Below are 121,896 nucleotides of genomic sequence, written 5' to 3'. Positions count from 1 at the left end.
GTTGATGTGAACTTCCACATTGACTTGCATTGATCCATGTGCTGTATGTATGCTGCCTGTTTAGCACATGGACGTTTAATACCTTTGAACGACCCCTGACACTGCTTTTTTTTTTTTTTTTTTTTTTTTTTTTTTTTATACGATTTTACAAAAATGTGAGCTGGCATAGCCTGTGGGCGCATAGATAAATCTTCCTCCAATGAGCTTGGTCATTCATGCAAATGAGTTCACTGACAATGATAGATATAATTAACATGATATATCTATGTCAATTTTTTTGCATGATGCTCATGTTTTAATAAAGTATGCAACTTTTCTGTTGATTTAGAAAGTTAAAAGTACCCATGTTAATTTTCATGGGGAACCTGTTATCAGGTCTTCCCAATATAAACCGGCACCACCATAATTTCCCTACAACCCCTCTATAGCACCCTTACCTGTTTGAAAGTGCCCCATTCTGTCTGGTACCAGTTAATGCCACCCCTCCGCCTCTGATTGATGTGGATGATTTCTACATCGTCCACAGCATCAACAACCCCTCTATAGCACCCCTAACTTTAAAATTGTCCTGTTCTATATGACAGTACCTGTTCCTGCTAACACTTCCCTTCACCGCTGGTTGATATATCATAAATAGTGTTGAGCGAGTATGTTCTGTTAACCCTTTTGCCGAGCACCGAGTATTTACAGCTGCTCGGTGATCTGGTTGAATCCCTCCCGTGTGAATGATTTGCGACTGTTTGACAGTTTTATTACATGTGAGGAATGTCTATTTCTTACACATTCCTCACATGTAATAAAGCTTCCAAACAGTTGCAAATCATGTACAAGGGAGCGATTTAACCTTATCACCGAGCAGCTATAAATACTCGGAGCTCGGCCCGAGCATACTCGGACAGAACATACTTGCTCAACACTAATCATAAACCATCCACAGAACCAGACAAATCTAGCACCTGTGCTGTTGCTCAGTAGACTGGGGCATGTGCAGGTTCAGGGCATAGGAAAGTGATCGTCTGAGCATGTGCAAGATTTGGCTGACACTGGAGAAGATATGGAAGTCTGACGCTTGAGGGTTTGCAGACTGTTACCATGAGGAAACACAGGACAATACATTTTTATTAGTTTGCTAAGCTTGTTAATGCATTAGAACAATAGATGATTGGTTGCAAAGCATACGTGTCAGTATTTCCCGACTATATAGATGAATGAAGTGCTCCCGCTCTGATTGATGGGCTTCTCATCAGTGTATGGAATTACATAATAGATGCGCTTTAAATTGAAGCTGTACATGGTAACAAAAGAAAGAAATATTGCATTCCTATATTCTACAGCTGGATCCATGAGAAGACTATGAACCTCATTGGAGTGGAGAACATTTGCCTTCACCACTACACACAGTAAAGCGGATGACGGCTTTTATGCCGGTGTTCAGTTGCTTTTCATAGATTCGGTTTTGTCCTTGGCATTTTTATCCAGGATTGTGGTTGGACTTGCAGTGCGCTTTTGGGAATGCATGTATTCAACAAATGATAAAAATCCATCCTTATCCAGATCGTCTTCTTCTAGAACCTCATCTGTCATTTCTGTCCAGAAATTAAGAAGTGGAGAATTAGAAACAATGGCTTACAATCTTACAGATCTCGTATTATCTATAGTATATATTCTTTATAAAGTGAAAGGATCAGTCCAGCTGAACAAAGTCTGACAACAGGTCCTCCACCCCCATGCCGGTAGTCAGAGCACAGCCTCACTCCCATCATCAAGCAGTAACATCATGGCCACCATCCCTCAGTAGGCTCTGTTGTCACTGTTACTTGCTGCTAGGCCCATCTCTAATCTAATAGTAGTCACATTAATGCATCATGGACACATGGAGAGTTCTCTCCTCCTTCCATCACTGATTACTGGTAGAAATCAGGGTGCACTGCTATAGTCACATAAAGCCCCCTCCCCGTCCCTTCTGATCTGGATTGTCACTCATGCCATTTCTTCCGACGTGGTAACAGCAGAACCCACACCCTTTACCTAAAGGTGTAGCAGGGCTCAACCCTCTCTTCTTTGCTCACCTACTACCATAAAGCAAAAAAGGATACTTAGAAGCTTCTTGTTTCTATGCTATAGACTGAACGAGGAGAACATGGAAACCACTGCGCTCGCCTTCTCCGGCAGGAGGGGCTCTGTGGCTCATCTGGCAGATGTATGGCTGGCAGGCAGACAGCAAGGCCTGGTTGCCAAAAACTAAATTTTTGCGTTACCATGGGAACCAGAAAGAAAAGCTGTTGCTCTTTGCATTATATTAAAATCAGATTTGTGACGCTGCACACTAAGGGCCGCATGCAGATGGGGGACGGACAAATTGTCTCCTGATTATCGATCTGACTAAAGGCACAGTACCCTATGGGGCAATGTTGTGCTAATGAAAACAAGATCTAGATTAATGTGGCTTGAAGTAAATGAAAGGTATGGTTTTCAGGTAAAACACATTTTTCTTTCGCCCTTGAAAATAATGACATGCGGTGTGAACACCGGAGCTGCCATTCTCCTACAGAGCTGTAATCTACAGCGATGTGCAGTGACAAGCGAGCCTCTGGAAGCACACAGCTCCGCTTTGATCTTCTTATCAGAGCTGCAACCTAGTTTCCCAATCGCTTTGAACTTGATTTGCACAACTTTTTGCTTTGCTTTTTAAAAAGGAAAATTTAACTATTCAGGAACAAGAGCAAAGAGAAGAAAAGCAGATCCAAATGTGGTCAGATCTCCAGCGAACATCAGTATCTAACGAGTTGGCCTGGTCCTACCACTAAACCTTGATTTGTATTCACATGGATGTCCATGTCAGATAGCATCACTCTTCATAGCACCTCTGGCTGCCTGGCCGCATTAGGCTGCAATGTAATTATCATGCTCGCATACATTGCCTGTTGGTGGAAGCTGGTGGCAATTTTCTTCTTTAACTGAAACATTAGGGTTTTTTTTCTTTTTAATAAGCCAAGAAGATTCTTTTTGGCAAGATCAAGTGAGTCAGCATGAGTCAAGATTTATATATTAGCAGAACCTAATGCGACTGTACAGTACGCTAAACTTTTGAAAGCTGGGTAGGTAGAAACCTCCTAATGAATTATCAAGGTACATTCACACAAGCATATAAAAAATCATTCAGTGTTTCATCCAGAAAAATGGGACAATTTTTCTTCTCACTTGTCATCTGTATGCAATCTGTTCTTTACAGCAGCAGATATTAATCATTTACAAGGCAACTTAGTTTCTTATGTTACAGAATCGCAATGTATCTGTAAAAATCCATACAAATTTCAGATTTGGTCAGGGGAAAAAAAAGGAAAATAAAAAAAATCAGTCATAAGCACTGCCTCATTGAACAACATTGGACTACTGTACATTTTTTCAGGGACAGCACTTGGACCGAAAATACGGTTCTGAAAATAAGCCCCAAGACTGAACATTTTTGCATATAATCATATTTACAGAATAAGAGCACAAAATACAATTCATCAATCCAAACTCACCACCTACCTATATAATGCTTCATTTTTTCCTCCTTTGAAAAAACATTTCCAATATGCTCATCAAGTGATTCCTGTAATGCTGCCATTATTTCCAGCCCATCTAGGAGCTTATTATGATCAAAGTCATGCATTCTGCAACGTACACAGGGGCATAATGTTAGTAACAGTATCTCTACAATCGCTCAAATTTCAGACCACACCATTGAGCCGCTAGTTCTTACACTATACACGTGATCCTTTGGACCATACCATTGAGCCGCTAGTTCTTACACTATACCCGTGATCCTTTGGACCATACCATTGAGCCGCTAGTTCTTATACACGTGATCCTTAGGACCACACCATTGAACTGCTAGTTCTTATACTATACACATGATCCTTTGGACCACACCATTGAGCCACTAGTTCTTATACACGTGATTGTTTGGACCAAGTGACATGTGATCACTTATACATGTGATCCTTTGGATTGAGCCGCTAGCGCTTATACTATACCCTTGATCCTTTGGACCATACCATTAAGCCGCTAGTTCGTACACTATACACGTGATCCTTTGGACCACACCATTGAGCTGCTCGTTCTTATACTATACATATGATTGCTCAATCAAATAAATTAGTAATACTGAGGTGTGTAGAGGGTCATCTCAGTCAATGTAAAGTAGGCCAACATGTAAGCGACGGTCTGTACATTGTAAAGCTTTTGTGCTAAATGTATACTGCAGTATACTATGGTTCTACACTCAAGAAGTTAGTCATGGCTTAAAGAAGGCCTGACAGCTCTCCTAGTCCATGTCTATTTTATTAAATACTTGTGTTCTCCTTTAAATAACAAATTTGTAAAAAAAAAAAAAAAATCTTAAAACTTTGCACTTTGGAAACAGGAGACTAAATTGATGAGATGAATGGTAACATCTAGATGTCAAAGGAGGAGTGTGTCCCTATAGTTTGTTACTGGCATCTCTCACTGGACTATATGACACAAGTCCCATTCCATTGGCCATATACAGTGGTCTGTAACCACTGGATGGGAGCAGAATTGCCACCTACCTTTTGGCATCTGCAGTTCTTCTTTTGATTAGCCAGCCTGGAGCGATCTGATCATTGCAGTGCGATGCACATGTGAGGTCATACCAGGCTGACTAATAAAGCGAAGAGCCTCAGCTGCCGTCAGCTAAGAGATGGGCTTTCCCACTCCTGTCCATGGGCCACAGACCATTGTGACGTGCAAACTGATAGACACCAACTCGAATTCTAACATAATGGCTTTATCAAGTAACGTGCTAAGGATAGACTATCTTAGAAAGACAAGAGGCAGCGCAGCTTCTTCCTTTGATGCCTGCAAATCAGACACAGGGCCATGTATGGAAAAAATTTTTTAGCTCAAAAAGGTGATTTGCATTGATTGTTCTATTAAAATCCATTAGGAAGTTATCCTCTTGTATAGACATTATCCAACCACAATATCATGCAGAACCTAAGCCATCATGCTATGTATGAGTAAGGGCCAAAGGGCGTCTGAAATATGAGTTGTGCTCTGACCTTGCACAATGTATGGACTCCATAACATGAAGTGATTTTTTTTCTAACCATAATTAGATATATCAGACTATATAAAGAAGCCGGTCCTATAACTGAAACGTTGTGAACAGCAGATGTAGAATATCATATTATATTCTTCTCTATGTACAATTTCTATTTAAAAAGGACTGTCAGCACAGGACAGGCGTTTGGCCATGCCATGATGTAGCCATCATTTAAGCGCACCTTCACACCTGCTTGGTTTCCTACTTTCTCCATCTCCCCCCTTATTTGATTGACAGCTCTGGCTTTATAGAGCAGAGAAGGGTAGAGACAGATGGAAAAGAAGCAGGTAGGAAGGTGCACTTAATCGTTTGGCCGCGCCATGATGCACCGAGAATATGTACTTGGTTTGAACAGTCATTCTGCAATGACAGAGTCCCTTTAAGATCCTAGAGACAAAAACCGATTGATGGTTAACAAATTCAGTAATCAATCGGTCATCTAATTGACATCTTGGCTTCATCCCTCTGGTTACAAAGGCCCAAGCAGGTGATCAGCATGTAGCCTGCTACATTCTATAAAGATTGAATACAATCACATATAATCCCTCTAAAGGGTTTGAGTCATCTTCAGCAGAATCCCAGAGCTCCCCAATCTACCAATTGCTGGGGGGAGGGACAGGTGCTCCTGCATGGGACTGAAGGTATCCCAGCCTCAGCGCAGGGCTTCCAAGCTCTATACATTGTTAACAATGAACATGTTTGAACAGTTCCATTGGCGATGAGCTGTAAATAAAAAATTATAATATATATATATATATATATATATATATATATATATATATATATATATATATATATATATATATATATATATATATATATATATATATACTGCTGAAAAAAATAAAGGGAACACTTAAACAACAGAATATAACTCCAAATCAAACTGTCCACTTAGGAAGCAACACTGATTGACAATCAATTTCACATGCTGTTGTGTAAATGGAATAGACAATAGATGGAAATTATTGGCAATTATCAAGACCCACTCAATAAAGGAGTGGTTCTGCAAGTGGGGACCACAGACCACATCTCAGTACCAATGCTTTCTGGCTGATGTTTTGGTCACTTTTTGGCATGGTCAGAAAAAAGACTGTCAAACTTCTAATAGTGTGAACACGTACCTGCTGCAATGTCCCAGGAGCGGGATCCCAAAAATGACATTGCAGCAGGTACGTGTTCACACTATTAGAAGCTTGACAGCCTTTTTTCTGACCATGCGTCCCTCCCACTAATTCCTTCTATTCCTTCACAGGTGGTTTTAACTAGCTCTACCAGCCCATACATTGTAGGTTTAAAGCCCAAGCAGAGACATATTGTCCATACAGGCTTACAGCCCAAGAGTGGCATATCCAGTGGTAGCGTAGCGTAGTTACCCATCATACGAAGGTGACCTTGTCGTGGTTGATGGGCACACATAAATTGGCCAAATTCTGCGCAAAAAACCTTCATTTTTCAAAGTGACATTAGTCTAGATACAATATTTCTTATATATTTATGTATGGAGTGCCGAAGTTCTTTTTGCAATTTAGATTACTTTTTTCTTCAGAGCACCCGAATAGACCAGTGAGTGACCCCTCTCTTTTTTCTACAAATGTGCATGTGTCTGCACAAACTGTTAGAAACTGACTCCACAATGGTGGTATGAGGGCCCGACGTCCACAGATGGGGGTTGTGCTCACATCCCAACACCGTGCAGGATGCTTGGCATTTGCCACAGAACACCAGGATTAGCAAAGTCGCCACTGGCGCCCTGTGCTCTTCACAGATGAAAGCAGGTTCTCACTGAGCACATGTGACAGACGTGACAGAATCTGGAGACGCCGTGGAGAGCGATCTTCTGCCTGCTACATCCTTCAGCATGACCGGTTTGGCAGTGGGTCAGTAATGGTGTGGGGTGGCATTTCTTTGGAGGGCCGCACAGCCCTCCATGTGGTCGCCAGAGGTAGCCTGACTGCCATTAGGTACCGAGATCAGCTCCTCAGACCCCTTGTGAGACCATATGCTGGTGCGGTTGACCCTGGGTTCCTCCTAATGCAGGACAATGCCAGACCTCATGTGGCTGGAGTCTGTAAGCAGTTCCTGCAAGATGAAGGCATTGAAGCTCTGGACTGGCCCGCCCGTTCCCCAGACCTGAATCCAATTGAGCACATCTGGAACATCATGTCTCGCTCCATCCACCAACGTCATGTTGCACCACAGACTGTCCAGGAGTTGGCGGATGCTTTAGTCCAGGTCTGGGAGGAGATCCCACAAGAGACCACCCGCAACCTCATCAGGAGCATGCCCAGGCGTTGTAGGGAGGTCATACAGGCACGTGGAGGCCATACACAATACTGAGCCTCATTTTGACATGTTTTAAGGACATTACATCAAAGTTGGATCAGTCTGTACAGTCATGGCCAAAAGTTTTGAGAATGACACCAAAATTATATTTTCACATGATCTGCTGGCCTCTGGTTTTTATTAGTGTTTGTCTGATGTTTATATCACATACAGAAATATAATTGCAATCATATTATGAGTACCAATAGGTTATATTGACAGTTAGAATGAGTTAATGCAGCAAGTCAATATTTGCAGTGTTGCCCCTTCTTCTTCAAGACCTCTGTAATTCTCCCTGGCATGCTCTCAATCAACTTTTGGACCAAATCCTGACTGATAGCAGTCCACTCTTGCATAATCAATGCTTGCATTTTGCCAGAATTTGTTGGTTTTTGTTTGTCCACCCGTCTCTTGATGATTGACCACAAGTTCTCAATGGGATTAAGATCTGGGGAGTTTCCAGGCCATGGACCCAAAATCTCTATGTTTTGTTCCATGAGCCATTTAGTTATCACCTTTGCTTTATGGCAAGGTGCTCCATCATGCTGGAAAAGGCATTGTTGGGCGCCAAACTGCTCTTGGACGGTTGGGAGAAGTTGCTCTTGGAGGACATTCTGGTACCATTCTTTATTCATGGCTATGTTTTTAGGCAAGACTGTGAGTGAGCCGATTCCCTTGACTGAGAAGCGACCCCACACATGAATGGTTTCAGTATGCTTTACTGTTGGCATGAGACAAGACTGGTGGTAGCGCTCACCTCTTCTTCTCCGAATAAGCTGTTTTCCAGATGTCCCAAACAATCGAAAAGGGGATTCATCAGAGAAAATGACTTTGCCCCAGTCCTCAGCAGTCCACTCCCTGTACCTTTTGCAGAATATCAGTCGGTCCCTGATGCTTTTTCTGGAGAGAAGTGGCTTCTTTGCTGCCCTCCTTGAAACCAGCACTTGCTCAAAGAGTCTCCGCCTCACAGTGCGTGCAGAAGCACTCACACCAGCCTGCTGCCATTCCTGAGCAAGCTCGGCACTGCTGGTAGTCCGATCCCGCAGCTGAAACAGTTTTAAGATACGGTCCTGGCTCTTGCTGGTCTTTCTTGGGCGCCCTGGATCCTTTTTGACAACAATGGAAGCTCTCTCCTTGAAGTTCTTGATGATGCGATAGATTGTTGACTGAGGTGCAATCTTTGTAGCTGCGATACTCTTCCCTGTTAGGCCATTTTTGTGCAGTGCAATGATGGCTGCACGTGTTTCTTTAGAGATAACCATGGTTAACTGAAGAGAAACAATGATACCAAGAACCAGCCTCCTTTTAAAGTGTCCAGTGATGTCATTCTTACTTAATCATGACTGATTGATCGCCAGCCCTGTCCTCATCAACACCCACACCTGTGTTAATTGATCAATCACTAAAACGATGTTAGCTGCTCCTTTTAAGGCAGGACTGCAATGATGTTGAAATGTGTTTTGGGGGTTAAAGTTCATTTTCTGGGCAAATATTGACTTTGCAAGTACAGTAATTGCTGTTAAGCTGATCACTCTTTGACATTCAGGAGTATTATGCAAATTGCCATTACAAAAAATGAAGCAGTAAACTTTGGAAAAATTACTATTTGTCTCATTCTCAATACTTTTGGCCATGACTGTAGTGTGTTTTTCCCCTTTAATTTTGGGGGTGACTCCAAATCCAGGCCTCCATTGGTTAATAAATTTTATTTCCATTGATGATTTTTGTGTGATTTTGTTTTCAGCCTATTTACTTTGTACAGAACAAAGTATTCAATGAGAATATTTCATTCATTCAGATCTAGGATGTGTTGAGTGTTCCCTTTATTTTTTTGAGCAGTGTGTGTATACACACAGTACAGACCAAAAGTTTGGACACACCTTCTCATTTAAAGATTTTTTCAGGACTATGAAAATTGCACATTCACACTGAAGGCATCAAAACTATGAATTAACACATGTGGAATTATATACTTAACAAAAAAGTGTGAAACAACTGAAAATATGTCTTATATTCTAGGTTCTTCAAAGTAGCCACCTTTTGCTTTGATGACTGCTTTGCACACTCTTGGCATTCTCTTGATGAGCTTCAGGAGGTAGTCACCGGAAATGGTTTTCACTTCACAGGTGTGCCCTGTCAGGTTTAATAAGTGGGATTTCTTGCCTTATAAATGGGGTTGGGACCATCAGTGGTGTTGTGCAGAAGTCAGGTGGATACTCAGCTGATAGTACTACTGAATAGACTGTTAGAATTTGTATTATAGCAAGAAAAAAAGCAGCTAAGTAAAGAAAAACGAGTGGCCATCATTACTTTAAGAAATGAAGGTTAGTCAGTGCGAAAAATTGGGAAAACTTTGAAAGTGTCCCCAAGTGCAGTTGCAAAACCCATCAAGTGCTACAAAGAAACTGGCTCACATGAGGACCGCCCCAGGAAAGGAAGACCAAGAGTCACCTCTGCTTCTGAGGATAAGTTTATCAGAGTCACCAGCCTCAGAAATCGCAGGTTAACAGTAGCTCAGATTAGAGACCAGGTCAATGCCACACAGAGTTCTAGCAGCAGACACATCTCTACAACAACTGTTAAGAGGAGACTTTGTGCAGCAGGCCTTCATGGTAAAATAGCTGGTAGGAAACCACTGCTAAGACAGGCAACAAGCAGAAGAGACTTGTTTGGGCTAAAGAACACAAGGAATGGACATTAGACCAGTGGAAATCTGTGCTTTGGTCTGATGAGTCCAAATTTGAGATCTTTGGTTCAAACCATCGTGTCTTTGTGCGACGCAGAAAAGGTGAACGGATGGACTCTACATGCCTGGTTCCCACCGTGAAGCATGGAGGAGGACGTGTGATGGTGTGGGGTGCTTTGCTGGTGACACAGTTAGGGATTTATTCAAAATTGAAGGCATACTGAACCAGCATGGCTACCACAGTATCTTGCAGCGGCATGCTATTCCATCCGATTTGCGTTTAGTTGGACCATCATTTATTTTTCAACAGGACAATGACCCCAAACACACCTCCAGGCTGTGTAAGGGCTATTTGACCAAGAAGGAGAGTGATGGGTTGCTACGCCAGATGACCTGGCCTCCACAGTCACCAGACCTGAACCCAATCGAGATGGTTTGGGGTGATCTGGACCGCAGAGTGAAGGTAAAAGGGCCAACAAGTGCTAAGCATCTCTGGGAACTCCTTCAAGATTGTTGGAAGACCATTTCCGGTGACTACCTCTTGAAGCTCATCAAGAGAATGCCAAGAGTGTGCAAAGCAGTCCTCAAAGCAAAAGGTGGCTACTTTGAAGAACCTAGAATTTAAGGCATATTTTTAGTTGTTTCACACTTTTTTGTTAAGTATATAATTCCACAGGTGTTAATTCATAGTTTTGATGCCTTCAGTGTGAATGTACAATTTTCATAGTCATGAAAATACAGAAAAATCTTTAAATGAGAAGGTGTGTCCAAACTTTTGGTCTGTACTGTGTATATATGTATACACACATACTATATATCTCTCAATATATATATATATATACATACATATACACATACATACACACACACATTATATATATAATGTATGTACATGTATATATATATATATACACACACACACACACTTGTGGTTATCAGGAAGTGGGAAATTTAAGAAGTGAATTGGAAACTTGCTTATTTTTGTAAAATCTATCCAATTACACCCATTTATGGAGATGGGAATAATCCTTTTACAGTGCAGATTGCAGTGAATAATGCCAAACACAAAATTAATCTTCCTGTAGGGCTTTGCATCACACTTACGTGAAGTAATAGAACTCGAGCTCATCTTCTGAAGCTTTGTCAAGGTCAATTTCTCCCAGTTCATGCTTCAGTTCTTCTTCAAGATGACTAAACATTGACATGGAAACAAATGACAGAAGGAGCAAATGACCAGTATGACCTATCCAATAATGGTGTGTAGTATGTACATATCCAGACAGGAACAAGTAAGCGATTGCTCTAATGCTAGGGTGGAAAAATTCACATAATGTTTGATAAATTTGTGTGTGCAACCCTAACATAAGGAGAAATCTATTGCCAGCCTTGTACATTTAACAGCTGTATAGCAAATAATGGGGTCAATAACTGGGATTAACCCCTTGTGAGTACCTCCAGTCTCTGCTTCACAGTGATTCTTGAACATGATCATTCATGAACTGGTTCTGTTCAAGACAGTTATATCTGCATCTCAGCTATGTCTGGTGTACACACCGGAAAAAACCCTCCATGTATATGGTATAGGGCTGCATTACTCTAATCGAAGCCAATCAGCGCAGTAACCTTTTCTTCTACTGACTTGGAAGCACCGTAGACAAAAAGTACATTGTGCAAATATAAGAGTTATTGAGGCAAATGGACAACTTAGCCAACTGTTTGGTTAAGATGTGGGATACATCAGTCTTCTACAGAGGTATACTTTGTGTTTGGGTAATGTTCCTATGTCTACCTCTGACAGAAAGAGCAGTGTGCACAGGACCTTACTCTAAAGGCTACATAGATTTTTATTTTTTTTTATGAGGTGTGGAAGAGATAGATAATCTTGTCAGACATTGACAAACTTACTGATGGTCGGTGATGATGGTCTTATTGTGAAAAGCATCTTTAGGAAATTGTCCCCTCACTGAAGTTTCTGGTTGCCCATTTACAAGACTCCAAGGTATGAGAATAAAAAGTCCAAAATACAGCATGCTCCTTGCTGCACCCTCCATCATGAATGTGTCCGCGCCCGAGTGCTGAGGTGTCCTTATCAACACCTGACGAGATTCCCAGAGAACCTGACGTTGCGGAGCGAGGAGGGTTTGGGTGGACATTAACCTTTCACAAAAAGTGAGATTACACACAATATACTGCTTTTTCTAAGGAATTGGTCTAACTCTGAAAATAGATATGCCAAAATCACTAATAACCGACACATCAGGCCTCACAACAGGAGGAATTACTCTCTTACGACCGTGGGCCGTAAACCCCCTCATCTAGTTGAAGGTGCTGAACAATTGAGGGCAATTTCAACATTTAAATATCTAGGAATACAAATCCATGAGAAATGTACAAATTATTAAGTCCTTATCAATTTGATGAAAATGATCTTTATGCCACAGGCCATTTAGTTCCTGCATAATAAATCGCTGTTGTTCCCCTCAGTATTTCCGGTTAGCTGAAGAGCCCCATCTAAATAGAGCGGTGGTCGATCATGGGCACCTCTGCCCCATTCATTCCTAATGGCTATGCCAAATATTTGATCTGTTAGAAATGAATGACAACTGGACATGTAAACAGTGCCAAAGAGATGACAAAAAAAGAACTTCTCAGACATATATATGCACATTATTTTCTGAATTTATTTTGGTTTAGCTTTTTGCTCAATGAAAGAAAAAAAGACACCAAAAAATACAATTGCAATTAAAATATTAGCAATGCAATATGGTTACAAAATGGAAACAAATGATAAATTAAAAATTAGGCAGCAGCATACAAAATTCATGTTATGTACAATGTATAGGTATATCACTGAACAATGCTTCCCAAGATCACTTAAAAGGAATCTGGCAGCAAATTTTTCTATGTAATCTGACAGCAGCATGAAGTAGGGACTGAGACCCTGATTCCAGTGATGTATCACTTAGTTACAGATTTCTGTGCTGCGGATCTAGAAGAGCTCAGTTGTTGAGCTGTATAACCACACCACAGCTTTCTGTGTACGTTGTATAGTGACAGAAAGGGGCTAAATCAGTGCTGGGGGGGGGTTGGACTAGGAGGCGCAAAGCCAGTTGTCTTTTACAGAATCTCCTGATAAAACACAGATTCTGACGAATGATGAGAGCAAGTGCTGGTTACTCGAGTTTTCCTAGGGTGCTCAGGTATGCACTGAGTATCGCGGGTGCTCGAGTGACATATTAGAGTCCCCAAGACCAAGTGTTTCGCAGCTGTTAGACACAAAACATGCGGGGATTGGCCTTGTATGTCAGGCAATCCCTGCATGTTTTTTGCTTAACAACCGTGAAACATGGGGATGTGAACATAACACTCAAGCACCCGCGATACTCTGTGCATACCCGAGCAACCTCAGCAAACTCTAGTAACGAGCACTTGCACTCATAACTAATTCTGACAAATCACTGTAATCAGGGTCTCTGCCCCTACATTATGGTGCTCTCAGATTACATAGTGAAAGTCTGGTGACAGATTTCCTTTAAGTCTGCAAAATAGTCTGTTTGTATTAAGTCATGTAGTGTAGAGATCACATGCAGACTTCTCATCAATCAAATTGATCTTACAGATACTGAAATTGGTCCGGGTTGGCCTTTTATACACATACAAACATTGTTGGGTTAGGACCAATTCTCATAGTTCTGAACGATTACGATAGGGAATAAAAATATTTTATTTTAGCTCTATATTGGAATGGTCTTTCACATGAGGTTTACATGGAACAATCATTGTGATTGCAGACTCCCTTATACAAGTTGTACGTTTTCTGGCAGATGAAACCCATTTAAATCGTGTCAATAGACCATTTAAAAGGGAACCTATCTGATTTATGCTGCTTGCACCGAGAGCAGCATGAATGAAAGCCTGGCTGCACAACAGATATATTTTTTTTACTGAAATGCTCTGGTGTTTCAAAGCAAATAGTGTGACAAGAAAGAATTTGGTCAAGTATCTGCATGTGTAAGAGCCCCTTACTGATTATATCAAAGGGGTTAACCACTACTTTTAAAATGTATTCTCAGGAGAGGTCATCAATATTAGAAAGGCGGAAACCCAGCACCATCACCAATCGTCCTCCAGCAGGATCCAGAAATAAACAATGTATCGAAGGTAACATCACCGCCCCATAAACTGTAGTGGCAGCTGCTGGGTACTGCAGATCAGCGATATTACATTTTCCACTATTTCTATGGAACCTACAACTATGGGAACTATAGGGGTCCAGTTAACCCCCAGTTAGCACTTTTGAGACAGAAAGACATGTGTACATGTGGCTCTCCCCATTGTAAACTTAAATGCCATCAACTGCAATGTAGAGAGAGCCAACTGCATAGATTGTCACCAATAGAGCTCATACTCCTCTTCTGGAGGGATAAAGAAGGGGAAACAACATGCAAAGCCACACAAAATGGCACAGCGGGAAACCTGTGGTCTCGGACCGAAGCTTGTGCACCCCTGCTTTATACCATTTTAAGATTTTGGTAGCGGAGCTGGACAACTTCTTTAATGGATGGAAGTAAATGATATATTACTACAACCGGAAGAATTATTATTTAATAAATATAGCTATTATATTTAATCAAGGTCCTATATCAGGCACCATAAATGTATGACCCGACTGTAAATCCTTAGGAGTGAGATACATGTCAACTGATGAAACTATTACTAATCCTGTTTATAAGAGGACCTCATGTAAGCCATGCACCGTATGAATGGTTGAAGCACAGTATAACAGTATTCATTATTGCACAGTAAAAGCCAACACTAGGGGCATTGAGGTGGGCTGCCAACACCAACCCCTACAGAAATCTGCAGAATTACTCCTTATGTAAACATGCAACTATATACAGGATTATCATTATTATTCCCTTTATAAAACAATGTATTGCTGTAACCAATATCCCCACTTTCCCTACTGGTTTTTATTAAGTGCTTTTGGTAGTTATTGTATGTGTAATGGCTACGATTGCTGAACCAACGCTCACACAGCATGTAAGGGGCGCAACAGGGTGGGGTGCACAGCCACAGCTTTATCCCAAATATAGCATTTTAGGCTGTGGGTTCCACACCAATAACCTAAAATATAACTTGAGTATCTCCAAATCCAATAGCAAAACAACTTCAATAATCTAATAAAATAACCTGCTACATCCTAGATGTACGACCAGGGTTGGACTGGTCCATCTGAGAACCGGAGAATCCTCTGGTGGGCCGTGGCTTATGCTTCAGCAAAGTTTGTAGTGTAAACTTTGCAGCTGCTATGGGGCTCTTGAGTGGGAGAGAACCTGGCTCCACCATCTGGATTTCAACAGTATCTGAACAATCACATGATAGAATACGGTTCAGCTTGCTGATTCGATTGGTTATGGCTATACCACTTGGTACAGTGCCTGATAAAAATTAGACTAGGTCCAAAAAACCACTTTATTCTGAGGGCCCATCTTTGAAGTATGCAAAACCAATGCATCAATAAAGCCCTCTGGTGTGCCCAATGTTCTTCAGTCTGACATGGTGCACAACTCGCTGTATGGGTGACCACCGTCCTTACATGTAACAGACACAACCACTATGGTCAGCAGCAGTAATTCTAAGCAACAAACGGGAAGTAATAGTGTTTTATTGTATAAAGTGGGAGGACAGATATCAGAAGACAAATAGAACAAACAATGAATACAGCAGGTGTGCAAGTAGAGTAATGCCACGTTCACACATTCAGTATTTGGTCAGCATTTTACATCAGTATTTGTAAGCCAAAACCAGGAGTGGAACAGAGGAAAAGTATAATCCAAACACATCACCACTTCTGTATTTATCACCCACTCCTGGTTTTGGCTTACACATACTGATGTAAAATACTGACCAAATACTTAACGTGTGACCGTGGCTTTGGGGTCCATTTACACGGACCGATCAGCAGCACTAAACAACTGCCAATTGGTAAACCTTTGCCAATTGGCGGTCATTTAATATCCTGTTTACATAGACAGACTGCAGTAAACCATGTGCACTGAGCGATTTGTAATGGATCTCTACCAGATCTCTCCGTGCACACAGGCTGTCATAGCTCTCGGACGTGTGAGCCCTGTTTACACAGGACGATGAACTGCCGAGAACGATGGTCTTTTGCACTACACAAAAGATCAATTCATCTGATGATGGGGCGTTTAGCTCGTTAATCGGGTGACCAGCAGCCTTTTTACGCTGAAAGATTATGGTAAAACTAGTGTTATTAACCCCTTAGTGACCAAGACAATTTTTCAAATCGGACGTGTCCCTTTGCGGCAATAATTCTGTAATGTTTCAACATATCTCCGTAATTTTGAGACTTTTTTTCGTGACAAATTCACCTCTAACATGAAGTATAATGTAAGTCAGTGTTTTGCATTTATTTTTAAAAATAACAGGTTTTTGACAAATTTTTAAAAATTAGCAGTTTTCAAACTTTGAATGTTCATCCCTTTATTCCAGATATTTATTAAACATTGTGTGGTATGACCAACATTTCCCTCATATCTGCTTACATCAACACCAACTGTTAAATGTTCTTTTATTGTGTTAGGTTTAATAAATTTAGCAGCAAATTTTCAAGGAAATTAAAAAAAAAAAATTTTTTTATGGACCTATTCAGTTTTGAAGTGACTTTGGGAAGACCGATTATATTGGAAAACTCCCAAAAGTGACAATTTTAAAAACAGCACCCTTCGACATATTCAAAATTGCTGATCGGTAGTTTATTAATCCTTTAGGGCAGGAGCGGGGAATCTTTATACTGCCAAGGGCGATTTGGATATTTATACCATCCATCAGAGGTCGCACCAATCCTAACTATTCACATTGTAAGTGATAAGTTGCTGATCACGGGTGTGTGGGGGAGGGGTCTGGGACCATCACCGATCCTCTAAAGAAGGGTACAAGGCCCTTTTTTGAATAGAGTGACAGTCAAATGTGCACAGTGCAGCTGCGCTGGGACTGATTTATTAAATGGCACTCTCATCTAATAGAAATGAAATATCCTAAATTCCCCAGTTTATTCTTCTATGAAGAACTGATTCTGCAAGAGCTTTGAAGCTATAGAAGGGCGTCTATAGTAAAACCAAATCCCCTTGGAGACCATCAAGAAATCATGGGCTGTAATATCTGCGGGAGTGGATTGTGTTAGCGAGAATGTATAAGGCATTTGCAGTGAATATAATGCCTTAATTCATTACCAAGTGCTCCCGTACACTAGAGGCACACTTAGGACTTTTTTTTCCTATAATGTTACCCAAATACAAGTGGATTTACAATGCAAACAGGACAGTTACAATGCAACGTAGAAATAAAAGAGAAAACGTGAGGCACAGCCGTATGGTTGTGAATCTGCAAAATGCCAGCTTACCATTACAGACAATGAGATTGACGTTCATGGCCTTTTTCCAACCTGAAGATCCTAATATCCACTTAAGGTAATAGGTTTCCCCGCTTTTAGGTTTATCACCCGATTTGGAATCCTATAAAGGAATTGCTTAGAAGTTGATGCAATTACAGATACTATTAGTTGGGTTCAGAGGTGATAAAAACAAATACCACTACATATAGTGATGCCCGGTGGGCTCTTCTCCAAGGATGGCTGGGAATAGCTTTACTTAACCCCATAATGGCATTTTTACATGTTACAGATTTTCTGGCAGAACAGGGTTTGTAAAAGTCATACAACACAGAAGCAATTACTCATCTTTTATCTGAAGCATAATTCTCTTTAATAAATTCGGTGCGTCAAGAAATGCGTTTATTCATTTTGGCAGCTGCTACATTTCTAAGAAATCCTATTTGTGCTCCTTGTATGTGTTACCCACTCTCCCCTAGAGAGGAGGAATCCAAACCGAGGGCCATGCCCAATTAAAGTCACCCTCCACCCTGGCATTGAAAAGCCACTACACATTTAGTATGTATACTCACCCTACCTGGTGCCCTCCGTTTACAACCCATTGCTTCTACCGAGACCGGGATTCTGGTGGTCATCCTACATCCAAGGTGGTTATAAACAGTGGCAGAAAGCCATGAATCATTCCTCCATAACACAGGAAGAGGCGTTGTTCAGACTTACTGCTGCGCTTACTAGGCCATTGCAGTATTCATCATGGACGAAGGTCGACTTCAGTGGAGAAGAGGCAGCAGGAGGCAAACAGAGGGCACCAGGCAGGGTGACTATACATGGCGTATTGTCACTTTTCAGTTCCAGGATGGAGGATCAGTTTAACTAAGAAAAAAATAAAATATGAATTTTTTTGTTTCTCTAAACCAGTGTTTCCCAAACCCCATCCTCACGGCCCCCCACAGGTCATGTTTTCAGGATCTCCTTAGTATTGCACAGGTGAGAGAATTCCTGATGCCTTGATGATCCTTCAATCACCTGTGTAATACTAAGGAGATCCTGAAAACATGACCTGTGGGGGGCCGTGATGATGGGGTTTGGGAAACACTGCTCTAAAAGATCACATGAATAGTTACTCTAGATTTTTGACCCCCCTTGATATATTTAGCCATCACCATAAATGGAGGTTTATTAAAGAGGTTATCCTAAATGCATGTTTGGAAAAAAAGTGATTAATGCTGTAAGCAGATATGGGATGTGCCCTTAATTAGCTGTTGCCACTCTTTATTTTCTGTATGGTACCAATCGAACTTTAAGCCGATTGAATAGCTCTATAAACTAGTCTACCATATCATTATGAACAGGATTTAGTTCGCACACCCCAGAAACTAGCTCATATTTAGATTACCCTGCCCATCAGCCTGGGAAGAATTGCATTGACCTCCGGGCAGAGAAGATGGGCCTTACACCAGCCTCTTACTCATGGACCAGGAAGCTTGAGGATAAAACATAATTTTATTTACATTAATGGCAATTGATAATACAAACATAACATGGGTGACCATTGGAACCATGAGGTGCAAGGTATGGGTTAACCAACAATCAGCCCCTTAATTTTTCCCATCTTATTTATTCGGTAAACTATACATAACGCTGGAAATTGAAGGCAGTTTTTGGTACTCTACTATGAAGAGTCAGCAGTAAACGTGCAATGATCTACCCAGTGTATACACCTCTTGCTGAGGAAGTGAAACATGGCAGTCAGTGGGGCCACTTTCAGTTGAATTGATCTGGGCTACAATGCCACCCAAACCAATTACATACAGGTAAGAGGAGCTGGGCAGTCAGTCAATGAATGTCCACGTTCTCCCACCAGTAGTTCTTCTGGACACTAACTTTCACCTTAATCAAACAAGAGATCTAGTAGTGATCATAGATCCAAATAGATTATGCCAACTGAATAAGGCATAGGAAGGGGCTGAGCTTACAGATATATCGACAAATGCTTGGGCACATCTTATCCCGAGAATATGGATGGTGGAAAAGCTTGTTGCCAAGTACTAAAATATTCATACATGTGGTAAGTATTTATGGAGCTATACCATAAATTATGTTTGTACTGAAAGTCGTAAAAAGGCTGTAAATAGCCATTTAAAGGAATCAATTCCATAATTATTTTTTCTTCTGCTACTTTGATTATGTCCAGAGTCATCACATAATCAGTCTCCTTCCCCTACTGGCAGCTGCGAATATAGTCTCTTCTTCCCTCTCTCACAAAGTCTTTTCCTCTATACTGCAGGGCTACTACAAAACCTCATGACTGACAAGAAAGGCAGAAAGCGTATTTTTTTTGGCTGTTTCGCAATGAGTATGGGGTCACACAGCAGAGACCTGTCTGTGGGAAAGTGATGGAGGATGTCTGTCCACCAGGATTCAGCTCATTGACTGATTCTTTGCTTTGTATAAAATAGCAATACTTTGTATTCTTAAAAAATGTATCACCCAATATACATTTCATTACCAACTGGTGAAGGCATTCTTCTACGAGAAGTACACGTGAAAGTGGATTTAGTCCATTCCTTGGAAATTTTAGCACATAAATGAGAAACGGATGAATAAACAATTTGTGATGGAAAACACTTATGCAATATTAAGCGCTTAGATTAATGCAAGATCTTAATACATTGCCATATGCAGCTCCAGTCTGAGAGATACCAGGTCGGACTGTGACCGGTCGTGTAAGATCTCTATGTGCAGCACTATTAGTTACACAATCAGCAAATATATAATAAAGGGGTATTCCCAGAATAAAGGTATAACTTAATGAGCGATCAGAGGACCAGGCTGAGCAGAGCCCAGTCCTGAGCGGAGCAGCAGCGCATGGTCTATGGGGCTGCCAGAATTAGCAGAGTACTGTGCACGGCCATCCTATGGATAGCAGATAAAGTTAGATTCTGGGAATACCACTTTAATAAAAGTGCACTAATCTTTTTTTTTTAAAGTTTGTTTTTAGTAATGAAGGCTTCACTTTTTCTACAAGAAAACCTTTAACAACCCACGAATACCCAATGTACATGCCATGTGTACGAATATTAGTAAAACTATTAGGATGTTCATGCACAAACAAGCGTCATATAGGCACTTGCAATGGGCCAGGCTATTGTAGGTATTCACACAAGCCGCTGTCAGAACCGTCAACAGTAGCTGCCATACCTACTGATGGTTTCTACATGGCGCACATTTTTTAATTGGGTAAAGTGGACTGTACAGTATATGAAAACAGAAAAATTAGCAAGATTTTATATTTGCTGACAATATATCCAATGCTGATCTATGTTAGACCTTTAATTTAAAGACAAAGGGCATTTCACTGCAAAAAAAACAGCATAAAACAAGTAAACACATCTACTGCTATAAATGTAGCCGGTGGTGCTTATAAACCTTATTTTAGCATTTTATTTAATATATATTTGTGTGTTCATGTGTCAGTGCAAATAGCATATAATCCCTTTTGTACAATCTGAGTAAAAACACTGCTGATGAGCTGTGCTAATGGACGATCACAATCGATTCAGGAAAACAATAAGAATTTTTTTTCCATCTTAAAACCTTTAAAAGTGACTTTTTTTTGTTTTTGCATGTATTTACTGTAAAAATAGAATTCAACACATAAAAACAAGCTAAAACTGTACATTTGTTCTAATCTTGAGTCGCACATTGGACTATTTTAGGAAGAGCATGCCCTGGGTGGGGGATGGACAATTCCCTGTATTCTGCACCATTACTACCGGGATCTCGTAATACGTGGCTATCACAGACGACATGAACAGCTGGTTACTTAGATCAACATGCTCAAAATACCACTTGACGTATAGAAATGGGATGCTGATGAATGCAGATTCAGCTACTAGGTCTGCTGACGGAGAGGGACTTCAAAGTGATCCAGGGAAGATGCGTCTTATACACAAGTGATGACGTTCTCGGGAGCCAGGACTATTAGGTAGGACACAGAACTGTGAAGGGAACAGACAGCAAAATCACACCGCGGACAGGAATGTTACAATGAATGAACAGCTAGATCACAAGACACTAAACACTTACCTACTGCACCACCACTACTACTACTACTACACTTGATCAAGGACATGTCTTTTACATTTATCCTATGGTCATTAGTTTGCATCAATTTCTCCTAATAGTCTGCCATTGTTTTGTGGCAGTGACAAATATCTCATTTACTAATCCGATTCAATCTGATTTTTTTAACTAATTAATTTTTACAGAGCAATGAAAAGCTCTTTCACATACAAGGGCTGATGACTTGCCATCTCTGGAGCGATGGGAAAAGCTAAGTAATATGCATTTTCAGGATTGAGACACAGAGTAACAGTCTTATTTTTCATTTAATAAATCAATAGTAGACATGAAAATAAGACATTTTAATATGTCTTATCAGAGAACTGGGCGTCTTTCTACTCCAAGACTAATCCTTCACTTTCAATACATAGGTAAAATCTGTGTTCAGCGAAGACAGATTTTCCCATTATTGAGATAGAGGACAGTTGGTGCTTATAAAAGTCTATGGAGAGGTGAGGAGGGAGGAGCTAGAGGCGCACAGACATTCTGCTGCAATTTCTCCATAGAACTTTATGAGCATCAACTGCCATCTATCTCCGTAATGGGAAAATATGTCTTTACAGAATACAGATTTTACCAGTGAATTTGACAAGGAGAAAAAAGCAGATTTCTCTTAATAAAATAAGGAACTTTGTAAGATATCTTATGCGTACTATTGATTATTAAAATAAAATGATAGTTATTCTTTAACATCTTTCCGCCCCGAAAGAAAAGCTTATATTGACATGCTGCACATGTGGAGTGGAAGTATAACTGGGGTTTCTTCTGCAGTGGTGGTCGGAGTTCTGCGATGAATGAGACTGCCGCGTGTGAATATACTCTACAAAAGATTCAGTGTTGGTCTGTGTGTGGTCGGATTTGGATTCCGCAGGCAATAAGGAGTCCAACATAAACCAATAGTTAAAGACATGCTCTTCACAGTCTCATGAACACACCTTAACAAACCTCATAGCCATCCAGTATTACACCAGGGCTAGCACAACACAAAAACAAGAGAAGTCAGGTGAAACAAAGCAGAAGAACATACAGAAAGCTGAAAAACATACATAGAAGCCTTTATGTGTCCGACACTGGGCATTCTTGCTAGATATAACTTACTACACGCTGAATATTTCACTTCCAGTTTTAAATACATAGACATGACTATATTACAGAGGTAATCTGACTCTGCTAGTTTCCGCATCGGAGGTCAGCAAGGCCGGGGACGTCACGTCTACATATATCTCCCAGCTCATATGCTTAAGCGGCAGGTATCAGTCACTTGTGCTAGTCATTAGAGCAGGATGGGGGCGAGGTACCCGACACTAGAGCACACGAGCCGGCAGACATCTGGAGAAGTGACGTTTCCGCTTACCTCCGATGCGGAAATTAGCAGAGTCTGATTACCCCATTAAAAGGGAATTTCATTAGTACAAACTGCTTTACAATCACCTACTTTGTGACCTAATGACGCCAAATTAGATCAGGTTTTGACACAGATTTTCTAAGTACTTGTTGGAGATTGAGGACCCACATAAAACTCGCGAGACTTAAGAATTCTCTGCTCGTTTTGTCCAGTTTATAAAGAGAAGAGGAACTTCGAAAACAAATAAGCCATACTTAGCACTGGACTCTGCCACCAGATTGGAAGCAATGACATCACAACCACCACTGACCGGACCACAGGCTGCTGAATGGCTGCAGGGTCAGGTGATGGCTGGCGGCCACTTCTAGCCCAGGGGTGACTGCCATGCAGGCAGCACTAGGGCAGCGAGAAGATTCCAGTTGTAATTATGGCTTGTTTATTTATTTTATAAGCACCCTACAATCTATAAAAGAGAGAGGCGCGACTCAAGAGAGGCGCGACTCAAGAGAGGCGCGACTCAAGAGAGAGACGACACAAGTGTCTAAAATTGTGCGCTATGAGCCATGTGTACTCTACTTGATAACTGAAGGAAGTGGAGGTCAATATACATGGCCATGACACATTTCCGGATAGAAAGTGTATTGAGTGGGTAAGAAACTAAATATATTTAGGTATCCTTTCTAAAGAATTAGTGAGTTTCATATAAGGAGAACCAAAAATAGACACACAAGACGAGATGTAGTGGTGCAGTCGCTGCATCTTGCAGAGATATGCATTTCCCAATACAAGTGTTTCCCCTTCTAATAAGTCAGAGACATAGATAAATGTCTTTCTTCTAGCAACAATCCAAATCATGGGGCTGGGCTCATTTCAGAAGCCAAGAAAACACATTTTCTGCACAGAGAAAGTTTTTTTTTCTCTATAAACTAAAGTTCTTACATGCAGCGCCACCATCAGGGCATTACTGCCCTTACTGCTGTAAAGGGCCCGGTGAACAGCAGTAAAGAGCAGGGGTCCGGTCCCCCCTCTTGTGCTTCTGATCACCAGGCCCCAGGGTATCGCGTGCTGGCGTGCTGCCGGCGGCATACATCTCAGCGCAGGGAGCTTCAGCCTTTGAGCTCTCACGGCTGAGCAGCTGCAAGGGAGTCTCTTCACCTCTTCTGTGATGTGCGGCAGACAGCGCGTACGCGACAGCCACAGTGCTTCACTGAGCTACCGCCATGCTTCACTGTAAGCAGGGTTTTTATTTTCAAAGTATACTTCATTTTTTGTCCTCTAGACATACCACTGATCCATAAGCCAAAAAAGTTGTAGCTCACTCCACAAAACAGAATTCTAAAACTTCTGTGGCTTTGAGCATATTGGAGTAGACTTGTGGGGGCAGCCCTGGTCTCTACTTTTCCTACATGTCGGCTGTTCTTCTTACAACGCGCACGAAAAGTGCACGCTTGCCGTCTCCTTAGTTCTTATCAGAGCCAGTGAGCGCACTGTCACTGTGCATATTGCACAGTGACAAATATCTACTGAGCATACCTCAGAATTGACAAAAGGCATGCCCAGTAGAGCAGGAACTAGCCCAGTCCCTGAAACAGATGTCACTGACGATTCTCTGTTTCAGGGAGGAGGCAGAGGCTGCGGCTGTGAGCCTCTGCCCCCTGATGACAACTGAGATTTTCAAACAAAGCTTCAAAGAGGAAATAGTAAAAAAACAGAAAAAAAAAAAAGTAGTCAAGATAGTGAGGTGAGGAAACCGTAGGGACTTTTTAACTGAGGTACATTAGAAAAGAGATTAAATTATGACATTAAATAAACATTTAGGATTAGAATAAATGTTAGTTCAGGACCACCCATTTAATTTGGAGAATGCAGTTGTCATATCAAGTGGTTTCTCCAAATTCAACACTAAATACCACTTTTAATATTATCTGTATTAGACCATTTAAATGGTTCTGGTTTCATTGCTTTGTTGCAAACAGCAGAAAAGTATAAATTTTGCAAATAAACATAATTTGCAATAAGGGATGAATAATTTTAATGGTAAGAGTAGGCAAATAAATGCATGTACTATGGATCTAATTAGAAGTTCCCCAGTACATTATAGATCGCTAACTTGTCCTCTTGTTCTACATACTTAGGTGGGAGCAGGCAGAGCAAAAAATAGTTATCAGACAGAACATGGCACAGACTTACAATAATGGTAAAATTAGATTGGGAATTATTGCATTAATTATTCAGTAGGCATCTCCTAGCTACTAAATATGTAATAGATGCTTGACTGCTGGGTGTCCCGCCACTGGGATGGAGACCCTATTCTTCTAGCGGCAAAACTGCACCTTGGATGGAGTTGGAATGATGTGGTAGTCCAGCATGGGCCCTGCCGGTCCAGTCCAAGTGCATGGCATTGATATTAGCTGGGGGACTAGTAACCTACTGACTGACAATGGAGGAGACTTTTCTATGCACATAGACTGGTCTGTTCATGGTCTGTCCATACAACATAATAGATAAATATGTTGTAGAGCTATTGATGTCAACTATCAAGATTCCAGCTGAAGTCCAAACCCAGTCCTCAGAGATGTAGGTGTTTTTTACATTGTACAGATAAAATAAAGACCACCAGAGGGTTAACATATTTAGGTATACATTTACTTTTGTTTAATTATGCATTCTCCTTTAATGAGAGAAAGGAAATTAGACAGACTGTCACAAAACAGTGAGGAGATGGCAGGATGGGAAAAGCTGCAGAGATACATTTCATTTACTTATTGGATATATTCTAAAGTTATTGCCAAAATTTACTAATGCGTTTATATTGATAGAGAAAGAAAAAAAAAATCTACCTCATGTTTAAAGAGAACCTGACAGCTGACACATCCTGCCTAATCCGTGGACAGCATGTATCAGGCACCGGCGGTATGATCTCAGCCAGGTATGTTTGACTATAACCCCTTTACCCCACAACGTGGTTTGCACATTAATGACCAGGCCAATTTTACAATTCTGATCACTGTCACTTTATGAGGTAATTACTCTGGAACGCTTCAACGGATCCCCCTGATTCTGAGATTGTTTTTTCGTGACATATTGTACTTCATGATTGTGGTAAAATTTCTTCGATATCACTTGTGTTTATTTGTGGGAAAAAAAACAAAACGGAAATTTGGCGAAAATTTTGCAATTTTCAAAATTTTAATTTTTATGCCCTTAAATCAGAGAGATATATCACACAAAAGAGTTAATAAATAACATTTCCCACATGTCTACTATACATCAGCACAATTTTGGAACCAACATTATTATTTTTTTTATTGGGGAGCTATAAGGGTTAAAAGTTGACCAGCAATTTCTCATTTTTCCAACAAAATTTACAAAACCATTATTTTTTTTAATTTTTAGGGACCACATCACATTTGAAGTCACATTGAGGGGTCTTTATGACAGAAAATACCCAAAAGTGACACCATTCTAAAAACTGCACCCCTCAAGGTGCTCAAAACCACATTCAAGAACTTTATTAACCCTTAAGGTGTTTCACAGGAATTTTTGTAATGTGGAAGAAAAAAATGAACATTTAGCTTTTTTCACAAAAATATTACTTTAGACCCAATTTTTTTTATTTTCGCAGGGGTAACAGGAAAAAAATGGACCCCAAAATTTGTTGTGCAATTTCCCCTGAGCACGCAGATACCCCATATGTGGGAAAAAAAAAAAACAATTTGGGCGCACGGCAGGGTTTGGAAGGGAAGGAGCGCCATTTGACTTTTTGAATGTAAAATTTGCTAAACAGTGGAAACCCCCCACAAGTGACACCATTTTGGAACCTAGACCTCTCAAGGAACTTATCTAGATGTGCGGTGAGCACCCTGAACCCCCAGGTGCTTCACAGAAGTTTATAACGTAGAGCCGTGAAAATAAAAAAAAGCAATCTTTTTCCACAAAAATGATCTTTTAGCCCCAATTTTTTTATTTTCACAAGGTTAAGAGGAGAAAATGGACCCCAAAAACTGTTGTGCAATTTCTCCTGAGTAAGCAGATACCCCATATGTGGTGAAAATACACTGTTTGTGCACTTGGCAGGGTCCAGAAGGGAAGGAGCACTGTGTGACTCTTTGAACGCAAAATTGGCTGGAATCGAAAGTGGACGCCATGTCGTGTTTGGAGAGCCCCTGATGCGCCTAAACAGTGGAAACCCCCCACAAGTGACACCAGTTTGGAAACTACACCCCTCAGGGATTGTATCAAGGGGGTATAGTGAGCATTTTGAACCCTGAGGTTTGACAGAATTTGATAAAATTAGGTCATCATGTTGAATAAGTTGTCATTAGTCTTCAGCGCAAGTGCTCGCTACTTGAGTTTGCATCAGGTATGCACCATGTATCGCGGATGCTCGAGTCTCCGCCCCGCATGTTTCACGGTCATTAAACACCCAAAAAAAAACATGCGGGGATCGTTCGTGCATGGCAGGAAATCCCCACAAGGTTTTTTTGGCTGTCATTCGAGTATCTGTGATACTCGGTGCATACCCAAGCACCCGATGCAAACTGAAGTAGCGAGCACTTGCGCTCAACACTAGTCACCGTATCGTCACAGTTTGTTTTTTTTTCTTTACTTTTGAAAAATGTGCAGGTGAATAGCGTTTTGACACCATGCAGCACCAGCAATGAGAGCCCCGCTGCCAGGAGGAAATTAACTTTATTCCCCCCACAGCTTTTGGTTTCCAAACACAGATGTGTCGCTGGCGCATGTTCAGTTACTGCTCTGTGCATAGAGAGTGGCAACTGTAACCGCCGGCCCTAATGCTGAGCTGCTGTCAGTGTCTGGGGTGCGGTGTACAGACGACGCTCTCTATACAATGAGCGGTGACTCAAACCTTACCGGAGACAACCCTGTTACTGGAAGCCAAACGCTGCGGGGCGAAATAAAGTTAATTTTCTCCCAATAGCGAGGCTCTAAGGACAGGTGCCAGAAAGACATTAACCTGCAGATTAACAAAGGTTTTGCGTGTGACATACTGGCTAAGATCATATAGATAGTGCATGATGCATGCTGCCCACGGATCGAGCAACATGTATCAGCTGTCAGGTTCACATTAAAGTTGGATACAAAGCTCTAAATCTTATAAAATAAATTGGCCTATTTCTATGGGAGAAAACCTGAGATAATTGACTGCAAACATAAAATTCTGGCTTTGCCTGACGCACATAACAGGATCTGCTAAGTCTAACACCCAGAATGAAAAGAGGAGAGGGAGAACAATAAATGCTTAGTTTGTCATTTATCATTTTACATATATCTATACTATTACTTGCTGTAGGCCAAGAATGTGATTCCATATTGCATGCATTGCAATTACAGTAAGGGGTATTACCTTTTAAAATGTAGTCTGTTAGCAATGTTGGTACTTTCTCGCTGTCATCTTTCATTGCATGAAGAACTGGAAAGAAAAAATGTAAATCAATATTATACTACCACAAAAAGAAATCAATTCTAACTATTCCCATTTAAATTATTATGTACCCTGTAGTCATACACACTTAATGCTTAAGCAGAGGTTGAAATCATCAATATCCGCTCAAGAAGAAAAAAAAAAAAAAAAACCTAGTTACTATAGAACAGTCTTTCCCAAATTACAGTCCTCACGGCCCCCAAAAGATCAAGTTTTCAGGGTTTCCTTAGTATTGCGCAGGTGAGAGCCTATGGCAATTTCTAATATCTTGATAATATTTCCATCATCAGTGCAATACTAAGGAAATACTGCAAACAAGATCTGTTGGGGGCCGTGAAAACTGTTCTCACGGCCCCCAACAGTTTGGGAAACGATGCTATAGAGTAACAGATTTACTTCACGAAATGTACAGTTGTGTCAAATGTTCATTAACAATAAATTATATTTCTGTATTTTCTTTATATAAAAAAAGGAATGAGAAATGTGGAGTTGGACACGCGATGTAATAGTGCCTGCAGAGCAGACAAACTTTTTTTTTTCTCCATTGCGGAGATATTAGCAATCAAAGTATTTATTTGGCACTCAATTAGTTAACTTCTTTTGTGTAAATGGGTGTTATCAGACAGTATTCACTGGGGCCCTGTACTTCTTCCCCCTCTATGATGCTGACCAATCATTAGCAGGCAGTGGCACAGCAGAAAAAGAATACGCCCCCTCCATAGCTTAAAGCAAGTTACTCAATGTGTGAACTGTAAAAATACAGCTCTGATCTAACCTCCTGCATGATTAGAAAGCACCAATGCCAAAATTCTTTCAGATAAGGTCCCTTTGTGGGGAGAGGAAGTGCAACCAAGTTTCTATGTGTTTGAAGAGTTTGTAATCGATTACCTTTCCTCTTTTAACATGGACATCTCTGCTGTACTGCCCCTCTCCTCACACTGTCTGGTGATGTGTCAGTATCATACTTATACTTGTTGTACTCAAGACAACTTGCAATCGCACCACAGCGAGATCAGAGTTGTCATTACATCTCACACAGTAGTCATCCAGAACAAGCAGGTTACTCCTGTGTGAGACAATGACACCCGTGATCTCACTGATGAGCAGTTACAAGATGCCTCAGCACAGCAGACATGTGTGATTACTGACATACGCCGTAGTCAGGAGAGCTGATAGAAGGGCTTGTAATGTGACACAGCTAAACTTAGCTGCACTATCGCTCCCACCACAGGGACCTTATCTGAAAGGTGTTAGTCATCTGTGCTTTCTAATCATGCAGGAGGTTAGACCAGGAGATAAGCGCTGTATCATTACATCTCACACACTGAGAAACTTGCTGTAAACTATTGTGAGGCTTGTTCTTCTTTCCTTAGTGTGTGACTGCCGGCTTATGATTGATCAGCATCATACAGGATGACGTACACAGTGAAAACTGTCTGATAACTCATTAGGTGCCAAATACTTTGAATGCTAATATCTCTGCAACTGAGAGGCGAAACTGAAAAACAACAACATAAAAAGCCACCATTACATCCGGTGTTCAGTTCAATATGAAAAATTTGGTGAAAGATCCCCTTTAAAGGCAATGGTCCACCATTAGCAACTTATTAGGAGGAACACCCATTCCCAGTCTTACTGCTGGGACACTCACGAATGCACTATATAGGGATATGAAGTCACTGGAGCGATGGTTAGAATTGCACACCATTGCTCTATTCATTGTCTATGGACTGACTGAGATAGCCAAGTACAGTGCACAGCAATTTCTAAAAGAAGAAAAAAAAAAAAGTGGCACCACTAAAATCGCTGACCTGTAGAAATGAATATAACTTGGTACATGGCATAAAAAGATAAAAATAAATAAATTATGGTACAAACTTATGGCCCTGTGAATGCAGACACACACATTCCAATTTCAGTAACACAAATGTACAATTTTCACTGCATAAACAAGCATCATACAGCTACATCATGGCTCTAGGAAATTTCACAATAAGAACAAAAAAAGACCTAATATAATTGAGACTTTAAGGAGCTAAATATCTTCTGATACACCACTAAGACATCAGAAGATTTGGAGGTTCCATTACAGGAATTCCATTGGGTCATACTTACTTTTTGTAAGTATTTGGAGGTCTTCAACAGAAGGAGGGACATTTCTCTTTTCGTAAGGAATAACCGTTGTTAAATACTGTAAATAAAAAACAAAACCTTTTACAAAATCATTGTGCAAGTTCACGTTATATAACAGTAAACATTTTGCAGACTAGTCAGTGTTTCTAGATTAAGTGTCGTTTTAATTCATAAATCAATAGTGCACATGAAAATAAGTAACCTTTTAATATATCTTATCAGAGAGATAGGCTTCTTTTTGCACAAACCACAGGCAGAATGAATCAGACATTGTCTGCATGACTGCAGCCCGGCATGTTTTTCTCTGGAACGATCTGGTGTGCATGTGGCTGCAGACTTCAGCGCGCACACGGCGCGTTGTGAGAATTCTCCGGAGCCGGGAACAGGTGGTCATGTGACTGCAAGTATGCGCTTTGCATACTTATGGCCACATTCCAACTAGACATGCATTGAGCGAGGCTGTGTGTGTCTAGTCAGCATGTGACCACATGTATGCAAATCACATACTTACAGTCACGCACCCGTCCTGGCACCGGAGAATCCATTACAGCACGCAGCGGCGATTCACAAGTCTGCAGTTAAATAGAATGACTGTAGACTTGTATTTAAAGGGGTTGTCTGGCCTAAGGGTACAAGTAGAGGCAATATACTCAGCATGTAACAGCACAGATAATCTTGCTTTTAATCAAGATTCAGTAAGTGAAGATTGGAGTCTAAATGGTCAATAGGGAAAAATACATCCCTATTGTGCCACCCTTCATGTAAAAAAAAGGGTGCGTGTAATGCTTGTCCTACAACTGTACTAGGGACACTGAAGGAACCAGATGGTCATGTCTACCTGGTAATTGGCACGGCACTTGACCTGGCTGATCAGCATTAATGTCGTCGTACTGTACTGGGAAATGCTTATCCCACAAATCTAACTAGCGGAATCTATAGAATGTGTTCTCTCCAATTAGTCTTGAAATAACTTCTGGAAACATTGTGAATAGGAAATTCATTTTACTTTTATATGGCCATATGTAATAAAAGGGAAGAAAGGAAATACCATACTCTATACGAAAAGAGTAGGGGAGGAGGAAGAAGCTAAAAGAAACAGCGAAACATGTAAAGCCCATCAGTATTCTCTTGTGTCCGCTGTGGGATTCAGATGTGTGTATGAAATACAGTCCGTATACAAAAAAAAAAACTTATCCTGTGACACGAGACCACATAGCACAGATGTCTGAATTTGGCCCTTAAAGCAGCTGTAGCCCCCATAGTATAGTAACCCTTTACAAGCAGCTATTTTATCTTCTAGTAGATTAACCTTTTAGAAGCAGCCATGTCGTCCTCTTACAGATTAACCCTTTTTAAGCAGCTGTGTCCTCTATCTGGGTTGCATAATATACGGAGATACTTCTAGCCATGAGAATAAAATTTATAGTCTACTAGTGTATAAGGTAAGTAAAAATGTTGCATGATTTGCATTTTGCTAATTTACAGCATATCGGGGGATGCATTGATGAAGACATTCACCATGTTTGTGATTCCCCTTTGTTGAAATTGAGAAAAATATAGGAATTGATTCTCCCACTGTATAACATGGGCCAGGGAAACAAAGACAGTGAACCTAGCCAAATTGATTTGTTCGCCCTGAATTCTGCCATATCCGGTCACAACACTCCATTTATAATTCAGATGCTGTATAGAATCAGCTCCCTGCTTCTCCCAGAGAAGAGAACCAGATTTTGCTCTCACTAGTAAAATAAACCATGCTTTCCTGTAAAACTGGGGAAATACTCTTTTGCCAATTACCGTATTTTGCAAAATTTAAACCGCATCGGACCATAAAAACGCATCCCAAATTTTGTCTTCTAGTCTGAATTCAGTTTACCGAGGGGGTGGCGGCGGTGGAGCAGGGTCACATGAGGCAGGGTAGCTGCTGCAGGAAGATGGGGGAGGCAGGAGCAGGGTGATGATGTGGGCCCTGGGCCGGGAGGAGGGGGGTGTCCCAGCGGTGTGAGGCAAGAGTCAGTTCTCTCACTGGCGGTGGGCGTCAAGAAAATGTCAGCAGTGCAGGCAGGAGCAAAGTTCCCACTCTGCACATTGATCTCCCGGTGGTGGGCTTCAGAAAAATGAGCGCCGGAGAAGGTGCATACGCAGATTGAGATCTCGGCTCATCATTGACTAGAGATCGATAGCTATAGATATCAATTTGCAGAGGGGGGGGGGGGGGGGGGGGGACGACTCCGCTCCTACCTGCACCGCCGACATTTTCTTTAGGCCCACGGTCAGGATACTCTCTCTTCCCAACCAGGACCCACAGGATCGCCCAACACCTGCCACCGCCGGCTTCCTGCAGCGCCAACCCTGCCTCCAGTGATCCCGCTAAACCGTCGCCGCCCCCCTACATTTGGACTATAAGACGCACCCTCATCTTCCTCCTTTTGGTGAAAAGAAGGGCGTCTTACAGTCTGCAAAATACGGTATATGTAGTAGATTAAATGAGAAGACTTTTCTCAATGTCAAATTTAGCGTTTTTCCCAGAAGCGATAGGTCCTCTCTAAATTGTCCTTTGGACAATCTTTTGTAAAGCTGGATTCATGGACTGGCTGCAGGTCCTCAGACCTGAACTTGACAGCTTCATATATGACTTTGAAGCTGTTGGGTTTGGGTCAAAAGAATGGTGGCCAGCCCACGAATCTTCAGACCGGACACCCCGCTGTTGGAATCCAGAGTGAGCAGCGGTAATCTTTTTCAAAAGATCCTAGAAGATTGTATTTTCCTCACTAAAAGGCTTTATGAAAGGTTCCCTACAGCAGAAATCTGTGTTGAAAGGGATTTTTCAGATTTTTTTTCTAACAGGCATGCTTTGTTGAAAGACTTCCAGTCGTCTGTCAATCACTGAGCTCAGCGGTCATGCCGATAAAGTCATCATGAAAAATCTGCAGCGATCACATAGTTTGGTCATGTCATAACCTCTGCAAATGTGTCAGCCGAGAAGCAGTCCTGTAGCTGCAGCAGGTAAGTAAGGATTATTGTGTCATTTTAAAGTAGATGAAGCCTATAAAATAAAAAAATTACCCCAGAAAACCCCTTTACCAATCAGCCGAATGCAGAGACTGACCAAACGCCAAGTCAGACTGGCCGTATTTTTTCCTGTGCCTAGGACAACTCTAATCACTAGGAGCAGAGTACTGAACAATGACAAGTAACATAGAAATTTAAGTTATTAAGAAAGCAAAGATAGGAGGAGAGGAGAAAGAAAAACCCAGCACCTGTTTTTCTCCACCCGAACTCCCAAAAGTCTGGCGAAAGCTATTCTGTATGACGTTTGACAAGCCTTCCATACTGAATCGCTAAAGAAGCACAGAAGCAGTAAAGGAAGAGAGATAAAGAAGAGGTTAGTAAGCTGTTAGATGTAATGCGAGACTAGAAAAGACCACCAGTACACACTGACACACAAGATCAGGACCATCATGGACAAAAAGGAAAGGGCACTGTTCCCACCTACAATGTATTTGGTTACATTTAGTTATTATTAAGACTCTAAAAAAAGGAATTGCGTGTGGTCGGATTTGGCTTAGAAAATTATGACTGCAGAGATTCTGGCATTGCGGCCCGTTCCTACCCTTGTCCTCTTATCTTTGCCTCGGGTCGTTTCAGTTTAAAGCAGGACATCATTCAGCCAGAAGTGATGTGTCCATTTCCCAAAGATAAACTCACATGCGAGGTTAGATCTTTAAGCCTATATGAATATCTAGTTAAAATTAAACCATGCACGAGTATAGGAAAAGGGTGGATATTGTTCAGTGGAGCGGTTTTATTCCCTTTAAGGATGAGCAATTTTATTTGTTTTTGCATTACCTTCTTCCAAGAGCCATCATTTTTTTCTATTGTTCCATTAATATATCATTTATGATGGTTTGTTTCATTGCGAGACAAGTTGTAGGTTGTAATTACATCATTCATTTTACCATATCATGTACTGGAAAAACAAAACAAGTTTTGACTGTAGTAAGACAGCTACCCCCTCCCCCCAATATTAGAATTCTTTTAATTTTTGGGAAGGGTACTTTTTTTTTTTTTACAGTGTTAATTGTCGTATAAAAATGATCAGAGAGGATGCTTCTCAATGTCCGTATGGATTACGATAATGTGAAACATACCTAATTTTTTTTAAAAATCTAATTGTTGGAAAAAAATAATACGTTTGTGTATATATGGTGCCATTTTCAGAGACCGTTAACAGTTTTATTTTTCCTTTTCTCGAGCTACACAAGGGCTTGTTTTTGCTGACTGTTTTAATGATGCCAATTTGGGGTACATACAACGTTTTGATCGCTTTTCATTGCTTTTTTCTTCTTAAGATGGGATGATGCAACTGAAACACTGCAATTCTGGGGTTTAAATATTTTTTAAAATCTTCTTCGGGGCTTGACCCTATGATAGTCCAAATGCTTATTCCATATATTGCAACACTTCGGTATTGCAGTATATAGTGAAAATCTGGGCTGGGCTTCCCATTAGTACCAAGGTGACAGTGATGAGGACCTTCATCAAATCCCCAGCGGCCATGGTAACCCATCAGGGCCAAATGGGATCTGGTGTGCGCAAGTCAATGATGGACTGCAGCATTTAAAATGATTAACAGCAGCAATTGGAGCTCAGCTATGAGTAACTTCTTCCCCACACTGGCACCCCAAAATTCTGTACATGTACGGGATACTGTGTTAAGGTGTTAATAGCATAACAAACTACAATAATGAACTATTCTACGAAATATATTTACAACAAAACATATAGGTTGAGCACCAAGACTAAAACCTGAATGCTAAAAACAATAACTGCACAGAAAACTAAAAAGTGGCATGTTAATGTCTTAAAATAAGGATGGATCCTCCTCTGTACTCTGTTAGAGAGGCAAGATAAATCAGACCAATCTAATGTATGAATTCCTTTGGCAATGTCTGACTTCCAAAAGTCTATAGTGTTGGAGACCTCACCCTGGCATGGAAGTTGAACCACAAATGTTCCGTGAACCTATCCTACCATGATACCCCTCCTGCAGTATTATCAGGCTTCATTTCCATTCTGTTACTGGGAACATGTAATGAATTTCCAAGGCTGGACTCAAAGCTGAGGTTTAATATCATATTACTCAGCTAGCTGGATGATCAGTCAGGAAAAAGGTTGTCTTAGGATCTCAAGTAACTAGAACTACTTCAATGGCAAATACATAGAACAAAAAAAAAATGAAACCTGGAATCTAGGCTTTTAAATGACATTTTGATCCTATGCCTCGGGTTTTCGCCCTGGCAGACGTATATTCTTACCGTTCCCGGCAGATGACCCTTCTCCTGTTTGCCATTCTGTGTGCTGTTACTCTTCAGCTTTCGCTTCTTCTTCACGTTCTCCTTGTGTTCCTTCTGTTTGTTCTGCACTTCAATGAGCACCGAGATAAAGCTGTTCTTTACTTCTTTCTCAAACTCCAGTTCATCCCGTAAAGCCAGCTGCTGCACCAGCTCCTCCGAGTAATCCTTAATGGCCATCTCAATTTCCTCCAAAAGATCATTTAACTCCACGACAGACATCTGCTTCACTCCTGTAGAAAAGAGAAAAAAAAGACAGCAGTCAGAGCCAACACGTCACACTAGAATGATGTATTACCGCTCAGAATGGGAGTTATGACTATTTAAGATGAGGGCAATTCCATAAAACCAATGCCTTACCCTTCAATTTACTGGACTACTCAAACTGTATACATAGTAAAATGCCAGTCATTCAGCCTTGGAGATCACATTTTCTGATACTTTGGCACTAAACCAATGGTTCATGCACAAGTCACAGTAACATGCTCGGGGTCCTATACAGCAGTGTGAGGATCCTGTGCGGAATAACATGGGGCTTCTGATACCCCACTGATCACTCCAATCACAGGGCAGAAGAATTCTGCTCCAGCACGAGCATGCACACAGCGGTGTATGGGTCCAATAGGAATTACATTGGCCTGGATTGCTGTGCATATGGTCTTGCAGGTAATTAATGCTTTTAACTGGTGAGCCGAGCGCTTCTGCCCTGTAGGTTGACCCATCGGTGGGGGAGCTCAAAACCAAAACATCACCAAGCTACAGGCCGATTCAGGAGGTTCAATATATAAAAAATAAAATTGTTAATGTTTAGTTACACTAAGTTTGTAATCATTGCAATAATTATATGTTAATAACATTATTCATTGTTCTCCCTTCACCAGAGGTGTAACTTAAAGCTCCTGAGACTTAAAGAGGTTTTTGAAAAAGAAATCATCTATGCTTTACTTGCCCTTCTCAAGTCCAGCGCAGAATCTCCACCATTGCTCCTGGTGTCCGTTATAGTCGCAGTGCTGATGACAAGTTGACTAATGCCATCAACTCGAACAGAGACGCGGAGCTCAGTTACTGGCTTTGGCGATGTTACCGAGACAGACATCAGCACTAGTGATGAGTGCAAGTGCTTGTTACTCGAGTTTGCTGAGGGTGCTTGGGTACTCACAGAGTATCACGGGTGCTCGAGTGACATGTTCGAGTCCCCACAGCCGCATGTTTCACGGCTGTTTGTCTAACAGCCATGAAACATGCGGCTGCAGAGACTCAAACATGTCCCTCGAGCACCCGTGATACTCTGAGTACCCAAGCACCCTCAGCAAACTCGAGTAACAAGCACTTGCACTCCTCACTAATCAACACTGTAGACAATAAAAGACTTCGGGAGCAGTGGTGGAGACTCCGAGCTGATCCAAAGTTGGGTTAATGAAGGTTTATTTTTTACAAACTGGAAAACCCCTTTAAATGGACTGTCAGCACACAATGACTGTTCAAACTAAGTCCCACCGCTTGGTGCATCATGGCGGGGCCAATCATTTAAAGACACATTCACATGCTTGTTTTCCCTCTATCTCCACCCCCCCTTGTTTGATAGACAGCTCTGGCTTTATAGAGCCAGAGAAGGGCAGATATAGATGGAAAGCAAGCAGGTGGGAAGATGCACTTAAACGTTTGGCCGCGTCATGATGCACAGAGCGCTTATACTTGTTTTGAACAGTCATTCTGTGCTTAGTCCCTTTAACGTAAAATCTGTATCAGGTCCATGTACCATATTGGAGTCTTCTAATAAAGCAGAGCAGTATTAGGGGCAGTGCCGCCTTTATCAACTAGTAGCTCCACACAGCAATGCAGATTTGTGTCATAGGGTTGTAAACTTTTGGTTGGGAACTGATGGCTGGGGTTAAATAGAATCTGTCAGCAAGTTTTCACTATTTAATCTGAGGGCAGCATACAGTAGGCACAGAGACCCAGAGTCCAGTGATGGGTCACTTACTGAGCTTTGCGTTGTTGTTTCAATAAAATCAGTGTTTTATCAGCAGGAGATTATCAGTAGAGAACTAGTTGTTTCTTGCCATGTAGTCCTCCTGCTCGGTGTAGCCTGCCCCACTGATTAGCAGCTTTTTGCCAATTTACACAGAAAGCAGCCACTCAGTGCTGTGGGTGAGGTTATACACAGCGCAGCATGCAGAGAACTAGTCGATTTGTAGTAGAGAAAACAGGGATTTTATCAAAATGACAAGCCAAATAAGTAACATTACTGGAATTAGGGTCTCTTTTTGTATGTATGCTGCACTCAGATTACATAGCAAAAAACCTGATGACAGATTCCCTCTAATAGCTGCGAACCAGCATCTAATGCCCATGAAGTAGATAACACGTCACACAATAATACAGTATATTACATCTGTATCTGCATTCCTCTCTTTCTCAGTATTGGGTGAATACTGACAACACATTTCCACCATATCCAAGTCTAGTGGTTGATCGCTTGGGGCAGTGGGGACTTTGAAGTCCCATTTGTTTGCGTCCCGACCGGCTGTGTTTCTCTTTCACTGTCAGAAGTGCAGGAGCATTGTGCATGCTCTATATCTCCAGGCACTTTCCATTCAAGGACGGAGAAGATGCCTGGTGAATAATCTTAAAGCAATTAGAAGACTCCTTTCATGTTGGATATTCAGTTATGCTAACATACATATTAATGAATGGGATTCACACTTGATCCTCCAGAAAAGAATGGACTGTCGCGATGGTTTTGGTAATTAGATGGGCCGAATCAGCTGGATTTTTTTTCCTTTTTTTGCCGCATAGGACGATGGCCTCTGCTCATAAATCAGTTAAGGAAAATGCACAGGGAAAAAAATTCTTGGGGTAATTTGAGGCCTATCCGCTTTGTGCTGCGAGTTCTGACGGCCTCACAGGAGGGAGTGGGGGGAACACTGGGAAAACCAAGTGGGATAATCTGCAGATCTGAACATCAAACTGGGCGATTATCATGCGGTGCACGCTGAGGTCTGTGGGGTCGATTCACAGGCAAAACAAAGAAAAAAAAAAAAACACAGCAGGAGTTGGATCAAAAATTACATAGTACTTATTACATAGTGCTCTAATACAATTATGCAATGACTAAGCAAAATGTTACATTTTTACATGGAGCGACCAGTCAAAACCTGCAGTTTTTACTCTTTGGCAGGTAAGTACATCACACCGGCGAAGTGATCTGATCCATTCCCATATTGGAATGACATACTACAAGTCTGATCTCCTGGGAGAGCGCACCTTCCTTCACAAGTTATGAATACATCCTCAGGCTGATAAGGAATCAATTTCTAGTGTGTTTTTTGACACGTCTACTTACGGTCTTCATAGCCATTACTGGAGGAAGATTTTTTGAGGGTCTGGATCTCTTGTGAAAGCATTGAGAGGCGATCTGACTGAGACGGAGTGTCATCCTCTTCAGGATCAGGCGACTCCTGCATCATTTCCTCAATTTCTTCAATAACCTGCCAGGAAAACAGAGATCACAGCTAATGAATGTCGTGTGAGTTTACAAGCTTCCTGAAGTCTTTAAACCTGTGTTACATAAGGAACTTATTACACATCCAACACAGAGCAATACCACAGGTATTGCTTGAGAAAGAAAAATGGAGGACTCAAAGGGTACCAAGATGGTGTGATAAGGGCCTTCAGGAATTCTTGGCTGCTATGGCAGCAACCCATCAGCACCCTACAATTGTGTTGGAGCAAACAATCCACTGGATCACAACACTTCAATGACCCCATTAAGAGAGGTCATTTTTTAATTATAGCTTGCCTGTATAGTTTCAATCTGGTTTTTGTGTCATATGTATTTTTTCAAAAATATTTTGGGTCGAGGCAAGAAAATACAAAAAAATCAAATGAAAAAATAGTGATCTTTCAATTTGATCATTGAGGCTTTTTTTGTTAGATTCATACTTCTTGTCTTTTGAAAAAGAGTTTTCAGCAGGCCCGATATCAGCAAAGGCAGGATTACAATGCCAGGTAACACCTCTATATACAGCTGATAAAGGATGCACAAATCACAATAGGCGATGTCACAGATGACCCTGCTCCCCCTTCCTACAATGATCTTTGCACATGCTCATTAGATGCTTCTTTATAAAAGATTGGGTCGTGGTATGACCATTGTGGCTAAACTACAGGAGATTGGTAAAACAAAGTAAGACCGTGTTCACATGCAGAGTTATTTTCTGCATTTGAAACTTGCTCTCTTGGCAGCAGAAACACTGCGTTTAAAACCAACATTACATATGCGATTTGTCCACAGTACATGATAGATCAAGCAAAAAACGCAGCGTTTTTACTTTTTGTACTCGCTCATTGGTTTCTATGGGTGATACAACGCTGCAAAACCGCTGAAAGAATTGACAAATTGACATACTTTAAGTATTATTTTAAATCTGCAGTAACACTAGAGCATTTTTTTTTCAGTGCTGGAGTGGTGCTTTAAACCTAAGGTCCCTTCCCCTACGCTTATACTCACCCGCCGGCGTCTTCACCTTTTCCCGTTGGTGCTCCAGTCTCGTGGCGCCATCTTGTGAGCGCAGCTTCTGATTGTCCAGAAGTCAGAAGCTATGTCACACGCTCTCAATGTAAGTCTATGAGAGTCAGAACAAGGCTCTCAGACAGGAGTTGTGACCTCCGGCTCGCTCCATGCAACACTGAAGCAGCCGGCAGGTCACAAACTGCGGGAGACCGACGGGAGCAGAGGTGATAAGAGATGAAAACGCGGGTATGCGAGTATGAGAAAGGGGGCAGAGGCTTGGATTTGAAGCACCACTCCAGCAGTACAATTAAAAAAACACTGGAGTGGTGCTTTAAGTGCTTAATAATCAATCAAGAAAGAAAAAACAAGAGTGCATGCATTAGATTTATGAAGTCTCATTGCTTTTGCTGGTAAAATAAAACAGAACTTCTTTTCTGAAATAAAAAAAACAACAATACTGCAAAATGCATGTGAACATAGCCTAAAATATAATGGAAAGCTCCTGCAGCAAGTGAAAACAGCAGGATTTCCTTTTTTTTTTTAAACACAGATTGTGATAAGTTAACAACAAAAAAAAAACAAAAACACACAAGAAAACCTGGTTTAAATACCAGGTTATTTTTTGGTTAAAGCTCCCATTAAGTGCTTGAATAGTAAATTACAACTGCCGTTAGCTCCCATCAGCGCTCTTAGAGGCAGATGCTGGCTGTATAGCCGGTGTTATATTCTATATATGTTCTAGTGACTGGTGGGCCAATGATTACAGATTTATCAGCCATGCTGCAGATAGGTGGTACTTGTTCTCTGAACCAAAACCCTTTAACAAGGAAAATTGGACATGGGAACAGTTAATATCTACAGCCTATAGGGAGAGGTTTCTTCAGGATCTATCCAACAAGGGGTGTCGCACTAGGCTATGTTCACACTCCATGGATCTGAAGAACATTTCACAAGAGGATGCTGGTAATCTGTGCCGTAAATTGGCACAAAACCTAGCTCCATGGCTGCTCATTGGGCTAATCCACAGCTTTGTCATGTCGAACACAAGGAAACAATCAGCATGCTTGTTCCAAGAACCCCATTCACATGCAGCGAATGTATGGGAATTTAGGCATGGAATCTGGCACCACATTAATATTGTCATGCCCACTTTCTATGCAGGAGGTCACACCCAAAATCATTGGTCAGTAGCATAATCAGACATTTCATATTACATACACGTTAATGATTACATGCCGGGTAAAAACCTCAAGTGGTTGTTTGCCTGTTAGGTCGTATGAATGGAACAAGAAGATGGTACCGCATTATGGACCCCCTCTATTATTAATTTAGAAGAGCTGCTGCCCCTCTGCAAAACTGTTTTTTTTGCAGGTTATACTTTTCTGGATGTCCAAAAGAAATCTGACAGAAGAAGTAATGGAAGTGTGAACAGGGTGTTATCCGATAAAGTCAGGTAATGTTGATTTACCTGCTCAGCGGTGAAGAGTGGCTCATCGTTTATGCAGGACACTATTATTGAATGCATATCTAGCTGTTCCCTTAGCTCCTCATCATCAGACAGGTCCAGGTTTAAGTTATTGTCCACCTGAAATGAGAAAATACTTAGTCACAGTCGGTGATGCATTTTTCTATCTAGAATTTTAAAAAAAAGCACGAAAACTTGAAAGAAATGGGAGGAATAAAAAGCAAGTAATTGAGAAAACTGCCATAATATTTCACGCAAGACTTTCTGCAGCTCATGGATCAAAGGCCTTATAAAAATCCTATTGATCCACCAGAATATAGGTAGAACAGTGGCTCAGTGGTTAGCATTTTCTCTAATCCTCTTATTGTCCTGTTGGATTTTCAGTCCGGTCTTGTTAATACTTCAGAAATATAACATCATCAGCCATGGGGACCACTGGTTACATTAGCCCAATATTGAGTTCTATAGGTGAGTGTTGTGGTCTTGCTCTGGGGAGCAAAAGTATGTCCTCCATTATCTATACTCAATGGGGGGGGGGGGTGAGACAATGGTCTGTAATGAGATCCGCTGTTATTCCTCCTGAATATTTAAACAAATTACCAAGGGTGGGCATCCATACAGTCTGGCGCCGATTGGACATGCCCCAAATCGTAAGATTCCGCCTAGAAATTTACAAATTGATAATTGGATAACAGGAACGGCACCACAGAAAGGTCAAAAGAAAAAGTGCTCCAGAATAGCTTTTTCATAAGGAATACCAAGACATGTGTGGGGTGGAGACAGATTCTTTCTAAACATGGCTGAGTCCTTCCTCAAAATTAGTGAATGTCACCACGTGGTCCTCGCAATATTGCATCACTATAGGAGATGGGAAATAATTATATTGCAAACCATGTGAAACACCAGCCAGACTCTGAAGGTCTGTACTTCAGAACATATGATGTCAATGTCCATTGGGCACCATTCGTGTCCGTCACACATCAGATCTACCTGCATTAATTTCATTTTTTCAGTTCCCCTAATGGAATTCTTTACACAGATGGGAAAGGAGCCCAATAACTAATACTTGTATATGGGAGCTATTCACACCAGACTCCATACTACACCGGACTCACAATAGTGAGGGGAGCATGTGACCATACGCGGTGTAACCACCGATATACTGTGCTGCCTGTTAACCCTGTGTCTACAACTGTATTCACAGCCGCTTCTCACACATCAATTACATTTCACTGATTCAAGAGGACGCTCGCTTTCCATCAAAGTTCCTCTCTGAATTAATTAGCCGCCTTCAGTAGTAATAGAAGGTAACGCTGGCTGCATACAAACACCTCGGCTTGGGGTAATCGCTTTTCTTGATGTGTATTTTAAACAGGACCATTTGTGAAGGTTTCCGGTGACATCTGTATTCGGAGGGGACAGATGACCTATTTACGGTTAGAGAACAATTTTTTACAGTAATCCAGTTTAGCGTCGATAAGAAACGCCCCGAGTGTCTTCAGTGCTTACAACTAATGGGGAATGTTCTGAAATGCACAAACCCGCACACTATTCCCATTTACAATCTCTCTCATACACTGTCCGTGTGTCAGCTCCTCCGCTCCGAACCACAGAACACACACCATCCACTCACATACGCCATATCTGCAGGATACAATTAAAGGGAATCAGTCAGCAGGTTCTTGCTATTTAATCTGACAGCAGCATAGTGTAGGACAAGAGAGCCCGATTACAGGGATGTAACACTTCCTAGGCTGTGTGCTGTAGTTTCAATACAATCAGTGCTTTATCAGCAGGACATTATCAGTGCCTGACTAGGTCTCACGTGCAGGCCAGTCAGGCTAATCTGTGTAACCCCACCCACAGCACTGATTGGCAGCTGGCTGACAATGCAGTGTACACAGGAAGGTACAAATCAGGGGTGTGGGTGGGTAATGCACAGCTCAGCAATCTGACAACTGCTACATCTACTGCAGAGAAAACACAGATTCTATTAAAACTCCATCAAGCATTTCTGTAAATGACACATTGCTGGAATCAGGCTCTCTGCCCCTACATCATGCTGTTCTCAGATTGCATAGTAATAGCCTGCTGACAAACTCCCTTTAAGAATTTTCCTTTCTAACTTTTTTTTTTTTTAAAGAGTTAAAAACCAGTGTTCACCGCCCTCTTACAATAATAAGGGATGACACGATAAAGAACCCCACTTATGTTCTTGACGGTGGATGACTGCTATATACTTGTTGTTGCCCTTGGTTACCGCTAACCTTGTTGCCATGGAGATCCCACCTGGTTACCTTACTACCAAGGAAATGCCATTATATCCTGTACTATATGTCATGTATGTAATGTGACAACGGTAAACACTTGTGTCCGAGATGACACACAAATGATGCCGAGTGGTCAGAGTTAGGGAGCGCACTGGAAACACGGTTGTGTAACTAGGTAGCAGTCGCAGAAGCCTGAGGCACCAAGCGATGACCTTGCATGGTGGTCTTGACTTCACACTAAATTGGTGACATGGGTTGGGTGGGGTCAGGATCCCCCCCCCTCTGGTTGCATCCAGAGAGCAGATAAGCCAGGACTTTCATGTTGGCCTGAGGGCAAACACAAACTGTGCAGACAAGAAATTCATTAAAAAACTGTTGCATTTTTGGCTATAACAGGCTCTTTGTTTCTCTGCACTTTCAACTTTGATGTGGTCTGTGGTCATAAATCAACTGAGAGGAGCTCAGAAAAAGACAGATAAAAGAGTTATAAACTCAACAGAACAAACTCAATGACAGATTCTTAGTTAAAGGGTTTGTCCACTACCAAGACATCCCTTTTCAATTTTTATATTCCCCTGTGGAAAATAACAGCCTGCACTCCCCTCCGGTGTAGGTGGCATTCCAGCTGTGTCAGCCTTTTGAGTCTTCAGAGGAGGGAGTCGAAGCAGCAGCTGTCAGGTTTGTAAGGAGGAAGCGAGAGTAAAGCGGTGCCGATTGGCTGCAGGGCTCACGTGACATAACGGCGTCACACAAGCCCCATAAGTACCAGGCATCGAATAGCTCAAACAGTGCTGGTTCTTGTAGGCTGTGATACTACACAGGAGAATATAGCAAAACAGAAAGGGAGGTCAGAGTAGTGGACAACACCTTTAACTCATTCAGCAGCAAGGAATAGACTATGCAGCACAATTTTAAAAATACATTTATTTGTTGCTAAAAATTGTATTTAAATTAAAAAATAATAATATTGCCTCCAAAGAATGACAACCACCTTAAGGCTGTGTGCCCACGATGCGTTTAAGCGTTTCTGCAGCGGCACAAACGCTGCAGAAACGCTGCAGAAACGCTTAAAAAACGCTTGGTAGAAGCATCACTGGATCTGTACATGCGGATTACATGCGTTCAATGTGCAGATGGTACCCAAAGGTGGAGGAGAGGAGACTCTCCTCCGGACCTGGGTACCATAGAACCTGTATAAAATAAAAAAATAAAAATAAAAAATAAATATATACTTACCTTCTGGCGGCCCCCGATGCGCTCGTCCTCCCTTGCCAGCAGATCACGATGGACTGGAGGACCTGCGCTGACGTCATAGTCATGTGACGGGTCACGCGATGCTGACGTCGGCAGGTCCTTCAGTGTACTGCGATTTGCCGGCAGCCAGGAGGGAGCGAAGCAAGACTCCGGGGGCCATCGGAAGGTAAGTATAGATTTATTTTCTTTATTTTTAACCATTTTTTGGGGTCACACTATATAAATCCATGCCGTTTGCATGGATTTATATAGTGTGACAAGGTTGTCAAGCACTTTCCAAGTGATGCTAAAATCGCTTGGAAAGCGCTTGTCAACCCGCATGCGGAAATGCATGTGAAGAACGCTTCACATCCGCATGTCCCTGGCAGGAAAAACGCATGTACAATCCGCATGTACAATCCGCATGTGTTTTTTCTGCCAGGGAGATGCAGAAACGCTCAGGAAAAATCCGGAGCATTTCTGCATCGTGGGCACATAGCCTTATGGTGTATTCAGATATTGCCCATAATGTCTCCATGTCAGAGATGGACAAACTTCTTTCTCTCCAGCTTTGTTCCCCATCCACTTCCTTCTCCTGCTTCACTGACAACTCCTAAGCTTGGGGGTCACACAGCAAAGGATCTGTCAGTCAAGCAAGAGAAGGCAGGGAAGAAGGCTGGAGAGATAGAGGTTTGGTAAGTGCTTCGTCATGCCCAAAGCACATCAGCCTCATTTGCATATTGCTACAAACAGCAATTTCTAATTAAACAGACTGGCTAGCTAAGAGTAAGGATGGACTTGTCTTGGCAAGAACAACATGCACATAATGACAGATTAGGGGTGGTGGGGGCGTTTAAATGAAGCCGACAGATTCAAGCTGTCATTGATGTTAGAGGGGGCAATACACGGTATTAAGAACTGGGGTATGTGAACTTTTGATTAGGGTCATTTGGATGTTTTTGGTTGTCATTAAGATTCAAAAAGAGAAAATACAGTAGTTTGACAATAAATATATATATATTAGCACAGTTGTGCTGAAAAGTTTACATATCCCTGCAGAATTTTTCCTTTCTTGGCCTTGTTTCAGATATACACATATATACATACACACGTACATTTATATATACACACACCAAAAGTTTGGACACATCTTCTCATTTAAGGATTTTTCTGTATTTTCATGACCATGAAAATTGTACATTCACACTGAAGGGATCAATACTATGAATTAACATATGTGGAATTATATACGTAACAAAAAAGTGTGAAACAACTGAAAATATGTCTTATATTCTAGGTTCTTCAAAGTAGCCACCTTTTGCTTTGATGACTGCTTTGCACTCTTGGCATTCTCTTGATGAGCTTCAAGAGGTAGTCACCGGAAATGGTTTTCACTTCACAGGTGTGCCCTGTCAGGTTTAATAAGTGGGATTTCTTGCCTTATAAATGGGGTTGGGACCATCAGTTGTGTTGTGCAGAAGTCTGGTGGATACACAGCTGATAGTCCTACTGAATAGACTGTTAGAATTTGTATTATGGCAAGAAAAAAGCAGCTAAGTAAAGAAAAACGAGTGGTCATCATTACTTTAAGAAATGAAGATCAGTCAGTGCGAAAAATTGGGCAAACTTTGAAAGTGTCCCCAAGTGCAGTTGCAAAAACCATCAAGCGCTACAAAGAAACTGGCTCACATGAGGACCGCTCCAGGAAAGGAAGACCAAGAGTCACCTCTGCTTCTGAGGATAAGTTTATCCGAGTCACCAGCCTCAGAAATCGCAGGTTAACAGCAGCTCAGATTAGAGGCCAGGTCAATGCCACACAGAGTTCTAGCAGCAGACACATCTCTACAACAACTGTTAAGAGGAGACTTTGTGCAGCAGGCCTTCATGGCAAAATAGCTGCTAGGAATCCACTGCTAAGGACAGGCAACAAGCAGAAGAGACTTGTTTGGGCTAAAGAACACAAGGGATGGACATTAGACCAGTGGAAATCTGTGCTTTGGTCTGATGAGTCCAAATTTGAGATCTTTGGTTCCAACCACCGTGTCTTTGTGCGACGCAGAAAAGGTGAACGGATGGACTCTACATGCCTGGTTCCCACCGTGAAGCATGGAGGAGGAGGTGTGATGGTGTGGGGGTGCTTTGCTGGTGACACTGTTGGGGATTTATTTAAAATTGAAGGCATACTGAACCAGCATGGCTACCACAGCATCTTGCAGCGGCATGCTATTCCATCCGGTTTGCGTTTAGTTGGACCATCATTTATTTTTCAACAGGACAATGACCCCAAACACACCTCCAGGCTGTGTAAGGGCTATTTGACCAAGAAGGAGAGTGATGGGGTTCTTTAAACCAGTATTTCTCTAGTGTATAAGGCCCATGGTCAGGTCATGTTTTCAGGACTTCCTTAGGACTGCCCAGGTGATCATTTCATCATCTGAACAATACTAAGGAAATCCTGAAACCATGACGCATTGGTGGGCTTTATAGACTGGAGTTGGGGAACAATGATTTAAACAGTGGAGATCAGAAGTTTCCCTTTTCTTTTGTTTGGGCAGGGTTGCAGCTGTGTATAGTAGTAAAGCAAAACTGAGCATATGGAGTTAACTAGGATTCTGTTAAGTGGGTTTTAGCACCATGACTACGGCACAGTGCAGAAATGGGTGGGTTTCCAAATTTTTTTTTTTTTTTTATGAGTGACTCATCACCAAACTATGTTGCATTTTTAAATCACAACATGCAATAATGGTACATTTTTATATTCGACTTCCCCATTGAAAGTTTTTCTGCCTCTTTCCTCTGAAAATTATCCCCGGTGTGTCTGAAGCTTTTCAGTGTAGGGGAAATAATAGCAAAACTGGTAGGACCATCTCTTCCCTTTCGTTAAACACCAAGTACATAAAAACCATAAGAATAATTCAGGAAGAACTTCATCTGTTAATATCACTAAAAAATGAGCAATCCTATGATGTAACTGTCACAAGACACTGGCCTATTCTTTAATGGAGGGAAGTGAACAGTTCTTCCATGGAATAGATGAGGATGAGCATACCACACCAGACAAGACACAATGTGGCATGTGCACTCAAAATTAACATTTTATTTGCCATTGCATTAAAGGGGTATTCCCATCTCCAAGATTCTATCCCAATGTGTAGTAGGTGTAATAATAATATCAAATACCTCCAATTAGAAATGTGGTATATTTCTTCTGATTCGCTATGTCGCTTACCCCATGTGCAGGGCAGTGCAGTAGTTAGGTATCCATGGTTATGACCACTCATATAGTGATAGTTAGTTGTTTGTGGTAGCAACCATGAATACCTAAGCTACTGCAATGCCCTGCACATGGGGTAAGCGACAAAGCGAATCAGAAGAACTATGCTACAACTGGAGGATGATGATGATAATATTATTATTATTATTATTAATAATATCACACCTACTACATATTGGGATAGGATCTTGAAGATGGGAATACCCCTGATATAGTTAAGAAAAATCAATTCCTACTGACTATTCTCTTCTTATAAGACAGAGTTCATGTGTACTAGCTTTGGTGTACAATACTATACAGCAGAGATCAGACATTGGAGTCAGATAGAAAATCTTTAGAAATCAGCACTGTTTTGTTAAGCAGCATTTAAGCAGGCAAATGATAAATTATTTTATACCTAAATCAACTAGTAGAATGAAAAAGACATTTCCCAATTAAAACCCCATATTTCCTCCAAGCTTCCAAAAGTAATATTGATCAGGACACTGAATCTATCCAGAAATTACTCACCGCCTTTTCCAAAAGGTTAAGAGTTGGTAAGTGCAAGGCTCTGGTGTGAGAAGTCTTCCAGTCCACAGGCATTACATTGCCATAATTGTCCGTTAATGCATTCCAAATTCTTGAAAAAAAAAAAAAAAAAGGAACGTGATTAGAATGATGCGCAACATTTTTCTATGCAACATTTGCCTCTTCATCCAAACCCACTGTAATTCTAGTGATGACAGTGTGGAGCTTTTGTTTCCTGCAGATGACAGAGGCATTTCTGTATAACCGTTTCAATACAGTCTTTTAATTTCCCCAAGTTTAAGTATACAATGTTCTAGCGTTTCAAGAAAAATCTGATTACTGTGGACCCCACAAGAACTGGGTCCCCTGAGCCCCCAATTCCTAAAAGATGATGTGTTGCCAACTAACATTTCCATGCCTGTATATAATAGGCGCCGAATGACATTTTCTTTTGCTTGACATTTGATTGCAAATCCTGTTTACACTGGGCAATGATCAGGATAGAAAGTAAGTGCAGGTGATCATTGCTCCATATAAACAGGAATTCAATGAACATGAGAGAGGAAGGAAGAGAAGCCCAACGCATACCTGTGGCCACTTTAGACAAAATTTCGACATTGCATATTTTATTCATTGCTAGGATTCAAAATGCTGAAGTGCTTGCAGAAACATTTTCGCTGGCTCCAATGTATGTACATAGGAAGAGATGTCAGTCAAGTAGAGCGAGGTGGGAAGAAGCCGGCCAGGGCTGTGTCAGACTAGTCTAGTCTCTCCTTACAGTCCACGGCCGACGCGTCACCTATGTTTCCTCTAAAGCGCTGCATCATTTCAGAGAAATGCATGGAAATGGTGCAGCCATGCTCAGATTCATGATGTACGTGGTATGGAAAGCGTTAATCAACTGACAAGTTCCCTTTAAGCCCAACTTGTAACAGTAAGAAATTGATGTGACAAGATATCAGAACATCTCAGTGGAGGGGGAGCTGGGGGCAGCGCTGTGGCTGGGTATAATCACTGCAAACAATTTGCTGAAGTCTGCACAGCAGAGAAATAATTACATTACAACGAGCCAACAGACGACACTGAGCAATCCTGACTAACGAGCCGCCGCAGCCAGGATGCAGCAAATGGCACCTGTCGCTGGCTGGAAAGCAAGGTGTTAACACACTCCAAGTTACAAACTAATAGCTGGTTAAATAATCAGGTGGCATGTCCCAAAATGTGTTCACATTGTACCCTTCAACACAAGGAGTTGCCCGGGTATACAGACATTTAGCGTCTGCAGAATATTAATTAGGTCTCTTTCATCCCATTGCAGGGTGGTGCAGCCCCTCAAGCAGGCCACAATTCTCCACCTCACAAGCACAAAGCCCCTTTATGTTACAAGTGGCTATCTGTTAAAACTGAATCTAAATTAGTTAAAGGTTTTAAAGCCTCTAGTGGGCAGTGAGGGAAGTGTCCCATTTACACAGTAAGGCTGCGTGCCCACTATGGGTTTTTCAAGCGTTTTTGCGGCGGAATTTCGTGCCTCATGGTCCCCAACGATAATCTGCATGTGCTGTGCACATGCTGCGGAAATTTCCTCTGCAGATTATCATTGCGGAAAAATACGCAGCATGTCCATTAATTTTGCGCACATTTTGAGCACATGCGGATATTAAGAGATTCAATGTGCGGATGGTACCTGGGTCTGGAGAATAGGTGACTCTCCTCCAGACCCAGGTACCATATTTACCTGTTAAAAAAAAGAATTGAAAATAAAAAATAAACATATACTCACCTTCCGATGTCCCCCGGTGTTTTCTCCGGTGCATCTGGTCTGTTGTACGTCTCGCGATGGTCAAAAAGGACCTACGGTGACGTCATTTAGTCATGCGACAGGTTAAAAAAAATAAACCTTACCTATTAACCCCTTTACCCCTGAAGGTGGTTTGCAAGTTAATGACCAAGTAAATGTTTACAATTCTGACCACTGTCACTTTATGAGGTAATTACTCTGGAACGCTTCAACGGATCCCCCTGATTCTGAGACTGTTTTTTCGTGACATATTGTACTTCATGATAGTGGTAAAATTTCTTCAATAATCACTTGCGTTTATTTGTGAAAATCGGAAAACTGGCAAAAAGTTTGAAAATTTTGCAATTTTCAAACTTTGAATTTTCATGCCCTTAAATCAGAGAGATATGTCACACAAAATAGTTAATAAATAACATTTCCCACGTCTACTTTACATCAGCACAATTGAGCAACCAAATTTTTTTTGTATTAGGAAGTTCTAAGAGTTCAAAGTTGACCAGCGATTTCTCATTTTTCCGACAAAATTTACAAAATTTTTTTTGGGACCACATCACATTTGAAGTGACTTGATGACAGAAAATACCCAAAAGTGACACCATTCTAAAAACTGCACTCCTCAAGGTACTCAAAACCACATTCAAGAAGTTTATTAACCCTTCAGGTGCTTCATAGGAATGTGGAAGAAAAAAATGAACATTTAAATTTTTCACAAACATGTTACTTTAGACCCAATTTTTTTTTAATTTCGTAATGGTAACAGGAAAAAAATGGACGCCAAATTTCTCCTGAGCACACAGATATCCCATATGTGGGGAAAAAACACTGTTTGGGCGCACTGCAGGGTTCGGAAGGGAAGGAGCGTTGTGTGACTTTTTGAATGTGAAGTTTATAACAGAGCTGTGAAAAAAAAAAAAAAAAAAACACCAAGCTTTTTCCACAAATCTTTTAGCCCCAATTTTTTTATTTTCACAAGGGTAAGAGGAGAAAATGGACCCCAAAAACTGTTGTGCAATTTCTCCTGAGTAAGCAGATACTCCATATGTGGGGAAAATGCACTGTGCACTTGGCAGGGTCCAAAAGGGAAGGAGCACTGTGTGACTTTTTGAACACAAAATTAGCTGGAATCGAAAGCGGATGCCATGTCGCGTTTGCAGAGCGCCTAAACAGTGGAAATCCCCCACAATGACACCATTTTGGAAACTACACCCCTCAAGGATTTTATCAAGGGGTATAGTGAACATTTTGAACCCAGAGGTTCGATACAGAATTTGTTTACATTAGGTCATCATATTGAATAAGTTGTCATTAGTCTTGAGTTCAAGTGCTCGCTACTTGAGTTTACACTGGGTACGCACCATGTCTTGCAGATGCTCGAGTCTCCACCCCGCATGCTTCACGGTTATTAAACACCCCCCAAAAAAAAAAAAACATGCGGGGGGGATCGCTCGTGCATGGCAGGCAATCCCCGTAAGATTTTTTTGGCTGTCACTCGAGCACCCGATGCAAACTGAAGTAGCGAGCACTTGCACTCAATACTAGTCACAAAATCGTCATCGTTTTTGGTTTTGTTTGTTTCTTTACTTTTGAAAAAAATCCCTGACCCTAGCACAACCCTGACCCTAGCACAACCCTGACCCTAGCACAACCCTGACATTAGCGTTTAATTTTTATGCCGTTTCTCGTGAGGTATAAGTGATTAAACAACTTTATTCTTCGGGTCGGTGCGATTACAGAGATACTAGATTCATATCGGGTTTTTATGATTGACAATCATACACTCAAAACCCCCCCTTTTTTTTTTTGCAAAGACTAGTTTTTGCATCGCCATATTTTGAGAGCTATAATTTTTCCATATTGCGGCCAACAGTCAAGTGACGGCTTGTTTTTTGCGGGACAAGTCGACATTTTTATTGGTGCCATTTTTTAATTGCTTTCTATAACGATTTTTTGGGAGGCAGAATAAACAAAAACCAACAATTCAGGAATTTTTCTTTTTTTTATGCCGTTCTGCGTGTGGTAAAATTGATAAGGCAGCTTTATTCTTTGGGTCAGTACGTTTACAGTGGTACCACATTTATATAGTTTTTTAGTGTTCTGGCGCTTTTACACAAACTATTTTATATAAAAAAGAATTTTTCTTGTATCGCTTTATTCTGAGAGCTATAACTTTTTTATTTTTCGACTGATGGAGCTGTATGGTGGCTTGTTGTTTGCGGGACAAGATGATGTTTTCAGCAGTACCATTTTTAATTACATTCGTCTTTGATTCCATTTTTTGTTTGGTGGTATGATAAAGCATCGGCTTTTGCCTCAAGGGGTTAACTAGTGGGACAGTTTTATAGGTCAGGTCATTCCGGACGCGGCAATACTAAACATGTGTACTTGGCCAATATATGGATTGCAAATTGACCAAAACATGCGTATAATATTTTATATATATATATATATATATATATATATATATATATATATATATATATATATATATATATATATATATATATATATATATATATATATATATATATATATATATATATATATATATATATATATATATATATATATATATATATACACACAGTACAGACCAAAAGTTTGAACACACCTTCTCATTTAAACATTTTTCTGTATTTTCATGACTAGGAAAATTGTACATTCACATTGAAGGCATCAAAACTATGAATTAACACATGTGGAATTATATACTTAACAAAAAAGTGTGAAACAACTGAAAATATGTCTTATATTCTAGGTTCTTCAAAGTAGCCACCTTTTGCTTTGATGACTGCTTTGCACACTCTTGGCATTCTCTTGATGAGCTTCAAGAGGTAGTCACCGGAAATGGTCTTCCAACAATCTTGAAGGAGTTCCCAGAGATGCTTAGCATTTGTTGGCCCTTTTGCCTTCACTCTGCGGTCCAGCTCACCCCAAACCATCTCGATTGGGTTCAGGTCTGGTGACTGTAGAGGCCAGGTCATCTGGCGTAGCACCCCATCACTCTCCTTCTTGGTCAAATAGCCCTTACACAGCCTGGAGGTGTGCTTGGGGTCATTGTCCTGATGAAAAATAAATGATGGTCCAACTAAACGCAAACCGGATGGAATAGCATGCCACTGCAAGATGCTGTGGTAGCCATGCTCGTTCAGTATGCCTTCATTTTTGAATAAATCCAACAGTGTCACCAGCAAAGCACCCCACACCATCACACCTCCTCCTCCATGCTTCACGGTGGGAACCAGGCATGTAGAGTCCATCCGTTCACCTTTTCTGCGTCGCACAAAGACGCGGTGGTTGGAACCAAAGATCTCAAATTTGGACTCATCACACCAAAGCACAGATTTCCAATGGTCTAATGTCCATTACTTGTGTTCTTAAACCAAACAAGTCTCTTCTGCTTGTTGCCTCTCCTTAGCAGTGGTTTCCTAGCAGCTATTTCACCATGAAGGCCTGCTGCACAAAGTCTCCTCTTAACAGTTGTTATAGAGATGTGTCTGCTGCTAGAACTCTGTGTGGCATTGACCTGTGCTCTAATCTGAGCTGCTGTTAACCTGCGATTTCTGAGGCTGGTGACTCAGATAAACTTATCCTCAGAAGCAGAGGTGACTCTTGGTCTTCCTTTCCTGGAGCGGTCCTCATGTGAGCCAGTTTCTTTGTAGCGCTTGCTGGTTTTTGCAAGTGCACTTGGGGACACTTTCAAAGTTTGCCCAATTTTCCGGACTGACTGACCTTCATTTCTTAAAGTAATGATGGCCACTCGTTTTTCTTTACTTAGCTGCTTTTTTTTGTCATAATACAAATTCTAACAGTCTTTTCAGTAGGCCTATCAGCTGTGTATCCACCAGACTTCTGCACAACACAACTGATGGTCCCAACCCCATTTATAAGGCAAGAATTCCCACTTATTAAACCTGACAGGGCACACCTGTGAAGTGAAAACCATTTCCGGTGATTACCTCTTGAAGCTCATCAAGAGAATGCCAAGAGTGTGCAAAGCAGTCATCAAAGCAAAAGGTGGCTACTTTGAAGAACCTAGAATATAAGACATATTTTCAGTTGTTTCACACTTTTTTGTTAAGTATATAATTCCACATGTGTTAATTCATAGTTTTGATGCCTTCAGTGTGAATGTACAATTTTCCTAGTCATGAAAATGCAGAAAAATCTTTAAATGAGAAGGTGTGTTCAAACTTTTGGTCTGTACTATATATATATAGGAGTTTGTATGTTCTCCCTGTGTTTGCGTGGGTTTCCTCCGGGTTCTCCGGTTTCCTCCCACACTCCAAAGACATACTGATGGGGAATCTAGATTGTGAGCCCCGATGGGGACAGCGACGATAATGTATGTAAAGCGCTGCGGAATATGTTAGCGCTATATAAAAATAAAGAATATTATTATTATATTCATACACACACTGTATAAAATATAATATATTTCTTTTACTTTCACACTTTGTCCCACTATGGGACTTTCACTTTTTGAAGGCAGATCGCTTGTATAACATAGAGATGCAGCATCTCTATGCTATGCAGGCTGCAGCCCCTGCACTGAGCACGATCTAGCCATCTTGCTGATGCCTGCTGACCCGGATGTAGCCATGACAAAATCGGGTCACCGTGGCAACTACCGGGACCCGGCAGACAGCGCGGGATGTCGGAAAGGAGGCAAGTAAGCCGCGCTTACTTCCCCTTGCTCCCGGAATGCTGCGATCGACTTTGGTCCCACACCGCTCCTGGCACATAGCACTGGGTGTCAGCTGTGAGAATAAGCCGACACCCGGCGCCGATCGCCCCGCACAACTTGTGTGTGGGTGCGATCCTGTGATGATTAATAGTACGTACCTGGTTCAGTAGGCCCAGGTCAGTACGACGTACTATTACTGATCACGTCAGAAGAGGTTTAATCAGTAAAATGCAGACAGTACATGGATGATATCCATCCACTGGAATTGGCGTATTGGATCCGACACAAAGCACGTGGATTGTAATGGGTCTAACTGATGTGTGAAAGAGCCCCGTTAAAAACTGGACGTTTCTTACAATAGCCTTTAAGGAAACAGAACTAATTGATATTTTTAGAGAAAACATGACCAGCTCTTCACTCACTTCCAGCCGGCATGACCGTGAGGTCCATACCTACAAGGAATCTTTTTTCCGAAAAAAATTGGTCTTCAAAAGACTTTCTATAACAAACAGGTCATTTACTCACCCTTCTGTGTCCATCGCCAGCTGTCTACCGCTGCTCTGGTCTCAGTGCTTTGGCTGCAGCCAGAGCTCAATGGCTCTTCTGATGTAGATGTCACCATTGCAGCCAAAACACAGCACAGAACAGTGGTAGATAACTAAAGCTGGACCCAGGAAGGGTGAGTAACTGCTTTATTAACCCCTTCACACTGAAGCCTGTTTTCACCTTCCTGACTGAGCCAAATTTTACAATTCTGACCAGTGTCACTTTATGAGGCAATAAATCTGGAAAGCTTCAACGTTTTTTGTTTTTTTTTAGGACCACATCACGTTTGAAGTGACTTTGGGGGCCCTATATGACAGAAAATACCTAAAAAAGTTACACCAGTTTAAAAACTCAAAAAGTCATCAAGAAATGTATTAACCCTTTCGGGGCTTCACAGGAATTAAAGCAATGTGGAAGGAAAAAAAAATGAACATTTTAATTTTTTCCCACAAAAATGTTCACTTGGCCCCAAATTTAGCATTTTCACAAGGGTAAAAGGAGAAAATGCACCATACAATTTGTTGTGCAATTTGTGCTTAGTACGCAGATACCCCATATGTGGAGCAAAACTACTATTTGTGCGTATGGCAGGACTTCGAAGAGAAGGAGCGCCATTTGACTTTTGGAGAGCAAAATTGGATGGAATAGATAGGGGACATTTGCCGCATTTGTTCAGCCCCTGATGTGCCTAAACAGTGGAAACCCTCCATAAGTGACCCCATTTTGGAAACTACACCCCTCAAGGAATTTATATAGATATGTGGTGAGCACCTTAAAATCGACAGGTGCTTCACAAAGTTTTACAAAGTTGAGCAATGAAAAAATAAATTTTTCCAGCAAAAATGTTGCTTCAACCCCAAATTTTTCATTTTCACATGGGTAACAGGAGAAAAAGGACCATGCAATTTGTTGTGTAATTTCTCCTCAGTACACAGATACCCTATATGTGGTGAAAAACTACTGTTTGGGTACACGGCAGGGCTCGGAAGGGAAAAAGCGCCAACTGAATTCTGAAGCGCAATTTTGGCTGGAGCCGATTGTGGATGCCATGACACATGTGAAGAGCCCCTTACATGTCAAAACAGCAGAAACCCCCACAAGAGACCCAATTTTGGAAACTACACCTCTTGAGGAATTCATCAAGCAGTGTAGTGAGCATTTTTAACCCCCAGGTGATTCATAGAATTGTATAACATTGGGCTGAGTCAATGGAAAATTACCATTTTTTACACTAGAATGTTACTTTGGCCTCAGATTTTCAGTTTTCAAAAAGGACAACAGGAGCAAATAGACCACAAAATGTTACGGAATGTCTCCCGAGTACGCCAATATGTTGTCAAAAATTACTTTTGGAGGCACAGTGCAAAGCTCAGAAGGGAAGGAGCGCCATATTGTTGTATACATTTTGCGGGAATGGTTTCCAGTTTCCATGTCACATTGGCAGATCCCGGAGGTGCCAGAACAGCAAAAATCCCCCATAAGTGACCTCATTTTACAAACTACACCTCTCAATTAATTAATCTAGGGGTGCAGTGAGCATATTGACACCAGAGGTGTGTCATAGAATTTATTGGGCGGTGAAAAGAATTAAATTACATTTTTACCACAAAAATGTTTTATCCCCAGATTTTAAAATGGTCACATGGGGAAAGGGTAAAAATGGCACCAAAATTTGTCACACAATTTTGCTGAACGTGGCAATAACCCCATATGTGGCTGTACAGTACTGCTTAGCCACATGCGAGACTTGGGAGGAAAAGATCGCTATATGACTCTTAGAGAACAAACTATCGTACAATAGCTTGCGGACTCCATATTATATATCACACACAGAGCCCCTAAGTGCCAGAAGAGCAGAACCCCACCCCGCCACTTCCTCAAGTGACCCCGCTTTGGAAATAATATTTCTCTGAGAATTTATCTACAGCTGCAGTGATGTTTTTGACTCCATGGGTGCTTGCCATAAAAAAACAGTAGGGAATGTTGCTGAGTGAAAATTGCAAATCTATCATTTTATTGTCAGTTAGTTGTAGTACCCATACATTCTGCCCAGCATGTGCTTCTTGAGACATGGACCCCGTAAATTAGGCGGACTCATCGATACAGAAAAGACAAACATGTGGTTTAGGCACACTGTGGAACTTAGAAGGGAGGGGGGGGGGGTTTGGGAGAGCAGAATTCGCTGATTTCTTTTGGAGGGCGAGGAGCTGTTGCGTTTTTCCAGAGCCTTTATGCTACCAGTAACGTGGAAGCCCCCTATATTTCTGTTAACAGATGAGGAACCCGAGTATGGACTTCATTTTTTTGTGGATTGAGTTGACGCTTTTATTGGGCACATTTTACATAACATTTGAGAGAGCACTTAAATCATTGCGATGCAAGTCATCATTTGCATCATTGTGAATCACAATGACGTGATTCAGATGAAACCCCCGATGGATCCATTCATTATGAGGCAGCAGAATTACTCCAGACTCTGTCTGGCCTAATTTTCAGGGGTGTCCTTTTCAGAGGTGCACAAAACTGTGGCTGACCGTGCTTTTGTGCACACTTAAAAAGACAGAACACATTTCAGACGGCGTCCACAGTGTCCCCATATGCCTCATTATAGGGAATCTCCGCCGGGGATTCCGTCTGAATCACATATTTCAGAGATTTACAAGGAAAACCCGGTGTAAGCGCTCAGCGCAGGAGAAATGTGCGCCCAGCCTTACTGCAATCTTTGGGAGGCAGAATGACCAAATCAAGAACAGGTGAAGACTTTTCTTTTCAACTCCTTTGGCATGGTTAAAAAGGTTATTTTTTCATTCAAAATTACTTTTGGGCTATTCCTAGCACTTGTTTTGCCATCCAGATTTTCCTATTGCAAGAGGATTGTGGAGACCACAGCAGTGTTTTTTTTATACTTTCCCTCGTTACATAAGATTTGGTTCAGGTGATCACCTAATCAGAAGCACATTAAGTAGAATGAGGTGGACTTTGATTGAAATTCAACTGACAATGGAATGGAAAATCAGACATGTAGAGATGGGGATTTTTAGAAATTTAGAAAACTGGGCAGTGGTCTCATAACAATATACAGCTCTGGCAAAAATGTGAATTTTTTTTTTTTTTTTTTTTTTAGATTTTCTACAAATATATATTAAACACACACAGTGGAAAATAAGTATTTGATACACTGCCGATTTCGCACGGTTTTCCCATTTACAAAGAATGGAGGGGTCTGTAATTTTTATTGTAGGTACACTTTACCTGTGAGAGACAGAATCTAAAACTCAAAACCAGAAAATAACATTGTATGATTTTTACATATTTCATTCAATAAAATGCAAATTAATTAAGTATTTGATACTATAAAAACAGAACTTAATATTTGGTATAGAAATATTTATTTGCAATTAGAGGTCAGACGTTTCCTGTAGTTCTTGACCAAGTTTGCACACACTGCAGCAGGGATTTTGACCCACTCCTCCATACAGATCTTCTCCAGATCTTTCAGGTTTCGGGGCTGTTGCTGAGCAACATTGAGTTTCAGCTCCCTCCAAAGATTTTCTATTGGGTTCAAGTCTGGAGACTAGCTAGGCCACTCCAGGACCTTGAAATGCATCTTACGGAGCTACTCCTTAGTTGCCCTGGCTGTGTGTTTCAGGTCACTTATGCTGGAAGACCCAGCCACGACCCACCTTCAATCCTCTTACTGAGGGAAAGAGGTTGCTGGCCAGAATCTCACGATACATGACCCCGTCCATCCTCCCTTCAATATGGTGCAGTCGTTCGGTATCCATTCGCTGAAAAACACCCCCAAAGTATGATGTTTCCCCCACCATGCTTCACGGTTGGGACAGTGTTCTTGGGGTTGTACTCATCCTTCTTCCTCCAAACACAGCGAGTATAGTTGATACCAAAATGTTCTATTTTGGTCTTATCTGACCACATGACCTTCTTTCATGCCTCCTCTATCATCCAGATGGCCATTGGTGAACTTCAAATAGGCCAGGACATGTGCTGACGTGAGCAGGGGGACCTCGCATGCCCTGCAGGATTTTAATACATGACGGTGTAGTGTGTTGCTAACGGTAATGTTTGAGACTGTGGTCCCAGGTCTCTTCAGGTATTGACCAGGTCTTCCATAGTTCTGGGCTGATTCTGACCTCTATCAGAATCCTCCTTACCCCACGAGAAGAGATCTTGCATGGAGCCCCAAACCGAGGAAGATTTGACAGTCATCTTGTGGGTCTTCCATTTTCTAATAATTGTGCCAACAGTTGTTGCCTTCTCACCAAGCTGCTTGTCTATTGTCCTGTAGCCCATCCCAGCCTTGTGCAGGTCTACAATTTTGTCCCTAGTTTGCTTAGACAGCTCTTTGGTCTTGGCAATGGTGGAGAAGTTGGAGTGTGATTGATTGTGTGGACAGGTGTCTTTTTTATGGGTAACCAGTTCAAACAGGTGCAATTAATACAAGTAATGAGTGCAGATTAGGAGAGGTTCTTGAAGAAAAACTAACAGGTCTGTGAGGCAGAATTCATGCTGGTTGGTAGGTGATCAAATACTTATTCCATGCAGTAAAATATACAGTATTTTGCGGATTATAAGACGCACCGGTTTATAAGACGCACCCCAAATTTTGGCGAGGAAAATAGGGAAGAATTTTTTTTTTTTGTTTTTAAATAAAATTTACATATTATAATCAGCTTATGGGGGGGGCGGCGCGTTGATAGAAAGGGACCCCAGGGTTGCCGCTGCCTGAGGCAGCAGATGCTGCGGGGTCTCGGAGATGCTGTGTGGTCAGGACAGGGTGTTCGGAGGTGGCTGCGGGCCCCATGCTGTCTGCCAAGTTCTGCGCTGGAGGTGTCCAGTGGTGCGGGGGCTCCGCCAACATCTTGAGGCAGCCGGAGCCCCGCATCTTCCATGCGGTCCTATGCGATGGACTCTGGGAAAATGGCAGCTGGAGGCAGCGCATGCTCAGATTGAGGTCTTAGTGTCTCCGGCACCATGTCCGCATCTCGGGCACCCAGCAGCATATCTGGGACTCGCTCCACCGCAGCCGGTAAGGTGATTTTGCTTTCTAAGATGCACCCCTATTTTATTTGGGGGGAAAAAGTGAGTCTTATAAAGCAAAACATACAGTAATTTAATTATTTAAAAATCATACAATGTGGTTTTCTGGATTTTTTTTTCCAAGATCCTGTCTCTCACAGTTGAAGTGTACCTACGATAAAAATTAGACCTCTCCATTCTGTATAGGTGGGAAAACTTGCAAAATTGGCAGTGTATCAAATACTTATTTTCCCATACGTGTAAATATAAATATACATACACAGTGGTATGAAAGTGTTTGCCCCCTTCCTGATTTCTTTTTCTTTTGCATGTTTGTCACACAAATGTTAAAACAAGTTTAAATATTAGACAACGATAACACAAGTCAACAAAAAACGCAGTTTTTAAATGAAGGTCTTTATTATTAAGGGATAAACAAATCCAAACCTACAGGGCCCTGTGAGAAAAAGGGATTGTCCCCTAAACCTAATAACCACCCTTAGCAGCAACAACTGCAATCAAGTGTTTGCGATAACTGGCAATGAGTCTTTTACAACGCTCTAGAGGAATTTTATTCCACTCATTTTTGCAAAACTGTTGTAATTCAGCCACATTGGAGGGTTTCCGAGCATGAACCACCTTTTTAAGGCCATGCCACAGCATCTCAATCGGATTAAGGTCAGGACTTTGACTAGGCCACTCCAAAGTCTTTATTTTAAGCCATTCAGAGGTAGACTTGCTGGTGTGTTTTGGATTATTGTCATGTTGCATAACTCAAGTGCACTTCAGCTTGAGGTCAAGATGGCTGGATATTCTCCTCAGGATTTTTTGGTAGACAGCAGAATTCATGGTCCCATTTACCACAGCAAGTCTTCCAAGTCCTGAAGCAGCAAAACAGCCCCAGACCATCACCATATTTTACTCTTGGTAGGATGTTCTTTTTCTGAAATGCTGTGTTAATTCTACGCCAGATGTAATGGGACATACACCTTCAAAAAGTTCAACTTTTGTCTTGTCAGTCCACAGAGTATTCTCCCAAAAGTCTTAGTAATCATCAAGATGTTTTCTGGCAAAACAGACGAGCCTTTATGTTCTTTTTGCTCAGCAGTGGTTTTCATCTCGGAACTCTGCCATGCATGCCCAGTCTATTTCTTATGGTGGAGTCATGCACACTGACCTTACCTGAGACAAGTGAGGCCTGTAGTTTTTTGGATGTTGTTGTGGGGTCTTTTGTGACCTGTTGGATGATTCATCACTACACTCTTGGGGTAATTTTGGTCGGCCGGACACTCCTGGGAAGGTTCACCGCTGTTCCATGTTTTCGCCATTTGTGGCTAATGGCTCTCACTGTGGTTTGCTGGAGTCCCAAAGCTTTAGAAATGGCTTTATATCCTTTTCCAGACTGATAGAAACAAATTAATTGAGAACCCATTTGTTCCTGAATTTCTTTGGATCACAGCATGATGTCTAGCTTTTGAGGATCTTTTGGTCTACTTCACTTTGTCAGGCAGGTCATATTTAAGTGATTTCTTGATTGAGAACAGGTGTGGCAGAAATCAGGCCTGTGTGTGGCTAGGGAAATTGAACTTTGCTTCCCAAAGATGTGATAAGCCACAGTTAAAACATAAATTAAGGGGTGCAATCACTCTTTCACACAGGGCCCTGTAGGTTTTGATTTCTTTTTCCCTTAATAATAAAGACCTTCACTTAAAAACTGCATTTTGTGTTTACTTGTGTTATCTTTGTCTAATATTTAAATTTGTCTTGTGATCTGAAACATTTAAATGTGACAAACATGCAAAAGAATAAGAAATCAGGAAGGGGGCAAACACTTTTTCATACCACTCACTGTATACACATCACATTGAAATCACCCCCTTTATATCTTCATTCAAAAAGATAAAATAATGTATCACGTCTAAGTTTGATCAAAATCTAAATCTGAACTATGCCGAAAAAAATACATATACACACTTTCAGAATTGTACTGAACTAGAGAATCATAATGCCATGTAATATTTACAGCATGATTGAGTAAAAAAAAAAAAAAAAAAAAAAACAATAGTGGAATCTAGACTTTTTCTCTCTCCCCACCATTTCACTGTACTTGGATTTTTTCCTGTTTTTCAGTATTTTATAAGGTAAAATGAATGGTGTCTTTGAAAACCAGGCTGTGGAGGCGGTAAGCCAAATCACTGACTCAGACTCCACAGCCCTGCCTCACTACTCAGCGTGTACATAAAGTGCAGCACAGATTCATCTCACTGCCTCACTACTGAGCGTGTACATAAAGTGCAGCACAGATTCATCTCACTGCCTCACTACTGAGCGTGTACATAAAGTACAGCACAGATTCATCTCACTGACTCACTACTGAGCGTGTACATAAAGTGCAGCACAGATTCATCTCACTGCCTCACTACTGAGCGTGTACATAAAGTGCAGCACAGATTCATCTCACTGCCTCACTACTGAGCGTGTACAAAGTGCAGCACAGATTCATCTCACTGCCTCACTACTGAGTGTGTACATAAAGTGCAGCACAGATTCATCTCACTGCCTCACTACTGAGCGTGTACATAAAGTGCAGCACAGATTCATCTCACTGCCTCACTACTGAGCGTGTACATAAAGTGCAGCACAGATTCATCTCACTGCCTCACTACTGAGCGTGTACATAAAGTGCAGCACAGATTCATCTCACTGCCTCACTACTGAGCGTGTACAAAGTGCAGCACAGATTCATCTCACTGCCTCACTACTGAGCGTGTACATAAAGTGCAGCACAGATTCATCTCACTGCCTCACTACTGAGCGTGTACATAAAGTGCAGCACAGATTCATCTCACTGCCTCACTACTGAGCGTGTACATAAAGTGCAGCACAGATTCATCTCACTGCCTCACTACTGAGCGTGTACATAAAGTGCAGCACAGATTCATCTCACTACTGAGCATGTACATAAAGTGCAGCACAGATTCAGCTCAACTAAAAGCCCAGATCCTTAGATCAGGAACAGAACAGACATTTATAGGACATTTCATAACTTTCCCAAATTCTTATGAAAACATTTACAGCACATTCTGCATTGTACTACTGTACCCAATTTATTATATATTTTAGGAGTCAGAGCCGGTCCACTTTATACCAGCTCAAACTCCACAGTCCTGTTGAAAACTACAGTTCAGCCCACAAAAAACAAGCCCTCATACAGCTATCTAAATGGAAAAAATAAATAAAAAGTTGTGACTCTTGGGAAAAAACAAAAAAACAAAATTACATGGAGTTAACAAAAGAGTGCAAAAAAAACAAAAAACCTAAAACACCAGATCTTGAAAATATTGAATATTAAATTATAAGAATTCTAAACTGTGCATTTTGTGCAAGGAAATTCACAAGTAAAAGGTCTTCTAGCAATGCTTTCTGACCAAACTGGATTAGTGAAATTTACATTACAAGAAACGTATGGTGTAGCCGGCCGGAGCCACCAATATTAAAAGATGCCCTATTGGACCCTGTATGATAGGAAAAGGTCATGTCTCTCCCACAGGCAAAATCAATATGACCGCAATTCCCAGCATTGCCATTCAGCAGCGATATAACTATCACGGAAGAGGAGAAATCAATGAGATCAGCAAACACCTCTGTCAGCAGCCGGCTTCTGCAGTACGGATATGGAAAGCAGCACTGCACCAAGCAGGAGGGAAGCAAGCATGGTAGGGAGGGATGAGTGATATCAGGACTATTATTTCTAATCCTATTCTCTTAACAAAGTCTCCTCTGGAACGTTACATTACAGAGGGGGCCGCTAAATGCATTATAACAATAGAGCAAAAGTAGAAAGCTGCATTTACAGTGCAAGATTATCATGAAACAGCGCTCCTAGGAACACTCACAATAACCAGTCTAAAACAGGCTGCCGATCACCTGATGAGCAAGCAAAATAATCTTTTGGTTTTCACAAAGGATCATCCTGCGTAAACAAAACACGTGCGGTCAAGAAAAATGGCAACCTACACACACTAAATCTATTACTGATCATTCAGTGAGCATCATTAAATACGGTCACAGCCTGTGTAAACAGGATAATAAAAGTGCATTTATATCAGAACACACTCATTTGGAGTATAGATGATTGCAGTGAAATGGACAGCACTTATCTGAACAATCTCCTGTCTCAGGAATATCTCCAGAGTTAGTGAGACACAGGACCTGAGCCTTTAACTGCCATCATCAGTACACAAATGAGTACATTATGGCATCAATGTAGCTGAATGCAGGCAAATGGGCTGGAGAAAAGCTGGGGTTTAGAAGCTAGTTAGATGCAATTTTTTTCTTTTTTTGACAAATCCCCTAATAAAGTAAGTTTAATAATGTTGGACAAAACTATAAAACTATAGTTAAATAGAGTAATTAATCATTTATTACATATAAGTCCACAATAACAGCACACATGAGATCACCCACTTGTTCTAACAGGAAAAAGGTTAAGCAGTTCTTTCCCTGCTCTGGTTTTATTCTGAATGAATTAGAGTTACAAGAGAGATCACTCCCCAAAATAAAAGTAACAGCAGAAAAAAAAAAGGCGGCAGGAAGCAGAATGGTGACACGGTGGATTTCTGAAGGGGGGGGGGGGGATAAAAAAAAAAAAATAAAAAAACAGTGGCTCCAATTCTACCTTTACACTGTGCCACCATAGCAGCACAGATGACAAATTCCAACGCCTTAAAGAAGGACAAGAGCAAGCACAACTTTTCTGCCAAAAGCCAAATCCTGACCAGCATAAACATCTAGCTTGGTTGTAATGCTGCAGGAAGGTGAGGACAGGACAAGTGCAACTCTCCAAATCTGGTCTAAGAAAGCAGAAGATCTCCCCAGACAAGGAAACAAAAACCTCTTAAGTGGAGTACGCCTCAAGACCAACAGGAGGAGATTCTCCTATAACTGCATAGGCTTCACATATAGCTAAAGTCGGCCATTTAGAAATGGATGATTTAGACACTTTGTCCTTAATTTTCTTCAGTGTAAAAAAAAAAAAAAAAAATGTATTAGCCTTCCTCAAATACCTAGTGACTGACAGGCAAGTTAAAATACATCTTCCAACATCCGTAGTGTAGAACTTCTTTACTAGCTTCGGAATGAAAAAATAATATCCTAAGAATTATGAAAGTTATACAGTACAGACCAAAACTTTGGACACCTTCTCATTTAAAGATTTTTCTGTATTTTCATGACTATGAAAATTGTACATTCACACTGAAGGCATCAAAACTATGAATTAACACATGTGGAATTATATACTTAACAAAAAAGTGTGAAACAACTGAAAATATGTCTTATATTCTAGGTTCTTCAAAGTAGCCACCTTTTGCTTTGATGACTGCTTTGCACACTCTTGGCATTCTCTTGATGAGCTTCAAGAGGTAGTCACCGGAAATGGTCTTCCAACAATCTTGAAGGAGTTCCCAGAGATGCTTAGCACTTGTTGGCCCTTTTGCCTTCACTCTGCGGTCCAGTTCACCCCAAACCATCTCGATTGGGTTCAGGTCTGGTGACTGTGGAGGCCAGGTCATCTGGCGTAGCACCCCATCACCCTCCTTCTTGGTCAAATAGCCCTTACACAGCCTGGAGGTGTGTTTGGGGTCATTGTCCTGTTGAAAAAATAAATGATGGTCCAACTAAACGCAAACCGGATGGAATAGCATGCAGCTGCGAGATGCTGTGGTAGCCATGCTGGTTCAGTATGCCTTCAATTTTGAATAAATCCCTAACAGTGTCACCAGCAAAGCACCTCACACCATCACACTTCCTCCTCCATGCTTCACGGTGGGAACCAGGCATGTAGAGTCCATCCGTTCACCTTTTCTGCGTCGCACAAAGACACGATGGTTTGAACCAAAGATCTCAAATTTGGACTCATCAGACCAAAGCACAGATTTCCACTGGTCTAATGTCCATTCCTTGTGTTCTTTAGCCCAAACAAGTCTCTTCTGCTTGTTGCCTGTCTTTAGCAGTGGTTTCCTACCAGCTATTTTACCATGAAGGCCTGCTGCACAAAGTCTCCTCTTAACAGTTGTTGAAGAGATGGGTCTGCTGCTAGAGCTCTGTGTGGCATTGACCTGGTCTCTAATCTGAGCTGCTGTTAACCTGCGATTTCTGAGGCTGGTGACTCGGATAAACTTATCCTCAGAAGCAGAGGTGACTCTTGGTCTTCCTTTCCTGGGGCAGTCCTCATGTGAGCCAGTTTCTTTGTAGCGCTTGATGGTTTTTGCAACTGCACTTGGGGACACTTTCAAAGTTTGCCCAATTTTTCGGACTGACTGACCTTTATTTCTTAAAGTAATGATGACCACTCGTTTTTCTTTACTTAGAATTTGTATTATGGCAAGAAAAAAAAGCAGCTAACAGTCTATTCAGTAGGACTATCAGCTGTGTATCCACCTGATGGTCCCAACCCCATTTATAAGGCAAGAAATCCCACTTATTAAACCTGACAGGGCACACCTGTGAAGTGAAAACCATTTCCGGTGACTACCTCTTGAAGCTCATCAAGAGAATGCCAAGAGTGTGCAAAGCAGTCATCAAAGCAAAAGGTGGCTACTTTGAAGAACCTAGAATATAAGACATATTTTCAGTTGTTTCACACTTTTTTGTTAAGTATATAATTCCACATGTGTTAATTCATAGTTTTGATGCCTCCAGTGTGAATGTACAATTTTCATAGTCATGAAAAAACAGAAAAATCTTTAAATGAGAAGGTGTGTCCAAACTTTTGGTCTGTACTGTATATACATAATACATAAAAATTTATATGGTCATCCTTTTTGCCCAAGTACAACTTCAGAGATGGTTAATTAAGTTTCCGGAACAGAAATTGTCTGAGGCTCAATTCTCTGCTGGCAGATGTTATTTCAAGTAGAAAAACTACCTTTAGGCCTCATTTATATGTCAGTTTTTCCACATACTTGTTCCATCAGTGTTTTTTTATGTACAGATAGAGAGAGACCTTTTCTGTAGAAACTCTCCAATCCTCCTCTAGATCTCAAAACTCATCAAAAAAGGAGTTTCTGCTCTGAAAAGTCAGCAAAAAGACAGTGTGCACATAGCCTTACTGGAAGACTGACTCCTCAGTAACCAGGCAGCTAGGAGAACATTGTCTCAGAAGATCTTTGCTCTGTATAAGAAACAGAGGGTCTTCCAACTACAATTTTTTTTGGAAGGCAGAATCAACCCCTTTTTGGCCAATGGAACCATCATCCAGCATGAATGGGTAGATAAAAATAGGCATCTTTTAAACCCATTGTGGCTAAGAGCATGTAATTTTGGATTAACCGAATTGTGGTCTTTACACAGGAGGATGTATATGTAGGCAGTGTCTATTCTTATTAATTTTATAGGATTATAAGTGGATAGGTTGAATGGCCACAAGGGTCACCAGACCTTATCCAGAGGGGCTTTTTGATTTTGGGAAGTTAACAATGACTAGTTATATTCAAGAATACCATGAACAGTTGATAATAAGATTAATAAAAGTACACCAAGAAATGAATGCCAATAAAGAACTTTGTGCCAAAGTGTGCAAAAATTAGCAAAGAGCAAATAGTGATGGCAGCCTATTCAAACATAGAAGAAATGGTACGTAATTATTATATGATTCATTAACTATTACTGAAACTGTATGCTTATTATATTTACTAATTTAAACTGTATACCTTCCGTAGTTTTGATCTTGAACCATCTATACACAATTCAACAGATCAAACGTCATTTATCAGTGTACGGTATGAACCGTTTGCACTAAGTAGTCAAGAATAGTGCCCTACACCTTGCTCCGTTACTGGAATGGCAGTCCCCCAGGTGGACTAACTTCAATACACCTTCTACAATTATTTGAAGAACTGGAAAATTGTGTTAAAATCAGAAATCTTTAAAACAGCATTGGAAACCAACTCTACTCTGCAGCCATTCTTGATGGTAGTTAGGATCCGGGAATTTTTTGTGAAAAGTTCCCACAGGTGAGTCAAGTTTAATAATCTCCCTCCAACTTTTATGCAATAAAATGTTCCTTATTTAGCCGATTGGGATGGAGGATGAAATCTCTGCCTCTGCTTCCTGTAAATCCAACACCTCATTTTCCCCTTACCCTGGTATTCAAGGATTTTATTTCTGGAAGGACGAAAATATTTGTGGGGACCTGAACAGGCTACTCTCCAGTGAATTACATCTCGACTTCTTCTTTTGCTCTTCAAATTCTTGAAAGAACTGCTGACTAGCTTTCCTACTAAGCCAACAGCATAAAGTTTGGTTTTAGAAATTGGGTCACCTTGCCAGTGCGATCGTCTTGCAGAGCTGAACGGGACCTCCCCATGACCCGCCACGCGTATTGACTCTTTAGCAGCATCTACGAAGTGTCCAGCAGGTAGTTTAAGAGGAACCTGTCACCTTGGAAAACGCTATTTACCTACAGATAGAGTTAATCTGTGCCAGAACAAGGTGTCAAAGTGCCAGAGAGTGCTTACAGTCACTGCTCACTCTGCTGTGAACAAGGACAGAAGCCGCTTCAAGCATGCTCCCTTGACTGAAAGTCGGCGGCTCTCGGGGGGAAATAAGTTTATTTCTCCCCAGTAGACGCATTTTCAGTAATGTGGGAGGTCAGCATTGCAATGCTATTTACCTGCAGATTAACTCCATATCTGCAGGTAAATAGTGTTTACCGATGAGATACTATCCTCTCAAGCACAGGAATACAAATTATTTTCATAATGTACTTCCTACCAACATTTTTAAGCCAATTTAACCATATGAAGAGGATCCTGCATCATTAGCAGCAATATTAGACTTCAAAAAAGGGCAGCAGAGGCATGGCACATCCTACAAAGCAACCACCAGACCAAAAGTTCACAGGAGTGTGAGGAGTCTTCAAAAGGTAGTCTTCTGTACCACTTGTACATAACTTTTTGTGCTTTTGTCACATATTTTTCCATCTTTAGTGGATTCTTCATTTTCCTGGAAACCACTAGCTTTCTTTTCGGTTGCTACCTTCCACTCATGAATAGTAAAAACTGATTTCTTGCAAAGTGTGAGAACAACAAACATTTTGGAAGACCATGATTCTACCTTCACTGTACTGGGATGTCTGGAAATTGCACCAAGCAAGGAACGTGGCAGGTCAGATCCTGGAGGCCCAATGAGAGCAGCTCCTCAGCATGACCAAGAGTCATCAGAGATCTGGGTGTCAAAGCACAGCTAGAAATCCAGGGTAATCCATCTATAAGAACACAGATCCTGCCACCAGGTACAGGAAAAGCACATAGACCTCTCATCCCTACCCTGATAGGACCAGAACATGGAAAGAGGTTTTAATCTCCTGGCTGTCCTGTTCTGACGAGTGAAACATCTATGCCACCACTGTGGTGTATGGTAAAACATGAGTAACGATTTGGGTTTAAAGGGATACTATCAAATCCTGATGATTAACGCATTTTAACACGTCATTCCTGTTCACAATAAGCCATCATGCATGAATATATGAGAAATAATACTACTTTTGTCCATTGTATGAGTTCTATCCTGTATATTTCACCAGTTTTCTCTTGTGAAAACTTTCAGGTGTCTCTGAGCTAGTGGGTGAAGACTAACTGCTATGATGCCCCCTTTACTCAGAAGGAGATTCTACTGCCCTCTCTCTATTGATACAATACATGTTAAAAGGGCAATGAACACAGAATTTGGTGAAGTTCAATCATCGGTTCAGATGTGACATATCTTCAAAGATTTGATTTCTGTGCCGAGTATAATTATTACTTCTACATTACACAACAATCACAGTCTTCCCAGGTTTCCAGCGCGACTCCGGTCGTCTTCTCACTCACGTGAGTGAAATTCCACACTGCCGAATGACACTGGGGTCTGTGTGTGAGCGGGTTGTTCCTTTTACAACGTAAAAATGTCTCGTTCTGACGCTTGAAATCTTTGGGCCTGATTCACCAAAACTGTTATGTCAGTATTCTGGCATAAAATGCTTAAAAACTATTGAAAGCAACTCGAAGCTGTGCAAAAATTGTGATTTTTAGAATTCTCATTCCATTGTTGCCCAACTTTTGGCAAAATGGACTAACCTGGAACAGAGGTCTGGCGACCGATGCTCGTTACATTCATGATAGGCAGCAGCGTTCACGGTCACAAAACTTAATCCATCAGAGACTGGAGTGGGATTTGTGGCGAGGTGTCTGCCACTTATCCGACGCCCCTGATTCATGAAGATGCATTTACCTCTTCATGAATTAGGAGGCTCTGACTAACACATCCCCTCATCAAGACTGGCGAGAACAATGCAGGTCATTGTCTTCTGTCAACCATGGTTGCTAACCTGGAAACAAAATCAGTCATCATCGCTTTGCATCAACTGGCTTTACAAGCAAGGACATTGCTCCTTCTAAGATCACCCTTAAATCAACAAATCAATTGGATCATCACAAACTTCAAAACGGTGCAATTGTTGTGAAGAAGCCTTCAAGGTGCCCAAGAAAGTCCAGCAAAAGCCAGGACAATCTCTTAAAAAGGATTCAGCTATGGGATTGTGTTAACACGAGTGCAGAGCTTGCTCAGACATGGCAGCAGGCAGATGTCAGTCAAGGGCAACAAAAAAAACAGATTAGACAAGAATGGGTTGTCGGACAGTATTTGGCTCAGAAACTGATACCCAGCTGTCAGGGTGAACTGTAGAAGCAATGAAAAATAAGGGACATCTCTATAAATATTTCCATAAACTGTATATATTTGTCAATAAAAGTTAACTTTCACAAGTCCCACAATGGTATCCCATATGAATAATAATAGTGATAACATAACTCCAAAGATATGATATAACAACAACTTGTATATTGGAAATAGATTGGTCCAAAAAACAAGAAACTGAGTTTGCAAAATCATAAAATGTAACTTTTATTGAAATAAAATTACAACACTGGAAAAGTGTGGCTAAAAGAATACACCAGTATACTTCATGTGATGGGTATAGTCACCAAATGACATTCAAAATACTATTCCAAAAATGCAACACCAGGCATAAATAATGGTATGCAGATATATATGAAAAATAGCTACACTCTACCAGATCACTTATTATAGTTGCAAAAGCAATCCTATATTATCAAAATTGGTATAAATGGGCAAAAATAGCAAAAAAATGAACTCTAAATTATATGTGAAGCGTATAGAGCCATAGTGTTCATTACCTGGTGAGCTAATGGACAGCTAATGAATGTACGTACGGGACAACCACCCACACCTATACTGGTGTATTCTTTTAGCCACACTTATCCAGTGTTGTAATTTTATTTCAATAAAAGTTAAATTTTATGATTTAGCAAACTCAGTTTCTTGTGTTTTGGACCAATCTTTTTCCAATATACAAGTTGTTGTTATTATATGTGATCACTATTATTATTCATATGGGATACCATTGTGGGACTTGTGAAAGTTAATATTTATATCCTGTTTTATAACAGATTTAGTTCCAAGAGTATGGACCTCAAAGCCAGGATGCAGTCTTAGTAGGATAAGGCTTGTGATCTATTCAAACCCACTACTTCATTTGTTTTTAATTCTACACAGAACGAACATAAAGAGCTTTTTAAAAAGTATAGAAATTTACTGCAGAAAAAGATCAAAATATGGTGGACTAAAGACTCTTTGGATAATTATCTTAAACAAAAAATTATTCCCAGGGGGTTAAGAATCCAATTATTCCCTACATTTGGTTTGGAAGATGTCGAACTGAACAAAAAATGGGAAATGGCGGCTTCATCCTGTTCATTGACATTTATTTGGAAGTGCATTGAGGTGAAGGGTGCATTGCTGGAAAAGGAAAAAAAAACAAAAAAACAAAACTCTTTAAATCTCTTAATTTGCGAGTGTGAACGAGCTGAGTGTGACCGGAGCGTAAGTGCGAACGAAAGTAAGTGTGTGACTTGTTTTTCAGTGACTTGGATTCAGGGAGTTTGGAAGGGAGGACTTTGGACTGAATTGCTGTCTGTATTTCATTAATTCTTTGCTTTTCTTTTTACTTAACATTCTGTCTATTGCAATCCCCATTAGGAAATGAGCTCCATTATTGACAATGCTATCCAGTGTACATCTTGCCACATGTATGCATTCCTTGAACAGCCGGTCGGGGTTGCTTACTGCTGCGCGAGATGTGTGCACGTTGTGCGTTTGGAAGCCCAGATACTGGATCTAAATGAGCAGCTGGCAACACTGAGATCCATTGACAACATGGAAAGGAGTCTGCTGCTCACTGAGCAGCAGCTCACTGGGGTAGATGTGGGGGGAGTGTGGTAGTCAGGAGCTGCAGGACAGTGAGGCTGCTAGTTGGGTTACAGTTAGATGGGGGGATAGAGGGAAGAGTGCCAGGGAGGCTAGTCCTGATCTGGCACACCCAAATAAGTTTGCAAAGTTGGCAGATGAGGGGAGTGATGGTACAGGAGTAGCACTGCTGCAGCAAGGCATGTCCCCTGAAAGCCGGAGGAGTGTCAGCTCCAGTAAAGAGGGAAACAGGAGAGTAGGGCAGGCCAGGCAGGTGCTGGTAGTGGGGGACTCAATTATTAGGGGAACAGATAGGGCAATCTGTCACAAAGACAGGGATCGTCGAACAGTGTGCTGCCTACCTGGCGCTCGAGTCCGGCACGTCGCTGATCAGGTTGACAGATTACTGGAGGGGCTGGTGAGGACCCAGCGGTCATGGTGCACATTGGCACAAATGACAAAGTTAAAGGTAGGTGGAAGGTCCTTAAAGATGATTTCAGGGAATTAGGCTGCAAGCTGAAAGCAAGGACCTCCAAGGTGGTATTCTCAGAAATACTACCGGTACCACGCCAGAGAGGCAACGGGAGATTAGAGAGATAAATAAGTGGCTCAAGAACTGGTGTAGGAAGGAGAGATTTGGGTTCCTGGAGAACTGGGCCGACTTCTCAGTTGGCTACAGACTCTACGCTAGGGACCGGCTGCACCATAATGGGGAGGGTGCAGCTGTGCTGGGGGAGAAAATGGCTAGAAGGTTGGAGGAGTGTTTAAACTAGGGATTGGGGGGGGGGGGTATTCATTTTATAGGTGGGGAGATAGTGCACAAATAAAGAAATTGGGGGTGGGGTTAGAACAGTCAATAATGTAAGAAGGAATAGAGGTACAGAGAGATACATAAAATGCATGTACACTAATGCCAGAAGCCTCACCAACAAAATGGAGGAATTAGAATTAATTTTGTTGGAAAATAATTATGACATGGTAGGGATATCTGAGACGTGGCTGGACGAGAGCCATGACTGGGCAGTTAATTTACAGGGCTATAGTCTCTTCAGAAATGACCATACAAACAAGCGAGGGGGGGGGGGGGTTTATATGTAAAATCGTCCTTAAAACCTGTCTTGCGGGAGGATATATGTGAATCTAATGAAAATGTAGAGTCCTTATGGGTGGAGATAAGGGGAGGGGGGAAAAAATAATAAATTACTGATAGGGGTTTGTTATAGGTCTCCAAAAATAATGGAAGTAGCGGAGAATATCCTCGTAAAGCAAATAGATGAAGCAGCGACTCAAGGAGAAGTCATTATTATGGGAGACTTCAACTACCTTGAAATACATTGGGGGACAGAAACATGTAGTTCAAGCAAAGGTAATAGGTTTTTGACAACTATGAGAGACAATTACCTTTCACAACTGGTTCAGGACCCAACAAAAGGGGGGCACTGCTAGACCTAATATTAACCAATAGGCTAGACCGCATATCAAATATACGAGTTGGGGGTCACTTGGGTAATAGTGATCACAAAATAATAAGTTTTCATGTAACCTTTAATAAGATGTGTAGTAGAGGGGTTACAAGGACACTAAACTTCAGGAAGGCTAACTTCCAACGGTTGAGAGATGATCTTAGTGCAATAAACTGGGACGATATCCTGAGACATAAAGCTACACAAAGCAAATGGGAGACATTTATTAACACCCTGAATAGGACCTGTGCACAATATATACCCTATGGGAATAAACATGCTAGAAATAGGAGACCATTATGGCAAAATAGAGCTGTAAGGGGCGCAATAAGTGACAAAAAGAAAGCATTTAGAGAACTAAAGCAAGTAGGTAGTGATGATGCATTAAATAAATATAGAAAATTAAATAAATTATGTAAAAAACAAATCAAGGCAGCAAAGATTGAGGCAGAGAGAATCATTGCCAGAGAAAGTAAAAATAACCCCAAAATATTCTTTAACTACATAAATAGTAAAAAACTAAATAATGATAGTGTTGGCCCCCTTAAAAATAGTCTGGGTGAAATGGTGGATGAGGAAAAAGCGAATATGCAAAATGATTTTTTTTCAATCGTATTTACACAAGAAAATCGCATGACAGAAAACATGATTAGTGATAACAAAAATTCTCCATTAAATGTCACTTGCTTAACCCAGCAGGAAGTATGGCGGTGTCTAAAAATCACTAAAGTTGACAAATCCCCGGGCCCGGATGGGATACACCCGCGAGTACTGCAGGAATTAAGTAACGTCATAGATAGACCATTATTTTTAATCTTTAAAGATTCCATAATAACAGGGTCTGTACCACAGGACTGGCGTATAGCAAATGTGGTGCCAATATTCAAAAAGGGGACAAAAACCGAACTTGGAAATTATAGGCCAGTAAGCTTAACCTCTACTGTGGGTAAAATCCTGGAGGGTTTCCTAAGAGATGCTATACTAGAGTATCTGAAGAAGAATAACCTCATGACCCAATATCAACATGGGTTTACAAGGGACCGTTCCTGTCAAACTAATCTGATCAGTATTTATGAGGAGGCAAGTTCTGGACTGGACCAAGGAAATGCAGTGAATGTTGTGTATATGGACTTTTCAAAAGCTTTTGATACGGTTCCACACAAAAGGTTGATACATAAAATGAGAACATTGGGGATAGGGGAAAATATATGTATGTGGGTTAAGAATTGGCTCAGTGATAGGAAACAAAGGGTGGTTTTTAATGGAACACACTCAGACTGGGTCTCAGTTAACAGTGGGGTACCACAGGGGTCAGCATTGGGCCCCCTTCTTTTTAACATATTTAATTAATGACGTTGTAGGGGGCATACAGAGTAGTATTTCAATATTTGCAGATGACACTAAACTCTGCAGGGTAATCAATACAGAGGAGGACAATTTTATATTACAGGAGGATCTATGTAAACTAGAAGCTTGGGCTGATAAATGGCAAATGAGCTTTAATGGGGATAAATGTAAGGTAATGCACTTGGGCAGAGGAAATAAAATGTATAATTATATGCTTAATTGTAAAACACCGGGCAAAACTGTCACTGAAAAAGACCTGGGTGTATTGGTGAACGACAAGCTCATGTTTAGTGGCCAGTGTCAGGCAGCTGCTGCAAAGGCAAATAAAATAATGGGATGCATTAAAAGAGGCATAGATGCTCATGAGGAGAACATAATTTTACCTCTATACAAGTCACTAGTGCGACCACACTTTGAATACTGTGTACAGTTCTGGTCTCCGGTGTATAAGAGACATAGCTGAACTAGAGAGGGTGCAGAGAAGAGCAACCAAGGTTATTAGAGGACTGGTGGTCTGCAATACCAAGACAGGTTATTACACTTAGGGTTATTTACTGTGGAAAAAAGAAGGCTTAGGGGTGATCTTATTACTATGTACAAGTATATGAGGGGACAGTACAAAGACCTTTCTACTGATCTTTTTACTCTGAGGCCTGAGACGGGGACAAGGGGGCATCTTCTATGTCTGGAGGAAAGAAGGTTTAATCATAATCACAGACTGGGATTCTTTACTGTAAGAGCAGTGAGACTATGGAACTCTGCCGCATGATGTTGTAATGAGTGATTCACTGTTAAAATTTAATAAGGGCCTGGATGCCTTTCTTGAAAAGTATAATATTACGGGTTATAAATACTAGATTCCTTGATAGGGCGTTGATCCAGGGAACTAGTCTGATTGTCGTATTGAGTCGGGAAGGAATTTTTTTCCCCAATGTGGAGCTTAGTGTTTGCCACATGTTTTTTTTTTGCCTTCCTCTGGATCAACATGTTAGGCTATGGGTTGAACTAGATGGACTTAGCCTTCCTTCAACCTTAAGAACTATGTTACTATGTTATTGAAATTATCAATGAAAGGAATACCATTATACTGGGAGAAATTGATCAAGAATTGGATCAAATCCATAAACAAATGTCACGTGATATTCCAGCCGAAATGCTGGAAAAAATTTTTCTTGACATGAATAAAGAGATGGAAAAATGGGAGGATAACATTAGTAAAATGAAATCCAAAAAATATCTACGAAACATTGGGGATTATGAAAATAAGAGAGTATTCCGCTGGCAATACAAAAAAGTGGATGAGAAAAACAAAATGATGAGAAACTCTTCCATATCATCTACGTCATCGATGGCCAGTAATGCTACTTCAAGCTTTGAACATGAAATTTCCACTAGTCGACCTATGCGTACAAGAAATGGTGAAAAGAGTAAATTACGTGAGGATTATGGATCAACCCACAGTCACAAACGTAATAATCAACCCAAGGTAATAAATTTATCCACTCATGTCCTTACACAACAACAAATGTATGTGTAATCCTATACGCTTCACATATAATTTAGAGTTCATTTTTTTGCTATTTTAGCCCATTTATACCAATTTTGATAATATAGGATTGCTTTTGCAACTATAATAACAGTGATATGGTAGAGTGTAGCTATATATCTGCATACCATTAATTATGCCTGGTGTTGCATTTTTGGAATAGTATTTTGAATGTCATTTGGTGACGATACCCATCACATGAAGTATACTGGTGTATTCTTTTAGCCACACTTATCCAGTGTTGTAATTTTATTTCAATAAAAGTTAAATTTTATGATTTTGCAAACTCAGTTTCTTGTTTTTTGGACCAATCTATTTCCAATATACAAGTTGTTAATATTTTGACAATAAAAGTGTAAAAAAAATAATAAAATGCTGATAACTACTTCAGTAACCAGAGAAACATCCAACTAAGATCCAGGACTGTGGAGTCTGGAGTCGGTGTCCATTTTGCTGGAGTCGGTATAAAATGGATCGACCTAGACTCCTAAAATATATAGTAAATTGGGTACAGTAGTATTATGCAGGATGTGCTGTAAATGTTTTCATAATCATTTGGGAAAGTTATGAAATGTCCTATAAATGTCTGTTCTGTTCCTGATCTAAGGATCTGGGCTTTTAGTTGAGCTGAATCTGTGCTGCACTTTATGTACACGCTCAGTAGTGAGGCAGTGAGATGAATCTGTGCTGCACTTTATGTACACGCTCAGTAGTGAGGCAGTGAGATGAATCTGTGCTGCACTTTATGTACACGCTCAGTAGTGAGGCAGTGAGATGAATCTGTGCTGCACTTTATGTACACGCTCAGTAGTGAGGCAGTGAGATGAATCTGTGCTGCACTTTATGTACACGCTCAGTAGTGAGGCAGTGAGATGAATCTGTGCTGCACTTTATGTACACGCTCAGTAGTGAGGCAGTGAGATGAATCTGTGCTGCACTTTATGTACACGCTCAGTAGTGAGGCAGTGAGATGAATCTGTGCTGCACTTTATGTACACGCTCAGTAGTGAGATGAATCTGTGCTGCACTTTATGTACACGCTCAGTAGTGAGGCAGTGAGATGAATCTGTGCTGCACTTTATGTACATGCTCAGTAGTGAGATGAATCTGTGCTGCACTTTATGTACACGCTCAGTAGTGAGGCAGTGAGATGAATCTGTGCTGCACTTTATGTACACGCTCAGTAGTGAGGCCGTGAGATGAATCTGTGCTGTACTTTATGTACACGCTCAGTAGTGAGGCAGTGAGATAAATCTGTGCTGTACTTTATGTACACGCTCAGTAGTGAGGCAGTGAGATAAATCTGTGCTGTACTTTATGTACACGCTCAGTAGTGAGGCAGTGAGATGAATCTGTGCTGCACTTTATGTACACGCTCAGTAGTGAGGCCATGAGATGAATCTGTGCTGCACTTTATGTACACGCTCAGTAGTGAGGCAGGGCTGTGGAGGCGGGGAAATTGAGGAGTCTGAGTTGGTGGTTTGTTTTACTGACTCCACAGGCCAGCTAGGATCTAAAAACACCAAAGAATCAAACCTTGTTAAAAATGAAATGTTTGCCAGTGTGAAAACTTTTGCCAATTAACGTACTCAGCTACACTGTTTCACTATGTACCGCTAAGCTGTATCACTGGCACTACGATGCATGGCTGTGTGGCACTAGATACAGCACCGCAAGTTATCATTGTGTGGCTCCGACCCTTCCCCCGGGGGCCGCCAGGCAGCGGGGGCGCTCCGACCCTTCCCCCGGGGGCCGCCAGGCAGCGGGGGCGCTCCGACCCTTCCCCCGGGGGCCGCCAGGCAGCGGGGGCGCTCCGACCCTCCCCCCGGGGGCCGCCAGGCAGCGGGGGCGCTCCGACCCTCCCCCCGGGGGCCGCCAGGCAGCGGGGGCGCTCCGACCCTTCCCCCGGGGGCCACCAGGCAGCGGGGGCGCTCCGACCCTCCCCCCGGGGGCCGCCAGGCAGCGGGGGCGCTCCGACCCTCCCCCCGGGGGCCGCCAGGCAGCGGGGGCGCTCCGACCCTCCCCCCGGGGGCCGCCAGGCAGCGGGGGCGCTCCGACCCTTCCCCCGGGGGCCGCCAGGCAGCGGGGGCGCTCCGACCCTTCCCCCGGGGGCCGCCAGGCAGCGGGGGCGCTCCGACCCTTCCCCCGGGGGCCGCCAGGCAGCGGGGGCGCTCCGACCCTCCCCCCGGGGGCCGCCAGGCAGCGGGGGCGCTCCGACCCTCCCCCCGGGGGCCGCCAGGCAGCGGGGGCGCTCCGACCCTTCCCCTGGGGGCCGCCAGGCAGCGGGGCGCTCCGACCCCCAGTCACACACGAGCCGTCTGGTGCTTGTGCCCCCATTAGTTTGGGCTATGCCCCGCACTCACTCGTCCTCCTTCATGACGCCGTCCTCGGTGATGGGCCGGACTGGGGCTATGTGGCCGGTGTCGGTGCTGTAGTTGTGGAAACACACCGTCAGCTTCTCGTCAAAGTCGTTGACCAGATCCTCCATGGACTTGAAGCCCCCCATGATGTCCCCCGAGAAGTTGTTGTCCAGCTCGGTCAGGTCCTCCAGGGAGCTCCGGCCGCCCACCGGGGGATCCGCTCCGGGGCACGGACCGGGGGAGTTGGAGTTCACATGATCCAGACGGTTCTTCGTCCCAGGAGAAGAGGACGGAGGACGGAACTCATAGAAGTCCTGCCAGTCCTCGTCAAACTGTGCGAGCGGCGCCGCCATGTCCGTGCGGGGGTCCCGGGCTCCGTGAGCTGGAGGGGGCGCTCCCGACACCCCCACTGATTCTGGACTGGTGGCTGCACTCCCGAACGTGACACAAGCCGACACTCCGGCCACCCGTCCGACCTCTCGGTATCAGAGGCGGCACGTCCTGTCACTGACTGTAGTGCGGGCAGAGCACTGGACGTCCTTGCGGGAGCTAAGCCTTGAATGAAGGGGAATGTGGGAGGAGTCAGTGCACGTCATGCGGGAGGAGGCAGCGCGGCGGCCATGTTGGCTTCTGGCAGGACGTCACTCGTGTTTACAACTGAGGGGAGCAGTCACGTGACTTGTGGCTTTCTGGCTCTGTTTGTTTTCTGTGAGAACTTTTCCTTGTGTCCGTAGCAGAAATATGACAGTCAGCCGTGGCATGGCGGGTAATGCTTGCCTGCTCCTAAACATTATTCATAAAGACATAGGACGCGTTATAGCCACAAGGGCAACCATAGTAACAGCCCCCATTAACTCTGAGCTCCCCTATAAACAGCCAGAGGCGCCCAGCCCGAAGAATCGGTGTCAGCAGAGTCCTTGCATTCTGGAAAGCAATGCGTCTAAGGCCGTGTTCCCAATGGGATTTCCCATAATCTTGAAAAACGATGGCATTAGGCCGGGTTCACACAGCGCAGATTCAGTGCAGCTTTTATACACAGATGTATAAACTGAAATCAGTGTTTCTGCCTGAAAAATGTTCTATTTTCCTCAGTTATCTATACATTATTTTCTGCAGAAACACAAAACAACAGCTGCTCAGTGGAATAACAGGCGGATGTAAGGATCCCCATAGATATAAATGGGTAAAATCCACACCAAGAAGTTGCATTTCCTAAACAGAAATAACATGCTGTGGATGGAGTCACACGTGGCATAGTGGGTGCAGATTTTGAGATAGTATAGTAATAATTTTTATTTCTATAGCGCCAACATATTCCGCAGCGTTTTACATTTCGGAGGTAACAGAATAACACATAATTCAACAAGAGTGAGGTCCCTGCTCTCCAGCTTACAGTCTATGGGGAAATAGGGGGGACACGAAAGGTGAATGGTAAAAAACGCTTGTATTGTACGGACCAGTCATCAATAAAATACATAGGAGGATTCACATAACACTGCATGAACCGATCACCAGATAGTATCATTACAAGTACAGAGGGCTAATAACTGATGGGGGTGTGTGAACAGATGCTACGGGGGTCCTGATTTTAAAGAAAGTTTTGTAAGAACAAAACAAGGTTAGTTATATCAGTGAGGTGAGGCGATAGGCCAGTCTAAAGAAATGCATATGTAGGCCACGCTTAAAACTGATATTGGGGCTTCATCGAATTGTCCTGGGTAGTGCATTCCAGAGAAATGGCGCAGCACGTGAGAAGTCTTGGAGATAGGAGTGGGAGGTTCAGATTGTGGAGGATGTTAGTCTTAGGTTATTAGCAGAAAAGAGCACAAGTAGGGTGCTAGACTGAGACGAGGGAGGAGATGTAAAGATGTAGGGTGGTGCTGAACCATGGAGAACTTTGTGCGTGAGAGTGATAAGTTTATATTGGACTCTATATTGAATGGCAACCAGTGCAATGACTGGCACAGAGTAGAGGCATCGGTGTAGCGGTTGGAAAGGCTTCACTATTCAGGATGGATTGGAGAGGGGAGAGTTTAGTAAAAGGAAGACTGATTAGAGAGTTGCAATAGTCCAGATGACAATGAATAAGGGACACAGTAAGGCTGTGTGCCCACGTAGCGTTTTTCAAGCGTATATGCTGCGGAATTTCCGCAGCGTAAACGCTTGAAAAACGCATGTATATCCGCACCCCATGGTCCCCAATGGCATTCCGCAATGTCAATGCCCATGCTGCGGATTTTTCCGCAGCGTATATGCTGCGGTCAAAAATCCGCAGCATGTTCATTAATTTTGCGGAAGCGCAGCGGAATCAATGTGCGGATGGTACCCAAGTCTGGATGAGAGGAGACTCTCATCCAGACCTGGGTACCAAAGAACCTGTAAAAAAAAGAATAAAATAAAGTTTATACTTATCTTCTGATGTTTTCCCTCCGTCGCGCTGTTGTCTGAAGGACCTGCCACGTCATTGAGTCATGTGACCCACCACATGACTCAATGACGTCACCGCAGGTCCTGCACACAACAGCGTGAGCCGCTCAAGCCTCCGGACGGGGCAGAGAATGCATCAGAAGGTGAGTATAAAGTTTATTTTTTTATTTTTTACCATTCTGAACAAGTTGTCAAGCACTTTTCCAAGTGATGCTTGGAGAAGTGCTTGATAACCCGCATGCGGAAATGCATGCAAAGACGCCTCACAAACGCTTCTACCTGGCGGGAAAACCGCATGTAATATCCGCATGCGATTTTCCCGCCAGGGAGAAGCATAAAAAATATGCTTCAGGTCTGCAACGTGGGCACATAGCCTAAGAGTTTTTGCAAAGATAAGAAAAGAATTCTAGAGATGTTTTGGAGGTATAGGTGACATGAGCAAGGGAGTGATCGGACGTAGGAGGTGAATGAAAAATCTGAGGGAAATATGACCCCAAAACAGCGGGCGTGATGCTTGGAGTTTTGGTCCAACTAAATGAAATTGCAAGATCGGATATACTGTAGTTAGGCTACAAAGGTGCATCTAGGTTTTATTTAATTATTTATTTTACTCACTTATATAGCGCCACTAATTCCACAGCGCTTTACAGACATTATGGGAACTGTCCCCATTGGGGCTCTCAATCTAGATTCCCTATCACTATGTCTTTTGGAGTGTGGGAGGAAACTGGAAAGGGGAGAACATACGAACTCCTTGCAGATGTTGTTTTCTGGTGCCCCTACCCCCCCCAAGCACATATGTGATTTCCATACTTAGTCATGTGCTGATGAGCAGCTCTTCCTAATTCTCTCAATGTTCAGTGAAAAACTGAGAGAAGCGGGAAGAAAAGGTAGTTGTGTCACTAAACGGTTGTTATTACCATAAGTATGAAAATCGCATATGAGTGAAGTGGCCATCTGATGACTGCTGGAACTTGCAACAGAGCTGAATCCTGACAGGATATTAAACGCTGTTAGAATTGGCATGCTACAGGGCTTCATTTTATTATTAAAGGGCTTGTCCAGGTTTCAGATAAAATTCTGCACTCACCCTATGTGACTGCAGGTTTCTGAATTCTCACAGTGCATGCGCTGCACACTTTTGGCCTCTTACACAAGTCAGTGTCTCCAGTACGTGTGGTGCCAATATTCACACATAGTGAAGACACTTACACACGTAGAGAATGGGTCTGCGCACATGTCAGCGTGTTTCCACAGACCGTGTGTCCGTGGGCAAAACATGCTGACATGTCTGTTTTTTTCACGCCACACGGGTCGCAAAACGTCCCACACACATGCACACTGATGACACACCAGTGTAACACATACTGGCATCTGGATATCAGCGGTGCAGTTTGTGATGTTCCCAAGTGCCGGGTGCTGAAGGAATCTCTCATCAATGTCTCCTGCTTGCGCTGCGATCACGCGAGCAAGGGACAGTGTTGAAAGTAGTATTCTGCCCCCGCTGTCTCGAACAAGTGTAAAAATAAGAATAAAATAAAAAACCCATTATACTCACCTTTCCACCTAATTTCCTAAAGCCATTGTCCCCTGCAAACAAACCAAAAATAAAAAAGAACAATATCCCTCACCTGCCCAAAGATAAAGTAATCCAGTGTCCCATGCAGTAATCCATCTGACCGACATTTCTTCATCAGTATGTGAAGTGGCTTGAGGCGACCGCTCACGCTGAGGAGCAGGGGAGAATGACTCGCTGCAGCGAGCGGGCCCCTGAACTGCGCTGAGCTCAGTGAGCGGTGTCCTGTCACTTAGTGAGCTCAGCGCAGTTCAGGGGCCCGTTCACTGCAGCTGCGTTGCTCCCACCCCGACGTGTGTTTTGGCGTAAGCCTTCGTCAGGTAGCTCACGTCGAAACGCGCGTCGGGGTGGGTGACACAGGATCCCTGGACCACGCAGGTACTATCTACCCAATCTTTGGGTAACAATATTGCTTTTAGATGTAGACTCTGGTTTAGCATTAGTAGCTATATAATGTTCTAAGAAACAGCCTTTGGTGCCAGTATCACTGTACATATATTAAAGCACACCAGTCAGCAGGATTGTGCTCAGTAAACTACATACACTGTCAGGTGGGTGACATTACACTGATTAAAATGATACCTTGGTTGATGAAATCCGTGCTGTGGTTCTTATGTAATCTTTACTTTCATTTTGGCGATAATGATATGCTCGTGCTCCGGAGTGGCCTGTGGAGGGCGCTCTATCTGGTGCTCTGCTTACATATTCATCTGTATGCTCTTATGACAGCTCACTGATCGTTCACTGACCTGCCTCCTATTTTACATAATGCATCTAGTAGTGCGGGGCTAGATAAAATAGGAGGCAGGTCAGTGAAGGCACAGGGAGCTGTCATAAAAGCATACAGATGAATATGTAAGCAGAGCACCATATAGAGCACCCCCCACAGGCCGCCCCGGAGCACGAGCATATCATTATCTCCAAACTGAAAGTAAATATTACACAAGAACCACAGGACGGATTTCATCAACCAAGGTATCATTTTAATCAGCGTAATGTCGCTTACCTGAGAGTGTATGTGATTTACTGAGCACAATCCTGCTGACAGGTGCGCTTTAACCCTATAATGCTATGATGCTATCTTCACCCGGTATTGTTACACACACGCCCGGGCAGACTGGCGTGAGCGGGATTAGTGATCCCACTGTACCATGAACCAAGGAGTGCCTGGAGGGGCGTAACTATGTATCAAACCGATCCGACCAAGGTCACACGGCGGCTCAGTCGACTCCGTGAACCAGGGCGGAACCGAGCAGAGGGACCAGGTGCTACTCCAGGTCAGACCCCGGTCACAGCTGTTGACCCACACCGGGGAATGCAGGAACAGGCAGGTTAAACTGGCATATTGACTGGTGGGTACTGGCAGGCACGGCTGGTATGCAGACAGGTTGATATTGACAGGCACAGCTGGTATACAGACAGGTAGGCACTGGCAGGCACGGCTGGCATGCAGACAGGTGGGCACAGGGAGGCACGGCTGACATGCAGACAGGCGGGTACTGGCAAGTAGAAACGTAGGCAGGATAAGGACCAGTACAGACTTGGATACAGGAACAGAGCCGCAGGTGCGGTAGACAAGCAGAGCGGAGCAAAACCCGCAGATGCGGTAAACAAGCAAAGCAGAGCAAAACCCGCAGATGCGGTGAACAAGCAAAGCAGAGCAAAACCGCAGATGCGGTGAACAAGCAAAGCAGAGCAAAACCCGCAGATGTGGTAAACAAGCAAAGCAGAGCAAAACCGCAGATGCGGTGAACAAGCAGAGCAGAGCAAAACCCGCAGATGCGGTGAACAAACAAAGCAGAGCAAAACCGCAGATGCGGTAAACAAGCAAAGCAGAGCAAAACCCACAGATGTGGTGAACAAGCAAAGCAGAGCAAAACCGCAGATGCGGTGAACAAGCAAAGCAGAGCAAAACCCGCAGATGCGGTGAACAAGCAAAGCAGAGCAAAACCGCAGATGCGGTGAACAAGCAAAGCAGAGCAAAACCGCAGATGCGGTGAACTAGCAAAGCAGAGCAAAACTCGCAGATGCGGTGAACAAGCAAAGCAGAGCAAAACCACAGATGCGGTGAACAAGCAAAGCAGAGCAAAACCGCAGGTGCGGTGAGCAAGCAGAGCAAAGCAAAACCCGCAGATGCGGTAGACAGGACAGGGCTCTGTTCACATGGACCAGACTGGAAAACACAAGAAGATAGCTGGAACACAGGAGTTAGATACAGAGGGAGGGAAACAGAACGAGCAGAACCAGATACGCACAAGGTACTTACAATGAAGTAGCGAGTGGACACAAGACTCACAAACAGAAGTACAGAGACAACGAGTTGGAGTTAGGTGCAGGTTCAGATACTTCAGGAAAGAGGGAAGATGCAGACATAGAGACAAACAAGTAACGGACTAGGACACTGTTCAGACAGGATCTAAACCAGGAACAAGATACAGGAACAATCCTGGGAACTCAGCCCCCAGGGTGGCAGAAACTGACTAGAAGTCACAGGTTCAGGTAGAGGCCCTGGGTACTCAGCCCCCAGGGTGGTGGACAGACTAGAGTCAGGACAGGACCTGGCAACTCACAGTTGCACAGAACAGACTGTAAGAAAGTGTTGCTCAGGCACCTCCTACTGGGTGGAGGGGGTTTAAGTATCCAGTGACTCACAGCAATAGGCTGGGGACGCATTAGGACTGCGCACACTGTAGCTTTAAGAATCAGAAAGCAACAGCGCCGACGCCCTAAGCCAGCAGACAAGAGACATACAAACAGCAGGTACTGGAGCAAAAGTGTGCAGCCTGGCCTGAAAGGTAAGATTGCGGTCTTGCATGGTGGGAGATGGTAAGCCATGCAAGCACGCCTCCAGGGATGTTACAGGTATTTTTACTGATTTTTGAAAATATTGCAACTGCCTTTTATCCTCTTTGTGCGGACAATTGTGCTCTATATCCACCCATTTAGTCTATATTAGTTTACTATATATTGACAATTTTTGGTCTTATAGATGTGGTATTGTGTGTTGGACCCAAGAATTATCATATTGTATTACTGTTGATTGTATTTTCCATTTTATTTGTGTGCGCCTGTCTCTACAGTGCCACCCTCTTCTTCAAACCATGTGTTCAATAAATGTTTTTTAAATTTTGGAAACCAGACATTCAGTATGACTCTATAATTGTTCGGTTTTCCTTATGGGTTCTACTCCTCTTGGTTAGTAGAGTGGGGAAACACAAGAAGTTCAGTTTTGTAGAGATTCAGTTTTAGATAGAGGGAGGACATAATGTTAGAGAGAGCATTTAGATAATCCCTGGTATGTTGTAGTAATGCTGGGGTGATGTCAGGAGGCGGCGTGTATAATTGGATGTGATCAGCATAAAGATGGTACTGAAAACAGAATCTACGGATGGTGTGTCTAATAGGGGCGATATACAGTGAGAAGAGGAGGGAATCTAGGATTGAATCCTGAGGAACCCCGACAGTAAGGGAGAGAGGAGAGGAAGAGGAGCCAGCAATAGATACAGTGAAGGAGCGGTCAGAGAGGCAGGAGGACCAGGAGAGAACGGTGTCCTTGAGCCTGATAGAGCGGAGCATAGTGAGGAGCAGCAGGTGTTAAATTCTGCAGAGATATCCAGGAAAATTAGGAGAGAGAAGTGACCATTAGGTTTATTGTATTTAGGCAGCTTTTCTGCAGAACAATCTGCATCAGCATATGAAAGTGTTGCATACGATTTTGCTACAGGTTTTGTTGCAGATTTGGTGAAATCTGTGCAGATTTAAGACAAAACAATTGACATATTGCGCAATTTAAAAAAAACACAACAAAAACAGTTTGCGCACAGATTCCACACCGAAAATATTGCAGCTAATGGATGAGACTTAGCTAAAGACTCACTTTGCTGGTAATGTAAAATGCTGTCTTTCACTCTGTAAAGTCTGCACCACAACTGCAGCTTGTGAACCCCCAGCCTTAGGATTCTTACTGAAATGAATGCCTGTGTTGCGCCTAACAACTTAATGCAACGCAAGGTAACTTGTCATAAAAAATGCAAACATACTGTTTTTTTTGGCCACAAGTTGCACACGTTTGCCATCATACAGATGCTTCTCACAAAATTAGAATATCATCAAAAATGTAATTTATTTCAGTTCTTCAATACAAAAAGTGAAACTCATATTATATAGAGTCATTACAAACAGAGTGATCTATTTCAAGTGTTTATTTCTGTTAATGTTGATGATTATGGATTACAGCCAATGAAAACATAAAAGTCATTATCTCAGTAAATTAGAATAATTAACAAAAAATACCTGGAAAGGCTTCCTAAGCATTTAAAAAGGTCCCTTAGTCTGTTTCAGTAGGCTCCACAATCATGGGGAAGACTGCTGACTTGACAGATGTCCAGAAGGCAGTCATTGACACACTCCACAAGGAGGATAAGCCACAAAAGGTCATTGCTAAAGAAGCTGGCTGTTCACAGAGTGCTGTATCCAAGCATATTAATGGAAAGTTGAGTGGAAGGAAAAAGTGTGGTAGAAAAAGGTGCACAAGCAACCGGGATAACCGCAGCCTTGAAAGGATTGTTAAGAAAAGGCCATTCAAAAATTTGGGGGAGATTCACAAAGAGTAGATTGCTGCTGGAGTCATTGCTTCAAGAGCCACCACACACAGACGTATCCAGGACATGAGCTACAAGTGTCGCATTCCTTGTGTCAAGCCACTGATGAACCAATAGACAACGCCAGAAGCGTCTTACCTGGGCCAAGGAGAAAAAGTCCTGGACTGTTGCTCAGTGGTTCAAGGTGTTGTTTTCAGATGAAAGTAAATGTTGCATTTCATTTGGAAATCAAGGTCCCAGAGTCTGGATGAAGCTTTGAGAGGCCACAATCCAAGCTGCTTGAGGTCTAGTGTGAAGTGTCCACAATCAGTGATGGTTTGGGGAGCCATGTCATCTGCTGGTGTAGGTCCACTGTGTTTTATCAAGACCAAGGTCTGCGCAGCCCTCTACCAGGAAATTTTAGAGCACTTCATGCTTCCCTCTGCCGACAAGCTTTTTGGAGATGTAGATTTCATTCTCCAGCAGGACTTGGCACCTGTCCACACTGCCAAAAGTACCAATACCTGGTTTAAAAACAACAGTATCACTGTGCTTGATTGGCCAGCAAACTCTCCTGACCTTAACCCCATAGAGAATCTATGGAGTATTGTGAAGAGGAAGATGAGACACCAGATCCAACAATGCAGACGAGCTGAAGGCTGCTATCAAAGCAACCTGGGCTTCCATAACACCTCAGCAGTGCCACAGGCTGATCGCCTCCATGCCACGCCGCATTGATGCAGTAATTGATGCAAAAGGAGCCCCGACCAAGTATTGAGTGCATTTACTGAACATACATTTCAGTAGGCCAACATTTCAGATTTTAAAATAATTTTTCAAGCTGTTATAAAGTATTCTAATTTACTGAGATAATGACCTTTGTGTTTTCGTTGGCTGTAATCAATAATCATTAACAGAAATAAACACTTGAAATAGATCACTGTTTGTAATGACTCTATATAATATATGAGTTTCACTTTTTGTATTGAAGAACTGAAATAAATTTAATTTTTAAGGATATTCTAATTTTGTGAGAAGCACCTGTAGATCGTATAGTAATTTGCTTGCGACGTGGTGACAAGTTTTGGGACAGCAAATCACGTGACCAAAGTCAATATCAATATGAGATTACTGTGGGTGTGATACCCAGCACCCCCTTGGATATCTTCTCCAGCAGTGGTCGGATGTAAGCAGCCCCGTGCGCTGTTTAGTGGTCGCTGCAGAGTACTGACGTTTATCTCCCATCCACCAATATATTAAAGTCCTCTTCTTTGGATATGTACTTAATAGGTTAGTTTTGGCCAACCCCTTTAATGTGGGTCACTGAGTGCCAGAGTAAAGTCCTCCATAAACATTAAAGTCGGCCACATCAGGGGCAAACACCTGACTTATAAATGCAGCGCTCTGAAACATAATACACCCAGGCAATGTTTCCTAGATAAATAGTGCACACAAATAGTGCCATACTGCTACCACCAGATTAAATAAGGTCTAACCCAGGCTTTAGTTTATTTCATATAGCAGAGGGATATAGTGACATATTTATCACCATCCATACTTTTTAATATTTATTGCATTGGATAATGCAAGAACAGGATCTACAGAGTGGAATTTGCATCAAGTGATGTAAAGACAAACACATTTGTTACAGTTGTTTTTGCACTCAACATTAATATTCAGAACAAATTTTTTCATGGAAGATTAATTTTGGTGGTATAGTGCCACCTTGTGGCTCACTCCTCACACTGTACATGGAGTTGGACAATAAAAACTGTTGCTTCTACTTAGCTCTGTTTTGCATTTTCTTATCATTGCATCTTATTGTCATCTGTAACCATGTTATAAAGCTTCTGACTTAAAGAGGTTGATCAGTTAAAACAAGTTATCAGCTATCTGCTAGGTACTAACTTATTGATTAGTGGTGGTATGACCTCTAGGGAAAATGGGGAATTCTTAATTCCCAATAAAATGGAGGAGTGTGCATGCTCGACTGAAAAGCGCTGCCCAGCTACCTAGAGAATGAATAAGTTACCACCTATCCAGTTGTTTTCACTTGCAAACCCCTTTAAGCTCTTAAATTTAACATTTCCCTGCATTGCACCACAAGCGATGATGGTAATAACCTGTATTAAAAGGAATCTGTCAGCAAGTTTTGGTACTTAATCTGAGAGCAGCATAATGTAGGGGAAGAGAGCCTGATTCCAGGGATGTATTACTTGTTGAGCAGCTTGCTGTAGTTTCAATACAATCAGTGTTTTATCAGCAGGAGCACTGCTGGCCTCGATGCCCCCTCCCAGTTAACTGCTCTTAGCAGTGCTCAGAATGCTGAGCTATGTAACCCCACCCCCACCACTGATTGGCAGATTACTTACAACGCACAGTGTACATAGGAAGCTGCCAATCATTGGTGTGGGCAGGGTTATACAGAGCTCAGCATTCTGAGCACTGCTAGATATACAGAAGAGAAAACAGGGATTCTATCAAAACTGCACCAAGCATTCCAGTAAGTGACACATCGCTGGTTTCAGGCTGTCTGCACCTATAGGATGGAACGCTCAGATTCTATAGCAAAAATGAGCTGACAGATTTCCTTTAATGCAAAGAGCCCCTCTGGTTTAGATGGTGGCCAAAGGCAGGGCCTTATTGACACCTCACACTATCCAAGGTGCTAACATCAAATTTACCCATTTAAAGGCCCATTTATACTGTCTAGACAACCAACAGAAGATTAGACCCCTAAAATATAACTTTTATTCGAATATGATAAAAAGGACTCAGTAGTCACCATAACAACAAACACAAAAACAAGACAAAATGCCAGGGTGTCCCTAATATCCCTGGTAAATCTCTATCTTTATATTTAAAAAAACACAATCGTGAATAAAAGATAGAGAAAAGTGATTGTGGTTTTTTAAATATAAAGATAGAGATTTACCAGGGATATTAGGGACACCGACGTTGAGCGGGGGCGCCACGGAGCAAAAATTAGGGTGCCAACCTCCGCTGTCAGGAAGGGAGAGAATTTAGGGACAATATAGGGACAGATAGAGCCCGTAATCCTTCCTGACTGATGTGTGACTTATCCCTGTTCCCTGGCATTTTGTCTTGTTTTTCTGTTTGTTGTTATGGTGACTACTGAGTCCTTTTTATCATATTCGAATAAAAGTTATATTTTAGGGGTCTAATCTTCTGTTGTTTGTCTAGTTTTGCAATTGGGCCCCGCTTATACATTCCTTGTTCAGGTGTTTAACCATTTATACTGTCCAATTATTCTCATGATTTGCTCATTTTGGGTCAGTGTAATGTTAACTTTACAGTGATAATGAAGGACAAGAATAATGATAAATAATATAATCATGTGCTACCATACTTTATCAATTGTGCGAGTAAAATTAGTAAATTTAAATAATATTCAGTAACTAACTGGTACAATACATATAGTGATATTCCAAAAAAAAAAAAAAAAAGTGTTTGGAACTGATCACTTTGCTTCCAAACCGACAGAAATTCAGCCGAGGCTTAGGAATTAGCAGCAAAAATGGTGCTCAGAATATGATTTTAGCATATACTAAAAGCCGAAGATTATAAGGAAATACTGCACTCATCAAACTGTATAGAACAATATTTTATTTAGAAAGAGTGCAGTTCCATGTGAGAGAGCAACAGGGTTTATGTCTGGGCGATGGCTGTTTTGTATTCAGACACGTTTCCTATACCCCACTGGGTTAGAGGAAGTGTGTCTGATGGTGATACCACAGTCGCCCGTCTATTATTTGGAATATCACGGCCGTTGACCAGTCATACACCCTGTTACTTTTTCCCATGGAACTACACTTTTTCTAAATAAAAGTAGATTTTTCTATACAGCTTGGTGAGTACCATATTTCCTTCTTATCTTCTACTTATGATATATTGATATATAGATAATGCTCACAAAAAATAGTGGCCAATTTTAAAGGGAATCTGTCAGTATGATCAACCCTCCTAAGCTGTCTATATGGACATATAGGGCATAGGAAGCTGAATAAATGAATATGTCGATATCTGCAATCTGATGTGTTATTCCAGAAAAATCCATGTTTTATGTAAATTAGCTTTTCTAAGCTATAGACGCAGGGCACTGATCTGCTTGAGAATCTGCCTCCAGAGATTATTTTACATGAAAGGGGAGTTACCAGTGTGATGTGTGATGGTCGCCCTCTGTTCTCCTGATCTCACTGCAGAGCTGTGTGTGATTATACCTGACACATCTGCAGGTTGCTCTCAGCTTCAGCTTCTATCTCTCAGGCAGACAGGGCTGCAAATATTATTGTAATACAGCAGAGCTGTGAGAGCTGCAGCTGCTAACGTGTTTGTTGTGAGACAAAGTTCAGTCCTGCTGTTCTGTGTTAGTTACATGTGTCACACTGTTAACAGCTCCTTTCATTTAAAATAATCTCTGGAGGCAGATTCTAATGCAGATAATAGCTGACCTGGGTACCAAATCTTAAGAGATTAAGACAGAGTTGTACAACATTTTTTCGGTCCAAGGTCCACATTGTCATACTGAAAAAATCTCATGGGCCGCAAAAAATTTAAAGGACACCTACAAGAATACATCACAAGAACCACAGTTAGTACATTAATACATAATCAGAACCAAGTTTTGAGTATTTGAGAAGGATTTTAAAAGTTTCTGCACCAAAAAAAACAGTGTGAACATACTGAAACTTACACTGAGTTTTGAAGCAGAAACTCAACCAAATCCTCATCATCTTGAAACTCTAAGTATGTTTTGATGATTTTTCAGTCTTAACATAGCCATGAAGCACATTATGGATTGCTACATGTGTACATGATCAGAACCACCGTCAGTACTTGAATACATCACCAGAACCTCTGTCAGTACATGAGTGCAGTGCCAGAACCACTGTTAGATAGGAATACATCACCAAGCTTAGTACAGTGATCAAATGCACTTGTATCACATGAACCTGCAACTCCTAGTATGGCCTTATCAATGATAAGGGGATACTGGGAGTTATTGCTACCAGCCATTGTCAGACTGTGGACCATACAGGAACTGACGAGATGTAGTTAGTATCACAAATAAGCATCTACATCCAGGTACCTTATATGTGACATTTTCTCTAATTGAAGTTGTTCCCATCCCTTTTATCTCCAACCCTCTTGTCATAGTACAGACGCTATGATTAGATTTCATGCCCACGGCTCATTTCTCCAGACTTTCCTCTTCTCCAGTTTTCTACAGCACTTCCTGGCATTGTGCCCTTAAAAATAAAAGTATCATAACAATGCTCCTGAATAAAAAATATCTCCCATGCTGTGCCCTTGAATAAATAATTGCCCCTCACTGTGCTTCCTGCACATAATTACCTCCCACACTGCCCATCTCCACAATAACTCCCCCATACTACCCCTTGCTATACTGTGCCCTTTTCATAATTTTCCCCGAATTACCCCATAATATAACTCCAACCTTCCTCCATGGAATGCCTACCGTTCCCTTCCGTGTCCTCGCCACCTCTGCGGCGACAACGGCATTGTGATGAGGTCTGCAGCGTGATGATTTCATCACGCTGCTGCATGTTGCAGCGGGGTTGGCAAAGGCTGCTCTGCTTCTGTCCCAGCGCCAAAAGGGTTCAAATGTATTTGGGTCTAAAAGACGAGCATACATCTGAATGTAGAAAGATGAGAACCGGCGTCTCCCAGTTTTCTGCGGGCTGCAAGCTGTGCAGACCTGGCTTAAGATGAAATGCATATCTGTCTGAGATATATGCCATGACTTTCTGAGATGGGAAAGGCTCTCATTACAGTAGACCACCGGAGTTCCCAATGTCCCATAAATCTGTTACACCACCAGGAAAGAAACAATTTATCAAATCATGGTCTCACATATTCTATGGGATGTTGATTTATTCCGGTGTTGACTGATACTTAAGGCCCCGTCACACATAACGAGATCGCTAGCGAGATTTTTGATACGTCACGGTTTTTGTGATGCAATAGCGATCTTGCTAGCGATCTCGTTATGTCTGACAGGTAGCAACGATCAGGCCCCTGCTGTGAGATCGCTGATCGTTACAAAGCTTCCTGGACCATTCCTGGGTCGTTGCGCTCCCGCTGGGCAGTGTGCATCGCTGTATTTGACACCTTATCAACGACCTCGTTAGCGATTCAGAACTGAGACACGTAGGCGTGCATAAATTGGACTTTTCCGCGCCCCTCGTCCCCGATTGGTGGTCGCTACAGCGTTCTCATTTTCCTCCGTGCATAAAGAAGGCAACAGAGTAGCGATTCCATCCTTTGTTTCTGAACTCGTGCTGGATTGCAGATCCTAGCAGAATTCTCCGGGCTGTTGATATCCATTCATTCGACTGAGTCCTGATCGTTGTAGCGTTCTCCGGCTGTGACTGGCCATACATCTGGTCTTGTTCCTGACGCAGTAGCATCCACCAATCGGAGATGAGGGGGCGCGGAAAAGTAATTTTATGCACGCCTTTGTGACACAGTACAGTCCCTATCAAGGTGTGGATCGTTGAAATAGCTGCTGTGTGAAAGTGTCCCAATGACCGCCGAGATCGTTAGTTAGATCGCTGGGGCAGCCAAAATCGTTGTGAAGTTCTGCATGTTTGACAGCTCCCCAGCGATCACGAAGTGACTCTCCAGCGATCCCAAAACCGTGACGTAATAACGATCTCGGTAGCGATCTCGTTATGTGTGACGGGGCCTTAAGAGAGATCACTGCCCAGATGCCTATCTGCTCCATTTATTGGCTATAAAGGTTAATGTTCTATTTACACTCCAAGATTATCATGAACAACGAGTCCTAAGAACACTCATTTCACAATTATCTTGCAGCAGGAACCGTCTGCCGATCAGGCGACAAATGAGCAAAATGAGCAATCCTTGGGTGAAATGTGCTGCACAAAAGATTATTGTTCACGCTGGCCCATTGACCTGTGTAAACAGGACTTGTTCTGCCGAGAACAATGGCAGGCAATGCGCACTGAATGATCAATTACAGAGCGGTCTATGATTGTCTATCTACAGACAAGTAGCTGATCGTTTAGTGCCGCCGGTCAGTTCATTTAAGCAGACTTTAGAAAGGGCCATCCGGAAGTAGATTATCTCTCACTAGGACATAAGAAGAAAGGAAATAGAGTAAATCAGATGTGTAAAAAGAGAAAATATAGGCTTATTCCGGTCTATAAAAATATTACAAAACAACCGGATAGGGGACTCTTTTTATAGACTAGTATAAATCTTTAAGTCTACTGATATTTAAGATACAGCAGCACGGTGGCTCATTTATTAGCACAGCAACATTGCAGCGCTGGGGTCCTGGGTTCAAATCCCACCAAGAACAACATCTGCAAGGAGCTTGTATGTTCTCCCCGTGTTTACATGGGTTTCCTCCAACACTCCAAAGATGTACTGATAGGGAATGTAGATTGTGAGCCCCAATGGGGACAGTGCCATAGTGTCTGTAAATTGTCTGAATTGTAAAGCGCTGTGGAATATGTTGGCGCTATATAAATTTTTCAAAAAAAGATTATTATTATATAAATGTATTTTTAGCTTTAGTTTTGTGCTTAATCTCAGTATCTAGAGTTTATTAGATATGTAGGTATGGAATAATACACACAATATCCTTAGAGTAAAATAAGATATGTGCATATAAAGGTTAAAATAGTTTAGCCGGCCTCCCCACTACTAACAGCAGCAGACAGGTTAAAGATGAACTGTACTGAAAGTGCAGATCTCTTTATCCCACGACTGTCACCTATCTGTTACGTTCCTGCTTTTGTGTGTTGGCATAAAACTGGACTCAGTCAGCAATTTAGCAGGAATGTATCACCTAGATTTTCTTCTACTTGTTCAAACTAGATACTGAAACACATCTTTATTTATTGATAGGCTACTAAAAATAAAGTCCCAGAAAACCTCTCTCAATATGTACTGCTTGTAAATTAGGATCTTATATGCAAGAGATTGGGGCCATTAGCGTTTAAAGTGATAATAAAAGCATGTCAAAGATAGAGGAATCAATATTGAGAATTTTCTAGATGGATTGAGATACAGTTATGTGCAAAATAATAGCAGTCTAACATCACTAATGTGTTTACTGTTTTTGGCAGAAAAGATCATACAACATGGGATAAATATTTAGATTCGAGAGTAGTGTTGAGCCACCCCCGTAGTGTTCGAGTTCGGTTCGGTTCGTCGAACACCCGTATGTTCGCCGAACTGTTCATCGAACACCGTTAAAACCAATGGCAGGCAAACAAAAACACATAGAAACACATAGAAAACACCTTCAAAGGTGTCCAGAAGCTGACAAACTGCTCAGAAGACATAACTAACACATGGAAAAGTGACAAGTACATATAGTCATGCGAAAAGAAAAGAGGTGGAGGAGTAAAAGGAGGGGGAGACACAGATATAGGCATGTCATGCCCTTCTAAAACCAAAAAAGTGCGAAGCCGACACGGCCAGTCCGTTCCTGCCCGTGCCACCTCTGTGTCGCCGGGTTTGTGCCAGAGCCGCGGTGGACCCTGACGGCCAGCCCCCCCTCTCCCAATACTGGTGCCTGTCCGCTGGTGGGTCGAGCCCCCCGGCGGTGGGGGGGGGAGTAACATCTGCAGAAGATAGACCATCTTCCAGCCAAACTAAGATGTCGACTTCTTTTCGTGGACAATGTGATACGATCCCTTTCTTACGGACACGCCCATAGCTACAAATTCCAGATGAGGCACAAAAACAGCAGGTACTTCAACGGATATCAAGTGCTCCTTCAAGTGGGCTATCCTCCACCTCAACTTCAACATCACAAATACTCCAGTCCTCAGAGGTGTCACCCCAATCGCACTTGCTTCCTCACAGCTCCCAAATCTCCAGCTGCCCGTCTGAGTATGGGGTAACACAGATGGTTGAGTCTGCACAGCTGTTTACTCATACTATAGCCTGGGAAACGGCGGTCTGCTCCAGAGCTTCTGTTAATCCAGACGAGGAAATGATCTGCACTGATGCCCAGAATCTTTATAAGTCGGATCCAGGACCAGATGAAGAAGGTTCTGAGCATAATGTAGACCCTCATTCCCAAACTGTAACTCCTGTTGGTGGAGATAATGATGAAGACGATGATGAGACTCAAATACCTGATTGGAGCGACAACTTGACTTTTCGGTCAGGGCAGGAAGAGGTTGGCTCTGAGGACGACGGGTGTGAGAACACACAGGGTGATGATGATGAGGTTGGAGATCCCACTTACTGTCAACCCACAGTCAGCTAGTCGATGAGGTCAGCAGAGGAGGTGGAGGAGGATGTGACTAGCCCAGGGGATGGGGATGACTCGGTACCCGGGCCTTTGCCTGGCCTTGGGGATGTCGCGGTGGTCGGCTCCCTGGCCCGTACCCTGGGGTCACTCTTTAAAAGGGTGGATAATTGTTAATTTTATAAGAGTTCGTGATGCCACCTGTGGTATCTGCTGAGAAGCACCAGTGCTGCAGCAGTCCACTGAGGCCCGTGATAAGGCAGCTCGATGGTATAGCTCCCCACAGGTGGAGCTAGGTCTCAGGGCAGCGTATGCAGGGGGAATGCAGGACAGGCAAGACCCAGCTGGGTCAGAGCAAGAACGGGAACGGACACGGTAGTCACTTCAGTACCTTTTACTGTTGGAAATTCAGGCACAACCCGGAGCACTGTAGGGTGAAGGGTGCATATCAGGATCCTCCCCAATGAGCGGGTGTAGTGCCTCCTGTTTCTTGCCTCTGCGTAGTAAGTTTCTGACCTGCCTGGAGCTAGGCCTAACTTTGTCTCTGTCCTGCGCTGGTAGGGCCTTCTCTTGGAGTTCACGCTCCCAGTATGCGGGGCCTAAGCGTCTCCTGGCTCTGTTACGTATCAGCACCTTAGCGATCCTGGGACTTGTAGTTCTCCAGGGATTCCGGTTATGCCTTACTGGGTCATAGAGATCCCGGTAAGCTCGGATCCGGTGTCCGGTAAATGCTTTGGGGTGAGCTGGTTAAGCTCCTCTGCCCCTTATGTACTAACTCACCACTCGCCTTCGGCCTACTCGGGCCCTCACTAGGCTATACACACTAACGGCAGCTTGCCGCGCTTCACCGATCTTATGGCGCCGGCACACCTTAAGCTCTAACTGGGCTCCCTGCATCTAGCTAGCAGGAGCCTCGTGCTCCACTGCTGAACTATTAACTGAGTTCTCTAGACTAGACTGACCTCCACTGCAGACTGACCTCTCTTAGGCTTCTCTACTGCAGGAACTCTTCAGAGGAACTGAACTGCCTAGCTCCACCTTCCCTATTTATATCCCTAACGGGCTCCCTCTGCTGGTCTGAGGTGGAAGGTGGAGATGTGTGAATGTTTATGGGGGCCTCTTGTGGAGGGTTCCATCAATGCACTCTTCTAGGATCTGTGATACCAAGCGCAGCGGGGCGTCACAGATGCTATTGACGATGTGGTTAGGTTGCGCCTTCCTGGACAGAGACGGAGTACTGGAAGCACGTCAACCACTGCATCCTCAACCACAGCTCTGCCTCTCACCACAAGTCGTAGTGGCTCTTCAGGTCGCATGGGCTCTAAGCCTTGCAAAGCCTGGGCATTTTTTCAGATCGATAAGGATGACCCAACTCGTGTTATCTGTAATATTTGTCACCCAAAGCTAAGTAGAGGCCAAAAAATCCATAGTTTGAGTACTTCATGCATGTACCGTCACATGGATATGAAGCATAAGTTGCAGTGGGAAGCTCACTGTGCTACAATGCGGCCTAGCGGGCCGGGCCAACCACTGTCTGCCCCATCTTGTGCATCCGCAGCCTCTTCATCCTCTGTGACTGGGGGGACAGCAGTCACACATGTTTTTGGACGCAGACCTGCCACCTCTTTACCCGCAACAGCCAGTGTGATTGGCAGGTCGTCAGTTCATTGGGAAGTGGAAACACCTGCTGGTGTTGAGCGCTCTCCGACATCGAGAGCACCACCTTTGGATCAAGGCAACCTAACATGTCCGGCTGCATCTTCCTCACAGACCGGCAGTTTGCCAGGGACACCCTACTCAACCCCGTCTAAGCACAACAGTCAGCCCTCGGTCCCTCAGATGTGGAAAAGTAAAAGACCATTTCCTCCTAGCCATAACAAAGCTAAGAGGTTGAATTTCACCATCTGCAAGCTGTTGGCTACAGAAATGCTGCCGTTCCGCCTGGAGGACACAGAGGATTTTTGAGACCTTATGTCCGTCGCAGTGCCCCAGTACCAGATGCCCAGTCGGCACTACTTCTCAAAGAAAGGTGTGCCTGCACTCCACCAGCATGTCGCACACAACATCACCGCTTCTTTGAGAAACTCTGTGTGTGACAGGGTGCATTTCACCACAGACACTTGGACGAGTAGGCATGGACAGGGGCGTTACATGTCGCTGATTGGGCACTGGGTAACTATGGTGACAGCATGACAAGGGGCTGCTGTCCAAGTCTTACCGTCCCCACGAGTTGTGCGTCAATCCTCTTTATCTCGAAGTTCCTCCACTGCTTCTGCCTCCTCAACCTCCTCTCGGTCGTCCACCTGCACCCAAAGCCTGTCTGGTAATGCCACCTGCTTTCTAACTGCGCAGAAAGAATCCTGCACACCTCCTTACTATGCTGGCAGCAGGGCTCAACGGCATCAGTGTTTACTTTGAAATGTCTGGGAAATGTGAATCACACAGCTGAGGAGTTGTGGTCAGCTCTGGAGACCCAGTTTCATGAATGGTTGTCTCCACTAGACCTGCAACCAGGGAAGGCCGTGTGCGACAATGCTGCAAACCTGGGTGCGGCCCTTCGCCGGGGCAATGTCACACACGTGCCTTGTATGGCTCACGTGTTGAACCTGGTTGTCCATCAATTTTTAGCCCACTATCCCGGACTAGATGGCCTTCTGCAGACGGCACGGTCGCTGTGTGCTCACTTCCGCCGTTCGCATCCCGCAGCTCAACGACTTACATCTCTACAGAAGTCGTTGGGCCTGCCAGTTCACCGGCTGAAATGCGATGTGCCGACACGGTGGAATTCAACTCTGCACATGTTGCGGCGACTGTGGCAGCACCGACAAGCCCTGGTGCAATACGTTCTGACGTATAGCCTGGGCCAACGAGATCCAGAGGTGGGGCAAATCACGCTGCAGGAGTGGTCTCAGATCAGGGACCTATGAAGTTGACGCGCCCCCTGGGCCGTGGGGTACCCGGAGCCGGGCCGGTAGACGCTGGGGGTTGTAGTCACTGTGGCGGTGACCCGGTCCGTGACCCAGGGCGGTCAATCCAAGGGTAATTTGTATATATGGGTTTTATAATGTCCGACTACGCCACCTCTGGAGTGCGGCAAAAGGGGCCGCCGCTGCGGAACAGTCCTCTGAAGCTGGTGGTTTTGCAGCAATGGTATTATTACTCCCCACAGGAAGAGTGTAGCTTCAGGGCAGTGTGGGTGGATGAAGGTGGTTGTAGTGCAGGGAGTCAGTAATGAACACAGAGTCCGTGTGATGCAGTCCCAAGATCTTTACTCACAGTTGTTGCAGTCCAGATTACAGGTACCAGAGCAATCTCCCCTGTCGTGCTGTGCGTACTCAGTGAGGGGCTCAGTCCACCCCCAGATAGCTCTGGAGTACTTAGCAGGACCCCTTCTGTGTGTCCTTTCTCTGGCCTTCTCCCTGCACCTCACACCCAGTGACACTTCTATCCTGTATCCTCGGGCCTTGGCGGGCGACGTGTGTTCCGTCCCCTGGGCCCTATGTGGCTACCTTCTTAGTGAGACTGGTGTGGACTTTGGCCTGCAGTACATGAAATGCTGCAGCCTCCGGTTTCTAGTTGAGCCTTGCTGTTTCTCCGCTAGTTGAGGGACCGGTTCCCCTTATCTGGCCTGACCCCTCTACCTCCTGGTAGCAGCGGGAGTGCGGGTGGCCTTCTGCACGGCCCGTACCCCTAGGGTCCCTTCGGTTCCTGGAGCCTTCCTGCTCCCACTCCTCTCTTCTCTCCTTCAGTCCTGGGCATCCCAGGCTAGGCCCACCTCCGGAGCAGAGCTCATGCAGAGCCTCTGCTCCTGTCACTTTTCCTCTTCTGACTGGATTGCTCTTTCTAAGATGGCTTCCTATTTATACTCTCCCTGTCATGTGCTCCCCTAAGCTGCTCCCCTAAGCACCCACTACATAGGACCCTCCCGCCAGCTAGGGACCTGGGACTGTGCTCTCCCTTAGGAGTAATCTCGCCCTACCCCCACTGCGGGTATGTGTTGGATGCAGGTGTTAGGGTCCCGAGCCATACTCCTTCCTTACCTGAGGGTGAGATACCACACCTCTGGGTGAGATGCAGTAACTCTGTGGCGACTGAACCCTCAGGGGCGCCACACACCCTTCTGCACAGTTTTGAAATGGCGACGAAGATGTTTAGTGCTGACGACGATGCCATTATCAGCATGACTATTCTTGTGTTTTACATGCTGGAGCACACGTTAAACAGAATTCAGTGTCAGGTGGTGGGACAAGAGGAGGTGGAGGAAGTAGAGGAGGAGTCGTATGCGGAAGGGATAACATCTCCAAGGTCGGCAGCTCCAAGGCGGCAGGCATGGGAGGGTGGGGGAGAGGGATTAACCAGGGCGCATAGTAGCAGCCAAACTGTTGAGGAAGGTGCAGGAGCCGAGGAAGAAGTGGAGGACGAACTGGCGATTGGCATGGAAGACTCATCAGATGAGGGAGACCATGATCACATTTCTGTTGTGCGAGGTTGGGGGGAGAGGGCAGAGGAAGGAAGCATGATTCTTACCTCGCTACCAACACAACAAGGACTTGGTCCTCCTGGATGCGCAAGACACATGAGTGCCTTCTTGCTGCACTACTTGCAACATGACCCTCGGATTGTCAGAATTCGAAGTAATCCCGACTACTGGGTTGCCACACTCTTAGATCCCCGGTACAAAAGTAAATTTGCCGAAATAATTCCTGCCATAAAAAGGGATTTACGCATGCAGGAGTATCTGCAGACGCTGTTGCAGAATCTTACATGTGCTTTTCCACAAAACACCAGTGGTGCACGTAGTGAATCTCACAGTTCTAACTTGCCAACCGTGGGACTGTCGAGTCTTCATCACTCAAACCGTAACAGTAACACAGTATCTGCTGGTAACAGCTATTTTGTGGAATCGTTTCACCACTTTTTTAGACCATCCTTTGCAAGGCCACAGGAGACAAGAAGTCTGACACATAGTCAACGCCTAGAGAGGATGGTACAGGAGTATCTCCAAGTGAACATCGAAGCCATGACTGTGTCACTGGACCCTTGCTCATTTTGGGATTCCAATCTGGAAAAATGGCCGGAGCTCGCCACTCACGCCTTGGAGATCTTGTCATGCCCTGCAGCCAGCGTTCTCTCTGAACGTGTGTTCAGCGCTGCTGGTGGTGTCCTGACAGATAAGCGCACGCGGCTGTCCACTGAGAATGTAGACAGACTCACGTTCATAAAGAAGAACAAGAATCATGGATTCGCAAGGACTTTTCTACCCCTGTGTCATCCTGGGGAGACTAAAAGCTTGAGGATTTCGTAAAATCACCTCACCAACCGTTTTAAGCAACTGTGGGGCAATTGATGCCACTTAACCCTAGAGCGCATGACCATAAAAATCTACACTTTCACATACCTGGGACCTTTTAGGCCCGTGTGCAAATAACATGGAATAACTCAAACTCAAATGACAAACAACTATATACATGAAGAATACCTAGAGTTTCAAAATTCTAACTAAAGTAATCTTGCAGAAAATAGAAAACAATTAACAGGGCGGGCCTGCGAGGCCCCAGGTATGCGTTCTAGGGTTAAGTGGTGTCTGTGCCACAATTTTGGGAAAAAATGGAGACTCTTTTTGGAGTCCCCTTGCTGTGTCTTACGTGACGTTGGCATCGTCAATTCCAGGTGGGTTGGGTCGCTCCCCCCCCCCCTTTAACTGTAAGAAACTACATACACTATGGCTTGGGGTAACACAGATGGTTGAGTGTGAAGAGCTGTTTACTCAGAGGTCTGCTCCAAAGCTTCAGTGTCTGCTAGTCAGCATAGAATTTTTAACTGCATCTAGCCTAGGCAATACTTTGGGCGTAGTAGCCCAGCTGCGAAGCAAGCTGCACCGCCTGTGTATCTAATAAGAATTTTTAAATGCATCTAGCCTAGGCAGACTGTGGGGACCCCCAACCAAACCCAGACGCTCAGCCCCCCTACCGCCCCCCTTTCCTTGACAATACAATAATGTAACTCTTACAACTGGATGGGTGAGGATCGGTCACAGCTTTATTAACTCTTTATACTCATTCCATTAGAAAGGCATTTTATTTCTAAAATAATTCAGCTTGTTGCAGCATGCCCTGGGTCTCCACAGTGTAACTCTCCAACATGTCCTTTCTATTTGCAGGCCACGAAGGATCCTGCGTACTCGTATGCAGGACTCTGACCCCCACACATCACTCTTAACGCTTGTTCCACTCCGTCCTGGAGTCCTGACAGGAATATGTCCAGTCCAATATCCATTAAGTGAACACCGTCGGGCCGTATGAGGCCTGCTTTATCTCCTTCCAGTTGTCGGTGTCGTATCACTACACCGCCTCTGTCTCTTCTAAATTTTGCCATCCGAATATTTATTACCCGCCTTGTCCGTTCGATGGCCGTGATGTCTCGCGCACCTTGCCATACCGCTATCGGCACAATCTCTGACCATACTATAGCTAGTTTTGTGAAAAATTCTCTGAAGCGCTCAGTGTCTAGTTTCATTATTGCCATTAGTTATGCGCTCTTGTGATGACCTAGGTCGTTTCCCCTGGCCTGTATAACTAAGATGAGCAGACCTCTTGCCTCTCTCCCTACCTTGATTACCTCCATTAGTACCTGTGGCCATAGCAGGCCTCTAATACCTCTCCAGTTGAAATATGTGTTATGAAACTCTAATTTCCTCCCGCCTGGGCGGACTTTCGCCCTTTTTTCTGCCCAATATATATACGAGTGGCCTATCACCCACACTGTTGGCTTAGCGTCACCTGTAAAAGAAACAAACCACGTTAGGATAACAAGACCGGTCTTATGTATCTCGCCAAACACGTGGATCGCCATCTCCCTATCCTCTGAACTTCCGTTTCTGACAGTCCTGCTCTTGCTGCTTCCGTGGCCACCCCTATGCGGAATGAGTGTGTCCCGTAATCTTTGGGGTGGTTCCCTGCCGATGTTATGCATTTATTAAATATAGCTTGGAACTGGTATCTTGATAATGACGTTCCATCAATGTGTGATAGGAAGAAATTACTTTGTGATCTGATGGTTATATATGTTTTTACTATTGTTACCCGACTCAGTGTACCGTTTGTGGGTTGTGAAAGTACCCAAGTGCCCCTGCCCGCTGGAACCGTTTTCGATTGGCGTATGCGTAGACGTATTGCATTATTGGCTATGACTACTGGTGTAATAAGCCTCCACTGGTGGTAATTTTGGATTGAGGGATTAATTCGCTTATGCATAGCGCCCCGAAGAAGGCGATCACAAATGCAGTAGACAGTAGTGTTGCTTCAAATTGTGAGTGTCATGTTAATGGTGTTAGGGATATGATGTGAGAAATCAGTTTTAGTGACACGGGACGGGACGTCTACACTCTTGACTTGGCTGACCCCTTTTCCACCCTTTTATGGATTGTCTGATGATGAATCTTTGTCACATCTCCCCAATTCAGTAGTTGGAAGTGAAATGCTACTCCGGTCAGACACTGCTGCGCTGACGCCCCTGATATGCCCCTCATCATTAGCTGGTGGAGAAATTCTATGGTGACTTGTGATCTGGCTTGTTCACATTGGTCAACCCGTCTGCCTGCTACTAGCCGTGTCCACTCTTCCCATGCCTTACCGTATGCTTGCCACGTCGACGGGGCAACTGATGCTCTGATTAATGGCATCAACTATTCGCCACTAGATCTTATAGGGAGGGTGGGCAACTGCTTCCCGATGGGTGGGCGTTGGAGAAGAGCTCTGTGAAAATCTGCCAATTTAATTGTTATAAAGCGTTAGCAGCAGCTTTACACCCCTCAGCATAGTGGCTAGCGCGGACCCATACATTGTGTTTTAGGCACAGGAATGCTAGCCGGTGTAGTAGGCCTAGCACTCGGAGAGACGATGATGCCATCTTATTAATGCAATGCGCTAGGCTGGTGTTTTTTGTTATGAAGCGTATATTTTTGTTAGCCAGGCGCGCGCCCCATATTTCTATTGCTACCACTATTGGGAAGAAAAATTATTTTCAGGGCTAGATGCAGCTAAAAATTATTATTAATTTCAAAGCTGGTAGAGCTTGGTATAGATGGCCTAATACAATGAGTACCACACACTGCTACAAGCCGAAATATTTTTTCAGAGCTAGATGCAGAAAAAAATTATATTGAATTTGCAACCTGATGGAGGTCAGTATTGATGGACTAATAGACCAAGTCCCACACACTGCTAGAAGCCAAAATATTTTTTCAGAGCTAGATGCCGAAAAAAATTATATTGAATTTGCAACCTGATGGAGGTCAGTATAGATGGACTAATAGAACAAGTCCCACACACTGCTAGAAGCCGAAATATTTTTTCAGAGCTAGATGCAGGAAAAAATTATATTGAATTTGCAACCTGATGGAGGTCAGTATAGATGGACTAATAGAACAAGTCCCACACACTGCTAGAAGCCGAAATATTTTTTCAGAGCTAGATGCAGAAAAAAATTATATTGAATTTGCAACCTGACGGAGGTCAGTATAGATGGACTAATAGACCAAGTCCCACACGCTTCTAGACGCCAAAATATTTTTTCAGAGCTAGATGCAGAAAAAAATTATATTGAATTTGCAACCTGATGGAGGTCAGTATAGATGGACTAATAGAACAAGTCCCACACACTGCTAGAAGCCGAAATATTTTTTCAGAGCTAGATGCAGAAAAAAATTATATTGAATTTGCAACCTGATGGAGGTCAGTATAGATGGACTAATAGAACAAGTCCCACACACTGCTAGAAGCCCAAATATTTTTTCAGAGGTAGATGCAGAAAAAAATTATATTGAATTTGCAACCTGATGGAGGTCAGTATAGATGGACTAATAGACCAAGTCCCACACACTGCTAGAAGCCCAAACATTTTTTCAGAGCTAGATGCAGATAAAAATTATTTTTAATTTGCAACCTGGTGGAGGTTAGTATAGATGGACTAATAGACCAAGTCCCACACACTGCTAGAAGCCGAAATATTTTTTCAGAGCTAGATGTAGAAAAAAATTATATTGAATTTGCAACCTGATGGAGGTCAGTATAGATGGACTAATAGACCAAGTCCCACACACTGCTAGAAGCCGAAATATTTTTTCAGAGCTAGATGCAGAAAACAATTATATTGAATTTGCAACCTGATGGAGGTCAGTATAGATGGACTAATAGAACAAGTCCCACACACTGCTAGAAGCCAAAATATTTTTTCAGAGGTAGATGCAGAAAAAAATGATATTGAATTTGCAACCTGATGGAGGTTAGTATAGATGGACTAATAGAACAAGTCCCACACACTGCTAGAAGCCGAAATATTTTTTCAGAGCTAGATGCAGAAAAAAATTATATTGAATTTGCAAACTTATGGTGGTCAGTATAGATGGACTAATGGACCAAGTCCCACACACTGCTAGAAGCCCAAATATTTTTTCAGAGCTAGATGCAAAAAAAAATTATATTGAATTTGCAACCTGATGGAGGTCAGTATAGATGGACTAATAGAACAAGTCCCACACACTGCTAGAAGCCGAAATATTTTTTCAGAGCTAGATGCAGAAAAAAATTATATTGAATTTGCAACCTGATGGAGGTCAGTATAGATGGACTAATAGAACAAGTCCCACACACTGCTAGAAGCCCAAATATTTTTTCAGAGCTAGATGCAGAAAAAAATTATATTGAATTTGCAACCTGATGGAGGTCAGTATAGATGGACTAATAGACCAAGTCCCACACACTGCTAGAAGCCCAAATATTTTTTCAGAGCTAGATGCAGATAAAAATTATTTTTAATTTGCAACCTGGTGGAGGTTAGTATAGATGGACTAATAGACCAAGTGCCACACACTGCTAGAAGCCGAAATATTTTTTCAGAGGTAGATGCAGAAAAAAATTATATTGAATTTGCAACCTGATGGAGGTCAGTATAGATGGACTAATAGACCAAGTCCCACACACTGCTAGAAGCCCAAATATTTTTTCAGAGCTAGATGCAGATAAAAATTATTTTTAATTTGCAACCTGGTGGAGGTTAGTATAGATGGACTAATAGACCAAGTCCCACACACTGCTAGAAGCCGAAATATTTTTTCAGAGCTAGATGTAGAAAAAAATTATATTGAATTTGCAACCTGATGGAGGTCAGTATAGATGGACTAATAGACCAAGTCCCACACACTGCTAGAAGCCAAAATATTTTTTCAGAGCTAGATGCAGAAAACAATTATATTGAATTTGGAACCTGATGGAGGTCAGTATAGATGGACTAATAGAACAAGTCCCACACACTGCTAGAAGCCAAAATATTTTTTCAGAGGTAGATGCAGAAAAAAATGATATTGAATTTGCAACCTGATGGAGGTTAGTATAGATGGACTAATAGAACAAGTCCCACACACTGCTAGAAGCCGAAATATTTTTTCAGAGCTAGATGCAGAAAAAAATTATATTGAATTTGCAAACTTATGGTGGTTAGTATAGATGGACTAATGGACCAAGTCCCACACACTGCTAGAAGCCCAAATATTTTTTCAGAGCTAGATGCAAAAAAAAATTATATTGAATTTGCAACCTGATGGAGGTCAGTGTAGATGGACTAATAGAACAAGTCCCACACACTGCTAGAAGCCCAAATATTTTTTCAGAGCTAGATACAGATAAAAATTATTTTTAATTAGCAACATGGTGGAGGTTAGTATAGATGGACTAATAGAACAAGTCCCACACACTGCTAGAAGCCGAAATATTTTTTCAGAGGTAGATGCAGAAAACAATTATACTGAATTTGCAACCTGATGGAGGTCAGTATAGATGGACTAATAGACCAAGTCCCACACACTGCTAGAAGCCCAAATATTTTTTCAGAGCTAGATGCAGATAAAAATTATTTTTAATTTGCAACCTGGTGGAGGTTAGTATAGATGGACTAATAGACCAAGTCCCACACACTGCTAGAAGCCGAAATATTTTTTCAGAACTAGATGCAGAAAAAAATTATATTGAATTTGCAACCTGATGGAGGTCAGTATAGATGGACTAATAGACCAAGTCCCACACACTGCTAGAAGCCCAAATATTTTTTCAGAGCTAGATGCAGATAAAAATTATTTTTAATTTGCAACCTGGTGGAGGTTAGTATAGATGGACTAATAGACCAAGTCCCACACACTGCTAGAAGCCAAAATATTTTTTCAGAGCTAGATGCAAAAAAAAATTATATTGAATTTGCAACCTGATACATAGTGATACATAGTGATACATAGTTTGTAAAGCCGAATAAAGACTTGCGTCCATCAAGTTCGACCTGTAAGTTCTGTAGTTGCTAAAGTTGATCCAGAGGAGGGCAAAAACCCCAAATGATTTAGCCAATCTTCACCTGAGGAAAAATTCCCTCCTGACTCTGAAACCAGCAGTCAGAATAAATCCCTGTATCAACCTACTATTTTATTCTATTTTTAAGTATATGCAGAAATCTGCCTGGTATCTAGAAAAGCATCCAGTCCCCGCTTGAACTGGTGTAGTGAATCCGACATTACCGTCTCCTCACTCAGTGAATTCCATATTCTCACTGCTCTTACCGTAAAGAACCCCTTCCTATGCTGGTGCTGAAACCTTTTCTCTTCCAGTCTTAGTGAGTGCCCTCTTGTTACCGTAATATCCCTCCTTTTGAACAAATCCCGGGCAAGGTCTCTATACTGTCCCCTAACATATTTGTACACATTTATTATGTCCCCCCTCAACCTTCTCTTTTCCAGGCTGAATAGTCCTAGTTTTGCCAACCTCTCTGGGTATTGCAGTCCCTCCATTCCCTTTATTAATTTTGTTGCCCTCCTTTGTACCTTTTCAAGCTCATTTATATCCTTTCTATATATTGGGGCCCATAACTGAGCACAGTATTCCAAGTGTGGTCTGACCAGTGCTTTGTACAGTGGAAGAACAATGTTCTCATCCTTTGCAGCTATACCTCTTCTGATACATCCCATTACCCTGTTTGCCCTTACAGCAGCGGCCTGACTTTGGGCACTCCAATTTAGTTTGCTATCAATCAAGATGCCCAAGTCCTTCTCCATCTCTGAATTCCCCAATGATTTCCCATTCAGTGAGTACTGGTGACTTCCATTTTTCCTTCCCATATGTATGACCTTACATTTCTCCTCGTTAAACCTCATTTGCCATTTAATGCTCCACCTACCCAGCTTATCCAAATCCCTCTGAAGGTCTTCACTATCCTCTTTTGTATTAATTGTTTTACATAACTTTGTGTCATCTGCAAATATTGATATTTTACTATTTATCCCGTTGACTATGTCGTTAATAAAGATATTAAATAACATTGGGCCTAGTACAGACCCCTGTGGTACCCCACTAGTGACGCTTACCCAATCTGAGTATATTCCATTTATAACCACCCTCTGCCTTCTATCCTTTAGCCAGTTAGCTACCCACTTGCAGACATTTTCCCCCAGCCCCATCATTCTCATTTTGTATACCAACCTATTATGTGGCACGCTATCGAACGCTTTTGAGAAGTCGAGATACACGACATCCACTGGTTCCCCCTGATCTACTCGAGAGCTAACCTCCTCGTAGAAGTCAATCAGGTTTGTTTGGCAGGAGCGATTCCTCATGAATCCATGTTGGTTCGGGGTTAATAGATTATTAGCGTCAAGATGCTCCATGATTGCCTCATTAATAAAGCCTTCAAAAATTTTGCCCACAACGGACGTCAGACTCACCGGCCGATAGTTTCCGGCGTCACTTTTTGCTCCCTTTTTGAATATTGGCACTACATTCGCCTGTCGCCAATCAAGTGGTACAGACCCAGTCTCAACAGAGTCCTTAAATATAAGATATAACGGTCTGTCTATCACATTACTTAGTTCCCTTAGTACCCGTGGGTGTATGCCATCAGGTCCTGGTGATTTGTTTATTTTAATGTTACTGAGGCGTTTCTGTACCCCAGCTTGGGTTAGATTAGTCATACTTAGTGGAGGATTAAGCTTGTCACTTCTCATTTCGCCTGTTAGTTCTTTTTCCTTTGTGAAAGTTGACGAAAAAAAATTATTTAATAGATTAGCTTTATCCTCATCTTTTTCTATGATTTTGCCTTCATCACTTTTTATCGGTCCAATATTATTCGATTTAATCCTTTTACTATTTATATAGGTAAAGAACAGTTTGGGATTTGATCTACTTTCCCTAGCAATACGTCTCTCTGTTTCCTCCTTTGCTATTTTTATTTGTTTTTTGCAGGTTCTCGTTTTTTCCTTGTAACACATTAGTGCCTCCTTGCTGTTTTCCTGTTTTAATCTCTTGAATGCCTCTTTTTTGCTATTTAACGCCCCTTTTACGTTCTTATTCAACCATATTGGTTTCCTCTTATTTCTGGCCCTTTTATTCCCATACGGTATATACCTCTCGCACTGAGTATTCAGAATTCTTTTGAAGGTTTCCCATTTACTATTCGTATTTCCTTGATTAAGAACTTTGTCCCAGTCTATAAGTTGAAGGTTTTCTTTCAGCTGATCAAACTTCGCCCTCCTAAAGTTTAATGTTTTAGTTGTTCCCTTATTGATAACCCTACTGAAGGGCATTTTGAAATTGATAATATTATGATCGCTATTACCTAGGTGCCCCCCTATCTGTACCTCAGTTAATCTATCAGGCCTATTAGTCAATATTAAGTCCAACACTGCCTTCCCTCTCGTTGGTTCCTGCACTAGTTGGGAGAGATAATTATCCTTGATATTTGTCAAGAACCTTTTTCCTTTCTGCGATCTACAGGTTTCTGTTTCCCAGTCAATATCCGGGTAGTTGAAGTCCCCCATTACAATCACCTCATTATGTTTTGCTACTTTGTCTATTTGTCCTAATAGCAGTTTCTCATTCTCCTCTGTTATATTGGGTGGCTTATAGCAGACCCCCAGTAATATTTTATTATTATTTTTTGCCCCCTCTATCTCTACCCACATGGACTCGACCCCCTCTTCTCCCTCTCCTATATCTTCCCTTAGTCTGGGCTTTAGACGTGACTTTACATATAAGCAGACTCCTCCGCCCTTCCCCTGTTTCCGGTCCCTTCTAAATAAACTATAATCTGTTAAATTTACCGCCCAGTCGTAGCTATCGTCTAGCCAAGTCTCTGTTATACCTACGATGTCATACCTCTCCTCCGATATAAGCGCCCGCAGCTCATCCGCCTTATTGGTCAGGCTTCTTGCGTTGGTCAGCATGCAAGATAAAACTTTGGGGTTATTTAGCATCCTATTCTTCTCTAACGATCTAACTGTACTATCCCCACCCCCCTCTCCACCCTCATTATATTCACTTCTCCCCTTCCCCCTTGCTTGCCTCACATCCCACCTATTTCCTTGGTTTCCCCCCCCCCGTCTCTAGTTTAAAAACTCCTCCAACCTATTAGCCATCTTCTTCCCCAGCACCGCTGCACCCTCCCCATTGAGGTGCAGCCCGTCCCTACGGTAGAGCCTGTAGCCGACAGCGAAGTCGGCCCAGTTCTCCATGAACCCAAACCCTTCTGCCTTGCACCAACTCTTTAGCCACTTATTCACCTCCCTAACCTCCCGTTGGCGCTCCTGTGTGGCTCGCGGGATTGGTAGTATTTCTGAGAAAACTACCTTGGAGGTCCTTGCCCTAAGCTTCCTACCTAGATCCCTGAAATCATTTTTAAGGACCCTCCATCTACCACTCACTTTGTCATTGGTGCCAATGTGGACCATGACCGCTGGGTCTTCGCCAGCCCCACCCAGTAACCTGTCAACCCGATCCGCGATGTGCCGGACTCGAGCGCCAGGGAGGCAGCACACCGTTCGGCGATCCCGGTCTTTGTGACAGATTGCCCTGTCTGTCCCCCTAATAATAGAGTCACCCACTACCAGGACCTGTCTAGCCTGCCCTACACTTCCCCCCTCCCCCTCATTACTGGAGCATACACTCCCCCGGCGGTCAGAGGATCTGTCGTGCTCCAATAATGCCGGTTCTGAACCAGCCTTCCTATACTTCTTCCCTCTATCCCTTCTAACCGTTACCCAGCTCCCTGCCTGTTCAGCCTGCGCTTCCCCACTAAGCTCCACCCCCAGTGTTGACCCATTGAGTGTCTGCTCGGTGAGCAGCAAACTCCGTTCCATGTTGTCGATGCTCCTCAGTACCGCTATCTGAGCACTTAGATCCAGGATTTGGGCTTCCAAGTGCACGATATGCTCACATCTCTCGCAGCAGTATGGATCCCTGAGCAGTAGCTCAGGGAATGCATACATTGCGCAAGATGTACACTGCACGGCTCCGGCCAACATGGACGTCATTCTAAATATGGGGATACAGTCAGTATATATGTACAAGTACAAAACACAATTATTTATATATAGGTGTATGGACGGGGATCAATTAGGGATGTGCAAGTGTATCGATTAGATATCGGCGCGGGATCAGTTAAGTATGGACGGGGGATCAATTAAGTATCAATTAAGTATGGACGGGGGATCAGCTGAGTGGGTCAGGTGGATTAATTAAGTGTGGACGGTGTGTCAATTAACTATGGACTGGGATCAATAAGTATGGACTGGGGAAATAATTAATTGTGGACTAGGGATTCAATCAATTAATTATGGACAGGGGGTTTAATTAAATAGGATGGGGGGTAAAGCAAAAAAATAGGTATGGACGGTGGGTCAATTAACTAAGGACTGGGGATCAATAAGTATCAATAATATCAATAAATATGGACTGGGGAAATAATTAATTGTGGTCTGGGGAATCAATCAATTAATTATGGACAGGGGTTAATTAAATATGGTGGGGGATAAGGCAAATAGATAGGGACTGGGGATGAGTAAAAGTGGACAAGGGGAATCTATTAAATAGGACAAGGGGGATCAATCAATTATGGGCTGGGGGGTCAATCATTTAAATGTGGTCAGGGGGATCACTTTAATATGGACGGGGGGTGGTCGGGGATCAATTAAATGAGGACGGGGGGGTCAATTTAATGTGGTCACAGGGATCAGTTAAATATGGACGGGGGGGTAATCAATTAAATATGGACTAGGGAATACAATACAATTACAATACAGATACAAATACAATACAGTACAGTACACACTTGGGTTCAGTAGGGCCGCTTATCGCGGCCTCCTGCCCCTCACTCACCTCCTCTAGGGACGCTGCACGCTATCACAGTGCGCTTGTCCCTCCGGTCGCCTCTTACCGGTCCTCCTGATCACCTCCTGGTAACCACCACCTGGCACCCTCCGCTGGCCGGCACTGCACGCTGCCACAGCACTCTCTTGCGCTCGTCCCTCCGGTCGCCTCCTACTGGTCCTCCCGGTCCGCTCGGTCACCTCCGCCTGGCTCTCCTCCCTTCCCAGGAGCTCTCTCCACACACAGCACAACTCTTGCAGCACACGGCAGGCTCCGCCTCCACCACTTCCTGTCAGGCCTCCTCCCACTTCCTGTCAGCCGACTGATGGAGGTCAGTATAGATGGACTAATAGAACAAGTCCCACACACTGCTAGAAGCCGAAATATTTTTTCAGAGCTAGATGCAGAAAAAAATTATATTGAATTTGCAACTTGATGGAGGTCAGTATAGATGGACTAATAGAACAAGTCCCACACACTGCTAGAAGCCGAAATATTTTTTCAGAGCTAGATGCAGAAAAACATTATATTGAATTTGCAACCTGATGGAGGTTAGTATAGATGGACTAATAGAACAAGTCCCACACACTGCTAGAAGCCAAAATATTTTTTCAGAGCTAGATACAGAAAAAAATTATATTGAATTTGCAACCTGATGGAGGTCAGTATAGATGGACTAATAGACCAAGTCCCACACACTGCTAGAAGCCCAAATATTTTTTCAGAGCTAGATGCAGATAAAAATTATTTTTAATTTGCAACCTGGTGGAGGTTAGTATAGATGGACTAATAGACCAAGTCCCACACACTGCTAGAAGCCGAAATATTTTTTCAGCGCTAGATGCAGAAAAAAATTATATTGAATTTGCAACCTGATGAAGGTCAGTGTAGATGGACTAATAGAACAAGTCCCACACACTGCTAGAAGCCGAAATATTTTTTCAGAGCTAGATGCAGAAAAAAAATTATATTGAATTTGCAACCTGATGGAGGTCAGTATAGATGGACTAATAGACCAAGTCCCACACACTGCTAGAAGCCCAAATATTTTTTCAGAGTTAGATGCAGATAAAAATTATTTTTAATTTGCAACCTGGTGGAGGTTAGTATAGATGGACTAATAGACCAAGTCCCACACACTGCTAGAAGCCAAAATATTTTTTCAGAGGTAGATGCAGAAAAAAATTATATTGAATTTGCAACCTGATGGAGGTCAGTATAGATGGACTTATAGACCAAGTCCCACACACTGCTAGAAGCCCAAATATTTTTTCAGAGCTAGATGCAGATAAAAATTATTTTTTATTTGTAACCTGGTGGAAGTTAGTATAGATGGACTAATAGACCAAGTCCCACACACTGCTAGAAGCCGAAATATTTTTTCAGAGCTAGATGCAGAAAAAAATGATATTGAATTTGCAAACTGATGGAGGTCAGTATAGATGGACTAATGGACCAAGTCCCACACACTGCTAGAAGCCGAAATATTTTTTCAGAGCTAGATGCAGAAAAAAATTATATTGAATTTGCAACCTGATGGAGGTCAGCATAGATGGACTAATAGAACAAGTCCCACACACTGCTAGAAGCCCAAATATTTTTTTCAGCGCTAGATACAGATAAAAATTATTTTTAATTAGCAACCTGGTGGAGGTTAGTATAGATGGACTAATAGACCAAGTCCCACACACTGCTAGAAGCCGAAATATTTTTTCAGAGCTATATGCAGAAAAAAATTATATTGAATTTGCAACCTGATGGAGGTCAGTATAGATGGACTAATAGACCAAGTCCCACACACTGCTAGAAGCTGAAATATTTTTTCAGAGCTAGATGCAGAAAAAAATTATATTGAATTTGCAACCTGATGGAGGTTAGTATAGATGGACTAATAGAACAAGTCCCACACACTGCTAGAAGTCGAAATATTTTTTCAGAGCTAGATGCAGAAAAATATTATATTGAATTTGCAACCTGGTGGAGGTTAGTATAGATGGACTAATAAAATTTATGCTATGCCCAAAAGGTTTTACTTCACTAGGTGCAGTAAAAAAATTGGTATTCTATACAGAGGTGGTGTAGCTTGCAACACAGATAGGCTACTCCACTGACTAACACACTCTGCAATAGGCCAAAAAGGATTTGCTTTGCTAGATCTAGCCAAATGCTGTGAAAAAAACTTGCACAGCACTGGCACAGACCTGCCTGGCAAAAACTGATAGGAACTGGTGTAACTTAGTCCTGAAAAGGACTGCAATTACAATTAGTCTTTACTCCCAACCTATCTATTTAAGAGCACAGACCTGCCTGATAAAAGTCGTAGGAAATTATGTAACCTAGTCCTTAAAAGTACTGCAATCACAACTCTTCCCTACTCCCAAGCTATCTGTAGATTTGTGCGAAAATTGGCTTGAAATTAACAAGGTATAGCGCACACAGCAACAGCGGTGCCGTCTAACACGCAGCTGCAGCAGTGAGAAAATGGTGGCGACGGGGAAAATGGCTGGGTCTTATAGGGCAAGGACATGTGACATACACTGCCAATGACACATGCCCTTGCTTGTGTGAAAAAAAGCACTTCGCTCCGTGTGTGCGCTGCTGATAGGCTGACAGATTGCACCTCCCCACTGTAAATGCGGGAAAGAGAAAAAAAAATGGAGATCTTCATTATTCCTGCAGAGATCCATCCCCTGCCCCTCCCCACGCCCCGCTGTACACTCAAACTGCGTATTAACATTAATTTTCAGCATTACTGAGAAAAAATCCAGTTATGATTTTGGTGCACGAACAGTTATCGAACATAACCTCGAACAGCCGAATTTTTTTCAAATCGTTCGTGTTTTCCGAACGGCTCGAACACCGCCCAAAACAGCTCGAATTTGAGATTGGCGAACAGTTCGAGTTGAACACCGCTCATCTCTATTCGAGAGTCCTCAGTGGTTGATACCTTTTAATGGCTAACTGAAAAGATGGTAACAGATTGCAAGCTTTCGAGGCTACTCATGTCTCTTCATCAGGCTAGTATAACCCAATATCTGAAGAGTCACATATTTATACACATTAGGACATAGAAATAATGCAATAGATGAGACAAGTAACATTAAGCAGAGCAATTACTGTGGGAGAAAGATAAACAGTTCTGGTTGTAAATATTGGATTGGTTCATAGATAAAGACTGTTATGATGACCTCAAAGTTCAGAGGACCACATTTCTTAGTTGATGTAAAATGACATAAATCCATGTGACACATTCATTTCTGCTCTGAAGGTGTCAAAGGTCATCATCAGTTTATATTCCCAAACCTTTCTGTCTCTCTGAGATTTGAAGTTACTTTTTAATACCAATAATTTAATGTCTGTAATGTTGTGATCAGGGAAACAAAAATGCTTGGCTACAGGTAGATCTATTTTTTCTTCTTTTATTGTGTGGCGATGATGATTCATCCTTGTCCTAAATTTTGCCCTGTCTCCCCTACATACAAACCACCTGATGGACATTTGGTGCATATAATTAAGTACACCACATTAGACGTGATGCAGCTGAAAGTACCTGTTATCTTGTAGTACTGATGTGAATTGGGGATCTTTATCTTGTCTGTGGTCATTATAAATGGACAGGTTTTACATTTTTTCTGGTTGCAGGGAAAGGTACCTATAGGTGATGGAGATGACAGGGAGCTTCTGACAATGATAATTCTTAAATTTGGGGGTTGCCTGAAACAAGTGGGGGGTCTGGAAATATGGATTGTAATAGGGCATCTTTTTGTAGTAAGGGTTGTAGTTTCCGTGCAGCTCTCCTTAGCACCTCCAGATTTGGGTTGTAGGTGACTACTAGAGACACCCGGTTGCTTTCTTGTTTAGTTTTATAATGTAGGAGATGATTCCTTGGTATTCTGGTGGCTCTTGTAATCTGGTACTCAATTGTTCTTGGATGGTAGCCCTGATTCAAAAAAGCCTTTCTGAAGCCACCAAGGTGTTTGTCTCTATCCATAAGGTTGGAACATATCCGATTGTATCTGATGGCTTGGCTGTAGACAATAGAGTTTTTTATGTGTTTTGGATGGAAACTGTCCCATTTAAGGTATGTTGGACGGTCGATTGGCTTCCGTAACAAGGATATCTCTATTTCATTGTTCTGTAGCTTGATGATGGTGTCCAAAAAGTTAATTTCAGAATAGGAGTAGTTGAGTGTTAGGTTGATGGTGGGATGAAATCGATTAAAGTGGTCATGGAATGTCTTCAGCTGTTGCTCAGACCCCGTCCAAATGATTAAAATTGTTGCATAGCTTCTGGATACCCACAGTTGCGGTAGAAACTTCACAGAGCAGATTACATGGGATAACAAGATTTTACTTCTCAGAACATGAGGTAAAGGAAAAAACGCACAGTCACACAGTACTGCACCAGAAAGTAAGAACAAAACAGAAAATACAAGAGAGACATTTTTTCTTTTACAATACAGTAAACAAGGAAACTTTACACAACATCGCCATCTACTGTCAGATCAGCATAAAATCCCCCTTCACACAAACAAAGAAGTTCACAACTGTTGCATATACCAACAAAAATATCGTCAATGAACAACAACATGGGATAAAATTCATGACTAGGTGTAGGCTAGGACAGAATCAACAGTCATGACAATCACGTTGTTAATTGGATTTAATTAACTCATTTAATGAAAGGAGGGTGTTCTAATTAATAGTAGTGTGGAGTCCTACTAGTGAGATAATTCATTCTGGGAAGAAACAGGTGTTAATTATGGCCCTTATTTAAAGGAAGGCAGCAAATGTTGTACCTGCTGGCTTTAGCGCTTGCTCAATGACTAAAATAGGTTGCTCCAGACATTGTACCAAAGTAGAAAGAACTTTGATCAAGAAGTTGGTCAGAGAGGGGAAAACATATAAAGAAGTGTAGAAAATTATGTACTGCTCAGCTAAAAAGATTTCCAATGCTTTAAAATGGCAAACAAAATCCAAAATACGTGGTAGGAAAATAAATACTACTATCTGCATAGATCATAGAATCACAAGAATGGCAAAGAGGCATCCAATGATCAGCTCCAAGGCGATCAAAGAAGCTCTTCAGTTACCCGTGAGTCCTGCAACCAGCAAAAGACGCCTACTTTAAGTGAAGCCAAACAATTTGAAAGATACTCTCGTGAAGTGCCATTGCTGAAAAAAAAGACATGTTGAAAAGGTTACAGTTTGACAAAGAACACATTGACTGGCCTGAAAAGAAATGGCGCAACATTCTATGGACAGATGAGCGCAAGATTGTTCTTATTGGGTCTAAAGGCAGCAGACAGTTTGTGAGATGACCCATAAACATTGAATTCAAGCCACAGTACACTGTGCAGACTGTGAAACTTGGAGATGCAAGCATAATCGTTTGGGGATGTTTCTCATACTATGGAGTGGGCCCCATTTGTCACATAGCAGGCACCATGAACCAGTTTGAATATATCAAAATACTGGAAGAAGTCATGTTGCCTTATGCTGAAGAAAAAATGGAGTTGAAATGGGTGTTTCAGCAGAACAATGACCCCCCACACACCAGCAAGCCGGCAACATCCTGGTTCCAGACCAACAAGATTCATGTTATGAAGTAGCCAGCCTAATCCCCAAACCTCAATCCCATTGAGAATTTGTGGAGTGACATAAAAAATGCTGTTTTTGATACAAAACCTATGAATGCAAAGGAACTGTGGAATGTAGTCCAGTCAACTTGGGCTGAAATATCTGTTCACAGGTGTCAGATGTTGACTCAATGTCACACAGATGTAAATCAGTTATTATAAATAAAGGTAAATACTAAATATTAGATCAGTGATTAACAGAAAAGCTAAATCTGTAAACAAATTTCAGTTTATACTGTGAATATTCATGTTTGTAAATCAAAATGCGGAAACTGCTGTTTTTTTGAGCAGCCTATTGTTCCTTTTTCTACATTTTCAGTTTAGACATTTATATTTTGTTCATGTTTTCATTTGGAATTGAATGTGCAGTGCTCCCAGTGCCTTTGTGTATATGGAAATAAATGCTATTATGAGGATTGAGCTTTTCCTCAGTTGTTTTAAACACACTGATATTATTTTGCACATAACTGTAACAATGGAATATTTTCTGATACAGTGACTTGTGAAAGTATTCACCCCCTTGGCTTTTTGCCTAGTTTGTTACATTACAGCCTGCCCTTAAATTTTTTTTTTATAATCCGATTTGTGTGTGACGCATCAGCCTTAAATAGTTTAAGTTGGTCAAGTGAAGTGAGAAAAATATAGGCATAAATTAAATTCATGGTATCAAATAACTAAAAATTGCCATGTGCATATGTATTCACCCCTTTTGCGATGAAACCCCTAAAAATTTCTGAAGCAAACAACTACCTTCAGAAGTCACATGCTAAGTAAAAGGAAGTCCACCTGTGTGCAATGTAAGTGTCACACCTTTTCTGAAAGGCCACAGAGGCTGCAACACCATTAAGCAAAAAGTACCACCAACCAAAAACACCATGAAGACCAGCGAGATCTCCAAACAAGTCAGGGACAAAGTTGTTGAGAATTATAAGTCAGGGTTGGGTTATAAAAAAATATCCCAATCTCTGATGATCCCCCGGAGCATCATCAAATCCATTATCATCAAATAGAAAGAACATGGTGCCACAACAAACCTCCCAAGAGAGGGCTGCCCACCAAAACTCTTAGGCCAGGCAAGGGGGGTATTAATCAGAGAAGCAGGGTAAGGTGTAAAGGGCAGTAGTCATGGGCAAGGGGCTGCTGTTTTCCCACACCCTGGCACCCCACAAATAAACAATGTCCCGATTCTCTTGTGCTGTGCGTGTGGTGCACAACACTCACGTTTTGGCCACAGGCCTCCGCTGTATCCAGGCTTCCTGATCCAGGAACATCAACACAAATCAGGGGACACTCACTTCATAACCAACAGTACAACTTTACTTAGCATCTTGTGTTCAAGTAATGTTACAGCACAGTACGTTTCCATATTCTCCGTCTGTTCAGCCTGAGCTATCCCTTCACTTGCTGGCTCCCTTGGCCCTTGGGATACTCTGTCCGGCTTTGCAGTTTCCATGAGTCCCGTCCCGTCTCCCTCATGTGTTTCCCGTCTGGCTTACCCTTGTGGGAAGAGAATAAGGCACGCTTATCAAAGCCTAGTTCAGGCCATAGGCCCCGAACATTACAGGAATGTCTGCTGAAGACCGTTGCCGACGTTCTCATACTGTCAAACAGTTTGCACTTCTCGTGCCCTCCAGCCTTGAACTCCTGCTAAAATTATCTCTCCATCTAATCTCCAACTTTATCTAACTTAACCAGGAAATGCTCCCATTTTATAACTGCAAAACCACTTCCTGTATCTAATGTTCCCAGAACTGAACCTTTACATTCCTAGCTTAATCCCTATGTCCTATTCTTACCCATGTCCTATACTTAACCCTAAACTTTCCGTATATGTTAGACATAAAGAATATTATAAAGTAATCACATTAAATCACATTAACTGTGCACCTTAGTGCCTATACGATTCTATTGAGTCTAACATTTTACA

The 121,896-nt window shown here is 42.5% G+C and overlaps 2 protein-coding genes across 5 annotated transcripts; both read right to left on the bottom strand.

Annotated features, from left to right (window-relative positions):
• Positions 1 to 1,090: 1,090 nt before the first annotated feature.
• Positions 1,091 to 12,226, bottom strand: LOC141258377 (multiple coagulation factor deficiency protein 2 homolog). Its single transcript, XM_073673375.1, has 4 exons — positions 12,030 to 12,226; positions 11,229 to 11,315; positions 3,535 to 3,659; positions 1,091 to 1,586 (listed from the first exon to the last, which is right to left on the bottom strand). The coding sequence occupies exons 1-4, from the start codon at positions 12,176 to 12,178 to the stop codon at positions 1,432 to 1,434; spliced, it is 516 nt and encodes a 171-aa protein (XP_073529476.1). The 5' UTR covers positions 12,179 to 12,226; the 3' UTR covers positions 1,091 to 1,431.
• Positions 12,227 to 12,783: 557 nt separating this feature from the next.
• FEZ2 (fasciculation and elongation protein zeta 2) lies at positions 12,784 to 80,885 on the bottom strand. Of its 4 annotated transcripts, none has more exons than XR_012318099.1 (10): positions 80,300 to 80,885; positions 49,213 to 49,321; positions 41,929 to 42,045; positions 39,291 to 39,435; positions 35,909 to 36,177; positions 33,851 to 33,931; positions 30,573 to 30,648; positions 28,380 to 28,445; positions 18,369 to 21,542; positions 12,784 to 18,118 (listed from the first exon to the last, which is right to left on the bottom strand). XR_012318099.1 is itself a non-coding variant. In XM_073672560.1 (10 exons), the coding sequence occupies exons 1-9, from the start codon at positions 80,647 to 80,649 to the stop codon at positions 22,629 to 22,631; spliced, it is 1,224 nt and encodes a 407-aa protein (XP_073528661.1). In that variant the 5' UTR covers positions 80,650 to 80,885; the 3' UTR covers positions 12,784 to 21,542; positions 22,602 to 22,628. The 4 variants fall into 4 exon arrangements, 3 of the variants coding, with proteins under 3 accessions (XP_073528661.1, XP_073528660.1, XP_073528662.1); XM_073672560.1 differs by adding an exon at positions 22,602 to 22,639 and having other exon boundaries at positions 12,784 to 21,542; XM_073672559.1 differs by having other exon boundaries at positions 12,784 to 21,542.
• Between the last annotated feature and the right edge of the window lie 41,011 nt (positions 80,886 to 121,896).

This window comes from Phyllobates terribilis, unplaced genomic scaffold (genome assembly GCF_046119375.1).
Source record: "Phyllobates terribilis strain yellow unplaced genomic scaffold, ASM4611937v1 Scaffold_3__8_contigs__length_932513732, whole genome shotgun sequence".
Taxonomy (NCBI): Eukaryota; Metazoa; Chordata; class Amphibia; order Anura; family Dendrobatidae; genus Phyllobates; species Phyllobates terribilis.
This window is presented reverse-complemented; position numbering and strand designations above follow the sequence as displayed.

Coding starts and splice junctions, on each gene's coding strand:
- LOC141258377 (XM_073673375.1), bottom strand. CDS start 12,178: ATGATGGAGGGTGCAGCAAGGAGCATGCTGTATTTTGGACTTTTTATT. Junction 11,316..12,029: donor ACCATCATCACCGACCATCA/GTAAGTTTGTCA, acceptor GTCAATGTTTAG/TCATCTTGAAGAAGAACTGA. Junction 3,660..11,228: donor CTCGAGTTCTATTACTTCAC/GTAAGTGTGATG, acceptor TGTACGTTGCAG/AATGCATGACTTTGATCATA.
- FEZ2 (XM_073672559.1), bottom strand. CDS start 80,649: ATGGCGGCGCCGCTCGCACAGTTTGACGAGGACTGGCAGGACTTCTAT. Junction 42,046..49,212: donor TTAACCTTTTGGAAAAGGCG/GTGAGTAATTTC, acceptor TTCTCATTTCAG/GTGGACAATAACTTAAACCT. Junction 30,649..33,850: donor GTTCGGGTGGAGAAAAACAG/GTGCTGGGTTTT, acceptor TTTTATTTACAG/TATTTAACAACGGTTATTCC.